This window comes from Mixophyes fleayi, chromosome 1 (genome assembly GCF_038048845.1).
Source record: "Mixophyes fleayi isolate aMixFle1 chromosome 1, aMixFle1.hap1, whole genome shotgun sequence".
Classification (NCBI taxonomy): Eukaryota; Metazoa; Chordata; class Amphibia; order Anura; family Limnodynastidae; genus Mixophyes; species Mixophyes fleayi.
The window spans coordinates 411,486,654-411,630,832 of record NC_134402.1 but is presented as its reverse complement, the minus strand read 5'-3'; the positions used below and the strand labels follow the sequence as shown (position 1 = coordinate 411,630,832).

General features: G+C 40.8%; 1 protein-coding gene and 1 long non-coding RNA gene across 8 annotated transcripts; one reads left to right on the top strand and one right to left on the bottom strand.

Moving 5' to 3' along the window:
* Nucleotides 1-65,338: 65,338 nt before the first annotated feature.
* LOC142099254 (uncharacterized) lies at nucleotides 65,339-93,030 on the bottom strand. Of its 4 annotated transcripts, XR_012678499.1 has the most exons (4): nucleotides 92,711-93,030; nucleotides 91,864-91,967; nucleotides 85,206-85,411; nucleotides 77,945-78,087 (listed from the first exon to the last, which is right to left on the bottom strand). It is a non-coding gene; the product is annotated as an uncharacterized LOC142099254 (long non-coding RNA). The 4 variants fall into 4 exon arrangements; XR_012678497.1 differs by lacking the exon at nucleotides 77,945-78,087 and adding an exon at nucleotides 65,339-65,719 and having other exon boundaries at nucleotides 91,864-93,030; XR_012678498.1 differs by having other exon boundaries at nucleotides 77,939-78,017; nucleotides 91,864-93,030.
* Nucleotides 93,031-93,042: 12 nt separating this feature from the next.
* PIK3R1 (phosphoinositide-3-kinase regulatory subunit 1) lies at nucleotides 93,043-138,095 on the top strand. Of its 4 annotated transcripts, none has more exons than XM_075182486.1 (15): nucleotides 93,043-93,579; nucleotides 120,294-120,386; nucleotides 121,367-121,441; nucleotides 122,542-122,673; nucleotides 123,395-123,596; nucleotides 123,753-123,832; nucleotides 130,615-130,717; nucleotides 131,342-131,440; nucleotides 131,535-131,715; nucleotides 131,834-131,959; nucleotides 132,139-132,281; nucleotides 132,817-132,993; nucleotides 133,095-133,166; nucleotides 133,715-133,882; nucleotides 134,002-138,095. In XM_075182486.1, exons 1-15 carry the CDS (start codon nucleotides 93,246-93,248, stop codon nucleotides 134,189-134,191), a joined length of 2,175 nt encoding a protein of 724 aa, XP_075038587.1. In that variant the 5' UTR covers nucleotides 93,043-93,245; the 3' UTR covers nucleotides 134,192-138,095. The 4 variants fall into 4 exon arrangements, with proteins under 4 accessions (XP_075038587.1, XP_075038595.1, XP_075038608.1 ...); XM_075182494.1 differs by lacking the exon at nucleotides 93,043-93,579 and adding an exon at nucleotides 116,914-117,186; XM_075182507.1 differs by lacking the exons at nucleotides 93,043-93,579; nucleotides 120,294-120,386; nucleotides 121,367-121,441; ... (1 more) ...; nucleotides 123,395-123,596; nucleotides 123,753-123,832 and adding an exon at nucleotides 128,010-128,307.
* Nucleotides 138,096-144,179: the final 6,084 nt, after the last annotated feature.

Below are 144,179 nucleotides of genomic sequence, written 5' to 3'. Positions count from 1 at the left end.
TTCAAACGTGCACTGAAAACTCACCTCTTCCTTAAAGCCTACCAACCATCCGCATAACCCCTTTCATCTCCTCCACTCGCTCTCTCCCTTGCCTCATCTAGCTCCCTCTTGTGCCTGTTCTGTTTTCCCTCCCTTAGGATGTAAGCTCACTTGAGCAGGGCCCTCTTCCCTCCTGTCTCCTCACCTGTTCTTCTGCTCCGTGTTTATTGCTTTAACCTGCCTGGAGTTCCTGAAGTACTGGTATTTCTGTTTATTGTTTTGTACTGTTTCACCCTGTATAGTGTACTGTTTGTATGGTGTACGGCGCTGCGGAAATCTTGTGGTGCCTAACAAATAAAGGATAATAATAATAATAATAATAATAATAATAATAATAATAATACAGTATATTGTAAAGGTAGTTAAAAAATCAGCATAATGTCATGCACATATATGTACAGGTAAGCAGATGGCATAGCACCTCAATAAAGGGGCAATTGCATGGAAGTAAATTTTCCTCCTTCTGATTGGAGGAACTGGGAGGACCAGTGCTTACCTTGCTGAAGATGGTCTTCACAAGAACAGGTGTGGTGCACAAGACCTATCAAAAGAATAACACTGTATATGCCCTAAAATCAAACATGTTCTGCAATTCTAATATTTGTTAAAAAAATCAGTAAAATAAAAAATGACGTGCAAAAGGGAAGAATTTAGAAATAAAACCAATGGGTGTGTAATTGTTGATCCTGCTGTAATATTTCTATCAAGAAAATTCTTATAACAGGTGTATGTTAAGACTTGTTTTAATTTTGTTCACATTATTATAGCCATTGTGTTTTTATAAGCCTTTTTTTTATAGTATTATATATTGGATCATGACACCTTAATACGTGTTCATATACTGTTTACAATTCTTATTGCTTACTGCTACCGATAGTATAAATGTGTGTTGTTATCAAGACTGCTGATCAGGTCTCAAGCACCCTAGAGGAAAGAAACTATATTATTTTTCTCTCCTAAGTGTCTCTGCTGCACTGTTAATGTGTGTGTAACATAAATAGCACTTAATTATTGAGAGTTTTTACAATCATCACCATCATCATCATCATCATCATCATTATCATCACCCCGATGTATCTTTTATAGTTTCCATTTATGTTACAAGTGCACAGCTGTGTAATTCAGTAGATAAACAGTGAGTGTGTAGATTTCTAAATAAATCTACATTTGGATAGTGGTTAGGTGAATTTGAAATCTTAATCACCTATTTGTTATATATTGCTATTTATCGTATTTATAAGCTTGTGCGTTGTATCTCGTTATTCATTTCTTCTAACGTTAAAATATTATGTCTGATAAGTATTATTTATCACTGGTAGTCTTCTTACGGAGCTTATACCCCATTCATACTGCACCAAAAACCCGGGTTTTTGCAGCGGCACGCTGAAAAACCCGGGTCTTGGTGCAGTATGAATAGTCCAACCACAAAATCCCGGGTCTAAAATCCCGGGACTTAGACCCGGGATTTTGCGAGGGGTAATTCCCGTGTTGGACCCCGCTCGCCTGCAGTATGAATGGTGCAACCCGTGTAATTCCCGGGTCTCACCATTCATACTGTAAAAAAAATAAATTGCAAAGTAAAAAAAAATTATTTTAATTAATAAAAAATAGATAACAAATGTTTACTTAACTTATTTTCAGCCAGCGGTGTCTCCGGTGCGTTGCTGGCTGTCAGGGGGACCTCTGGGTACTAAAATGACGTCATTTCTAGTCCATTAGAAATTACGTCATTTTAGTACCCAGAGGTCCCCCTGACAGCCGGCAACGCACCGGAGACACCGCTGGCTGAAAATAAGTTAAGTAAACATTTGTTATGTATTTTTTTTTAATTAAAACATTTTTTGACACTTTTTTTTTTCTAAAACCCGGGTCGGGCAGGTGCAGTATGAACCCGCCCGACCCGGGAATCTTCTTATCTATACTGCCCTGTGCCCCGGCAATATCCCGGGTTAACAACCCGGGATATTGCCGGGCGGCAGTATAAAAGTGGTATTAGTTACAAATACTTTGAATGTAACTTGATGAAAGATTTTATGTTGTTAAGATTTAATTAGTTAATAAATCACAGGTGCAGTCAATGTGTCAATTCATGATTTGTGCATGGCTATTGTTGCTTGGTAAGCATTCATCTCATTGTTTGTAGTCCACAATATTTTTAGCATATCCCAAATATTAGGAAAATAACCCATTTATTAGGATGTATTTAGAAGTTTAAACACTGATTGCACAATGTATATTGATCTTATGACATTCTTGAGTTCTGAGCAGTATATCCATTGAGTGATTGAGTGGCTTCTATAGTATCAGCATTCATACTTTGTTATCTAAGCCCTCCTGCCTGCTAGCGGCAGATTCTAAGTCCCGATCTAATCATGTATAGCATTGTGAGGACACCGGGATTGGAAAAAACCTCACTAGATACCCGGTCCTCTAGGTTCATAGGTCACACAGGTAAGAAGACAGGAAGAGATAATAATCCCTTTTATTAAACAAAGTGCACTTAGTAAAATACAACAGTGCTCCCCAAGGAGAAACTTGTTCCCCCACCAAATATAACAAGTGTCAAAAACTCACCAGTGCAAGTAAAAACTCCCCAACAAAGTCCCCAGCAGGTTGCGTCCCAGCAAAGAGTCCTAGTAGACCCAAACTCCTGGTAAGAAAATCCACAGCTGACAATCTAAGTGGGCAAGGGGTTCTGATCCGTAAGGTGGGTCTGTGTATCTTGCTGATCCCAGCCGCTTGGCCAACTCTCCACCAGCTTGGTGGGACTCTGGGTATTAGTATCCCTACCGATGAAGGCTCACCAATTCACCAGAACCTGTGAGTGTTTCCCGATGGAGTGGTGACAGAATCAGTTCTAGAGGTACACTTTCCAATCTGTCTCAAGAAGCTCCTGCTTCAATCATTCCTTTCTGGCCCTGAGAGCAGTTACTCTAAATCAGTCCAAGTCCTTGCTCTGTCAAGATTCTCCAACAACACCACCCCCTCCCCAGACATCTCCTTTTTGTCCCTTCTCACAAGACAACCCCCGCTCATTGTCCTCTTGTGATTGGTGGTGTGAAGAGTTTGGGTGGTAACAGGGGTGGAAGTAGAGCATGGCATCAGTGGTTTCCCACCTGTGGTGATGGTGCCAATCAGACTGTGTTGAAGAGTTGTTGGAACAATAGTTAGCAAACAGGGAGAGTCCACCTCCTGATTTTAGATAAGGTCCTGACCCTCCTCTTTTAACCCTTTCCTCTCTTTTTTTAATATCACAGGGTCCACAGCTGTTTCACAATTCCTGTGAGCTGATTGACCCCTCCCTCTCCAGACACCACAGCAATAACAGATCTGGCCACCGGGCAGTATTTAATAACAGAGTGGACCACGGTTGTTCCATTGGCCCACTGATGACAAACCAGGTTTGCACGATATTCCCAATATAAAGCCTGGGTTTGTCACATACCTCACCCTTATTAAATCAAGGGGACAGTTGGAGTCTGGTGGTCGGCCTCCAGATGTTCTGCTTGGCCGGGTGGTTTCCTTGATGAAGGGTTCTCCTTCTCTTTTTTGGACAGTCCGTCCGCATTTGAGTGGTCCTTCCCCTTTTTGTGCAAGATAGTAAAGTTATAACCTTGTAATGCTAAACTCCACCGTAATAACCTCTCATTTTCCCCAGTGGATTTGCTCCTGTTTCCTCCCACATTCCAAAAACATACTGGTAGGTTAATTGGCTGCTATCAAATTGACCCTAGTCTCTCTCTGTCTGTCTGTGTGTGTACGTTAGGTAATTTAGACTGTAAGCTCCAGTGGGGCAGAGACTGATGTGAGTAAGTTCTTTGTACAGCGCTGAGGAATTAGTAGCGCTATATAAATAGCTGATGATGATGATGATGATGGTTTTGGATTAAGTTTGTGTTTTGGTTCTGGTTTTGGCAAAACCACCCTTGCGTGTTATGGTTTTGGTTTTTGATTCTGTATTTTTTAGAAAAAATAGCTAAAATATGCTAAAATCACATAATTTTTGCTCTTTTTTTGTTCTTTCATTATTATTAACCTCAATAACACTAATTTCCAGTCATTTCCAGTCAATTTTGAACACCTCACAGGTCACAATATTATTTTCATCCACTTTCGGACAAAGACTGCAGTGACCTGGCTGGATGTTAAGTGAAAGAGCAACGACACAAACACACGGCAGTTCATAGTACATCTAGGAAACATTGCCACACAGCAGTGGCAGAAAAAAAAGAAAAGTGGTGCAAGATGGATTTGTCCTTGGACCCTCCCACTTACCTTTATGTAAGATATTAAAAAGGACATGTATAGTTTAACAAAGCTGAAGTGCTTGGTTTGTTAGGGCCCACCCAAAACAAGATAACATAGGGATTAAGGCACGAAGCAAATAGTGCTGTTAAAAACTCTACTGTGGCAAGTCATGCACCAGTGGAAGCAGTTCTTGCCAATGATAAGAAGAAAGCCATTATCATGCCTGGGCATAGGACCAAAAAATCCACCTCTTATGTGTGGAATTATTTTTACCCAAATCCTGACAACAGTTGTCTAGCCATTTGTAGCATTGTAAAGCCACAGTCAGTAGAGGTAGGGACCTTAACCATCTAGGAACCTTATCCATGGAAAGCTCTTAGGAAAATTAGAAACTTATGCTAAAAAAATAACAACAAGCAGTACAGCATCAGCTACCTCCCTTCTCTCAGCTAGATCCCAGCACCTGCAATCTACACCCCCAACATCTTCATCATCATCAATATCCTCACAAGTGATCAGAGTTAGTCCTGCACCCAAGTTACGAGATGACTCCTCAACTATCCAGGATTTTTCAGAAGAATCCTTGAACGTTAGTCCCGCTGCTGCTGCTGCTGCTCCTCCTGCTGCTGGAGGTGGATCTTCAACCCAGAAGCAGACCAAGAAGAAGACTACTAGTAGTTTACAATAATTGACTGTTAAACAATCCTTTGCAAGAGGAAGCAAGTATGAAAGCTGTCACCTAGTCGCACAGTAGATCACAGTCGCCATGGCGACTATATTAGTATTAGATCTAAATCCACCATTAATGCATCAGGAACAAGACAATTAATTGAGGTCCTGTGTCCCCTTTACCAAATTCCATCTCAACACCATTTTACTAGATAAGCAATTTCTCACCTGTATCAGGAGGTTACAAAAAAGAAAATAATTGGGATACAAAATGCCATTCTACCCACTGTACACTTAACCATAGATATGGGGAAAAGCGGAACTGGAAAAACTAAACATTATATGACTGTGGCAGCCCACTGGGTTGGTAAATCGCCTTCAGCAGTAAGAACAGCAGCAGCATCTAACAAACAATGCCAGATCTTTCAGAGGCAAGCTACTCTGTGTATCATCTGCTTCACCAAGAGGCATACCACTGGCAACCTATTTGAAAAACTAAGAGATGTCATTGCAACATGGCTTATACTGCTTGAACTCTCCTGAGGATGTGATTTCTGATAACGCTACCAATATTGTTAGAGCATTACAAAGGGGGCGGGGGGGGGAATTCCATCACATTCCCTTTCTGGTCTGGCCTACTAGGTACAGGTATTTTAGAGCCACTTTATCACTGCTGTGACAGCTGTTTATTCAAAGGTCCATCCTGCCATTACTTTAGGGCCAACCCTTCAGTAATATCAACTCGTCAGTTTTTCTCCGAAATTACTGCTTAGATCGTCCTGATTTATGAAAGTGAGGGCACATTGGGACTGTCACGAATACATGTACTATTATGGTCTGTTTGAATGTTATTGCAGGAGTTGCTGAGCACAGCTTACAAGTGTTATGTAGTGTTTGATAGAGAAAACCAGCAGAAGCGTTGACAACACAATTGAGGGTTAAAATAGATCTTTTAATTTTTTTAATGAACTAAATTTGTAATGAGAATTACAATTTCGGCTCCAGGATAAATATGTAACATTAAAAGTATCAACTACAAATATCCCATTACTGCTTTTATGGCATTCTAATATGGGAACTGCACACACGTACATATTCGTGTGACATGTGATCTCTGCAAACCAACATCCAGTTCCCAAAGATACACACAGAGTACACACAGAGTACGCTTCCAGAGTGTTGTGCAATAGCAATTAAGGGAAACCAACTCATTAGCTTTATTCCATAGGTGAGGGGTGGTGGATGCATAGGAAAGTACATTACGTGCTCTATCTGCTTCTGAAAGTCATAGTAGTGATTTACTCTTCTTTTCTTTATGAAGTATTTTGTAGTGTGGAGAGGGATGAGGGTTAATTAATTAATTATATGTGTTTCATTTGCTCCCAGTCTTCTTGCATTGGATGACCACAAACTTCTTTCATATGTGGTTGACAACACACTAACTGTGTGTAAGACTATATAAACCAACTTGTACTACAACATAATATCTGTTTCCTAAACATGAGATGACTCTTAGTGTCCCTTTAGTGTGATAATAGGGTGTATCACACAAGATTTTGAGACAACCCAACTTCAGATATTAGCAATAGGGAGTCATTGCTACCTATAGTTTTCACCCATATACAACTATGCTGAGTAACCCTAACAGTTATACAATAATTAGTAGGTCTCGTGGGAAGCTCACATATTGGTAACCTGGTTTAAGGGCAAGAGGTATAATCCCATTTTGGACAATCCCTAAGCACCATTACCATGACAGAAAATAGGGATAATACACTGAATAGACCATTATTATCCTTCATGTTGGCATACAGCCAAGGCATCAATCCCACCTGAGATGCAACAAACGACATTTATTTTCCTTAATAGTATATCCCTTTCCCATAGGATAAGACTTGTCCAACAGACAACCACAGAATCCCACAGTGGGCACAGCTTCCATATACTTCTGTGACAGGCCTACTAGCCCACTGAGCCATGTATGCTGGTAGCAGTCACCTCCTGTCTATGCTGCCTATAAAACACTGAGCATAAAGTTGCAATGTAGATATTAGAATTTTATTGCCCCTGTTGCGTTCATGAGAACTGTTGTCAACCTGTGCTAACATAGGCTAATACAGCGCCACAACCTGTGCTAACATAGGCTAATACAGCGCCACAACCTGTGCTAACATAGGCTAATACAGCGCCACAACCTGTGCTAACATAGGCTAATACAGCGCCACAACCTGTGCTAACATAGGCTAATACAGCGCCACAACCTGTGGTAACATAGGCTAATACAGCGCCACAACCTGTGGTAACATAGGCTAATACAGCGCCACAACCTGTGCTAACATAGGCTAATACAGCGCCACAACCTGTGCTAACATAGGCTAATACAGCGCCACAACCTGTGCTAACATAGGCTAATACAGCGCCACAACCTGTGCTAACATAGGCTAATACAGCGCCACAACCTGTGCTAACATAGGCTAATACAGCGCCACAACCTGTCATGTACAATACTCTGGTTGGTTGCCAGAGTTCATTGCCAGAAATACAGACACTCTATCAGCCTATAAACTGTTTACAGCTTATTTTACAGGTCTAATTCCACTGAATCAGTAGCAGACCTAGAGTAGCCATGTTTGGATTAAGCCTCAGTATAGGGTAATAGGTAATAGATATTGGGGTATGATGCCTTATTGTGAGTGATACTGTATATCTGACACATGCACTGCGAGAAAAATAATTTTATAAAAAGTTATGTCTATTAATTTAAATGTACTATTGAGTTAATTTCGATTTTCTGTTAATACAAGAATTGACAGGAGAGCTGTGGTTTTTGCTAATGAAACAATGGTGATCTTTAACTTCCAACACATCTAACATGTTATGGTGTTTGTATATTGTCATGACAAGATGTGTGGGAAAGGACTTCTGTGATGACTTCTTTTTCCTATACTGTTAACTTTCTTTTTAAGTTAATGTGATGTATCATCATCATCATCATCACCATTTATTTATATAGCGCCACTAATTCCGCAGCGCTGTACAGAGAACTCATTCACATCAGTCCCTGTCCCATTGGAGCTTACAGTCTATATTCCTTAATATAGCCACACACACAGACAGGGAGACAGACAGACATGGAGAGACTAGGGTCAATTTTTTGGATAGCAGCCAATTAACCTACCAGTATATTTTTGGAGTGTATTTTGGAGATGTATTAATAATGACGTTAGTAAAATGCCTTCTTGTACATAATTGCTGATTGTTCCTCAAAAGGTTTTGTTTCGGCCAAATTATATTATATGTGCACAAACCTGACCTATGTGTTGAATCACCCATCTCTGTTTACAAGACGTGCTTTCATATTCAAGTTTAAGATGAGGTTCACAAACCATAGCCGGTTCCATAGCTTTAGGAAAACAGAAAACCTTCAACTGATGTCCCAGTTCTTCTTGTTCCTGTGAGGTCACTCTCTCGTTTCTACAGATCACAGAAGGAACGTCACAGTATGTAAACACAAGATGTATTAATGTGTCCTCTGGAACCTTGTAAGTAATTGCACACATACAGTCACTCATTGATGTGTGGGGTATATTATGGCCATCCTGTGCCCAAACAAGGATCCTCTGAAAACTTTTACTATACTCTGTTGGTGACTCAGATTCAATCCTATTCTGCTATTGTTATTATTATTATTATTATTATTATTATTATTATTATCATTATTTATATATAACATGCTAATTGTTTCCAGCTACGCTTTGACAGAGACACATTGATAGATAGTACAGAACATATTATAGGCCTAATAACAGTCTGAAACTATTAATCTTTACAACTTCAGCATTTGCCTTTTTAATGGATATTTGAACCGCAGAGCACAACTCAGTGATATTGGCAAAATATTAAGATTAAAAAGCAGTCTTGGTTAAAAATCCATTCCTAAGCAAAGCTCAAGTACAATATAGGCTGCCCAGGAACTAAGAACTAGCGAGTTCGAGCCAAATTCCAAAGTCCAGTTGCCGATCTGCAGGGTGGTTTAATACAGCCGAACGGAAATGTTGATATGCTTATCAAAGATCAGTAATTCCAGTAAGATTTACCAGTGCTTATTCAGCAAAAATAAATCATTTATGCTTATATAACTACGAATTTGCTTCCTGATGCATTACTAGATTATACTATTAAAATACATGTGGAATATTTTGATATTCTTGATCGACTGTTATTTATGTAAGCAATTATGCAACGATGTACATTAAAGGGCCACAAAGTACAGACAGAAGACTAAATGCAGAGGACAAAGTTGAAAGTTCAACAATAAAAGTTAAATGGAGAGAAACACACACTTGAGAAAGTAATCCATGCTGGCTGTGTAACAACAAACGAATGTGAAAGAAATAATGTTTCTACACAGAGTAAACACTGGGATTGTATATTGACTGTGCTTTTTTACTTGTGCTACCTGACCGTGATTCTCAGCTGAACAGACAGCTATGTATCAGATACTTTGCTACAGGACTCTGTCTCCCAAAGTGTTACATAGTGTCCTATTCCAGAAAACCCCCCAGCCCAGTGTGCTTTGTCTCCTGATCAGCAGCCCAGTGATGGGCCTGGCATTCTGTTAAAAAAAAAAAAAAGGACATTAGCTATGCAAACTGTCTTTCCTATGTTGTGTGGAAAGGATAGATTGAATATTTGGGCCATCCTTGTCTTGTCCTCCAAATGAGGGTTTCAGATTTCATTTCATCCTCCAATAAACCATTCTGTGCTGCCAGTTTTGGAGACTCAGATTTATTTATCTATTAATCAATAAATAATCATCTATTAATAAAGCATCAGAACACACACAGTTATAAAACAACCCTGGGTATTCACAGACAACAAAGAGGGAAAAGGGTCCTGCTCGCAAACTTACAATCTTCAGGATTTCCAACATGATAGTGTGCAGGGTAAATCTCTGTGTGATTCAGGAGGGGGTGTCGCACTCCAGAGGTACCAGCGCTGCATGTATGTGAATTAACGTTGTCTTTTCTGGACTAATAATAATTCATAATTCTGGCTCTGATGGTTCCTTTAATCAGCTTCTCCTCTGCAAAGTTTCATTCTGTGTACCTTGATCTATCAGTTGAGTAGAAAACAGCACTATTATTTTTTATCACAATGAATGTTATCCTGTGTACCCAAAAGATTACTAACGTTTTTATTAGATTAATGAAACAAGGAAAGGGGAAACAATCTACAGTTTATTTCATTTATTTCATTGTATATCTATATATCTATATATCTTAGAAGTTTTAGTGCTATAATACTTACAGCTCAAAAAGAACAGCGGTAGGTAAGTATGATAATTTTTTTAGTTTGAGGTCAGCATGTATTGTACCTATGTATTGATTTCAGTCTATTTCTTTCACATTTCTGCAGTAACACTGCACACTTCCTTCTTCATCATCATCATCATCATTTATTTATACAGCGCCACTAATTCTGCAGCATTAGTCCCTGCCCCATTGGAGCTTACAGTCTAAATTCCCTAACACAGACACACACACACACACACACACAGACAGACAGTCTAGGGTCAATTTTATAGCAGCCACTTAAACTACCAGTATGTTTTTGGTGTGTGGGAGGAAACCGGAGCACCCGGAGGAAACCCACGCAAACACGGGGATAGCATACAAACTCCACATAGATAAGGCCATAGTCGGGAATCAAACTCATGACCCCAGTGCTGTGAGGCAGAAGTGCTAACCATTAAGCCACCATGCTGGCTTTGTTGCTGAAAAAAGCCAATCATTTTTCAAGTTAGTAAAGCCCGTGAGCTGTAACCATTCACAGCTGTATAAATATTCCTGAAAATATGTTTTATTTAAGAGTTTAAAGAAAGGCTTCATGGCCATGTGATCACCCTCAGTAAGCAGTCACATGAATATAGATAGTTACTTTGGTCGCGCATGAAATTTAGTGATTAGTGATGGATCTTTAGATGTAAGTAGAGAAATCAATACCAAACAGTGTGTGAAGAAGTTGTGAAAGGCTCTATTTATTAGGTGTATATTGTGTATTCTGTATGTGTCACACTATTCGTGTGTTTATTTATTTTCGATTATATATATAAGGTCGCTGATTTCTCTGTTTGTTCCTCATCCAAGAACAGTGCTAATACAAACATATAAACAAGAGAACCCGGGAGGTCACTGACAGTGTACTGTTCAGAATATTAGAGATAAGTGGAATACTGCGTACATATAATAAATGTAGATCAATCTTTTCTGATAAACACTGGTGAGATCCCTGGACAAGCAAATGTAGATTCTCAAACTGTATCACCAAGAATGATTCCTTAGTCATAGCAACAACAAAGTAGAATCACTGAGGGTTACTCCACTTAGAGACAATTTCGATATAGTATTTGTAACAAAACCCACATACCACCAAGAGAAAAATAATTCCCTAAGGTGTACTTTTAAAAACATCTAAAAATGATCATCATGAATCATGGTATGCTGCTGGAAGCTATAGGGGAGCAGGGATTATGGCAGCAAAAAAAAGGATCAGACAGGACCTCAGAAAGAATACACTTTCGCACATAATACAGCCAGGAAATGTGTGGCGTTCACCAAGTAAGAACCAGGACACTCAGTGATTGTCAGCAGTGATGACTTGTACGAACTGCATCTCTGTATTAACCGCTATACGCGATGGGGGACCCATAAATAGTCTGTAGTGAGACCTTATTGTTCGGAATATTGAAGATTATTTTAGAAACTTGAAGAATCGTGGAGATATAACACCTTGGAATGGTGGCTGAGATTGGGAAGTCATAAATAGCTACAAGGGAAGAATTGTCAGGATCCAGGCTATGTCCCTTTATGGTGCCTGGGTCAGGACTTCTCCACCCAATAACTGTATTATTAATGTTACATGCAATCAGGTAAAAAATGCTCTGCATACCGCAGTACACTCCTGTGTCGTGCTCCTTTCTTCTACATTAAGAGGCCACATACCCCACCAATCTGCATGGTTTTTTCCTCAGTAAGAGAAGGACTAGTAGTGTTGCAAGAAAGAAGTGGTGTTCTCTTCTCTTTCCTCCCATTATTCCACAAGGTGTGTGTCAATGGTAATACACAGAAAGTTGAACTCCTCTAGATATTCATGACTTGGTCATTGAGACCAACCCGAAATTGATGAAATCTGGCCGTGTGTGTCATCCAGCCATCTCCAAAATTCTGTTGTGTAGTCCAGTGGTTCCCAAACTGTGCGCCTAAGCTCCCTGGGGTGCCTCAGCGATCTCACACGGGTGCCTCGGCCAGGGCCAGTGGTAAGCAAGGCCAGGGACTACTTTGTAATTATTTTGGCTTAGGGGTGCCTTCAAAAAATTATGGAAACCCTAAGGGTGCCTTGAACTGAAAACGTTTGGGATCCATTAGTGTAGTCTATGACAAAACTGGAGCCTTGTTAAAATCTGAATCTGGATGTAAAAGCTGCTTCAAAGGCCTGAAGAAAGCGAGTTGAGGATTGGATCCCGTCATGCCAGATAGAAAGTTGTCCAAGCCAGGGCTTCTCCTTTCAGGAGCGTGAGAATCATCCCCACTTTTAGTGGATCCGTATAGTAAGTGTGTGGTTTCATTATAGCCTATTGTATTCTGATGTTTATAAACTGGAGACATTATCCACCCTAATTGCCAAATTTGATGGGCATAGCCAATGAGATTCCAGAAAAATGCAAACTAGGGGTCTCCATAATGGAGCCGGGCAAGGTCCAGCAAGGACTGGGCCGGTGTTTATAACCTGCAGTTTGCCCAATTTTACTGCATAATGGTCATCTCTGCTTTTATCTACAGGATGTTTTGTAAAAGAGATGGTTACAGAATATTAGCTCCTGTTGAACCCATAGACAGCCAGATTATTTTATTTCTTTACAGGAGGGAACTTACCGCACAGCAAAAAAAATCATATAAGTGTCAAACCTGTCACCCCAGAAAGACTCATTTATAATGTTGAAAAGTGCAAAACCACAGTACAAGCTCTTTTGTAATGTCATGCACCTACTTTGCCCAAGTGCACCCAGAAGATGACTCCATTCCCGTTACCCTAGGTTTGTCTCTGTTGTCTGCTGTAGTTCCCTCTGGTGTTAGTATCTCAGCAAGGATGGGTTGCAGAGTTTTCAGGGTGGTCTTACTGATCTTGTCCATGAGCGTGCAGCATGGTATAGGTAGCAATCCCCATACAACTTGTTCTTCTTTGAAGTACCAGATGAGAAGATTGTGAATTAGGTGCCTTATCTGCAATGCCTCTGAGCGATGGGGTAGATTACGGAGCCACATGACAACCAGTGGCCCCCTGGCACATTTGTGTAGAATGCATCCTGATATGCTAATGAGCATGACAGGAGATCCAGCCTTTAAATATCTTCCTCCCAGCATGATCTGAGTCTAAATAACAGAATCAACACCTCTCATGCCACACCTCAGAGTAGGGTGAGCTACTTACATACCAACATTGCACAAGATGTAAACATTAATGTTTGTGTGGTGAGCCTGGCCTTTCATGTAGAGATGTTGTCCTTCCCCTGCAGTCACCAGCGCAGAGGGCTAGTGTGACTGGAAGCAACAGCAGGAATTAGAGAGAGGCACTTTGGATGGACCAATGTGTGATGCCATGTACACACTGGCATTCATGGGTTGTTACATCTGTATTGTCCACTGGTGAGCAGAATCTGGACGTGCAACCTGGTCTTGTACTGGTAATTGTGATACGTGTAACATGGACAATACTATTGAAAGGGAATTAGTAGTGCTATATCAATAGCTTCTGCTGCTGATGATGATGATGAAGGGTTAACTCTATCTATCATCATCATCATCATTTATTTATATAGCGCCAACATATTCCGTAGTGCTTTACAATTGGGGACAAACACAGTAAACTAATAAACAAACTGGGTAAAACAGACAAAGAGGTGAGAAGGCTATGCACTTTTTAATACATATTTGTAACTCAATTCAATTATTCATAATATAATAAATTTGCCTTCAGCACTTGATCTAGTTAAAATCTCACTTTCAGGGCTCCGCCTCTTCATTCATACTAATAGTCTTCATTGTGACCGTAACTGTGGACTGAATCCCCGCAGGCAGGAACAGCTGACCTTTATTCACAGATTGTAAAGACTGTGCTCTCTCCTATCTTTGATGCTAATATGCCACTGGTATTAAGATTGCAGTTTGACATATCCCACTTTTTTTTCATTTGGCATTGTAGTGTGATGTGCATTATTGCGGTGCTGCGGAAACCTTGTGGTGCCCTACAAATAAACGATAATAATAATATTGTTTTATAACATTGTGTTGGATGTTACAGAACATCTTCCTTTTCATGCATCTACCACCATTTCCTCACTGTGTCAGCTTCTGTTACTTCCCCATAATTTACTGTCAGCTTACGCAGATCTCTTTCTGTAAACACTAAACCCCAGAATACTCTACTCTTCACATACAGCAGTTCATTTTCCCTGAAGATGCTCAACGGGACTCTGGTACCCCCAGAATTTAAGCACTGAGTTTTAATTATTTAACACTCAGAGTTATAGACTATAGACAAACTGAGAGAGAGAGAGAGACAAGCTGAGGCAATGCAGGGTCATAGGAAAGTAATACAGTAGAGTGTGAGAAGAGTCATGAACCAGGACTTATATCAGAGTACAAATTCTGTAAGCAACAGGCAAGGTCATAAAGTAAAGGTCAGGGCCAACAGAGATTGGTCGAGGTAATAAATTCAGACAACCCAGGATACAGTAACTTCAATCAATAATAGGCAATGGGAATATCTAAGTGTGCCTATTAACTTCTCTTGGAAAACTATTAAGATCCTTTGGATTTTAGTATCATCTCTATGCAGATGATACACAAATGTATCTATCCTCTCCTGATCTCTCACCATCTGTCTCGCATTACTGACTGTCTTTCTGCCTTTTCGTCTTCAATGTCCTCTCGCCAACTCAAACTCAATCTTTCAAAAACAAAGTTAATAATATTCCCATCCACCAACAGAAGTTACCTACCTGATATTTCTATTTCTGTTGATAACATGGTCATAAATCCCACCCTGCAAGCTTGCTGCCTAGGTGTGAGCTTTTACTCAGAACTATCCTTTGTTCCCCACATCAAATCTATATTTAAATCATGCTGCATACATCTAAAAAACATTTCCAAAATACTCACCTATCTCACACAAGACACTGCAAAAACTTTTATTCATGTACTCATCATCTTCCGCATTGACTACTGCAATTCTCTCCTCACTGGTCTTCCCCTAATCATACTCAAGCTCCTACAATCTATTTTGCTTGCAGTGACTAGGTTAATTTTCCTTGCAAATCATTCTTCCTCTGTAGAGTCACTCTGTCAGTCTCTACATTAGTTGCCTGTTTTTTTTACCGAATCCAATATAAGATACTTCTGCTAACATACAAGGCCATCAACAACACTGCACCTATATACATCTCCTCACATGTCTCAAAATATCTCCAAACTCAACACTTCCGCTCTGCACAAAATTTGCCTCTCTCATCCACTAATGCTTCCATTCCCGGTTACCGGACTTTTTTCAGGCTGCACCCAAAGGACAAAAAATAAGTTCTATTTATTAACAGCAACCATATCAGTTCATGATTTCCATGTCCCTCCTGATTCAACGGGGCACTCTGTTGTTTAAGTATAAAAGTATAAAGGCTTTTGTACAATATAACATTACAAACATTATTGCCAAAAACACAAGACAACTCCATGATGCAACAGCTAGATGTGTTGTTCAATCAAAAATACACTTCTCATTTTACAGATAATGACTGACATGAAGTGTCTGTATAGTAACTAGACTTAATAAGGAGTGAAGAGGTGGTATTTTTTCAAATAGAAAATATTTTTTTCACTTATGTTACCTTCATATTTATATTGGAGGTTTGCACAGTTAACCAGCTTTAGATGTTATGAGACTACTTGATCACAGTGTAAAGATAGATTTCCCACACCTCATTTTTCTACCGGGTATAGTACGACTTATCGGTGCTGTAAACACCGACACTGTTCACTCCTATATAATTATTCTGATAATGAACAGAGTGACATAGAAAAAATAACTACTTACCAGTAAAAAGATACAGAGGAAATCCGATGAGAGGACATCGCGTCACTTCCAAATGACGTCACAGACTATGATAATATTAATTTTATTCCTAACCCTAACCTTCACTCCTAACCCTAACCCCTAACGTAAAGGTAATAGTTACCTGGGTCCATGCATTGCCGCTTTAAAAGCCGAAATTTCCAAGTCGCGCACGCAACTGACGTCATTTGGAAGTGTCGCAATGTCCTGACATCGGATTCCCTCTGTGTCTCTTTACTGGTAAGTAGTTATTTATTCTATCTCGCTCTGTTCATTATGGGAATAGTTATGTAGGAGTAAACATTGTTGTGTTTACAGCACCGATAACTCGATTACCACCGTTTCTACCATAGTGTTCAGAGTTTCCTGTTTAATAAGAGACACCCCAAGCCCCACCCTCATGGGATGTTTTTTTTTTATTTATCTTAAAATAGATTCAAAATAACATAATTACATTTCTAAGAGAAGTCCTGTCTATGCTGTAGAACAAGCTAAGCAGAGGATGTTTCCTACAGAGACAGAGGACATACTTAATTCTAACTTTCGAGAGGAAATGTGGGATTATTGATTAATACAAAAGCCAATGCCCATTCAGCTTCTCCTGCAGTCATTATGAAGAGTACAGTGATTGGCTCCGTGTAATAATTAGAGCAGCTGCCAAGACTGACTGGATCATCTCTATACTGAGAAATTCAATTATCTTTGCAATTTCTATATTTCACTGTTTATGTTCACTGACTGTTCCACTAATGTTTTCATTATACAAACGTTGTATCTGTCTAAACTGTATATGAGAACATTGTGATTTTGTCATAATCAAAATAGGTCTCGATGCTCCACAAACATTTCTGTTATTTTCTTCAAATATCTGTAAGTTATGTCTGTAATGAACATTTTATTATGGTGTATTAAAGAAAGACACAATTACCATCTATTGTTATATACTAGAGTGCAACTGCCAATTCAAGACAGATGCTCACACCATTTACAACCTCTTGTGCAGATTGCACAGTAAATAGAGACTGGATGTTATAATTATAATAGATTAGTTAACTATTTAAATAGACATGAGACTGGTGTCTATATAATTTTTGGGTAATTCTGTCTCCGTTCTATAAGCACCAGTATACAGCTGCCAGGGCCTGCTGTGACCAATAGGGCACTAGCACAAAAATACTATTTTTCAACACAATTATTACTCCGCACCCACTGCATAAGGGTGTAGGAAGAGCCCTAGGGTTCACACTTGGGCAGTTTATTCCTAGGAAGAGCTGGATAGGGAATACATCCCTATGCGGAACAGGCTAGGCCTGGTGAACAATATGACAGTGAGACCTCACGCTGCGGATTTCCCTGCTATAGAACTATTTTTTTAAAAAAATGCTACATCTGACAATCTAGATGGCAGCTCAATAATAAAAGTGTACATGTCAATTATACATCTAGTGTTGTTACCCTTGCTGATGGTGATGAGGCTGATGATGTAAATATCCATCCTTATTGACTGAATTTGCACCTGACAACAAGTCTGCTATGTATACCAAGTTGTTCGTGATTGTCATGTTTGTAATAATTCCACTGGGAAATTCCAAATCACATTTTTCACCACCAACTATTACTGAGGGAAGTATAAGACAGAGGAGAAAAGCACAGCAGAGCACATCTGTAGCAGTGTTCTATCTGCTCTTCAGAATGAGCTAGAGCCTTGTGTAGCAGAGAGACTCCTCCTCCACTGACTCTTTGTTCCATTTCAATTTTTGTGCATACCCTAATGTGTTGCTGTATATTTGGTCCCTAAGAGGTCTAGCTGCTGCTTCTGTAAGTAAACTCCAGATTCTGCTCTGCTAATCACAGTTCACTAGATAATGAGACTGGTTGAAACCGTATTCCCCAAAGGCAAACGGTAGACCTGAAAGGAAGCATTATACACCTCAGTGTGTTATTCCTGTTGAACATCACTTTTTATGTTGCTGAGGATGTAGTTGTATTTATGTTCACCCGGAATTGCTGAAGTGAAGCTCTGTTTGAATTATGTTGCTTATTTGAAGCTGTTTTTACATTTTGTCTTCTGGCTGCTGACAATTAGGAAATAAACTTACAGGGCAACAGCAGGTGAAGAAGCAGCACTGCAGATTGGGGCATCAGCAGAAAGTAAAAGTGTTCTAGCTGTCTACCTTGCTACTGCTCCCTGTTAGCAGGATACACCGCTAGCAGGGAGTATCTAGCTCCTATTTAACCTCCTCCTCATCCTTATACATTTGCATAAAAAGAACTAATGCATAAAAACGTAAATGAGCTTTAATATCCTATTTGAAACAAAAAAAAATACTAGAAGGAAACTAACAAATAATATGCTAAAAGTAAAACTTCCCTAAATACAAACTATTATCTATCTAAAACAAAAAAACAAAAAACTAAACAACTTTCAATCACCCTCCTAGCTTTAATTTCTGTGTCTTGCTGCCTACTTCTACTACAGAAATTGAGAGTTAGGATATAGCTATATCTGAGTGAATTTTTCAGGAATTCACACCTTTTTAGTTGTCACATTTAATATTAAAATATGTCTACATGACATCCAGACAGTCGTCGATGGGATGCTCCCTCTGGTTTTCACATCACTGTTTATAACACCACTTTATCATTTCCCTATAAGTGCACATAGCAAGGTGCAGTGTCTGCAATTCAACCCTAAGCATAAAAGTATCTATTAATAGGTGTTCCACAATTATGGACATTGTATTCGGGTGCCAGTTAGCTGTGGAGACATGGAGAAAAAAGCAAGGAGGGTGCCCAAATAGTGTAAAAACATTGACAGGAGAAAAAATTCTCATTGGGTGATAAATTACCCTCTCACCTATTAACGACAGGAGACATATATGTAGGGTTACCAAACTGAATTTTTAAAATACCACGTCTTCCACGTAAAGATCAATCATGTTTTCTGGTCTGCAAAAATGATGATATCAAACACTCTGCATACACAAAACAATGAGCAGTGTTAGAAACAAATAAATTACTTTGAAATAGAAAAATTACACTTACAACATGAATGAAGAACAAAAATCAACGCATTTCTTGGTTTAATTACTACAGTAGATTACAAATTTACTCAGGCAACAGTTACATAATATAAGGGGAAAATATGTATCAATATTTTGCATAAAGCCCATGCAAAATGTGATCAAAATAGGAAGGAAGTAACGGATCCTGATTACATTCAGTGTCGGACTGACATGAAGGGCCCACCGGGGGATGTCATGGTAGGGGCCTACCAGAGGGGGTGTGGCCAGCCACCTGCGTGTGTGACTAGGGGGGGGGCATGGTCAGTCCACCGATTGCTAGTGCCATATTGTAGCATATAAGAATGCAGTGTATGCAAATAGTGCACAGTCTGGCCACACTGATGTGCCTTGTTTTTTGTAGTGGTGCAGAAATGAGATTTAATTTTGTGCAGTGAGATTAATGAGCTAAAGGGGTGGATTTTTTAGGGGCATTCATTAACAAACAGAGGGGTGCACAGCCATTTACACTCCAAAAAAAAAACTTAATTTCTGCTCTAGCTCAGAGATGGCTTTCTGTGAGCTCGTTACATAGGTTTAACAAAACACATTTTGTGCATCTATTTGGCACTTCGGCTGAGAAAAGACTAAACTGAGCAGTACTATAGGTGACAAATAAAACAAGTGAAGGACATTTATTTTGTTGAAAGGAATGGTACTGAAGTGTTAGGAAATTGAACTATAATGTGATGTTTTATACTTGTGCACATCTAGATTTTTTCACCTCTCCGCAAACATATGAACTCTTCTAGGTTGCAAATATGCCTCCTAAGAGTGTAGGATACGTGTGTACCATGGAGTGTACTGGGAAGACCATCCAGGTGCACTGGTGTGAGACCATGGAGCTTTGCTGAGTGTATCAGAGGGGCCTCGTAAATGACCTCCAATATTCCCAATGAAGTAGTTCATACTAATACTCAATGCTGCATTATACATGCCTTTTTAACACTGGAAGTATAGAACAAATAAAAGCTGTTAATAAACATCCCATGGCATGAAGCCTCATGAACGAGTTTGAGAAGCACTTTGCAGATGTCTGTTGATAAATGTACTAGTATTTAACATCACATTAACAGTCTTATCATACCATATATAAGTGACTCACTGGAAAGTCTCTACAAGTAGCATAGTCCATAGATAGCGGTTGGGCTGTTCCATATTTCATGTCTATAATCTGTAATTGCAGAATCCAAAAATAATGGAAGGCTGCAATTCACATGGAATATGATGGAGTTATCAACCACAGAGTTGGCTGAAGGATTTGTGCTTATTTAATAACATGGTGCAGAGAAACTGCCAATATAGAAATATACAGTTGTCAGACTGTCCTGCTCTCTCCTATCTGTCCTTGTTGCTTTCCCTACCTCTGGCTGCTGGTGTCTGTTGCTAAGTTGCCACTTCTCTAGATCCTGGAATGTTGTGGGCCCAATTTGGTAAAAAAAAAAATGGGTATATGAAATCTACAAAACTCCAACCAGCTCTGGCATTAAATCTGTAGCACCCACATTTAATAATTAGGCCTCCCTCCAGGCTTAACATTAAAATAATAGTATTCGTATTTAAAAAATAAACCTATTTCCCTACCACTAAACAGGCCCAGCAATAAATAGCATAAATTCCATAACCATTCCCAGCATTAAATGATTCATATTTAATACATAGCCCTCCTCCCCAAACTCAGCACCACATTCCATTAATAGCCCCAAACCACCCCAGCATTAAATTAAAGATCCTGCCACCTCATCTTAAATTAATAGGCCCCACTGTTAAATTAAATAGCCCCATCGTCCCATAAATAAAATAGCACCCATTAGCCACCAACTACCCCACACCCACATTATATTACCATAAGCCCCCCTGCCCTCACACACACATATTACAGTGACTTTAGCCCCCCTGCCCTCTCACACACATATTAGAGTGACATAGGACCCCCGCCCTCACACACACATTAGGTTGACTTTAGCCCCATCCTGCCATCACACACACACATTAGATTGACTTTAGCCACAAAGTTACCTTGTTGCTGCCAAGCTTCTAGCACTGCATACACTGCCATGCGCGTCCCATGTGACATCTGGGATGGGAAGACTCCGTACAAAGGGGGAGGGAGCGAAGGTTGCCGACGCCCAGTTTTAAAAAAAATCATTTGAACAGACGGACTCATTAAAGTACCAGTTGGTGGGGGCCCTGGTGATCGCGTTGCAGCCCCGCCCCCTAGCGAAAGGGAGAGGGACCATTTGACAGTGGGGCCCACCAAGGATCCACCCATGACCCCGCTGGGCCAGTCCGACCCTGATTACATTATTGGTATATAAAGCACTATTGTGGACTTACCATTAGGCCTCACAGACATGAGCATCTGTTTAGGAAGTAGTCACCTTGCTTTCCTGAAAGAACACAACTCAAATAAGATGCCTGGAAAATTCTGCTAACTAAGGATCTTTTCAACCATATGCTGTGCCGGCAATGCTGTCCCCATTGACTGCAATGAAATAAGTTGTATAAAGGTGACTGTGAGGAAGTGATGTAATGTGACTCGAATATTTCCTGAAAAGGACAAGTATACTTTGTGTATTGGTTATATGTATTGTTTGCATTACTGTAATAAGTTATTAGTTCTATATTTTCTTTCCACATGTTTGCTGTATTTATTGATTACATACCACTGAAAGTGCCTGTATATAAGAAATTGAGGGAGAAGTTTTATGCTGCCCACACACACTGTGGGCAGCATAAAACTGTCTGATATCAGGCATATGGCTTGATATTGCAAATGCATGTGGACAGAAAATAACTAAGAGGCCCAAAATAATCGGGCATGTTGGTAAATAAATGCAGTCAGAATATGAATGTAGTTCACTGCTGTGTGTCTCTGAGTGTGATCATCTTCCGACTATACTAACCTGCACCAATCCAGGGCTGGCACGGTGGCACAGTATTTAGTATTGCTTCCTCACAGAGCTGAGGCCATGAGTTCAATTCTGACCAGGGCACTATCTGTGTGGGGATTATATGCTCTCTCCCCCCCCCCCCTCCGTGTTGTGAGTTTCCCCCTGGATGCACCGGTTTCTTCCCACACTCTAAAGACATACTGGCTGGTTAATTGGCTTATGATAAAATGTACATTATTGTGTGTGTGTGTGCTAGGGAATTTAAATAGTAAGTAAAATTTATTGTATAGAAATGACTGGATTAAAACCATTTTGTATTGATTTGTATTGTATTATAAATCATACCACACTCATGTCATTTAGCAACAATGGTGAAACTCAAGTTTTCAACTTTATCTGTTCTGAATCATTTAATCACCCAGACTTGATGACTTTATAATATTTGTCACTCATAAATAATGTTTTAATTCTTAATTTGAAAACTTGGATTGGATGAAATTGATGTTTGTGTGTCTATCTTCGCTGCTGTCTGGGAACCACTACCCAACGTATACCAGTGGAAATGGTAGATGATCAGAGATTTCCAATTCATTGTCCCTTGTATTCATCCTACAGAAATAGTTGGCTACAAGTTACTTTTTAATCTGTCAGATATAGGAAACTATTCAGGTCAAAATGTACAATTAGGCAATTTTGTGATCCTCCCACTGTGCAATTAATGTAATGATCTTACAATAAAAGCGTGACTTAATAACTATGTTAATATAAAAAAAATGATTGGCTTTTCAGTGCCAGATTTGAGACAGTAATCAAATTAACTTAATGTGAATGCACATAATAAAAAGGAATTACAGACTCAGTAGAAATACATTTGAAGGACAGTATTTACGGTTAATAGTGCTAGCAGGACTGGCGAAAGTAAGCTCAGGCCCTGGTCCTGCCACTTCTTGCCCCTTTCCAGAAAGCTTGTGCAACCTTGCGGGGCCCCCCAGCTTGAATAAAACCAGACTCTATGAGGCATGTGAACCAATCTATGGATCTATGCAGTCACATTGCCCAACCTATAATATTGCTCAGCAATACAACCATAATCCACTGCTGGCCCACTAATGTAGGCCCAGGGAATTTATACCCATCCCACCACCCTCTCAACATCCCAGCTTGTCTGACCATTGTTGGATTTTGATTCTGTATGTTTGGAGTCATCCATTCACCAGTCTCCAGATTGTCTGACCATCCTTGGATTTTGATTCTGTACCTTATTGACTCATCCCTGCATCAGTTCCCGGCTCGTCTGACCATTCTCCATTCGTTGCTGCCTCAGCCATACCTTCATGTTGCACCTAGAGGCAGGTCAGAGGGCTGCGACCTGTGAGTTCCTGGCAGCAACGTCCATACTACCATTTATCGCACATATCACCGGTTTAGTTCCATTCTGATCCTTATGTACATTGGTTTCCCTTGGTTACTGCTATCTGATGTACAGCCTTCCGTTCCACTATCCTCAGAACCCATCTTGCCAAGTATTCTCCACATGTGCAACTCAGGAAACCTTTAAAACCTCTGCTCCGCAGTGATTGGATGATCACCAGCCAGTTCCCTTTATAAGGGTTCTCCTCCTTTCCCTGAGTGTCAGATCATCAGGTCTCCCTACCTGATAGGAAGCATCACCTCTGACTCCTGTTCGTGCTTATTCTTACCTTTGTTACTGACTTCATGGATTAAACCGTTCATTCAACTGCTGCAGCTTCACTCGTCATCGGTCCTGTTCCAGAGTTATAACACCTGTGTGGATCTCAGTGCTTCTGCTCTCTGCAGTTCATCGCCTCACAGCATTACCTGTTCAGCTCATCCACAGTCAAGACCTGTGGCCTCACTGCAGAGCATTGCTCATCATTGGTCCTGTCCCAGAGTTATAACTCCTGTGTGGATCTCAGCACTTCTGCTCTCTGCAGCTCAGCAATTCACAGCTATACCTGTTCAGCCTAATCTGCTGCTAAAACCTGTGACTATTGTGCTTCGCTCAGCATCCGTCCTGTTCCTGAATCACTACAAAGCGTATATCTCAGTCCTTCTGAGTCCTGCAGTCGCTTCACAGTACTATTGTTAGGAACCCCTCCAGCCGGCACAACACAACCTGGAGTCTACTCTGCCAATCAGGTGCTCACTGGAGCCCCTAAAGGTGGGGACAGGCTGGGATGCAGACTGACAGAGGGTCGTGAAGTGTGTACCGGCTGGGGAGAACCCAGGCAAGCGGAGTAAGGTCCAAGCAGAGGTCAAGGGCCGGCAACAGGTAGCAGATCCGATAAACAAGCCAAGGTCAGGGGTCACGAGCAGACAGGAACGTCGGTATTCAAGCCAGAGGTCAAGGTCACGAGAAACAGGCAGGGTCAAAATCCAGGCAAAGGGTCATACACAGGTAGTCAGTAGAATTTCCAACAGACAGGAACAAGGCAGAGAACAGGTCATCAGACTGGCAAACAGAAGCTATAACCGGCAATGAGGCAACAGACCTCATTGCCTAAAATACACAGATGGCCCAATCAGAGCTTGCCTGCACTCCTGTAGACTAATCAGCAATATGGCTCCAGACCAATCAGGGCTAGACCCTGACAGGCACACACCATTGCAGGCTAATGCCTGTAACTTCAGCCCCTGATTAATTAGCCCACAGACTTGCCTAATTTCGCATCCGCCCAGCAGTTCTCCTTTGCTGGGACGCGGCGCTACTCTCTAGGCGTCCCGACCGTTGCCTAGGCAATGGCCGGGACGAGCTCCCGGAAGTGATAGCGACGGCCGGGATGGAGGTAGGGGAGTCGCGGCGGCTGGGCACTGCCGCTGCTCGTAACAGTACCCCCCCTTGAGGAGGGGTCGAGGGACCCCGACATCCAGGTTTTCTTGGGAATCTCCTGAAGAACTCCTTCAACTGTTTAGGGGCATGAAGTTGTCTCCGTGGAACCCAAGACCGCTCTTCTAACCCGCGGTCCCTCCACTGCATCAGGAAGTGCACCTGCCCTTACACTTTTTTAGAATCCAGGATTCTTTGTACCACGTATCTTCGTGGTTTGCTTGAATTTCCCCAGGCATACTTGAAGATTGGCTAGGGTACAGTACCGGCTTTATCAGTGAACAATGAAAAGTGTTGGGGATTCTTAACGAGACCGGAATTTTTAACCTGAAAGCGACGGAATTAACCTTCTTGATAATGGAGAACGGCCCGATGAACTTAGGGCCCAACTTCTTGCAAGGCTGTCTGAGCCTGATATGTTTTGTAGACAGCCACACTTTCTGGCCCACCTTGAGGGAGCAGATGGTACGGTGGCGGTCCGAATTTTTTTTTGCAGCAAATGAAGCTTGTCTCAAAGATGACTGTACCTTATTCCAGATAAGTCTGAGGTCCCTGGCAGTGGAGCGGATCTCCTGGATACCAGCAGACTTGAGTGAGTATAAGGAGTTGGATCTGGGGTGAAAGCCATAATTGCAGAAAAACGGAGAGGTTTTGGTGGATGAGTGGCATGAATTATTACAAGCAAATTCTGCCCAAGGTAACAAGGAGGACCAGTTATCATGGAATTCTGACGTGTAGCATCTTAAAAATTGCTCTAAGGACTGGTTAACCCTTTCAGTTTGCCCATTTGACTGAGGGTGGTATGCGGATGACAAACTGATTTTAATTTCGAGCAGGGTACAGAAGGATTTCCAGAATAAGCAATGAATTGCGAACCACGATCTGAAACAATATCAGAAGGAAGTCCATGGAGATGGAAAATATGCTGTATGAAGAAAATGGCTAGATCTCGAGCGGTGGGAAGCCGGGTTAGTGGAATGAAATGTGCCATTTTGCTGAAGCGGTCTACCATGACCCAAATGGTATTGTGTCCCGCAGAAGGTGGTAAATCAACGATAAAGTCCATGGACAAATGTGTCCAAGGTTTTGCAGGAGCTGCCAACGGAACCAACTGACCTACCGGGCGAGTCCTGGGAACTTTGTTCCTGGCACAAACTTCACAAGACAAGACGTGACTCCTGACGTCAGCAGACAAAGATGGCCACCATACAGTACGGGAAAGGATTTCCAATGTCTTAAAAACTCCCGGATGTCCAGCAGTGTGACTATTGTGTGCTTCAGCAAGAACTGCCTTCCTCAGATGAACTGGGACAAACAAGCACCCTACTGGATTATTATCGGGAGCTAATCTCTGAAACCTTTGTAAGGTACAGCTCAGGTCTTGGGTTAACTCAGCATGAATCATAGACAAGGGAACAATAGGTTCAGGACTAGTAACCGGAGCATGGTGTGCCAGGAAGCTTCTGGACAGGGCGTCTGCCCGGACATTCTTAGAACCTGGACGATAGGTGATTACAAAGTTAAAACAGGTGAAGAACAGCGACCAACGAGCCTGTCGGGGGTTCAGTCGTTTGGCGGACTGTATATACTGCAGATTCTTATGATCCGTTATAACAGAGATCTGGTGTGTAGCGCCTTCCAACCAATGTCGCCATTCCTCAAAGGCCCATTTGATTGCCAACAGCTCTCGGTTTCCCACATCATAGTTGGCTTCTGCTGAAGAAAACTGGCGAGAGAAACAGGCACATGGATGTAAGCGGTGAGTCTGGGAATCTTTTTGAGACAAGATGGCACCCGCACTGACGTCAGAGGCATCAACCTCAAGAATAAACGGTACCTTAGGATCCGGGTGTCTGAGAACCTGAGCAGACACGAAGGCTTTCTTCAGGGTTTCAAAAGCAGTTATTGCCTGAGATGTCCAATTAGCTGGGTCACTTCCCTTGCGAGTCAAGATGACAATAGGAGCCACAATATCCGCAAAGCTGCCAATAAATCTCCTGTAATAATTGGCGAATCCCAGGAATCTCTGGACCGCCTTGAGGTTATTCGGTTGTACCCAGTCCAGGATTGCTTGGACCTTGGTTGGGTCCATGGAGAATCCTTCCGAGGAGATTATATAACCAAGAAAGGATACCTTCTGAACCTCAAACTCGCATTTTTCGAGTTTAGCATAGAGATGGTGTTTTCGCAACTTTTGTAAGACTTGTCTGACATGACCCTGATGTACTGACAACGACTCTGAATATATGAGGATGTCGTCTAAGTAAACAACAACGAAATGTCCCAGAAACTCACGTAGCACCTCATTAATTAGGTCCTGAAATACCGCAGGGGCGTTACTAAGACCAAACGGCATGACCAAATATTCATAGTGGCCAGAGCGTATTGAATGCCATCTTCCACTCATCACCTGCTCTTATACGTATGAGGTTATATGCACCCCGAAGATCAATTTTGGTGAAGACTGTTGCACCTCTTAGTTGATCGAACAATACGGAGATGAGAGGAAGTGGATAGGTGTTTTTGACTGTGATGAGGTTCAATCCTCTGTATTCAATACAGGGTCTTAGTCCTCCGTCTTTTTTAGACACAAAAAAACATCCAGCTCCTACTGGAGATTTGGATGGCCTGATGGAGCCTTTTTCCAAATTCTCCTCAATATAATCCTGCATGGACTTGGTCTCGGGACCCGAGAGAGAATACAAACGTCCCTTGGGTAACTTGGAGCCAGGTATAAGCTCGATGGCACAGTCGAAGTCACAGTGAGGTGGCAAAGTATCCACAGCTCTCTTGGAAAACACGTCCCAGAAGTTGTGGTATTGTGAGGGAAGTTGCTCCAGAATAGCCTGGATGATTCGCAGAGGCAGGGTCAAGCAAGACTGTGAACAATACGAGCTCCACTGAACGATTTCTCCTTTCTCCCAATCCACAACAGGGTTGTGACGAGAAAGCCAGGGATGGCCCAGGACCAACGGAATCGATGAGCATTCAATATAAGGAGAAACGTTATGGACTCTGAATGAAGCGCTCCAATGTTCAAGTGTAAAAGCGGAGTCTCCCATTCAATCTTACCTCCAGGCAATGGATTCCCATCTAAGCCACAGACTGTAATAGCGGATTTGAGTCTTACAGATGGAATCCCAGCGGAGCGGGCGAACCCGATATCCAGGAAATTGCCTGCAGCTCCACTATCAATGAAGGCCGATAGGGCCACGGAACTGGCACCAAAAGTGACTTGTGCGGGAATCAGGACAGCATTCTTTTGGGAAACAACTTGCAGGCCTAAGTGGATCTTTCCCAGAGATGCTCCTTTCTCAGGTTTGTAAGGGCAAGAGCAGAAGAAGTGGCCTTTCTTACCACAATAAAGGCATAGGCCTTTTGACCGTCTCCTGTCTCTTTCGTCAGGAGAGAGGTGAAGCGGCCCTGAGGGCGTAGGCTTCTCAACATCCGTAAAAGCGGGAACAAATGCAGATGAGCAAGAAGATGCCTCCTTCTCTGTCCTCCTCTCCTTGATTCTTCTGTTAATTTTAATAGCAAGCTGCATAAGGCTCTCCAATGAGGCGGGGGAAGGATACTGCACAAGTGAATCCTTAACCTCCTCTGATAGTCCTAGGCGAAACTAGCTGCGTAACGCTGGATCGTTCCACTCACTGTCAGGTGACCATCTGCGGAATTCAGCGCAGTATTCTTCTGCTGAACGTTGAGCTTGCTTTAAGACCCGTAGATGAGCCTCAGCAGAGGCAACTCGATCTGGATCATCGTAAAGGAGGCCTAGTGCATTAAAGAAAGCTTCCAACGATTGCATGATAGGACTCGACTGCGGTAGGGTGAAGGCCCAGGACTGGGGGTCACCCTGCAGGAGGGAGATGACAATTCCAACTCTCTGCTGTTCTGAACCAGAAGACTGAGGCTTCAGCCGAAAGTAGAGTTTGCAGCTTTCTTAAAATTCCAGTACAGGGCTCTATTTCCGGAGAACCGGTCCGGCAAATTTAACTTGGGTTCATCAACTGAACCAGAACTGGGCAGTGTAGTCCGGGGGACCCCGTCTGGGGAGGACAAACACTGGGACAGTTCCCGGATCATCTGGTAGAGGGTCTCAACATGACCCGCCAGGGCTTGAAGAGGAGACGATTTGGTTCCGCTTTCTTCCATACCAACTTCGTCTCCGAAATGTGAAGGCCGGTTATAATGTTAGGAACCCCTCCAGCCGGCACAACACAACCCGGAGTCTACTCTGCCAATCAGGTGTTCACTGGAGCCCCTGATGGTGGGGACAGACTGGGCTGCAGACTGACAGAGGGTCGTGAAGTGTGTACCGGCTGGGGAGAACCCAGGCAAGCGGAGTAAGGTCCAAGCAGAGGTCAAGGGCCGGCAGCAGGTAGCAGATCCGATAAACAAGCCAAGGTCAGGGGTCACGAGCAGACAGGAAGGTCGGTATTCAAGCCAGAGGTCAAGGTCACGAGAAACACAGGCAGGGTCAAAATCCAGGCAAAGGGTCATACACGGGTAGTCAGTAGAATTTCCAACAGACAGGAACAAGGCAGAGAACAGGTCATCAGACTGGCAAACAGAAGCTATAACCGGCAATGAGGCAGCAGACCTCATTGCCTAAAATACACAGATGGCCCAATCAGAGCTTGCCTGCACTCCTGTAGACTAATCAGCAATATGGCTCCAGACCAATCAGGGCTAGACCCTGACAGGCACACACCGTTGCAGGCTAATGTCTGTAACTTCAGCCCCTGATTAATTAGCCCACAGACTTGCCTAATTTCGCATGCGCCCAGCAGTTCTCCTTTGCTGGGCCTAGGCAACGGCCGGGACGAGCCCCCGGAAGTGACGTTCCGGTAATCATAGCGACGGCAGGGACGGAGGTAGGGGAGTCGCGGCGGCTGGGCACTGCCGCGACTCGTAACAACTATCTGCTCAGCCTATTCCGCTATCAAGTCTCATGGCTATACTGCTGATCATCACACAGCATCCATCCAGTTCCTCAATTTCAATACACCTGAGGCTGCATTCCATTCTGCCTTACAGCTACTTGGTGGTTCTCCAAAATATCTGCTTTGTGCCCCCTAGAGGACCGCGACCTGCAGTGGAGAGCAGTTAAGACCATATTCCTTTGCGGGAATCCCTGGTGAATATCTCTCTTCCATTAGACTCCGCACCTCTCTGGGGGTAAACTGTCACTCAAGCAGAGATCAAGACCATTCCCACTATCCGGCTTTTGTGACACCATGCATGTTAATACGCAGATAAATACATTTCTCTTTACAGAATCACTGGTCCAGATAGTTTTTTTATATACATTTGTAACCAATACCAATATCTACTTACATAGCTGACCTACACAGACCCATGGCACTTGTAAAAGTCCTTGTGACTATCAAATTACCTAGACTACATATCTCCATCTGGCTTACATATGATCATCTCCCTGTCATCTCCTCGACCACAAATTCAATGCCTAAACTTTTCCAAAATACTTTCAAAATTGCATGCATACCCATTCTTACTGCAGAAACCCAGGTCTGGTTACCTCCCAGGTAAAATAAGGTCTACTTTTTTCTTATAGAGGAGGCGAATTGTATCTTTCGCCTAGCAGTAAGCATTTTTTTGCTTATTAACATCTTGGTCACTTTTTTCTGACAGATATTTGATCTCCCAAATTCATTTACTCAACGGTAAATCTGTGAATGGATACAATACATAGTGACTGATACATAGTCACTGGATACAAAGTGACTGATACAATAAGGAATATAGAACATCAACAGGTATTTTCAAAGCAAATATCAAAATATCATTCTGTGATGATGTGCCTATTTTTAAACAAATAAGGGTGTGGCTTACATCATCACACATCCTCTGAGGTGGTGAACATCAAGATTCCGCATCAGCATGCACTTTATTTGTGATGCTTTTTGTAGCACCAAGCTCCCTTTATATTGGCAATTGAGAATTCAACACTAGCTCTAGATGACAACTGTCAGAAAACAATTACTGTGAGGATTCACAAGACTAGCTCCAGATGACAGCTGTCAGAAAACAATTACTGTGAGGATTCACAACACTATCTCCAGATGACAGCTCTCAGAAAACAGTTAACAATGATGGCTACAAACATTTCTCAATTCCTTTATCATCACTCTGCTAAAAACAGCAATCTAGCTAGTCATCTCACTTGGATTACTGCACAGCTTTCTTTATTCTGCAATCAATCTTCATTGAAAAGGTCAAGTCAATCAGAAAAAATTATCTCACCTGTCTGTATCCTTTATTAAGTCCCACAGTTCTACTAAACCTCTGCAGAAGCAAAGTTTTGTTTTGGATATCTCCGTTTCTGCTTTGAAGACCTGTTTTTTTTTAGCTACAAATCCAATTCTACCTTCTCCAATCCTTTGACCTCGTCTTCGTCCTGCACTATTCTACCTTCTTCAATCCTTTAACTTTGGCTTTGTCCATCACTAGTCTTCTTTCTACAATACTTTCACTTCAGCTTGTACCTCACGACTAGTCGTCTCAGGACTAAGCAGTTTGGTCGGACGTGGTGGATCACTGATAGCTACCCCAGCTTAGTGGTGCTTTCCTGGGAGCTGCCAGCACCGTGACATGTAATTGCATTGTTATTTGCAAACATATTAATGTACAATTCTGATGTCCCTTAACTCTTATGACTTATTTAAGACATACTGTAAGTGAAGCTCGGCTGAACAGTATTCTTGGATAAAAAAGTAAAATCATAATTAGGGAGGTGGCCCGAAAGTGTCAGTATTAATATGGAGTTTATTAAATAAAATAGTGCAACAATAGTGCAACAAACTTAAACATGCTGCAACAACCAGTCAGATTATAGCATTATAGATTATAGCATTTTCAAGCATAATTTAAAAAAATAATAATCTTAAACTGTGTTATTAAATAAGTAGCTATATTTCATCTAACGTTTGAAAATGCATTAATCTTTTTTCAAAAAAATGACAAACTATCTTCTCCTGCTTCTATTTCAGTCCCTTCGGTAAAATTGGTTGGTTACAGTACACAAAACTGTAACTGCCAGAATTAGTGGTTGTTGTTTAGTTGCCAAACTAGACTTGTTCAGTGCTCAGGTAAAAGGGTCAGAGCCAATTTGCAATTAATGCAAAACAGAAACCATTGCACACAGAAAAACATACATATTCACAAACATAATACAAACTGTCATGTATGTTTACTCAAACAAACTAAAGTTTACCTTTAATTAAAGTTTCCCTTTCAGGGGAATGGCCTGCACTGAAATCCAACCACAACACATTACATTTAAAGGATTCTAATTTCTAACCCTATATTTTTATTTTCCCTTTGTATATGTCTAATGTAAAAACTAAAAGATGACTGTAGAAAATATTTGTGACATGGGACTTTGATGGTGCAAGTAAAGTCTACTTGCAGAACTCACCATTTACTACATTTCAATTGTTTGCTTCCTCTTCCCAAGAATCCCTTCTTGGGAAGGGATTCTGGGGAATAATTCTATGGATCCTACAGCTCTGGTGAGATCCATATGGAACGCATCAGAGCTGACCTGTCACAATAGCTTTGGGGCATGGTCTAATGGCAAAGTGTATGTGTAACAATGGGGCAGGTAAAGTGCTGTTAGACACTCCCCAACTTTGCTCATATGATGCTTGGCCCGTGATTGCCAATCTCCAGATTGCCAATCTGCTCAGTTGGTCAGTGCCCCTGGACATAGTCTTCTTTACTTACACTTTAGTACACTTCAACGAACACCCTAATCTTCTCAGAAAACAAACTTAACCAAAACACCCCTCCCCACTCCTCTCACAGTCACTAAGATGCCAATCTTGCTGGTTGTATTATATTGTATACTCAATTTGTTCAATGGATATCTTCCTTGTGGTTTTCAGGGTACTCACCACCCATTATGGTCATTCAAAGTTGAATCTCAAGAGCATTTGAAAATGAACTCCACCCATAGTCTAAACTTTTGGGTGAAGCACAATATGTTATAATAGCACACATAGTTCTGCTTACCTGGACCTCTGTTTGTAACCATTGGCTAGATACACTCATAGGCAGATTGCATCTAACAGGTGCCTCTTTATATGCTCAGCCCCCATCACTGTGTAATCTCTGTGAAGTCGATTCTTTGAAATCACTAGTGCAAACAGCTAGTCAGACCAGAGGCAGAACTAGTGAGCTGTAGGCCCTGGTGCAGGGAAGCAGGGAGGAGGTAATTGGGGCCCACAGCTCACTAGTTCCGACCCTCTGCATCTGCCGTTGCAGCGGGCTATACTATCTCCACGGGCCCCGGTGCACCGCACCTTCTGCAACAATGGTAGTTCCACCACTAAGTCACACTAATGAACCATTGAGGTCAGGCAAATTGTACAGCGCAAAGTGAAAAAAATTGCCCCACAGAACATTTCATGTTGTGCAAATGCACCTGTGTATATTCTGTGTGCATTCAACGCACGTTCTGGTTTGTGGAACTGACACCAAATCATTTGCCTATTTTTGCTGTTTTGCAGATCCATATGGAAATGTATATAGTGAAATGAGTAAAAACATCACAACAAAAGTCTTACTTACTATCACTTTAGGATCTCCCCTTTATTCATTTGAAGCCTCATTTTAGTTTTAAATTATTTTATTACCTATGTCATTATCATATGGTTTGATCATTTTATTACATTTCCTATATAAAGAGAACCTGGATGGCAGAAAGGGACATTGGCAGCAGCGCCGACGAGTGGTCAGCTTGACTTTTTTTTTTTCTTAAATGCATTTTTAGCCGGTTTTTGTGTATTATGCCGGCGGCCAGAGGGGGGTGGCAGGCGGAGGGGAGCGCCGCTCTGCCTCGCCTAGCCCGCTCACCGTCGGCTCTGGCCGGGCCCTCTGGGTACCGCTGGGCCCTAGGCAGTTGGCTAGGTTGCCTAGCGGTAAATCCGGCCCTGTTTGGCAGGTATGGATTTACAGGTAGGGTGTTATTGCTTTGTGATAGCTGCAAGGGGAATAACTTATATTTATTTGAAGCACTAGTTTGCTTCAGCTGCTTACCTTCTTGGCATACACATGGGATGTTGCTTTTTAAAAAATGTCCAGTAGAAATCTAGGACCATCTAGGAAAACCTATATTTGCTATTGAGCTGGTGAACCTGAGCATAGCATATAGACTACCCGTCCCCTGTATAATATATACAGGAAGCGGGTCCGGCCATTGCCGCCTTAAAAGTGTCAATCTCACTCTGGCCATTGTAAGTGACAAGTTTCCCACTCGCCGCCTTTTCTCCACTCGCAATTTATAGTTACCGTCTATGACAAGTGTCGGACATGCTGTCTATGTGAATTATAGTCTATATTTCCTTAATGTCGCCCTTATAGTAATCAGCCTTTTTAAGTTGCTCTAACCATTGCCGGTATTACTGTGTCCGGAAAAGTGACTACCACCAAATTTCAAAACTAAATATATCTGCAGTACTGTAAAGATAAAATTATGTATACCAATCTTTAGAATGTATCATCATCATCATCACCATTTATTTATATAGCGCCACTAATTCTGCAGCGCTGTACAGAGAACTCACATCAGTCCCTGCCTCATTGTAGCTTACAGTCTAAATTTCCTAACACACACACACAGACAGATATATAGAGAGACTAGGGTCAATTTGATAGCAGCCAATTAACCTACCAGTATGTTTTTGGATTGTGAAAGGAAACCGGAGCACCCGGAGGAAACCCATGCAAACATGGGAGAACATGCAAACTCCACACAGATAAGGCCATGGTCGGGAATTGAAATCATGACCCCAGTGCTGTGAGGCTGAAGTGCTAACCACTTAGCCACCATGCTGCCCATGTCTTGTATTTGTTTAATTGTGCTTTGCATTGTCTCCTCATTACGATTGTTTCCATATGCTACAATCTTTCATCTGATTATACTTGTATTTGAAACTTCCTAAATAAAAAAAAAAAAAGAGGAGAAGAGAGGACTAACTCCCACGGCTATGAGGGAGTGGAACATTAAACATTCTCATCGTTTACTGCAAATTGAAGCTGAGCATTTATATTCAAGGTTGTACTTAAGTGTTTGTAGATAATACTGCACTCTATTTTATTCAGAGTCTGTGAGTGTTTTTGCTACAGAGATGGTATTTTAAAAAAATCATTTAACAGAGTGAGGCTTGTGCTTGCTATTAGTTATCAAGTAATAAATGAAACTGAACACTCAGCAAAATGTGGGAATGCTCCTTTGGAAAATATGCACAGGAAACTTTTTGGGTGGGTTAAGGAATTTTTCAGACATTCAGATGTGTAATATACACCGATCAGCCAAAACATTAAATCCACCTGCCTAATATTGTAAGATCCCCCTCATACTACCAAAACAGCTCTGACCCATCTAGGCATGGACTTCGCAAGACCTCTGAAGGTGTCCTGTGTTATCTGGCATCAAGACTTTAGAAGCAGATGCTTTCAGTTCCCTAAGTGGTGAGGTGGGGGCCTCTGTGACTCAGACAGATGCTCGATCGGATTGAGATCTGGGGAATTTGGAGGCCAAGTCAACACCTTGAACTCTTTGTCATGTTCCTCAAACCATTCCAGAACAGTTTTTGCAATATGGCAGGGTGCATTATCCTGCTGAAAGAGGCCACTGTCAATACCATTGTCATGAAGGAGTGTACGTGGTCAGCAACGTTTAGGTAGGTGGTACGTGTGAAAGTAACATCCACATGAATGCCAGAACCCTTGGTTTCCCAGCAAAACATTGCCCAGAGCAAAACACAGAGCAATACACTGCCTTCGTCGGCTTGCCTTCTTCCCATCGAGCCTCCTGGTTCCATCTCTTTCCCAGGTAAACAATACACACACACACGGTCATCCACATGATGCTAAAGAAAATGTGATTCATCAGACCAGGCCACCTTTCTCCAGTTCTGGTGCTCACATGCCCGTTGTAGGTGCTTTCAACAGTGGACAAGGGTCAGCATGGACACTGTGACCGGTCTGGGGCTATGCAGCCCCATACGCAACAAGCTGCAATGCATTGTGTGTTCTGACACCTTTCTATCATACCCATAACTTTTTCATCTATTTGTGCTACATTATGTCTTCTGTGGGATTGGACCAGACGAGAAAGCCTTCACTCCCCACATGCATCAATGAGCCCTGGGCACCCTTGATCCTGTCGTCAGTTCACCAGTTGTTCATCCTTGGACCACTTTTAGCAGGCACCAAAATTGTCTTTACTGATATAGACAAATACATAATCATAATCACTGTGCATGTGTATGCTGGTTGATATATTTAAGGTGGAGTTTCCATGATCGCTCTCATTTTTTAACCTGCACAAAAAACATGACAGAAGCTACTCTTTTGCTATAGGCAATACCACCTTTTCCTTTGTACTGTGGACTTTTCATAAAAGTTTCCCTATAGTTTCACAAATCTAACAACCTGGAATTCTAAAGACAGTGAAAGAAAGAAATACTTAAAAGATGAATTTAATGTATTATATATCGAGAAGCTAAAAAAAAGTAGCCAAAAGCCCATAAAGTCTAAGGGCAAATACCTTATTGTACAAACATTGTTAGATCTTATACTTCTGTTTTGAAATTGTTATGTGTGGTTTGGTATTAAAGAAAAAAAAGAGGAAGAAGAAACAGAAGCAGCAGCCTTGGAATTTGTATCCTGTGAAAGTTCTAAGTATATTGTGAAACTATATGGGTGATGTACTATGATACTATGATTTCAGTACAGTGGTAGCTAATGGCACCTATGTTGTATATAATGTAATTGTTTGAAAACACTATTGCAGTTACTATCATAGTGTATGTCTGAAAAATATAATATTAGTTAATAATAGCTATTTAATAAATAGGATATGAGTATGGGTCTATATGGCTAAAAAAAAACAATGAAAATTATGAAATGTTTATGTTTCTTATCATTCTAATTTCTCAGAAATTAATGTGACTATTTCTCATGTTTCCCATTTGTCTGAAAAAAGTTTTGAATTATATTCTTAATAAAGATGGACTAGATAAGTTAATAAATTAGTAGATTAAAGAGTGATATACGTACACCACATAAATCCCTATATAGATGGACAGATATATATGAAATAAAATGTATTATTAATATATACTTGTTTGTGTGTACATAGATTGTGCGCACTCTCTAAATATGTGTCCGATGGTATGTACAGAGATTGTGCGCACTCGCTAAATATGTGTCCGATGGTATGTACAGAGATTGTGTGCACTCACTAAATATGTGTCCGATGGTATGTACAGAGATTGTGCGCACTTGCTAAATATGTGTCCGATGGTATGTACAGAGATTGTTAGCACTCGCTAAATATGTGTCCGATGGTATGTAGAGATTGTGCGCACTCGCTAAATATGTGTCCGATGGTATGTACAGAGATTGTGCGCACTCGCTAAATATGTGTCCGATGGTATGTAGAGATTGTGCGCACTCTCAAAATATGTGTCCGATGGTATGTACAGAGATTGTGCGCACTCGCTAAATATGTATCCGATGGTATGTACAGAGATTGTGTGCACTCACTAAATATGTGTTCGATGGTATGTACAGAGATTGTGCGCACTTGCTAAATATGTGTCGATGGTATGTACAGAGATTGTGCGCACTCTCTAAATATGTGTCCGATGGTATGTACAGAGATTGTGCGCACTCGCGAAATATGTGTCTGATGGTATGTACAGAGATTGTGCGCACTCTCTAAATATGTGCCTGATGGTATGTACAGAGATTGTGCGCACTCGCTAAATATGTATCCGATGGTATGTACAGAGATTGTGCGCACTTGCTAAATATGTGTCGATGGTATGTACAGAGATTGTGCGCACTCTCTAAATATGTGTCCGATGGTATGTACAGAGATTGTGCGCACTCGCTAAATATGTGTCCGATGGTATGTACAGAGATTGTGCGCACTCATTAAATATGTATCCGGTGGTATGTACAAAGATTGTGTGCACTCACTAAATTTGTGTCCGGTGGTATGTACAGAGATTGTGTGCACTCACTAAATATGTATCCGATGGTATGTACAGAGATTGTGTGCACTCACTAAATATGTGTCCGGTGGTATGTACAGAGATTGTGTGCACTCACTAAATATGTGTCCGGTGGTATGTACAGAGATTGTGTGCACTCACTAAATATGTATCCGGTGGTATGTACAGAGATTGTGCGCACTCGCTAAATATGTATCCGATGGCATGTACAGAGATTGTTAGCACTTGCTAAATATGTGTCAATGGTATGTACAGAGATTGTGCGCACTCGCTAAATATGTGTCCGATGGTATGTACAGAGATTGTGCGCACTCGCTAAATATGTGTCCGATGGTATGTAGAGATTGTGCGCACTCTCAAAATATGTGTCCGATGGTATGTACAGAGATTGTGCGCACTCGCTAAATATGTATCCGATGGTATGTACAGAGATTGTGTGCACTCACTAAATATGTGTCCGATGGTATGTACAGAGATTGTGCGCACTTGCTAAATATGTGTCGATGGTATGTACAGAGATTGTGCGCACTCTCTAAATATGTGTCCGATGGTATGTACAGAGATTGTGCGCACTCGCGAAATATGTGTCTGATGGTATGTACAGAGATTGTGCGCACTCTCTAAATATGTGCCTGATGGTATGTACAGAGATTGTGCGCACTCGCTAAATATGTATCCGATGGTATGTACAGAGATTGTGCGCACTTGCTAAATATGTGTCGATGGTATGTACAGAGATTGTGCGCACTCTCTAAATATGTGTCCGATGGTATGTACAGAGATTGTGCGCACTCGCTAAATATGTGTCCGATGGTATGTACAGAGATTGTGCGCACTCATTAAATATGTATCCGGTGGTATGTACAAAGATTGTGTGCACTCACTAAATATGTGTCCGGTGGTATGTACAGAGATTGTGTGCACTCACTAAATATGTATCCGATGGTATGTACAGAGATTGTGTGCACTCACTAAATATGTGTCCGGTGGTATGTACAGAGATTGTGTGCACTCACTAAATATGTGTCCGGTGGTATGTACAGAGATTGTGTGCACTCACTAAATATGTATCCGGTGGTATGTACAAAGATTGTGTGCACTCACTAAATATGTATCCGATGGTATGTACAGAGATTGTGCGCACTTGCTAAATATGTGTCAATGGTATGTACAGAGATTGTGCGCACTCTCTAAATATGTGTCGATGGTATGTACAGAGATTGTGCGCACTCGCTAAATATGTGTCCAATGGCATGTACAGAGATTGTGCGCACTCGCTAAATATGTGTCCAATGGCATGTACAGAGATTGTGCGCACTCGCTAAATATGTGTCCGATGGTATGTACAGAGATTGTGCGCACTCGCTAAATATGTGTCCGATGGTATGTAGAGATTGTGCGCACTCGCTAAATATGTGTCCGATGGTATGTACAGAGATTGTGTGCACTCACTAAATATGTGTCCGATGGTATGTACAGAGATTGTGCGCACTTGCTAAATATGTGTCGATGGTATGTACAGAGATTGTGCGCACTCTCTAAATATGTGTCCGATGGTATGTACAGAGATTGTGCGCACTCGCTAAATATGTGTCCAATGGTATGTACAGAGATTGTGCGGACTCGCTAAATATGTGTCCGATGGTTTGTAGAGATTGTACGCACTCTCTAAATATGTGTCCGATGGTATGTAGAGATTGTGCGCACTCGCTAAATATGTGTCCGATGGTATGTACAGAGATTGTGCGCACTCGCTAAATATGTGTCCGATGGTATGTAGAGATTGTGCGCACTCTCTAAATATGTGTCCGAAGGTATGTACAGAGATTGTGCGCACTCGCTAAATATGTGTCGATGGTATGTACAGAGATTGTGCGCACTCGCTAAATATGTATCCGATGGTATGTACAGAGATTGTGTGCACTCACTAAATATGTGTCCGATGGTATGTACAGAGATTGTGCGCACTTGCTAAATATGTGTCGATGGTATGTACAGAGATTGTGCGCACTCTCTAAATATGTGTCCGATGGTATGTACAGAGATTGTGCGCACTCGCTAAATATGTGTCCAATGGTATGTACAGAGATTGTGCGCACTCGCTAAATATGTGTCCGATGGTTTGTAGAGATTGTACGCACTCTCTAAATATGTGTCCGATGGTATGTACAGAGATTGTGTGCACTCACTAAATATGTGTCCGATGGTATGTACAGAGATTGTGCGCACTTGCTAAATATGTGTCGATGGTATGTACAGAGATTGTGCGCACTCTCTAAATATGTGTCCGATGGTATGTACAGAGATTGTGCGCACTCGCTAAATATGTGTCCAATGGTATGTACAGAGATTGTGCGGACTCGCTAAATATGTGTCCGATGGTTTGTAGAGATTGTACGCACTCTCTAAATATGTGTTCGATGGTATGTACAGAGATTGTGCACACTCGCTAAATATGTGTCCGATGGTATGTAGATGGTATGGATGTTTGGCCGCATCCGGCCCTTCCTCTCACAAGATGCCACCAAAACCATCATACACGCTCACATCATCTCCCGCCTCGACTACTGCAACCTTCTCCTTTCTGGCCTCCCCCTCTCCCACCTCGCCCCCCTTCGGTCTGTTCTCAATGCGGCCGCCCGACTCATCTTTCTCTCACGCCGCTCCTCCTCCGCCTCCCCTCTCTGCCTTGCCTTACACTGGCTCCCCTTTACCTACAGGATCCTTTTCAAGCTCCTCACCACCACTTACAAAGCCCTCTCCCAGTCTACTGCCCCCTATATTTCCAACCTCCTCACCATTCACACCCCTGCCCGCTCCCTGCGGTCGGCCAATGACCGTCGCCTCTCCTCCACTCTGATCACGTCTTCCCACTCCAGAATCCAAGACTTCTCCCGAGCTGCTCCCCTCCACTGGAACGACCTTCCTCGCTCCATCCGTCTCTCACCCAGTCTGTGCTCCTTCAAACGGGCACTCAAAACTCACCTGTTCCTCAAAGCCTACCAACAATCCACTTAACCCTTACCTTGTTGCACCTTCGCAAACATCCTTCTCTCTTTCTCCCCTCTCTCCACCAGCCCAGCATTTCTCTCCCTTACTTTAATGGCTCCCTCCTGTGCCTGTTTGTCCACCCTCCCTTAGGATGTGAGCTCGTATGAGCAGGGCCCCTCTCCCCTCCTGTCTCCATACCTGTTCTTCTACTCCATCTTCGCTCATATGTCTGCCCGGAGTTCTGAAGTATTGGTACTTTGTGTTTATTGCTCTGTACTATGTCACCCTGTATGGTCTCCTGTTTGTATTATGTACGGCGCTGCGGAAACCTTGTGGCGCCTAACAAATAAATGATAATAATAATAATAATATGTAGAGATTGTACGCACTCATTAAATATGTATCCGGTGGTATGTACAGAGATTGTGCGCACTTCCTAAATATGTGTCCTATGGTATGTACAGAGATTGTGCGCACTCTCTAAATATGTGTCCTATGGTATGTACAGAGATTGTGCGCACTCGCTAAATATGTGTCCGATGGTATGTACAGAGATTGTGCGCACTCTCTAAATATGTGTCCGATGGTATGTACAGAGATTGTGTGCACTCACTAAATATGTGTCCGATGGTATGTAGAGATTGAACGCACTCATTAAATATGTATCCGGTGGTATGTACAGAGATTGTGCGCACTCGCTAAATATGTATCCGATGGTATGTACAGAGATTGTGTGCACTCACTAAATATGTGTCCGATGGTATGTACAGAGATTGTGCGCACTCTCTAAATATGTGTCGATGGTATGTACAGAGATTGTGCGCACTCTCTAAATATGTGTCCTATGGTATGTACAGAGATTGTGCGCACTCACTAAATATGTGTCCGATGGTATGTACAGAGATTGTGCGCACTCTTTAAATATGTGTCGATGGTATGTACAGAGATTGTGCGCACTCTCTAAATATGTGTCCGATGGTATGTACAGAGATTGTGCGCACTCGCTAAATATGTGTCCGATGGTATGTACAGAGATTGTGCGCACTCTCTAAATATGTGTCCGATGGTATGTACAGAGATTGTGTGCACTCACTAAATATGTGTCCGATGGTATGTAGAGATTGTACGCACTCATTAAATATGTATCCGGTGGTATGTACAGAGATTGTGCGCACTCGCTAAATATGTATCCGATGGTATGTACAGAGATTGTGTGCACTTACTAAATATGTGTCCGATGGTATGTACAGAGATTGTGCGCACTCGCTAAATATGTGTCCGATGGTATGTACAGAGATTGTGCGCACTCTCTAAATATGTGTCCGATGGTATGTACAGAGATTGTGTGCACTCACTAAATATGTGTCCGATGGTATGTAGAGATTGTACGCACTCATTAAATATGTATCCGGTGGTATGTACAGAGATTGTGCGCACTCGCTAAATATGTATCCGATGGTATGTACAGAGATTGTGTGCACTCACTAAATATGTGTCGATGGTATGTACAGAGATTGTGCGCACTTGCTAAATATGTGTCCGATGGTATGTAAATAGATTGTGCGCACTCGCTAAATATGTATCCGATGGTATGTACAGAGATTGTGTGCACTCACTAAATATGTGTCGATGGTATGTACAGAGATTGTGCGCACTCGCTAAATATGTGTCCGATGGTATGTAAATAGATTGTGTGCACTCACTAAATATGTCTCCGATGGTATGTAGAGATTGTGCGCACCAACAATTGTGGATTAACATATAACTAATAAGACATATAATGGCTTTTTAATATCTTTACATATTAATACACCTATAACAATAACATAAACATCATAAATATAGCCAGAATTTGAATATGTACAAACATTTGAGGCTACAATAGACCCTGACTCACCAGATACTATATTCCGGCCCCACCTAAGGGTCTGTTCAGATTTTATTAGTGCACTGCACATCTTCCTGCATTTCATTATCTTACCTATCATCATCATCACCATGGATTTAGTTTGATTCATGAATGGATGAAGACTCTTGCTGAGCATGGAAACTCCAAGCACTGTTGCAATGCATGATGGGGAAGGTAGTTGTTTGAGTGAGAACACCCGATAGTGGCCAAGTTGGAAATCAGCTTGAAATAAACACTTCTCAGCATGGGGTCAAAAAAATTAACAAATGAAATAAATCTACCATATGTGACCTACACCCCCCTAGAACAGCTATTGGTTCTAATTCATTTTACGGGCCCTCTTGAAAAATTTCTGCCCACTTATCACTTTAAGCATTTAGCGGGGAGCTTGCTCAAGATTATCAAATTCCTGGAATGGCAGGTTGCCCCACCCTTCTCTTGAGAGTACTTGTATGCCATACTTTTAAGTCATCATCATCATTATCATCATCATTTATTTATATAGCGCCAACATATTCCGTAGAGCTTTACAATTGGGGACAAACATAGTAAACTAATAAACTGGGTAAAACGGACAAAGAGGTGAGAAGGCCCTGCTCACAAGCTTACAATCTAATGTTTTAAATATTTCGCCATAGACCTATTTAATATGATGATGTCAGTACATATATATATATATATATATATATATATATATATATATATATATATATATTGTAACAAAAGGAGGCATTTACAGTCCAAACTAGCATTGGTCGGTGATGTCACATATGAGCCCACCCCGCCTGTCAGTGAGGATACGAACTGGTCCGCAATACCAATTTTGTTTCCTTTGCAGGACTTTGCTCGAGACCAACTTAATGATGCCACTTTGGAACATGCCTTTAAAAGTGTGACTGAGGTAAATGGGGTAGCGAAAGCCGCCCAGCCTGCAGAAGGTATACCATATTTTATTGTTAAAAATAATTTCCTGTATATAATTGCTAATGTACAGGGGGAAAAAGTAGAACAATTAATGGTTCCTCAGGTCCATGTAACCCTAGTGTTAAAAGCAGCACACACATGTCTGTGGGGGACACCTAGGGGAGGATAAAACACGGGAACGAGTTCTGCTTAGGTTTTACTGGCCCGGTGTACACATGGCAGTGAAAAAGTATTGCCGGTCCTGTCCCATTTGTCAGAGAACCTGTCCCAAACCCATGTACAGGGCACCTCTCATTCCAATACCAATAGTACAAGTTCCCTTTGAACGGATAGCTATGGACCTTGTGGGGCCCCTGGAAAAATCTGCACGTGGGCACCAATATATACTAGTGGTGCTTGACTATGCAAGCAGGGAAGTAGAGTAAAACATTGGCACAGTTATGTACCTAGGTGGAGATTAAACCAGGTAAAAACATATGTGTAGTTTAAAATTGGTTTACTTACATGATTTAAAAGCTGCTTCCTCTCAGCAAACAGACAGGGTGGGTCTGATAGTCTAAACAGAGCCAGCAATGGGCGTTTCCTTTTAAAGAGAAAGTGGGTGTGTCACCTGTCCATCAAGCTAGGCCTGTGGGAGGAGTTTCAGGTATAAAACCCTGCTTGTTTCATTGTTCAGAGAGATAAACGCTGGGCTAGCTGGCTGATCTGGACAGAGAGCTGGACTATGTATAGTAAGCGTTGAGGGTCTCCATAATTGCTGTGCAAGTATACGGTGTCAAAACATTATTACACCATCCTGACAATAAAGAACCATAAAAAGGAAGAAGTTGTACGCGTGTGCTTCTGCAGTAGCGGGCTCTTGCCACAGTGTATATATATGTATATATATATATATATATATATATATATATATATATATGTATGTCAATTAATGAAGATGTTTTTAGATTCTAGTGGACTGGAGTGCCTTCTTTTTGCACAAATCTAGTCTAGTAGTAAATGTAATGTTGCAATTTCACACAAAACAATTTGATATCTACCAAAAACATTTTTTTATATTACATTTTTTCCCCTTAGACGCCTCTTTTACGTCTAGTTCCTCTGTCACTGAAAGCTGGTGATAATTTTAAATTCAGCTCTTCTAACACATCCCCTCTGTGGTCTGTGTGTACAATCTATAGGAAAAGTGAAGTTTAAGGCTTAATTCAAAAGACTTCAATGTAAATAAGTCCTTAGAGGGACTTTTTGATGCAATCACACAGCAATGTTGATTTGGGGATCAGAAGGTTGTTTGAATATAAAAAGAAAATAAATGTTAAGTTTTGTGTGACCTCTGTGTAGGTATGGTAAGCAGATAGAATAGCCCAGGGAGGCAGGGGCAAACGCAGGATTTTTAAGGGGGGGTTTCCAAATAGTTGAATTCAGAACAAAGAATCGTCAGCGGTGTTGCTGTAGAAAGGGGCAGTGTTTAGCATGTTTATATATGCTTTTGTGCCCGTTCGTTCGCGGAGGGGTTTCTGGAGAACCAGAACCCCCCTTGCGTGCGCCCCATGGAAGTTAAGAAGGTCGTTCGGGATTTTGATAAGCTTGCCTGAAAAGAGATGCTTTCAGGGAAAGCTTGAAGGATTTGCAGCTAGTGAAAAAGTTTTGCTGTATGAGAAGGGAAGTCCACAGAGTGGGTGCACACAAAAAAGGTTCTATTACTTCACCCTAACCTGGCATTAGGTACCCCCTAACTAACCATTTCCTTACAGGCACCTGTAACAACCTAACCTGTTTTAACATTTGTATCAAGTTCTAACATGCAACCAGAGATGTTTATGTACAATAGCAATAAGGGAGGAATCATGCGGTCAGTTTGAACCCTCTGATTTGTGTATGATTTGGCAGCGGTACGGGGAGGTACTGCTACTCTGCTCCAGTTTACAAGCTTTGCTGGTTTTGTGGGACAACCAGTAAGAAGTGTTAAAATACGTTAGTCTTCTATAGGCAACTGTAACTTGAAAAGTGTAGGAGTGAGGTGCTGGGTTTCTATTAGGAAAAATGTTAGTTATATTAGTTACCGGTATATACATTTTGGAAAGTTGGAGTTAGGCATTAAAGGTGCTCACTCATTTTTAATTCCTAAATACAATTGAATAAAAAGAACATTTGCAAACATTGGTATTTGTTATTTGGATTCCTGTGGCTGGAAAATATTTAAACCTAATTAGCCTTTCTGCAGCACTAAGGGTTAACTGTTTTTTTCAGTAACATCATATCAACATTGCTAAAAAAGAACAGTACTTTTGGCCGCCAGCCAAGGTCTACGATGAGGGAGGTGGGTGGGGGGATGGAAATGCCCAATATGATATCTGTTCTAACTCATTTTCTTGTTGGTTGAAATCTCCAGTACATAGTAAATCTTGCCACATGCTCTGTGATATGATATCTCTTCTCTGCAATGCCCAATAACTATGCTATCAAATGAGGGGGGAAGGGGGGGGGGTCATCATTCGACGTGGTGGGAAATTTGGCCACAATTTGACCACTATCAGACTGTGAGCGCAGTCATCTGCAATCTCACTAACCGGCTGCAGTGATGCAGGACGTAATTCAGTCACTCAGCCTGGGAGCCAAAATTACAGATCTTATCTGATTTGGTGACCCATGAGCATGGCTGAATGGAACTTTTGGGTCAAACAGGAGGATCGGCTCACGTGTTGTCACTATTAGGTAGTTCAAAAATAATTTTAATATTTAAGATTACTTAATTCAACCAGTGCTGGATTATAATAGGGGTGGTTGGTTTCAGCCCAGCCCTGGACACCCATTGTCACCTGTTTCTTTGGTATTTTTTCTGAGATGTTGAGCGAGGGGGTAGGAAGGAGTGAGGACTATGGGGACAGGTCGTTATTCCTCCACCAGTCACTCCAGCAGCTTTTACCCTACTACAGGTCCATGATCTGGCCAATCTGTGCATCAGTGTTAGTCACCTAAGCTCTGTCACAGTTCCTTTCCACATGAAACAGAGATCTCCTCCCCCAGACACCAAGCAAGTAGCATAGATTGGGTGGGGCAAACATGTCATGGGGAGAGGAGAATGGTGGGGGAGCAACAAATACCCTCTCCAGTCTCACTTATTACCCCCACCTTCCCTACCACTGTCACATGTGATATGGTTGTTGGAGGGAGAGTGGAGATCACATAAGAAAATGAGAGGGAATATGGGCATGTGTAGCATGTGGAGAGAGGGTTGATTGCACAAAGTGACAAGGGGAGTTGGAGGGGACATATGTGACCCAAGACTAGGGGCTAGATTTACTAAGCTGCGGGTTTGAAAAAGTGGGGATGTTGCCTATAGCAACCAATCAGATTCTAGCTGTCATTTTGTAGAAAGTACTAAATTAATGAAAGCTAGAATCTGATTGGTTGCTATAGGCAACATCCCCACTTTTTCAAACCCGCAATTTAGTAAATCTAGCCCTCGGAGTGTGGGGGGGCGGGGACCCAGATTATCCTAATCAACAGTGTATCCATCAATTTGTTAAAATACCACCATCTGAATACTGTTTCTACTAAATTTTTACTAACTAACTAACATGCATATACACATACATCTACAAGTCCAGTTTTTGCATATATTCCAGCCATACATTAAAAATAACATCAGGATTTACGAGCAGGCTTGCACACAAAATTCTCATGCAGAAATTGACAAAAATAGCAGCAGTCTTGAGCAATATTTCTGCTAACACAACTCACAAACTTTTAGTGAAGTGAAAAGTGGAATGTTTCCCATAACTGATTGGACTGCTTTTTGCTTTGCGATTTGCTTGTTCTGGGCTGGCAGAGCTCAACGTGTGAAGAAAGAACAAGCTGTGTTAGTTTGTACCACTGCATTTCTTAGAATCTGAAGTTTCACAAAAATGAGGTTCACATCCAAGGGTTCTCATCTTCCAAGCAAAGAAAACACTTGATTGTCAAGTGTCTCTATTTCCAATTTGACCTTTTATTCTCTTTAAATCCAGGGCATGTTAGAATGTGCATTGGGCTGTCTGCAAACTGAGTAGACTTAAAACCCTGATCAAAGTTAGCAAACATTCTAAATTAAACGTGATTCATGAGCCTTTGTTAAGATAATAAAAATTCACCAGCATGAAGTTCATTACCATGCCAATGAACTGTAATTGTGTATCAAGCCTGATTTACCACGTCCTGTCCTCACTGCCAGATTTCAAACAAAAACATTAGCGCTTGTACTTTCGTAGGCTAAGCCAATACTTTAGGAAATGTATTTTATTTGTTACAATGGATAACTCAAAAAAGCATTGAATGTGACCTTAAATCAGAAACAGTAATTAAGGACGATAAACAGAACTTTTATGTTTTGAGATTCTTATTTTATGTGGAGAAACGCAGATTAAGACGTTTACTCGTGTAAACTTGTTTTGACAGATATACGAGCTAGTTAGAGACAACTACCAGATCTGGTTTTCATCTCAAATCACCTTTATGTGAGGATGTTCAGCTCAGCTCTGAGAATGTACAATGTGGCTTAAGTCGGAGGCCCAAAGCAACAGGAGGATCTAGGTCCATGGAGAGTCACAGTGAAGGTGGGGAACTGTCTGACCTAAGATATATCTAGCCCAAGGGCACAGATACGGTGATAATATTTATAATGCTGAACTTGGCTTTGATGACAGGGAGTGCAGTGCACAACAGCCACAATCATGTGGTATACTGAAACTGAAGGAAGGACAATGCAATTCAGCTCAATGGTAATTTAAGATGCTCTGTTGATATAGATATATATATATATATATATATATATATATATATATATATATATGTATCTAAGTTAGATTAAATTGCCTGTGTAGATATCAGGACCTGGGGCTTGATTCATTAAGGATCTTAACTTAAGAAACTTCTTATTTAAATCTCATGGACAAAACCATGATACAATACAAGGGGTGCAAATTAGTATTCTGTTTTGCACATAAGTTAAATACTGACTGTTTTTTCATGTAGCACACAAATATCAACTTTAAATTTCAGTGTACAAATAAGCTATCAAGTATTTGTGTGCTACATGAAAAAACAGTCAGTATTTAACTTGTGTGCAAAACAGAATACTAATTTGCACCCCTTGCATTGTAACATGGTTTTGTCCAGGAGACTTAAATAAGAAGTTTCTTAAGTTAAGATCCTTAATGAATCAAGCCCCTGATTATTCAATAGGCTGACTAGGCTGCAGCCTATGACACAAGACTTTTGCGGGGGCGCAAGATTTTTGGGGGTGCATGGAGAGGTATAAACTGAAATAGTTGTTCTCCAAAGTAAAAAGAAAACATGAAAGAAATTTGTATTACGGTTTTAATCTTGACGTAGACCCATGGTAAAGGCCGAAGACAATCAATCATCCCTGGGCAGATGCGTGAGGATAAGCGAATAGGAGAGCTAGTAATAGCACCCTTATCCTCAGTAGCGCTCTCTCACTCCCCCATTCCATTATACAGTTCTGATGTTAATTAAAATGAAATAAATGACAAAAAATGCCATGAGTCAGTTAAAAAGCTAAGTTGATCTAAATTTCGAAGGCATGCAAATGCGGGGCTGAAGGAAGCCATATTTTAAATTAAGGATGAGTTAGTTTTTACCTTTAGCCTGTTGTGGAAGGTGAGAAGGGGGAGCTACGAGGAAATTAGCTTAGGGCAGCCTGGTCCTTTAATTTAGGCCCTGGATAGATGTTACTCTAGTTCACAACACCAGAATGGAAAAATCCCATTTGAATACTAGTCATTTATATTAATGCTTTATCCAGTGGGTATTCAGAAAATCACATAGGTCAGTGCAGAGACAAGGCACTTTTGCTCTTATGGAGGCCCATCAGTGGCAAATAGGTTTTTATGATCAGCTTGTAGAGCACTGTAGAGGCAGCCTCCTTGAACAACAAAATTGGTTATGTAGACTATTAATATACACCTAGGTTAGTGGTTCCCAAACTGTGTGCACAGGCTCCCTGGGGTGTCACGGCGATCTAACAGGGGTGCCGCAGTGGTAAGCAAGGCAGGGAACTACTTGGTAATTATTTTGGTGTAGGGGTGCTTTGAAAAATTTATTGAGACCCTAGAGGTGCCTCGAACTGAGAAAGTTTGGGATTCACTGACCTAGGTGACAGAATAGCATCTATTGAGAAGAATTGCAGCGTACTGTAGTAGATGTGGAGTGGAACATTTGCTGCGGGAGACGCGCAGGTCACGGTCCTCAAAGAGAGTCACCAGCAAAGCAACAGATGGAAAAGGATGGTCAGGCGATCCAGGTCGAACTGTACAAGCAGGAACAAATACAGGCAAGGTCAGGCAGGCCGAGTCAAACACGGGAGTCAGTATCATGCCAATAGGGATAAGCAGAGGTGAAGTCACAGGGGAGCCAAGGTCAAACACAGGAATCGGTATCACACAATAAGGATAAGCAGAGGTGAAGTCACAGGGGAGCCTGAGGTCAAACACAGGAATCGGTATCACACAATAGGGATAAGCAGAGGTGAAGTCACAGGGGAGCCAAGGTCAAACACAGGAATCGGTATCACACAATAGGGATAAGCAGAGGTGAAGTCACAGGGGAGCCTGAGGTCAAACACAGGAATCGGTATCACACAATAGGGATAAGCAGAGGTGAAGTCACAGGGGAGCCTGAGGTCAAACACAGGAATCGGTATCACACAATAGGGATAAACACAAGCGAGGTCGCAGGGGAGCCTGAGGTCAAATACAGGAATCGGTATCACACAATAGGGATAAACAGAAGCGAGGTCGCAGGGGAGCCTGAGGTCAAACACAGGAATCGGTATCACACAATAGGGATAAACAGAAGCGAGGTCGCAGGGAAGCCGAGGTCAAACACAGGAATCAGTATGCAGGAGAACAACAGAAAGCACTGAAGTAGTCGGATGCAATACTCTAATGGTGCCAGAGCAAAGTATAAATAGAGAAGAGGGGCCACATGATTACTGGCAGCAGTGACGCAAGCAGCCGCGTGTCCTGAGCATGCGCATTCTGCCTGGCAACGGAACACACATGCTCAGGGCACAATTTCGGGTGGCCGGGACGTGTGTCTAGTTGCCAAGCAACCAAACGTGGCCACGTCATAGGAGGCAGGCACAGGGACGGTGCCTGACAGATATCATTTACATATTCCTGTTGTAGAGAAAGTTGTGCAATGTTTTGTATTTATAAAAAGATAGGAGAATTAAGCCAGGACTATAATTTTGTGAAAGTCTGATTGACCAATCCAACAGTCAAAATGTCACAGAGGGAGTGAATTTGGAAAGAGAAAAATGTTTAAAAAGCAAATAAATAATATTGCACATTGTCATCTTCTGGGGATTAGTCTGCTGATGAGAAATTAACCCATTTTTCTAGCTTTTGCTAAACCACAGATTAAGCCAGAAATTAATTTAATTCTGATGTTCCTGTGTTTATCTGTTTTATTTAATAGCAAATCTGTTTTGTAATTTATATTTCGGTTTGTCCATTTTATTAAGTTTAGTTAAGTATTAGTATAAGTTAAGTATTAGGGATTATGTGCACTCCATCTCCACTCAGGTCTCATTGCTGTCCAAGCCTGTGCAACGACAATGGGCTAAATTTATTAAGCTGCGGGTTTGAAAAAGTGGAGATGTTGCCTATAGCAACCAATCAGATTCTAGCTGTCAGTTATTTAGTACATTCTACAAAATGACAGCTAGAATCTGATTGGTTGCTATAGGCAACCCGCGGCTTGATAAATTTACCCCAATGACTGAGAACTTGGGAGTTTCCACAGAAGAATTGTAAGCAGTTGCATCTTCAATCCCCTAACAAATAACATGTAAATCATAGCCCTCATCTCCATCAGCAAGGACAACAACGCTAGTTATACACTTGATATGTACGCGTTTGTTGTCTGAACTGCCATCTGGATTTTCAGTTAAGGCATTTTGTCCCAAAGGAGTGGTCTTTCTATATGTTGGATCAGAGCTAGCATTTCAAACTTTGTAGCCTCACAACCTTGACTAACCTTTTGTGCGTACACTACACTCTTGGGCATTGACATGCTATCCAAATTTCCAAACCAAGGATTTTAAGCTGCCAATGGTGGCTGACCTTCCACATGATGTATGAATGAATGACTTACTTTTCTTAGATTAGAAGTTTCCTACCTGCTTGTATGTATGTGTTATAGATGACGGAGAACTGTCAACCATGGCACTGTTTGGATTGAATTATAGTTTTCCTAACTTTATAATACAGTACACTTTCCCTCACAGTATAATGATTTTTTGAATGGCAGTTTAATTTACTTGTGCGACAGTTTCCATTACTTCATCAACATTTGTCATAACTTTGCAACACTTTCTAAAAATTGGTTGTATAATGTAATTTAATTTTGTTACATTATGTCACCAATATCTATGTCACGAAAGCCAGAGAGTGGGAATGGTCTTGATCTCTGCTTGAGTGACAGTTTACCCCCCAGAGAGGTGCGGAGTCTAACGGAAGAGAGGTATTCACCAGGGATTCCTGCAGGGGGCGCCGAGCAGATAATTTGGAGAACCACCAAGTAGCTGTAAGGTGGAATGGAATGTAGCCTCAGGTGTATGGCAATTCAGGAGCTGGACGGATGCTGTGTGATGATCAGCAGTATAGCCACAAGTCTTGGTAGAGGAATAGGCTGAGCAGGTAGTACTGTGAAGCGATGAGCTGCAGGACTCAGAACTGAGGTATACGCTTGTGTAGTAATTCAGGAACAGGACGGATGCTGAACGATGCAGTATAGTCTCAGATCTTAGCAGCGGATTAAGCTGAACAGGTATAGCTATGAAGTGCTGAGCTGCAGAGAGCAGAAGCACTGAGATCCACACAGGTGTTATAACTCTGGAACAGGACCGATAATGAGCAATGCTCTGCAGTGAGGCCACAGGTTTTGACTATGGAATAAGCTGAACAGGTAATGCTGTGAAGCGATGAGCTGCAGAGAGCAGAAGCACTGAGATCCACACAGGTGTTATAACTCTGGAACAGGACCGATAATGAGCAATGCTCTGCAGTGAGGCCACAGGTTTTGACTATGGAATAAGCTGAACAGGTAATGCTGTGAAGCGATGAGCTGCAGAGAGCAGAAGCACTGAGATCCACACAGGTGTTATAGCTCTGGAACAGGACCGATGACCAGTGAAGCTGCAGCAGTTGAATGAACGGTCTAATCCACAAAGTCAGGAACAAAGGTAAGAATAAGCATGAACAGGAGTCAGAGGTGATGCTTCCTATCAGGTAGGGAGACCTGATGATCTGACACTCATGGAAAGGAGGAGGATCCTTATAAAGAGAACTGGCTGGTGATCATCCAATCACTGCGGAGCAGAGGTTTTAAAGGTTCCTGGGGTTGTGTATGTGCAGAATACTTGGCAAAATGGCGTCCGAGGATAGAAGAACGCCAGGCTGTTCAGCAGATAGCAGTAACCAAGGGAAACCAATGTACATAAGGATCAGAATGGAACTCACCAGTGAGATACGTGATAATCTAGACACTATTTTGGATTTTAAATAATTTGGATGAGAATGCAACAGTTGTATATATCTTGACATTTATTTTATTGTACAATATAGTGATGTGGGTTTGTCTGAGCAATTTTTTTTCTTTTCCATCATTCTTCTGAAGATCACAGCGCAGTACAACAGTTACATGATCCTCATCCTGTACCTACTGCGAATAGTAACTGTCACTTAACTGTAATTTCAGGTGTAATTATTATTATTGTTTATTTATAAGGTGCCACAAAGGACCGGCAGTGCCGTACAACACTGTAAAACAGCACATGGCAAAATCAGGACATTACAATAAAGGCAACAAATATAGCTAACAAAATAAACAAGACATACTGTATCTATTTGAAAATCTCCACTTCTAATATTAATCATAATGATAGTGATACTGTATTGTCTAATATATATATATATATATATATATATATATATATACATACATATACACTGGTCCACCCTCCTGAGGTATGAGTGGGGCCACACACACAGTGAAGCCCCAAACAGGCGCAAGCGTTGACTCAGTGCATGCTCAGAGGAGCAGATCAGGGGCCTTGGGAAGGGTGTACCGGGATTGTTGGATGCCCCTCACCTCTTGGCCCAATTGCGGCCATACCCCCTGCAGTGGTGGTAGCTTGTAGATCTGTTACACCAACCCATGGGTGTATATGGAAAAGCACATTTTTATACACACAAACATCATTATTATTATCATTTCTTTATAAGGCACCACAAAGAGTCTGCGGTGCTATACAGAGAGCATACAGTGAAACAGTAAAACATGTCAGAGTAATACAGAACAATGAAGTACAATACAATATAGACAAACAGTACAATACACAGCTTACAATTTAGATGGGATAATATAACTATAAAAATGTACAAATGTAACACATGAAATTAAGACAGTACTAAATGTCCTTTTGCTCTCATGTCTTATTTAAGTCATAAATGAGAGTAAAATGAAATTATTTAGAGGGGCTAGGGTGATAAAAGACAGAACTTCAACATTGCATCATACTTGTATCCTAAAAAGGTCACAGGCACAGAAATCTGGGAGCGGCTAATTGGTTGTGTAGAATACAGAATGTACAATGTTTTGTGTGTATTTTCTTTAAGGCTGGGTACATACTTTACAACACTTCTCTTGATGCGATATCCTTAACGATTTTACCAATGATTAAAAAGAACAGTCCCAATCAGCATGCCAGTTCATGTGTACACACTAAACACATTTTACACGATTAACCTTCAGATCTGTGCTCTTCATCTGTCATAACCATCGTCTGAAAAGATCGTGACTCTGCACACTCCATAGAGCTCTATGGACACTGCCGGTCATGAGTACATACACATTGCAGAATTGGAACGACAGCTTTCCATCGCTGAACAAGATTTTTAGTTTGGTTTAAAAATCAAATGAAATGATACAATGTGCTTTGGAAAGATAATCATTCATCATTGGAACGTACACACTAATGCGATATCGGGCCGAACTGTCGTTTATCATTTGATTGGCACGATAAACAGCTGAAAACACTGTAGTGTTGTTGTAGGGATCTGATGTTTTCCGCTATAATAATGATACAATGCCTTTGATCTTATTAATATCTAATCTCATTAATTAATGGGCTATAATGCAATTTGTGACTTTTTCGCTGTTTTAGTCACATCAAATAACACGCACCAATGACATCTTAGATGTACGTTAGAGGCATTGTTTTACACAACCTTTTTAACCATTCGCTTTGTACCACACCAACCGTATACAAGGAATCCCAGATTTACTGCTTACGCATCTCAACAAGAAATCCGTAACAGCGACATACACGATTCCTTTGTTTGACCAGGCTTTATACCGCTTAATTATTACATTGACCTGCACGTCAGACAGCCCACCATTATGTGTTAATCGTTAAATAAATATCAATCTATCATTCCCTTCGCTATACTGCATTATCAATATAATCAAACGATTCATTCATCCTTCCTCTCAGCTAGCTATATAGACACAAGGTACAAAAATCTTTTACTTTACAAAGATAACTTTGAGATCAAGTGTACAGTACATAAAATGTTTACATGCAATACAGATAATACATTACAGTTTCAACAGACATGATGTTAATATAGGTTTTACTCAGCCACTTCAGAAGTGATTTTCCAATTTAAATCCCATGTGTTACTCTATTCTGTTGCTATATTAGGGATTAGTGTGTGTGTGTGTGTGTGTGTGTGTGTGTGTGTGTGTGTGTTTGTATGCAGAAATAATGTATACGAGTGTATTATCAGTCCTTGCTCTTTGTGTACGCATGTTTATATTGAGAGAGACAGATAGAGAAACAGAAAAAGAGACATGACATGTGTGCATGTGTGTTCAGACCTGAGAGAAAGTACAGGCCTGCAAACAATAGCATGCCTGAAAAAGACAGAATCATTGTAGTGTAAAGAAAGTTTACTTAAGAAGGTAAATAGGTGGTAAGGTTAGGAAATAGTTAATAGAAATAGATGGAAACATTACATAAACATGCAAGCAGAGTATATTATATTGCAAAGTAGTTAAAACAATATGTATATAAGATGCAGGCAGATACAGACAGATAACAGACTTAGTAGATGCTAAGCTTAAGAAAGTTAATATAAATGCAAGCAGAGTATAAAAGAACATGAATATAACTTGCAGGCAGATACAGACAGATAATAGATGACAAGGGTAAAAAAGTTCATTTAAATGTAAGCAGAGTATATTATATTGCAGGGTAGTGAAAACAATGTATATAAAATGCAGGCAGATACAGACAGATAACATCATCATCATCATCATCATCATCAGTTATTTATATAGCGCCAACATATTCCGTAGCGCTTTACAATTGGGGACAAATGTAATAAATTAATAAACAAACTGGGTAAAACAGACAAAGAGGTGAGAAGGCCCTGCTCGCAAGCTTACAATCTATGGGACAATGGGAGATTGACACATGAGGTTAAGTATACATTTTGCATCTTGGCCCAGCCAGACTGCAAAGGTAGGGTGACTCATAAGCTAAATGATCCTGTCACACAATAATGTTGGTCCGGGGGTAGTTGTCTTGTGTGAAATTGTGTAACAGGCTAAAGGTAGTGAGGTTAAGATGGTGGTTGAGGAATATTATACGCTTGTCTGAATAGGTAGGTTTTCAGAGAACGCTTGAAAGTTTGTAGAACAGAGGAGAGTCTTATTGTGCGAGGGAGAGAGTTCCATAGAGTGGGTGCAGCCCGAAAAAAGTCCTGTAACCGGGAATGGGAGGATGTAATGAGGGTGGATGAGAGACGCAGATCTTTTGCAGAACGGAGTTGCCGAGTTGGGAGATATTTTGAGACAAGAGAGGAGATGTATGTTGGTGCAGCTTTGTTGATGGCCTTGTAGGTTAGTAAAAGTATTTTATATTGGATTCGGTAGAAGACAGGCAGCCAGTGTAGAGACATACAGAGTGATTCAACAGAGGAATAGCTATTTGCAAGGAAAATCAGTCTTGCCGAAGCATGCAAAATAGATTTTAGGGGTTTGAGTCTGTTTTTGGGAAGACCAGTAAGGAGGGAATTGCAATAGTCAATGCGGGAGATGATTAGTGCATGAATTAAGGTTTTAGCAGTGTCTTGTGTGAGATATGTGCGGATTCTGGAAATGTTCTTTAGATGTATGTAACATGATTTAGATATAGAGTCAATGTGGGGAACAAAGGATAGGCGTGAATCAAGGATTACACCTAGGCAGCGAGCTTGTGGGGTGGGATTTATGGTCATGTTATCAACAGAGATAGAAATGTCAGGTATGCTCTTGTTGGCGGGTGGGAATATTATTAACTCTGTTTTAGAAAGATTAAGTTTGAGTTGACGAGAGGACATCCAAGATGAAATGGCAGAAAGACAGTCAGTTACACGGGACAACACAGATGTCGAGATATCAGGAGAGGATAGATAGATTTGGGTATCATCCGCATAGAGATGATACTGAAAGCCAAAGGAACTTATTAGATTTCCAAGAGAAGCGGTATAGATAGAGAACAGCAGAGGACCTAGCACCGAGCCTTGTGGTACTCCAACTGATAGGGGAAGCGGAGCAGATGTGGCTCCAGAGAAATTAACAGTGAAAGAGCGATTAGAGAGGTAAGATGAGAACCAGGATAGAACTGTGTCTTGAAGACCTAGGGATTGCAGCGTTTGTATGAGAAGAGAGTGGTCAACTGTGTCAAATGCAGCCGAGAGATCAAGGAGAATTAGGAGAGAGTAATGGCGTTCAGTCTTAGCAGTGATCAGATCATTAACAACCTTGGTCAGCGCAGTCTCTGTGGAGTGTTGAGAACGAAAGCCTGACTGAAGAGGATCCAACAGGTTGTTTGCGGAAAGAAAGCGTGTGAGGCGAGTGTAGGCAAGTCTCTCTAGAAGCTTGGAGGGGCAAGGGAGCTGAGAGATGGGACGGTAATTTGAGAGAGAGTTTGGGTCGGAGTTTTGTTTTTTTAGAATAGGAGTAATCACTGCATGCTTGTATAGTGATGGAAAGATGCCAGTAGAGAGTGAGAGATTACAGATTTGAGTTAGAGGTGAAATGAGCACAGAAGACAGGGATCTACCAATTTGCGAGGGAATAGGATCAAGAGGACAGGAGGTAGAGTAGGAAGATAAGAAGAGCGTAGAAATTTCCTCTTCATTTGTGGGGTCAAATGAAGAGAGGGTGTCAGAGGGTAGTGGGAAGGAAATGAGCTGATGGCTTGTTGAGGAAGAGGATACCATTTCTAGTCTGATCTTATCAATCTTGTCCTTGAAGTAGGTAGCAAGATCCTGAGCACTGATAGTAGATGGAGGGTTCGGGGTGGGAGGATTGAGAAGATGATTAAATGTATTGAAAAGGCGTTTGGGGTTAGAAGCCTGAGCATAGATAAGAGATTGAAAGTATGTTTGTTTTGCAGTGTCCAGAGCATTTCGATAGGAGTGGTAGACAGAAGTATATGTGAAGAAGTCATTAGAGCTTCGAGATTTACGCCAGTGACGTTCTGCTTTACGGGACAGTTTTTGAAGATTTCGTGTTGCTTTGGTGTGCCACGGTTGACATCGAAGTCGACGTGTAGTATGAAGTGTCGCTGGAGCCACTTGATCAAGGGCCGTTGCTAAGGTTAGGTGAAAATGAGGTACTGCCATCTCAGGGGATGAGAATGTAGAGATAGGGGAGAGAAGGTGTTGGAGAGAGGTGGAAAATTGTTGAAGATTAATAGAATTCAGATTTCTACGAGTATGAGGAGGCTTGGTTGAGTTAGACAGTAGAGAGGTTAGAGCAGTGGGGGTGAGAGTGTAGCTGATAAGGTGATGATCCGAGAGGGGGAAGGGTGTATTAATAAAGTTAGAAACTGAGCATAGTCTAGAGAAAACAAGATCAAGGCAGTGGCCATCCTTATGAGTAGATGATTCAATCCACTGGGAGAGGTCAAGTGAGGATGTTAGAGAGAGTAGTTTGGAAGCAGCTGTGGAAGGTGGGTTATCAATGGGGATGTTGAAGTCACCCATGATGATGGTGGGGATGTCTGAAGATAAGAAGTGAGGGAGCCATGCAGAGAAATCCTCAATAAATTGTTGGTGTGCTCCAGGGGGACGATAGATCACCGCAACACGTAGGGAGAATGGATTAAAAATGCGAATAGCATGTACTTCAAAAGATGTGAACGTGAGTGATGGGACATTTGGTAGAACTGTGTATGTGCACTGTGGGGAGAGAAGTAGTCCAACCCCACCTCCTTCTCTGCCTTCAGGTCTGGAGGTGTGGGTGAGATGGAGGCCACCATGTGAAAGTGCTGCAGGTGAGGCAGTGTCTGATTGCATGAGCCATGTTTCTGTTATTGCCAGAAGGTTGAGGTTTTTTGAGAGGAAGAGATCATGAACGGAGGTAAGTTTGTTACAAACAGATCGTGCATTCCAAAGGGCACATTTAAAGGACTTTGGAAGAGAGGGTAGACAGGTGATGTGTTTGAGGTTTGCTATAGAACGGTAGTGTTCTGATGTATGTGTGTGTGAGGAGTGTGGGGGACCTGGATTAGGTGATATATCACCAGCTAATAGAAGCAGAGTGAGCGAAAGATAGGCAAGGGGATTGTAAGATGTGTGGCCTTTTATTTTCTGGCGACAGGTGGAGGCTGTACTTGTTAGAGATAATAAATAGGACAACAGTTCATGGGTGTTAAATAGAGGTGAGTGGAGTAATGCAGGTGCAATATGAACAAATTTGTGTGTTGGTGGAGGGGTGAAAGATGACACAGTCCTAAAGATCATGCCATGAAATGAGACTACGAAAAGCAATTTGTGAAACATTGTGAAAAAAGGGGGTAAAAGCAAAAAGCAAGGGTATTTTAAGAATTACCTCTTAGCAGTCTTCCATATAAATAGACAAGTAGTGCAGAAATTGGCTGTGGCAGATGCTGCTTATTGCTGGGAGTTAAATCAAGTCAAATGTAGTCCAATGTTTGTCCAACTGTGTTGCCTAACTGTGCATTTTCGTCCACTTTGTGAGAAAATCCCACTTAGTGCAGAAATCACACACGTCTAACCCCACATACGTCTCCCCATAGAATGAAGCTAAGATGTAGTCAGTCTAATTTAGGAATACACTACAGATGTGCTAATTGGTCAGCTAATCAAAGGAAAAGAAAACATTTGTGGGAAAGGATAGAGGAGGCCAGATACCTATCATAAATTAGGCAGCAATAAAAGACTGTGCCAACCTAAGTTTAAACAGATAACAGTTTCCTATAACATACTTAAACACAGATTGCAGGGATGAAATTCACAGAATAATGATCAGAGTAGTAGTAGCAGCATGGATGAACATACTTAAACACAGATTGCAGGGATGAAATTCACAGAATAATGATCAGAGTAGTAGTAGCAGCATGGATGAACATACTTAAACACAGATTGCAGGGATGAAATTCACAGAATAATGATCAGAGTAGTAGTAGCAGCATGGATGAACATACTTAAACACAGATTGCAGGGATGAAATTCACAGAATAATGATCAGAGTAGTAGTAGCAGCATGGATGAACATACTTAAACACAGATTGCAGGGATGAAATTCACAGAATAATGATCAGAGTAGTAGTAGCAGCATGGATGAACATACTTAAACACAGATTGCAGGGATGAAATTCACAGAATAATGATCAGAGTAGTAGTAGCAGCATGGATGAACATACTTAAACACAGATTGCAGGGATGAAATTCACAGAATAATGATCAGAGTAGTAGTAGCAGCATGGATGAACATACCTGAAGATGAAAAGAGAAGAGAAAGATGAGGATTAGTTGCTGTGTTGCCTAACTGTGCATTTTCGTCCACTTTGTGAGAAAATCCCACTTAGTGCAGAAATCACACACGTCTAACCCCAGACTAATACCGCTTTCATACTGCCACCCAGGCAATATCCCGGGTATATGAACCTTGGATATTGCCGGGGGACAGATGGGGGGCAGAGGCTTCCCCAGAGTCAAATTACCGGGTACACTGCATTCATACTGAACACGGGTCTGCCCAGCATCTCCATGGGAACATCACAAAGCTCTGATTTGCTCCTCTTCTGATGTTTTGTTTACTTTTACATTGTCTCTGGTGAGACCTGGGTTTGAAAACCCGGGTCTCACCATTCACAGTGCAGGCTTCCCGGGGCAAAACCCAGGAATTACCCCACCAAAAGACCCGGAACTAATTCCCGGGTCTGATGACCCGGGAATTAGATCCGGGAACAGTCATACTGGACCTCGACTCTGGTTGTCTGGGCTTGCCCCGGGAAAACCCCAGCTTTTTGGTGCAGTAAGAATGGGGCATTAGTAGATGCTAAGGTTAAGAAATTTAATATAAATACAAGCAGCAAGGTGGCTAAGTGGTTAGCACTTCTGCCTCACAGCGCTGGGGTCATGAGTTCAATTACCGTCCATGGCCTTATCTGTGTGGAGTTTGTATGTTCTCCCCGTGTTTGTGTGGGTTTCCTCACCCACTCCAAAAACGTACTAGTAGGTTAATTGGCTGCTATCAAAATTGACCCTAGTCTCTGTCTGTGTGTGAAAATTAGACTGTAAACTCCAATGGGGCAGGGACTGATGTGAGTGAGTTCTCTGTACAGCGCTGCGGAATCAGTGGCGCTATATAAATAAATGGTGATGATGCAGAGTATGAAAGAGCATGAATATAAATGCAGTCAGATACAGACAGATAATAGATGATAAGGTTAAAAAAGTTCATATAAATGCAAGCAGAGTATATTATATTGCAGGGTAGTTAAAACTACTATATATATATTGCAGGCAGAATATATGTATACAGACAGAAATTGCAGGAATATAGAGAAGTTGGTGCAGGTAAAAAGATACCATGTATTGTACTGTGTGTCCAGTGAATGTCCTAAAGGTTCCATGTGTATGAACAGAGAGAGAGAGACTTTAGTCTGGTGAGAGCTTATATAGTCCTGGACCTAGAATGCATTAGTCCAGGTGGGGGGCAATGACCTTCACCACGCCCCCCACAACTGGACACTGCCACGAACGATGAGTCACTGCTCTGTGCTGAGCTGTACTTCCTGCCAAGCACATGGTTGTTTGGTATTAGCTTCCTGCCAAATCACGTTATTCTGTGTTTCTTTGATATTCGCTGGCTTCTAGCCAGTTCATATCTTAATCCGCCCATCCATCCACCGAGTGCAGCCCGCAGTGGAACACTAGTGGCTATTATGCGTGGCTCAAGCTCCGCCCTCTGCGACAGGCAATATTACAGCTCATTCACAAATGTGTACCCAAACTGAGAAATTTACAGACAAGAGAGCTTTACAATACTCCTAGTTTCTCCAATGAAAAGATAAAAAAAAAAAAAAAATTGTATCTAGATAATTAAAGCAATCGGGCCATCTTACCATATAAAGTTAAAAAACTGTTTAAAAATTTAAGTTTAATTTTAGGATCCACTTATAAGTGAAATTCTTGCAAATATATGTTTCATCTTATTTAATTAGACTTGTTAAGATAATGAATTATAACGTAGTCATCATGATTAAAAATCCTAGCTCTCTGATTAGCTAAGACTGAAGAATACTAAGACCATTTCCAACTTTTTTTTTTTTTTGCCAGTATTCTAATTATGAGGTTTCAAAACCAGCAAACACTAAGCAAAACCTCAATTACATTATTTTCATATGCCTTACATAAAGAGTCTAAATAGTAGATTACTTTATTTCTAAGGCCCTGAGAAATGCTAAAGAACCCCCTAAAACAACAGGTACCTTTTATTACATTTCTGTGAGGTGAGTAAAAGAAGGTTACAGTACTTTGGTTTATTTACCATCGGCGCAACTGGATATCTGTAAGTCAATGAGAGGGCACCTGGCCACCTGGCATGAGAGTTCTTGTTTGATTGTTCTGAGTTATCCAAGTAATCTACCACTTTACATGACAAATTGTTCTCTTGGGTCACTGACGGAGTCTATATGAATTATTTACTAAAAAAGAAAGTGCAACGGTGCAGGGGAATTTATCTGATTTGGTTCTTTTGGGTTAAGAGGGAATTTCTTTCTCTTTGTGAGCTTACAGTGAAACCTGCCTCGCTGGTGTTGAATTTTACATTCTTCTGGATGTATGCAATTACAATTTATTTGACTAAATATTTACATAAACATACAAATAAAGCTCACTTACAGGTTAAAGCCCACTTACACGTTAAGGAGTACATGACTACATTATTTATAACTATATTATTATAGAATCGTTTAACTTTGTGTGCCATTACTGAATTTTCTGGTACACTTTGAGAACAAATCAATATTCATGCTTAACCATACTTGCCAACTTTGTCAAGGAGTGCTCTGGGAGACAAGGGGGGAAGTGGGCGTGTGGGGCAGTGGGGCAGGACCCAGTGGATCGCATCATTTGGCCATGCCCCCTAAGCATCTGTCACATTTTCTGACCTATAACAGCAGGGGGCGTGGCCACGTCACACAAATTCTTGCCCTAAGCCCCGCCCCCCACCAATTTACTATTGAGGTGGTTAGGAACCGGAGGCTGCCCTGCTCTCCCAGGACTCCCAGAAATTCGGGAGTCTCCTGCACATTCTAGGAGAGTAGACAACTATGTGCTTAACATGGCATGTTGCACACACTCATAATCTACATCTTCTGTTGTGCAAAAGACACTAAGGGATATATTTACTACACTGCGGGTTTGAGAAAGTGGAGATGTTGCTTATAGCAACCAATCAGATTCTAGATGTCTTTTTCAAGTCAGCACAAGATCCCGTAGGATACTTGCACGACGTGTTGCTATGCCTATTTCAGGATATTACTACATTTAAAACATTGCTGATTTTTGCTAACACCTCTAAGAGAGGTAAAAATCAACATTATTTTAGGTACCAAACATCCCTCGGACTCTCATCACTCAATACTCCAGTGGGTCTCTTCCTGAAATAGAATTCTCCCTAAGGGTCATTTATGAAAGCATATATTCAAAACTAAAATTGTCATTTGTGCCCAACTTTGGGGTAGTTCAATTTCCAGCGTTGTGGCCTACGTGGCTGGCAATTTTTCCCCGCACCTCTAATGACTGCGAAGAAAAATGAGCGGAGATTTCTGTCAAATCTCCGCTGCAAAGTGTCTTGTGGATCCTATTCTTGGGAAAACCTTTACATTATTGACACACACTTTATATGACTGTGCATTTCTAAGCATTCAAGCAATGCAATATACACAAACGTCCCTATTGTCCCCTATGCCTTATGATTTTTTAAGACATAAATGAGGATAACAAGCATTAAAATTTAAAAGGTTAAATTATTGGGGGGCCTGGTAGTAGGGGGTGCTAGTAAGTTGGCCTTTCATACCTGCGAAACTGCAAAAGTAGGTCCACCCATGGATCAGCAAGAGGCCAGTGGTGGAACTACCATCGGTGCGGCAGATGCCGTGCATGGGGGCCCATAGAGATAATGGGGCCGGTTGCATGGAAGATGAAGATGGTCAGGGACCCCGGTTCCCTTCTCCCACGTCCCTGCAACGGGGCCCACAGCTTGCTAGTTAAGCCTCTTAAAAACCAATAGCAAGCCCACATTTTTTCTTATTAGCAAATGACTATTATTTAGTTCTTTTTGCATGCTGACCGAGACAGCGGTACAAGAAGTACGATTCATTCTACAATGCTTATTTAAAATGATGTTCCCTAGTCAGACTATGACAAGCTCTTATACAGGAATGTGAAGTGCTTGTGAGGGCAAGGCTGCACAGTTCTAGCAGAGAATTCAGACAACTAGGCATTTCTAAAGATTGTGTGACAAGATCACATTATTTTTTAGTTTGTCTAAACACGCATTGTTCATGTAGATTCAGGTATTCTCAAGGATAGCGTCTATGTGGCTTAACATAATTTAATAAGCTTTGCCACAAAGAAACTGTTATGACAGTTTGTGTTAGCTTAACTATTACACTACTGATCTGTTTTCAGCTGATTTAAGATTTGCTTAAACAAAAATAATATTCTTAAGTCTATATACAGACGAAGTTGGCAAAGATGAGAGGAGAGTGTTTGAAAAGCTATTTATAGTTTTTTGGAATACAGTATATGTAAAAAATAGGCTCTTCCTACCTTACCGATATGTGTATGTATAACTATATAGATTAGATTTAATAATCATTCTAGGAACTGTCATGTAAGGAGCTGTCTATGACATACAGCCTGCGCCCTGCAGGGGCCCTGAGGAACACAACAAAAGGGTCTGATTTGGAGTTGGGTGAAAATTGAGTTATGTATAGGTCCTACCTTACATGCTATCACTAGGGTCACTGACATTCAAAGTTCCATCAACAATCATTATGCCTCATGATAAGGGAGACAGAAGGTGGTTAATATACAATACTGTGAAAAAGTTTTAGGCAGGTGTGGAAAAAATGCTGCAAAGTAAGAATGCTTTCAAAAATAGAAGTGTTAATAGTTCATTTTTATCAATTAACAAAATACAAAGTGATTGAACAGAAGAGATATCTAAATCAAATCAATATTTGGCGTGACCACCCTTTGCCTTCAAAACAGCATTAATGCATCAATTCTTCTAGGTACACTTGCAAACAATTTTTGAAGGAATTTGGCAGGTTGTTCCAAAGATCTGGAGAACCACAGATCTTCCGTGGATGTAGGCTTGCTCAAAACCTTCTGTCTCTTCATGTAATCCCAGACAGACTCGATGATGTTGAGATCAGGGCTCTGTGGGGGCCATATCATCACTTCCAGGACTCCTTGTTCTTCTTTACGCTGAAGATAGTTCTAAATGACATTGACTGTATGTTTGGGGTCCTTGTCCTGCTGCAAAATAAATTTGGAATCAATCAGACGCCTCCCTGATGGTATTATGTGATGGATAAGTACCTGCCAGTATATCTCAGCATTGAGAACACCATTAATCCTGATCAAATCCCCAACTCCATTTACTGTAATGCAGATCCAAACTTGTAAGGAAGCTCCACCATGCTTCACTGTTGCCTCCAGACACTCATTAATGTAGAGTTCTCCAGCCCTTCGGCAAACAAACTCCCTTCTATTACAGCCAAATATTTCAAATTTTGACTCATCAGTCCAGAGCACCTGCTGCCATTTTTCTGCACCCCAGTTCCTATATTTCTGTGCATAGTTGAGTCACTTGGCCTTGTTTCCAAGTTGAAGGTTGGCTTTTTGCCCGCAATACTTCCATAAAGACCACTCCTGGCCAGACTTCTCCAAAGAGTAGATGGGTGTACCTGGGTCCCACTGTTTTTTTCCCAGTTCTAAACCAAAGGGCTGGAGAGCGGTACAATAATATGTGTCTACAGTGATCTTATTTTGGTGAACCAGGATTAATATTAGCATGGGTTATTTATTTTTACTGGCTAGTGGCTAACACACATACTGATCACTATGAGAATTAATCTGTACTGTTTCATTTAGTACTTTTCTTTCAGAAACAAAGGGGTGTCTGTGGTCAGATGCATTTGCTTGTTACCATCAAATCAGACTGGGGTTTCAGCACACTAAAAAGTGATGCTAATTCAGGACAATATAGCATTAGATCAGATTCATACAATTGATCTTGATTTGGTGTACCAGAAGACAAGGCTGTAATGAGGGCATGTGGGTGGTGCGAACGTCGAGGGTTCATGCCCATTGGGACACAACTGCCGCCCACAATTTTCCCCAGGTATATATAAATGCAATGCTGCCAAAGTGCAGCACCGCATTTCTGCATCTGCCCAGTGCCCAGCAGGGCTGTGACATCACAACACTGTCAGTGCAGAGGAGCTGATCGGAACCAGGAAGCAAAGAAGAAACAGAGAAGGTAATTAGAATACTTCAGAGAAAATGGGGGGAGAAGTGGATACAGATAACTGTGGGGGATTCGGGGCTAATGAGGACAGGGAAAGGGAAGTGGCTGTTGAGATCAGTGGGGAGAGCTGGCTGATGAGAACAAGGGGGAAGTAGTGGCTGGAGAGAACAGGGATTGGAGGATGGGAGTGGCTAGAGAGAACAGTGGGAGAAGTGGCTGGAGAACATGGGGGTGGCTGAGGAGAGGTGGCTGGAGAGAACAGGGGGAAGGAGAAGTGATGGAAAGAACAGGGGTGAGGGGGCTAGAGAGATCATTGGGGGGAGATGGGAAAGAGCAGGGCGAGGAAGGGAGGAAAGAAGAAGTGGGGGGAGAGAAGTGTCAGGAGAGAACAGTGGGGGGAGAGAAGTGGCAGGAGAGAACAGTGGAGGGAGAGAAGTGGCAGGAGAGAACAGTGGGGGGAGAGAAGTGGCAGGAGAGAACAGTGGAGGGAGAGAAGTGGCAGGAGAGAACAGTGGGGGGAGAGAAGTGGCAGGAGAGAACAGTGGAGGGAGAGAAGTGGCAGGAGCAGGCCCGGCGCTCCCATTAAGCAAGGTAAGGCACTTGCCTAGGGCGCCGGGCTCTGGAGGGCCCCTGGAGGGCGCCACAGAATTTTAAAATACTTTAAAATTGTGCGGCGACTGCTGACCATACCTGTCACGGCCGCCGCACAGCATTCAGATGGACAGGGAGGGGGGGAAGAGGCTATTTTGTCACCACCGCCGCCTCTCTGCTCCGTCTCCTCCCCTCCACTTACTAGTGTCAGTGAGTGGAGGGGAGGAGACGGAGCAGAGAGGCGGCGGTGGTGAGACAAGGTAAGGAGAGGAGGGAGGAGATTTTTGCGGGGGGGGGGGTGCCGCTTTTTTAAAAATGCCTAGGGCGCCGTGGACCCTAGCACCGGCCCTGGGCAGGAGAGAACAGTGGGGGGAGAGAAGTGGCAGGAGAGAGCAGTAGGGGGAGAGAAGTGGCAGGAGAGAACAGTGGGAGGGAGAGAAGTGGCAGGAGAGAACAGTGGGGGAAAGATGTAGCTGGAGAGAATAGTGGGGGGAGAGAAGTGGCAGGAGATAACAGTGGGGGGAGAGAAGTGACAGGAGAGAACAGTGGGGGAGAAATGTAGCTGGAGAGAACATGGGGGAAGGAGATGTGGGGGAGAGAAGTGGCAGGAGAGAACAGTGGGGAGAGAGAAGTGGCAGGAGAGAACAGTGGGGAGAGAGAAGTGGCAGGAGAGAACAGTGGGGGGAGAGAAGTAGCTGGAGACAACAGTGGGGGGAGAGAAGTAGCTGGAGACAACAGTGGGGGGGAGAAGTAGCTGGAGACAACAGTGTGGGAGAGAAGTGATGGAGAGAACAGGGGGAGAGGGACTGGAGAGAACAAGAAGGGGGGATTTAGGGAGCTGGGGGTTGGGGAGGAAGGAATTTTTCTGTGGTACATAAATATATGGTACATAAATACTATAAAACATAATAAGTAATTAAATATAATTATAAAAAATAAATCAGTATTCAAAATGTGGTGATGTTATTATTAGCAATTATAGTATATATTAAATGCAGGGTGCATTTGTAAGCTATTCATTTGATTTTGGGGCCGGTGGGGAAAATATACAGAATGTTATTAATTTAATGTCAGGGTGTGGGGATAGGTCTACATAATAAATAGGAATACTATTACTTTAATGTTGGGGCTTGTTTGGAGGAATGAGGCTTATTTATTAAATGTAAACACTATTAATTTCATGTCAGGCTGATTAGGGGGAAAGAGGGAAGGAAGCCTTATTATTAAACATGGGCGCTATTAATTTAATGTCAGGGCTGTATAGTGGGAAATAGGCATATGTATTAAATGTGAATGCTATTAATTCAATTCTAGGGCTGATTGGGTGGAAGGTGGTGTAGATTGTTCACTCAATGCTCAGCTTTTCAAGAGGTGAATAATAACCATTTCTTTTCCAAACAGGACTCCGACATTATAGAATCCAACCAAGCAGCAAGTGATCTTAAGACACCAGCAGCAGCACCAGGTAGTGAAAGTTACAGGAACCGGTAGGAGAGAGCAGCAGAGTTGGTGAATGGTCTTGAGCTGGGTGACGGCTAGGCACGCCACCACTCTAGGATGGCATCGCCTTCCCCACAGCATCTACTCCCACCAAGATGCACAAGAGGGGGGTGCCAGTATTCTCTCTTGCCCAGGGCACTAAAATATTTACAGCTCTGGCAGAAGAATTTATTTTTGCTCACTGCTTAGTGGCTAAGTCACTAATTGATCATTTTGAGAATTGTTCTGCAACATATCATAATTATCTGTTTTGTAATTATTAATTGTGCAATATTGGACAGGTATTTTTCACAATCTTAGCACCCTCCTCTGATATAACTCTTTGTTTGCCCTAGTAATAATAGCATATAAATTTGGCAAACACAGAGTGCGGTCAAAATACAGACCCAAAATATTGCTGCTAAGAGATGTAAGCAATCAAAAGGATGCGCTAGTACTGTACTAGTACTTTAAGTAGTCCAAGCAGAAATTTATTTGGCCATGTCACCTTCATCCCCTTACCAATACCTCCTTCTCATACAATTCTGAACTTACCCTGTGTTTCACCACCATCTATTCACTATAGCTTATTCTTTGCACAACCATTAATACTAGCTACCATCTTATCCCACTCTCAGGCATTGCAGAGTTTTGGGGCTCCTTATATATAAATGATAATGATGATGATTTAAATGAGGAGGAGTATAGTCATGATGAATTAGTCCCACAAGTTCAATGGAACAAACTGATCTGCACATCTGTAGCATTAAGATATAGACAAGCAACTCTACTTCTCCATTAGCAGATGCAACACCTAAAAATCATAAGCCCTGATTAGTGTCCCTGTTGACATTGAGTCAGAAGGACCAACAACAGCAGCCTTTAGCCAAAAAGCAAGAAATATTTTACCGGTGTCACTAGTGTAGATAAACCTCAATTGTCTATGATAACAAAATAAAGTTAATAGCATTGGGGCCACAAATGTGCAATTGCCCAAATCTGAAGAGCCAATGGAAGCTTCATATTTTGAAGATAATAATTACGATATTGAAGAAGCGAGCAACAAGGTGAAAGAGTTTATTTACATTTAAAGTAAAAAATACAGATGTCGAAAGTGAGGGTGAGAATCAATTGGTTTACAATTTTCTCCCAATCATTAATTCCAAACTTTTTCAGTGTGTTTTTGTTTTCTTCTTCTTTGTTGTTGTGGAACTATATGTTTTGCAAACATAGTACGATCTGGCTACAATGGGCATGCTGGCTTTTGCAGAACCATAAATGCCACCATGTCCAAGCAATAAACGGCTGCCAGGCTTTGCTGGGACTAGTGGTTTAACAATAGTACTCTGTTTTGCCCTTTACAATATTTGCCCTGGCACCCATCTTACCAGGGGTTCCAGGCATAGTTGTCCCTAGGGGGAGGTCTGCACATTTTTCAAGGGATTTCAGCCCTGTGCAGACCGGGCTGGTTTTACATTATGACAGGGGGACCACATGCTGCAGGTCTCCCTGTTATAGACTCTCTTGCCAACCCAGCCTGGCATGGCCTGGTGCTGGTCACAGCTTTTGCAGTGAGAACCTATTCTTGTTGGTCCCCTGCTTCAGTGCCACCAGCCCAGGCTATAGCACTATTGCTGGTTACTTGTTTTTTTAGGAGGGATGGCATAAAAGAGTTAGTACATCTTTTTTAAACACAGTAAAGAAACAGCAGTCGTCATCATCATCATCAAGTTCCTATAATCTATATTCTGTTATGATGTGATCACATCTGCACACTGTATTTTCAGTTTCATATATCTTAAGATAGGCCACAATTTTGTACCTGTAGGAGTTTGCATACATTCCTGGCACCAGACTTTAAAATATTCTAAACCAGGACAAAAATACAGGATTTCTTTTTACAGAGGACTGTGATAGTCAGTAACTTGTACCGAACATTAACAAATTGTGTAGAGTCAGTTGTAGAAGTAGTGGAAGGCCATAAAAGACAAAAGTTACACGAAGACCCACAAGTAGCATCAACAGCATCATCATCATTGCAGTGATCCTGTAGAACAGAGATATACAGCAAGTGGAGCAGAGTACACACACACAGATGACAACTTGCAAGCAGGATTGGCACAACATACAGTGGTGCAGACTCTAAGACCCCCACTGGACTTCACTGGGGATCCCCACAAGAGGATATGAACTTTGCTCAGTGAGGAAACAGGTTGAGGCCCATTCCATTCCTTCTGAGAAAACAGAATACTTAGATGGTATGAAGACTCTGCCGAAAACACAGCAGATGTAAATAGGGGTATGGTGTGCTGCTATCGGGGAGACTAAATACCAGGAGTTGAGGAAACAGCTGCTATACTTCCTAGTATAGTCCTTGAGCAGAAGTATCGATGTTGGACACAATTGATACTCAAGCACTGAGGATTGCACTGAGCAGGTTCTTATAGTGGCTGGTTGATTGCTGATTCCCTGCATGTATCATCAGTTAAGGATTCTAATTGAGAAGCCCAGCAATCAGTGGACAGCAGAGTGTTGTAGTTAGGCCAGTGATGTCTAAGACTGCTGGTACACACAACTGGTTATTCATATTTAGCCACTGGCAAGTGGCTAACATATTAGAGGTGAGTTTGTCTGTCCTTGTTTCACAATATTTAATAATTATTACTGTTTTGCAATAGCTAATTGAGAAATATTGGACAGACATTTTTTTCCCATTCACCCCCCCCTCTTGTGATATATTAATTATAATATTAATTAAACATGCTGAAACATAAAAATTGCGGTAAAAATGCAGACCTAAAACATGGCTGTTAGGAAAATTCCTCAACAAAAATGTAAGCAATCCTAGAGAATAGTCTTAGCAAAAGTACATATAGCTTTGATGAGTTAAATGAGAAGGATAATATAAATGCTAGATTGAGCCACACAAGTCCCCAAAGAACAGTTTGACTTGCTAACACATAATTGTCATTAAAAGATTGAAAAACAACCGACTCCTCTGTTACCAGCACCTAAAGGATATATCAGAAGTATCAAAAGAGTGTGGTATAAATCCAGACCCAAAATATGGCTGCTAAAAGAAGTCATTGACTAAAATGTAAGCAATGAAATCAGATGCAGCTTCTATATTAGCATTTTGGGCAGTTGTAGCAGAAATCTATCTAGCTATGGCACAAGTCGTTGAAGTGTTAAAAGATTAAAGAGCAACCCAACTCCATTAGTAGCAGCAACAGCACTATTAGAAGGTAATAATGCCATCATGTAGAGTGCCTGTTGACTCAAACAAAGAAGCACAAACAACAGCAGCATTTGGTCAAAAAGAGAGAAATGCATTTACTGGTGGCTTTAATGCAGACATAATACATCCAATACTATCCAACTCTAAAGTGCTGACTACAGCATACGGTGCTTCTGGAGTGCAAAGCGGTTTGTTGATGTCATGAAAAATCCCTCAATTTAGTTGATGCCAAACAGTCAGGAAAATTTTACATACAACTTGCTCTTCCACGAGATGAAAATGGAGGGCAGTAAAAGATAAGATATAACTTCCCTTTTAATTGTGTGGATTTATGAGAAACAAAAAGGCGTCATCGACTATATCATGGCTTATTCCAGGCTGCTGGATGGGGCCTACTGTCATTCTAGGCAATGATAAATCTTACAGGTTGCTTGCGCCCTTCAGGGAGATGCAGATCTCTGTCTTTTGTGCAAGGCATGAAAAATGTGCTATAGTCAACAAGGTCATGAAAAAATAAACAGTGATCCTCAGAATAATCTGCAAAAGTCAAATAAAACACTGTATCTGTAGTTTGACTCTGATTGTCATCAAAGCTATGGCTAAAAAAATATTTTTTTTCTACTTGCTTGTAAACAAATTGTTAGTAACCCCAACAGCCAGAAAAACCCGGAGTCTACTCAGAAGTCTGGTTTTCGCTGGAGCCCCTAGTGGTGGGGACAGACTTGGTCGCAGACAGCTGAGGGTCGTGAGTTGCGCACTGACTGGGGAGAGCCCAGCGATAGCGTACAGGAGTGATTAGCAGGGTGAAATTCAGGCAAGAGTCGAGGGCCGGCAGCAGACAGAATATCCAGTACACAAAACCGAGGTCAGAGGTCACAGGCAAATCAGCAGCGTAGGAGTCCAGGCAAAAAGGTCTAGGGGCACAGGCAATCAAACGAAGTCAGGTATCAGGCAAAGGTCGGCAACAAATAATCAAATCCACAGGAGCAAGAAATATAGCAGGCTAGTAGCAGCAAAGTAGGAACTATAACCGGCAGGGAGGGCTTGCCCCTTCCTGCCTTAAATATGTGATGTGGCCCAATAGAATAATACCTCGTATCAGAGGGAAGGACAGCCCAGCTGGCCACTAAGTATTAGTATTGCGCGCGCGCCCGGCTATACTGGACGCTGGGACGCGGCGCTGCAGCACAGAGCGTCCTGACCGTTGCCTTGGCAACGGCCGGGACTCAGCGGAAGTGATGTCCTGGTCGTCATGGCGATGCCCGGGATGTCAGGGTACAGCAAGAAGCGAGTCGCGGCGGTGCCTGAAGCCGCCGCGGCTCGTGACACAAATAATGCTGGATTCTGAATTTGGTTACCTGCTGAAGAGTCAACGTTAGGTAAACCGGCCTTTCATCCACCTCTACAACATCAGAGACAGTACTTGGCATTCAGTATCTCTAACGTCTATGGATCTTTACTGACCGATATGTCACTAGGGACAAAAGCAAAAGTGCTAGAGACATCATTACACCTAACTGGTAAAGCCTCACAGTGCTGGGGCTGTTACTGTTCATTTGATGCTGACCAGGGCATAATCTGTGTGGAGATTGAATGTTCTCCCTGTGTTTGCATGGGTTTCCTGTGGGCATTCAAGTATCTTCTCACAGTCCCAAAACATACTGGTAGATTAATTGTCTTCTGTGTGTGTTTATGTGGTAGGGAATCAAAACTGTAAGCTACAATGTTGATGTTCAATATTCTAAGGAAAGTGCTGCATAATATGGGGGTGCTATAAAATTAAGCAACAAATAAAAATAAATAATAATAATAATGTGCTGTTTCTCTGGCTTAAGGGGCGACGGACTTTCCGTCTTCAATAAGGATTTTGCCAACCTGGAGGCACAGAGAGCTGAGACGCCAACCAAGACAAGATCCCAATGAACACTTTAAAAAGGGGACGCAATCTTTATTATAGACATTGGAGGAGGTGATATTAGGAAAGGAGACACATATTACACTGTAAATTCTCCAATAAACAATCTTTATACTTTTCCACAAGATATTTCCTATGTGATTATGTGAATAACTTTAAAAAGAGTTAATCATGTTGGGCCTGATTCATTAAGGATCTTAAATGAAGAGGTATCTTATTTCAGTCTCCTGGACAAAACCATGTTACAATGCAAGGGGTGCAAATTAGTATTCTGTTTTGCACATAAGTTAAATACTGACTGTTTTTTTCATGTAGCACACAAATACTTGATAGCTTATTAGTACACTGAAATTTAAAGTTGATATTTGTGTGCTACATGAAAAAAACAGTCAGTATTTGACTTATGTGCAAAACAGAAATCTAGTTTGCACACCTTGCATTGTAACATGGTTTTGTCCAGGAGACTGAAATAAGATACCTCTTCAATTTAGATCCTTAATGAATCAGGCCTGTTAATCTTACACTAAGGGGTAAATGTATTATGCTCCGATTTCAGCAACTCACTGATATTTGGCAAGTTTGACAACTAAATATAAAACGGCAATGTCTTTAAGGGCAAGTTTCATCCTTACATACATTGCCATTTTAAATTTAGCTGTTAAACTCGCCGAATATCAGCGAGTTATCGAAATCAGAGCATAATACATTAATACATTTACCCCCCAAGCTTCTTCACAATATTTTACCACCAGTCAATTATACTCTAATAAACATATAATAAAATATTGTACCTTAGGTTTTGTTTAGTTTCCCCTGAAATCTATTTATTATAGGTTATCACTAAATATACTTGCCAATTAGGGTTCTTTGTAAAGTAAGTTACTGTTTTGTGCTTTAGTAACTAGATTACATTTCTTTAAACTGTAATGTCTTTTCAGGTAAATGTTCACCCGGCCAGGGCTTGTTGTAATGTTTATAACTAGGTTTGAGCTCTATGTGTATTTTGCACACTGGTACCACTTCAATCTGTATCGGTGGCATGCATTGGCCAGCTTGGGTTTTGATCTGTGTAGTATTGTCTTTAGACTTCCCTTTCGCGTGGAGGATGAACCGAGCATAGAAGACGTCCTCTTAAATGTGCTGACATTCTCTAGCACCCCTGACTGAAACTTATATTGTCACTTCTGTTTTATTACTAATCTAATACCAAGCTCTGACTAACACTGATCAATTCGCTAAATCACTTAACTCTTCATACATGCTGTCTGTTAGGATGGTATTTATTTTTACTGACTGCTAATAATCTTATTGTCTCCCTCTAAATATGCTGTCTAACGAATTTGCTTTCATAAAACTAGCTGGCTTTCAGACAGGGCTTTGGCAACTTACTGATTATTTGACAGAAATTATTAACTGCTTGACTACTGGACCCAATATTAGCTAGGTAACTTAGGGCCTGATTCATTAAGGATCTTAACTTGAGAAACTTCTTATTTCAGTCTCCTGGACAAAACCATGTCACAATGCAAGGGGTGCAAATTAGCATTCTGTTTTGCACATAAGTTTAATACTGACTGATTTTTCATGTAGCACACAAATATCAACTTTAAATTTCAGTGTACAAATAATCTATCAAGTATTTGTGTGCTACATGAAAAAACAGTCAGTATTTAACTTATGTGCAAAACAGAATACTAATTTGCACCCCTTGCATTTGTCCTTAGTTATTATTATTGTACTGACCAACAAATTTACATATCACTAGTGTGTGGCTGACTGGCAGCCATTAAACAGTTGGCCTTCTGACAGGGATTCAGCAACTAAATATCTAACTGTTTCTTCTCTCTCTCTCTAACAGTCTTTGAACTATTTTATTCCTTTTTTCCCCCATCAGGAAAGTTTATTTCCTTACTATTTTATTAATTCCTCAGCTCATATTCTATTTTCTATCTTATCTACCTATTTCCCCTCATACTATTCTACCCATATTCTCTCTGTCTTTCCCTCAAATCTGTACTATATTTCTTTCATCTCTGGATATCTTTCTTTATTTTTATCAGTGTCTGCCTCTCCAGTTTTTCTCTTTTCCAGCTTCTATATAAGCCTCTCGGGTCACAGCTACAGGGAACAGATCAATCTTGCAGCATTACATGGCAGCACCTCTTCTCAATCCACAGACAACATATGACAATATAAACAGCAGCCCTGGCCACGCCCCTGCTTCTCACTGTCAGACTTTAAAGAAACATCCTTTAATTAAGTCCATTACAAAATTGCCCATTGATCACACACACACACACACGTTGTGACTGCACTCACCAACTAAATGCTTTTTATGCCAGAACGATTCCAATCTGAAACATTTCATATCGTCTCCACCATCTACGGTGTTCAGTGGTGCACCAGGCATTTGGCGATTTGGGGCCAATATGGCTTAAATTCATGCATGTGTCACCTTAAGGATGGGCTGGATGAGATTCTTGTAGAAGAAGGTGTCTATAGCTATAATTATCAAATAATACAACTGGAGCATGCAGAAAGCATGAGGTTTCAGTATGAGGTTTGCTTCTCTTTTCTTCTGGCTCAACATAGAAGCAGCACAGTGGCTAAGTGGTTAGCACTTCTGCCTCACAGCGCTGGGGTCATTAGTTCAATTCCCGACCATGTGCTTACCTGTGTGGAGTTTTTATGTTCTCACCGTGTTTGCGTGGGTTTCCTCCGGGGTCCTCCGGTTTCCTCCCACACTCCAAAAACATACTAGTAGGTTAATTAGCTGCTATCAAACTTGACCCTAGTCTGTGTGTCTGTGTGTGTGTGTGTATGTTAGGGAATTTAGAATGTAAACTCCAATGGGGCAGGGACTGATGTGAGTGAGTTCTCTGTACAGTGCTGCGGAATCAGTGGCGCTATATAAATAAATGGTGATGATGATGATGATGAAGATTAGCAAGATTCTGTTTCATCCTCACTAACTACAGTATTCAGATAAAACAATGTTTTAGCAATGATTAAATAATTTACCTATTAATATACATATATTTCTACTACTATGAATGTTGTTGATGAAGTATTTGATGGACTTACAAGTAGGTCCATTTATCTATGGTTAACTAAATTACACAGTTTTGCTTTAAGGTCCTACTTTAAGGTACCATCTTCTGGCAAATGGATACATACACTGGGTATCAAAACAGGTAGGCTAGGGGATCAAACAAAGCAAATTATCTCCAATATGTGAGGACTATACTACAAAATAGATCATGAACAGAAACAAAATATTATAGTCAGCGTTGTCTATCTGAAGATGTGTGTTTGTTTTATGTGATATTAGTAGACATGTTAGCTCTTTAAGTGTATTTAATCCAACAAGGTAAACTGCTACATGAATGCTCCAAACCTTGCTTAGCTTGGCACCCATGTAATCTGGCACACACTCTACAAACCTCGGCCCAGAAGGCAACTACAAATGAGCCAGATAAAGTTGGAATGTTCTAAAAAAAAAAATAATGAAATACTTAAATAGCACAGAGAGACTGGGTCCTACCAGTGGATCCAAAACTGAAACCATTCGGCATTCATAAAGTAGATACTTTTCAGCCTAAAATGATCATACACCAGAAGAGCAAAGATTAATGATTCCATATACTTAAGACATTAGCAATAATCTATGGTTCATTGTTTGTTATTTTATACTGCCAGAAACCCCTGGTCTACTGCCAAAGTGCTTTATTTAATTATGAGGTGACACAGATATCATCTTTTGCTGGCAGACATATGACGCTAAAGTGCAATTATTATATAATATATATAAAGGTGTAAGTGCCGTTTTTTCTGTACACCCGAACAAAACGTTCAAAAAAAAGGATTATTTCTACTATGGTTAAAACTACAATCTCTTGCACCACCAGACCTACATCAAGCCTCGTAGCCTGTAAAAGATCATATACAATCTCAACCTGCTTGGCCCTAATGCTGACATATCAAAGGCGTAAAACTCCTTACCTGGCCCTTTAGCAAAATTGGGGGACGGTCTATCCACTTCCGGGGTTCCTGCGAAGACCCGTAATTCCATCACAGGGATCTATGAAGATATGATCTTATTGGAAGTATATAGGTAACATAGATTTATAAGACAGCCATCTGCCAGTGACCTAAATTTAAAATACAAGTTGATTAACTCATGAAATTATATATGCAGACTTACAGGCACTAGGATCTACAAATATGGTAATGAGCAAAACTCCATAGCAGCTACTGCACATGCTGCAGAAAGCAGACTATAGATTGTGAATAACTGATATATCCCAATAGATAAACTGAGGTTTTAGTCTTATGATTACTTCGCCTGACTACAGCCGTTGACAAATATGTGTCTGTGTGAGACGCTCATTTGGTAATTATATCATGAGCTTATGCAAGGAGTATATTTAAGTAGCGTTTGAACTGTACAGCTGCATTTGTAGCATCTGCAGCTGTATTTGTGGGACTTGTATTAGTGATTCATATTTGTACTGTTTGCAGTTTTTTTCCCGTCTTAAAGTATCTTTAATTCTGAATGTGAGAGTGTAACTTGTTGTGTAGTGCGATGTATATATTCATATACATTAATAGCACTGTCAAGATACTATTCTCTTTTATATATTTAACACTTCATTACATTACATTTACTACTATCATTGTCAAGCCACATCTCAATGCTATTGTGGAGCTGTCACGAACCACGGCAGAGATTAGGATCCCCGGATCTGTCTATCTTAACACTACTCTACCAAAAAGCGCAGAGTCTAATGAGGCAAGTTGGCTTTGCCAGGGACCCCCGCAAGGAGGTATGGACTTTGTGGCCTATGCCCTGCAGGTTGTGGCACTGTGATAGAGTGCTAGACGAGAACCATTAGGAGAATACAGGAACAGGGGATAGTCTGCAGAGAGATTCCACTGAGCAGCGAACCAAGGAATCACTGGAACAGCGAACAAAGCTTAGAAAGCGATAGTCTGCAGAGAGGTTACCACTAGGAAGCAAGGTGAGCACGAGGAGGTGATAATCTGCGGACGAGTTCCACTGAACAGCGAACCGAGGAATCACTGAAACAGCAAGCTCAGCACAGGAGGTGATGGTCTGTGGAGAGGTTATCGCTAGGCAGCAGGCTGAAGACAAGGAGGTGATAATCTCTGGATGTGGTTCTATTGAGCAGCGAACCAAGGAATCACAGGAACAGCGAACAGAGCTTAGAAGATGATAGTCTGCAGAGAGGTTACCACTTGGCAGCAGACTGAACACGAAGAGGTGATAATCTGCGGAAGAGTTCCACTGAACAGCCAACCGAGGAATCACTGGAATAGTGAGATGAGCACAGGAGGTGATAGTCTGTGGAGAGGTTACCACTAGTCAGCAGGCTGAACACGAGGAGGTGATAATCTGCGGATGAGTTCCACTGAACAGCAAACTGTGGCAAACAAAGGTGCTGCAGCAACAGTAACAGAATGTAGGGAGCCAGATCAGAATATGAGGCAAAATACTGACACAAAGGACAGGCACCTGACTGCAGGGTCATGTGCCTTAAATATCCTGCAGGAATGAGGGAAGCCAATTAGCAGGAGGAAGAGAGAAGATAAAAGGAAGCGCAGACCCAAATCCAAGATGACGGCCACCATCAGGACATCGCAGCGCTCAGAACTGAAGGAGAGACCTGCGTGGAGCAGGTAAGTGCACCAGGAGCCGACCGCGGGCCCAGCGTGTAACAGAAGCCTAATATATATATTTGTAAGCTTGATATACGCCTGATGCATAAATACTGCTGTTTCTGAGTTGGATGTACCCTGAGATACGTGTCACTCAACATACACGTGTGAGTTAACTTTCTTTGAGGCAGATTTTACACATATATGTTTGTAGTTCAAACACACAAATGGAGTCTAGAAAAAAGGCATTTTTTAATAGTGAGCCAGGTCACAGTTATGGCCGCTGTTTCACCTTTCATTATTGAGTCATTACACGATCATATCCATCCTGACATATGGAGAAACGAAGTAAGTAATCATAGGAAACTTACTAGGATTTGACTCTATACTTCCACAGGTCACGTAAGTATAGATTTGTGCAATGACTCTAAAGTGAAGTGGGCACAGTCTGCCTTCATTCTTCAGTACAGGTGATAATGATACACATATAGCAAGGAAAATACAATATTGTACTTTTGAATCACGCCACTGTTTAACAGGGTATGGTAACACTTGTGACTGTGCACACGATTAAGTGAATAGCATCATTGCTAGCTATTTTAGGTCATTATCGGATTAAACGGACTGTCATTCCCGTAATATAGAAACATATAACACAAGGATCTCTCAAAAATTGCTGCAGACTCACAGCACAGCCAGGTAAATGTGGATTTTATTACCATAAAGTATCTGGCTTTGAATAGCATGGTTAACTCTAGATAAAACTTATAAATATATAATGGTATGTACTGACAAGTGGTTTTTGGCTAAACTTAAACTAAACTAACGAAATTAAATTCCAAAAGCTTCAGACGCTGACAAAACTTATGCCAGTTTATGAAGACATGATAACATATAATTTAGACATGATCGTTTTGTCTCACAGCAATCTCACTGCAAATGCTGTGCTTTGGAAATGAAATTGTTGGAAAATGTGAAATGTTGCTTAGAGAAATACAATGAAATAACAGAATAACGCTGCACTTGATGGTAAACATGACAGAATGACTGCTACTGAAATAACAACTGCAGAATTGAAAACTGGAGGCAGAAGGTAGATCATGATGAAAACACAACATACTATTGATAATTTGTCTAACTTTTTATAGGCATTTTCCCAGCTTCAGCATCCATGGGCTGATTACCATGTAAAGTAGATTTGAGAGTATAGTAGGGAGGGCAATAGTGCAACTGAGGTTCCCAAAAGGAAATTTTAGCACTCAATCTGTGGCATAGGTGCCCATTCCTGACCTTGGTCAGAAGGACAGAAGATCCCGTGTTTAACCCTTTGCACCCGGAGCACATGGGTGGTGATAATATTGGTACGGATGCCTATGGAAAAGAGAGTGAATGGGGTTCCACTCCCACACCAAATGCATGTGACAATAATAAAATAGGTTTATTCCCCTCCTACCACATTCCACAAGATTGTGAAAAGGACAAATTTCTGATGGAACTCTTGAAGGAGTTTCCTCAGTATGACACCACAATAGATTATTCACTTCTTATGATTAAAGGAAACTGTAACAAATTAAGTGTGCTCCTAGAATGATGCATGGAAATGTCCAAATTGTGGTTACAGATACGTAATACACATGTGTATACCACAATACACATTGTGGCCAGAGATACGAGGCACCGGGGCACTAAACTCCAATAAAAGACTTTCTAGTACTGTGAAGTTAGAAACAAGATATAAGGAATTAACTCCTGATTTTCCAAACCCACTTTCAACTGTAAACCTTTGACTATGTCTAAGGCTGGGTACACACTACAGAAAATTTCACCCGATTCCATGTCAGTAACGATTTGACCAACTAGTGAAAAAAAGTCCCGATCAGCATGCAAATTCATGTGTACACACTGTATACGATCTGTGCTCTTCATCTGTCATAACTGTCATGACTCTGGCACACAGAATGAATGAAGCAGACAGCTTGATGATCTGTAACACACAGAAGATGATGTGTCTGCGGCAATTTAGGTCCAATTAGGGCAAAATTGGCCATCACCTCTCTGCACTGCATAATGTGCCAGTATTCTGTGACAGCTTTAAGTAGAGGATGACTCCACATTGTGAGTGCCTCCCTGGTCTCATGGTGCACTCTCCAGGACAGCAGGATCTAGGGGCCTGATTCATTAAGGATCTTAAATGAAGAGGTATCTTATTTCAGTCTCCCGGACAAAACCATGTTACAACGCAAGGGGTGCAAACTAGTTTTCTGTTTTGCACATAAGTTAAAAACTGACTGTTTTTTCATGGCAGGGACTGCAAACCAAGATGGAAGAGTTTAAGCGCGGTGTGGAGAGGCAGCTAGAGACCATGCTAAGACTAGCGGGATCACTCTTCCATTCTGTTACCGACCTGCAGTGCGAGAACCGGTGGCTTCGGAAGTAGATGGAGACGCTCAGCTGCCAGAATCCGTGCTGTGGCCCACTCATGTGTATGTACTAAGTGCCATCATTACTATTTGCATTGCTTTATCCCATATGTTTACAAAGGATGGCACCATCTAATGTCTGCTCATTGACTCCAAGTTGTCACCTCTGTGTTTTGTAAATTCAACCATAGCCATTATTATTTCACCGCTGGCTGCTCCACACTGTAACAGTTTTATTATGAAGTCTCAGACTCCGCTTCACCGAGGTCAGGTCCCCATAGTTCTCCATTCTAGCCTAATCTATTTCCCGCCTGAATTCTCTATAAATTAAAAATGTGAAATTAATTTTCCAGCCGTCAATATTAGCTCCCCTGACATCCATTAAAGAACTTTCAGTACCAGAAAACCTAATGACAAGAATTTATATCATTAGTGAGCAGGGAGTTGGAGGCATAAACATAGGAGCCAGCTGTATAGACAGTAACAAGCGCTGAGGGGGGAGGTGCTGTCTGAAGGGGGAGGAAGAATATCACTGATTCAGTTTTCTATTTACCTATTTGTCACCCATAATTACACTTAAATATATACACTATATCCAAATAGTGCGAAGACCCAGAGCTTGTTAGTGATGCTGAGGGATGGCAGCGTCAGCAACTGTCTCTCTGTTAGTAAGCGGATGCAAACATTGATTATAAACGGCAGTCTGCCTAAACGGATAGAATAAGGATACATGGGAGGTGGTGATCCCCACACACACAAGGAGATGACAGCAGACCGAAGGACTCCAGCTCCTCCAGTAACAGGGGAGTGTGCTGCTTCATAGCTAAAGTGCTGTTCCAATTCTGCAGAGTGCATACACACTGCAACATTGGAACAACATTGTTCCATCATTGAACGAGAATTTTTTAGTGGTTTGAAAAACTTGATCAACGATTTCATGTATTTTGGAACGATAATCGCTCATCGTTCCAGGGTACACACTATTGTGATATCAGGCCAGTCAGTTGTTTATCATCTGATTAGCCCAATAATCGGCTGAAAATATGGTAGTGTGTACCCAGCCTTGGGTATGAAACCATTCCATTGTGATGGTTGCAGGCTAGGTGGCGCATGTTTGCTATATGTTTATGCCCTGGAATTTGAGATCTGCCCCAACAAGATTGAAAAAGTGTGTCACCACATTGTAGCATCTCAGTAGAGAGAAGGCAGGAAACCTGAGACAGTGGTCCAACTGAAAACAAACAGGAGAACCAAGATACTGGACTCTGCCATACAGAACCGCAGCAAAGTGAGCTCAGGAGACAGCTCAGTGGAGGAGCTGTGGTGTTCTGCAAGAGGCTGGGAAGTTGAAACAGAGAGGAAGATTGAAGATGGAATCCCAGGAGAACTGGATTCTGTCAGCAAAGTCCTACGTTTCTGAAAGAAAGACCACTGTGACAAGCTAAGGAGGAAAGATCAGCAATATTGAATTAGTGTGTTCAGCCACTAAAATGAAATATATATGCTTCCCCCTCCATCATCACACTGTGCTTCCTTCATCACTGTGGAAAAAGCACGGTGACCAACTTAAGGACCCCAACGGACATTTCCAAACACCCCCTTTCTCCTGTGTATAACTGCAAAATATACGTGCATTGTGCAATAGCGTAACAACTTTGTGCAGGGCTGATACGTAGGGACACAGTATTATGCGTGTTTTGTTAAATGGCAAATCTATTAATATTAATAGAAATCTGTATAAATCAATGTTCATTTTAGCATAAATTGTTTATAATCACTGGGACTTAATGAGGTTTTCAGATTGGGTAGGGTGAGAGGTAATTTGATTATATTTTTAGTGAGCCCTATTGTCTGAGGACAGATATGTTAAACATAGGAACAGTCAAGCACAGACATGATGGCACCATATAGTTCACTATCAGAAAGATTGCTACAACAGTGGTTCAAAGCTAGGACGCAAACTTTCGGAGTGTTAGGGATTCCCTGTATGAATACTATGGAGAGTTGTGGTAGTGAAAACAGAATGTCTTTATTATTGAATAAGGGTCACACAGGTATAACATTGTGCAGTCAATGGATAAAGAGCGAGCAAATATAGAGTTCAATGGGATAAATAACACAGATGAAGCAGGACACCGAGATCACCAGGATTTCCAGGTTTAACAGATGAAGCAGGATACAAGGATTTCAAGTCAAAGTGTGAAGTGTAGATTCAGGTTAGCAGGATGACCAAGGCACAGGTTAGCCAGAAGGAACTGGATGATCCCGGAAGAATCGGTAAAAAGGAGGGACAGGCAAGCCAGGGGTCATAAACGTGGAGATCCACATTATACCAGGGAGAAAGCAGGAGCAAGGTCAAACAAAGCCAGTATCTGGGTCATAAGATGAGGAGCAAAACTGATGAACAAAGCAGGGGTTAAATACCAGGGGAAAGTCAGGACCCAAACAAGAGTTTCACAGAGATACCATCAGCAGCAAAGACAAGCAAACTGGCAACAATCTGTAGGAAAAGGCAATCTAATAAAGACCAGACACAGATGACCATGATCCAGCTCAGATGATGTGAGCTTAACCCCTTGCAGGCAAGGAGAAACTGTCCGGGTACAACAACAGCACCTCTAGTAGTACAGAGGCATTGCCGGATTAATGTAGAATGAAGACAGAGTTCGAACACAGAGAGGATGCAACTTTGGAGAAAAACTGAGAAGGGATTCAGGTTCCGTCAGCTCACCATGTCCAAAATCAGTGATACACGGAGCTATTCCAAAATACCTGAGAACACTAAAATACTCAGATCCTGCCTGCTGCCTGAGATGTTCTATTGTATGTTGCCATCTTCATGTGCTAACTGCCACTACCCATAACCTCTCTTGCGGTCCCTCTTTCTGGACATTCTATGCGACTATTGTCAGAACTTCTAGCACAAGACATTGGTGGTAAAACTTTATCTGTATATTTGAAATGTTGCATACACTTTGTGAATTTGCAATAAAATGCAACCTTTTGTATCCAGATCGTGTTGTGCCCAAGTGATTATGGAACCCACTAGAAGGTACCAGCCCTGGTATATTCACAATCAATCACATTGTTCCTCTTCATTGCACTGTCCCCAATTCATCATACTAATCTCCTCTATTCTTTGCTTACCTCCCTATGAGCTTATTGCTTACCTTCTTTATAAGCGTGGAAGCGCAAGGCACCTGTGGATGCAGGAGGGGAAGCGATGCACTGTCTGATGGCCGGTTGCTGTGAGCTGCCCGTGTGCCGTCCCCTGCCCTAGATGCTGAATATCTGCTGCGTCTGAGACCAAAAGGGTGTCACGTGGGGCTGCACTTATCGATTGTGCCTTGAGCTGGCACTATTCCAACAGCTCCACCTATGAAGAAAGAGAGTGTGGTGCAACCACTGCTACAATTTTGGAAATTTTAAACAAAAATGTCCACAATAAAATATGGAACCTCCTCAATTGGGGAATAATAATGGTTTCTTAAAAATACACATTAGATGCAAAGAAACATGGTGAACATGTAAATCGATCATCTTCCTGTTATGCAGGAGCCAAATTTTCAAAACAATAAGTTGGCAGTTCTTACAGTAGAGGTTCCAACAGGGTATCTGATGCAAATGTACTGAAGGTCAGAAATCCCCTGGTTAGCATTGCTGCCTCGGAGCACTGGGGTCATGACTTTGTTTCCGACCAGGACTCTATCTTTGCGGCATTTGTATTTTCTACCATGTTTGCAAAGATTTCCTCCGGGAGCTCCAGCCTCCTCACACAGTCCTAAAGCCAGTGGTCGAAGTGGAAAATGTAATGAGAATGTAAGTGAATGGAACTTGATAGTTTTACAAAGAAGACAGTAGAAGAAGTGGCGGCATGGCATATAGACCCCTACTTCGACCACTGATATAAGCCTATAGGCATTCTTGTGTTACGGCTCCCACTGGAAATATAGATGAACTTTTAAAACAAGACGTGAGAGAGGTCTTCACCTATAGCAAGCCGCCTTTCCCATAGAGAGTGATTTTCTCACAGGTACTCAGCCGACCCAAGGACTTAAATTCAGCGTAGTAAAAGTTTATCTCAGGATACAGGTAGCGATGAGGTATAGACTGGGAGTATAGTATACCAGGTGGTATATGGAAGGCAAACTGGTAAAGATGCAAATGGTCGAGGGCAGGCAGCAAGCAGGGGTAATCATAGACCAGCTAGAAGGTCAGTGTGGACAGTGAGAAAGGGAGGTCCAAAAACAAAGCTAAGGGTCTAGTCGAGTAGCAGACAAAAAGTATCTAGTAAAAAACAGGTTACAGCAAAACAGCAGGCTTCACGAATAGTGCAGGGCATAGACGCTATAACTGGCAGGGAGGCTAAGCCCTCACTACCATTAATACTAAAGGAGGACAATCAGAATGCTCCATTGGGAGCGAGCCACCGCCACAGTGGTTTGTCACATGACTGCAATTGCAGAGCATTCCAGCTGCCTGGTAATAAGCAGGATGGAAGAGACAGTCTGCCGAGACAACTGTATCCTAGAAGCTGCTAGGCAACAGCCGGACAATAGGACAGTAGCACAACCCTCATGAGATGGAGGTAGCCAGCTAGGCAACAGTCGGGGCACTGTCAGTGTGAGCCGTCGCCAGTATGCCGCACCTCATAACACCTAGGATACTATTGCCCTCTCCTACATTTAAAAGAGATGGCAGTAGGAGGGGCTCAAAGGGAACAGTGTTCTGTAGGTTTTCGGTACTATTAGTAAGCTTTAGAGTCTTTGAGAAATAAATGTGGGACCCTGCACAAGGTGCAGGTGATGGTGTGAAAACTCATCTGGATGTAAGTCCCGTCCTTCAGAGTTTACAACACGCCCACATAGATGCTACAAATTCTTTAGCGCTTAAGGAAAAGTTTAGGAGTTTGGTAGATTTTGTAAAGGAACAGAATAAAGTCCAGCTGGCTCTAGCATGTAACCAGATTCAAAGTAACCTATCTGAAAATCTAATAGTGTTATCTATCATGATGGTCACTATTAATTCAACCATAGACCGCAGATAAGACCTTCATTAATGCTGAATCTTAGTAATTAGTGGCTCAGTCAGTGGCACAGTTACCAGAATCTTACATGCACTGAATCTTCTTTAGTACCAATTTTGAGTAGAGAAATGCAGGAGTGCTGGATTTCGTCCTATGATGCTTCTACATAAAGTATTGCTACGAAAAGTATTTCTTAGGTTACAATGACAAAACAAAAACACACATTTTTTTGGACAAGTATTAGCTTTATTATAGACATTATTTCAATATGAAAGTATCCTTGCTAAACTATCCTGACCTGATAACCGACCAGGCGGCAGGGTGGGAATGATCCTATCCCTCAATTGTACCGAGTCATCTCACCTGAGTCCTCTCTTACATTTTACTCCTTTAAAGTCCACTCTATCCTTCTCTTTTACCCCATCCATCTCCATGTCTCAGTCATTAGGTGGTAATCGTATTACCGATTTATGACCATTCAGACAAGTGTCATACCTGCAAATAAAAACATTGTCCAATCTCTGGACCCCGCAGGCTAAGTGTTGAAACACAGCCTGCGAGGTCCAGACATTTCCGCTTTAAACTACCATTCATGTAAGTCGCGCAAAAGTCACACTGAAGTGGCGGAGAGCTGTCCAGTCGGAATCACTGCCTGTCAGCCTGCGGTGCCATTGGACATCTGCCTCTTCCTCTTTCAGGTAAGTCTGCTTTATTTAGTTCGTCTTTTTCTGCCATCAGGTTTTTTTGCAGGCATGACACTTGTCGGAATGGTCGTAATCGGTAAGCCGTACCAACCCCAGTTATCTATCGCCCCCTGATCCCACCTCTAAATTACTTGATAATTTTGCTGTCTGGCTTCCCCACTACGTCTCCTTAGACCCCTCCTCCATCATCCTAGGTGACTTTAACATCCTCATCAACAACCTCATCAAACTTCTTGCCTTTTCTTCCTCCTTTAGCCTCTCACATTGGACCTCTTCCCCACCCACTGTCTCGGTCACTCCCTTGACCTTGTCTTCTCTCATAAATGTGCTCTTTCTGACTTCTCCAACTATCCCATCCCACTCTCTGACCATCTCCTCTCCTTCACTCTTTCCTCATCTCCTGACCCCTCCCCACAATCAAATCTACCCTTACTAGATGTAATCTTGATGCTCTTGATCCTATTTTCGCCTCTTCAATTTCAACTCTCTTCTCCCCTTTTTACACCATGGCGTGCCCCAACCAGGCGGCCTCCTTCTACAACCACACCCTCATCATCGCTCTTGATGTTACTGCCTATGCCTCTTCTATCTACCTTCGCTGCTTTAAACTCTAACCTTGGCACTCCAAATTTACCCAGTTCCTTCAAAAACGTGTACGTACTGCCAAACTCCATGACAGAAATCTCGTTCCTTGGCAGACTTCTCCCTTGCTAAACAATCCTTCTTCAAGTCTCTTATCTCTTCAGTCCTACAATCCCTGCTGCCTTTTTGCCACTTTCAGCACACTCCTTTGCCCCCCTCTCATCCTCACTTCTTGCCACTGACTTTGCCTCCTTTATCACTTCCAAAACTGAGTCCATCAGACACAAAATCACCTTCTCCCATCATCCCACCCGTCCAACTTTACCCTCCTCTCTCTCCAGCCACCACCTCTTGTGTGCCTACCACCCCACTAAAGGTGACGAAGTCCATTCTCTTATATTATCCTCTCCTCCCACAACCTGCCCACTGGATCCCATTCCATCTCACCTTTCTCTTATCCTTTAAGCATGCTCTAGTCTCATCCATTTTTTTAAAAAAAAACAATTCTTGACCCCATTTCACTCTCTAACTACCACCCTTTTCTCTTCTTCCATTTGCTTCCAAAACACTTGAGTGGCTTATCTACAACAGTCTCAGCAGTTACCTCTCTGACAACCACCTCCTTGATCCTCTCCAATCTGGCTTCTGATCCCTCCACTCCATAGAAACTACCTTGACCAAAGTCACGAACGATCTTCTCTCTGCCAAATCCAGGGGCAACTTCTCCCTGCTTATCCTCCTGGACATATCTGCAGCCTTTGACACCGTAGATCACCCTCTCATACTCCACACCCTTGACCACTGGTCTTTCTAACACTATCCTTTCATGGTTCACCTACTACCTCGCCAACCGCTCCTCCTGTTTCTACCACTGGTTCCTCCTGCCCCCATCCATCCTTCCTGTAGGAGTCCCACAGGGTTCTGTCCTTAGCCCTTTACTCTTTTCGCTAAACACCTCCTCCCTGAGAGGACTCATCAGTTCTTCCAGCCTCCAGTAACACATCTATGCCAATGACACTCAACTCTACCTCTCATCTCCTGATCTCTCCCATTCCCTCCTCTCTTGGATGTTCAGTTGCTTCTCTGCCATCTCCTCCTGGATGTTCTCATGCTTTCTCAAACATAACATGGCCATGATTGAACTCATTGTCTTCCCTCCATCATGATTCTCCTCCCCTTCCTTCCTCACAATCACTGTTGACAGCACTAATATCACCTCTGTCCCCCAACTCCGCTTTCTAGGTGTCATTCTCTCCTCTCCTCCCAAATTCAATGTCTTGCCCAATCCTGACGCTTCCAGCTTCGAAACATAGTCCGTATTAGACCCTTCCTTTTCCAGGATGCCACCAAAACTCTTATCACACACTGATCATTTCTCTACTACTACTGCAACCTTCATCTTACTGGCCTTCCCCGCTCCCATCTCTCTCCTCTTCGATCTATACTTAAAGTTGCAGCTAGACTTATATTCCTCTCTCACCGCTCCACATCTGCCTCCCCTCTCTGATAAGCCTTACACTGGTTCCTCTTCCCCTACGGAATACTCTTCAAACTCCTCACCCTGACTTACAAGACCCTCTCCAACTCCACTGCTCCCTACATCTCCAAACTCGTATCCATATATACTCCTTCTTACCCTCTCCAGTCGGCCAATGACCATCGCCTTTCATCTCCTCTGGTAACCACATCTCACTCCCTTATCCAAGAATGCTCCCGTCCTGTCCCCCACCACTGGAATGATCTCCCTTGTTTTACCAGTCTATCACCTAACCTGTATAGCTTTAGACGGTCATTGAAAACCCACCTATTTAGAAAAGCCTACCAGTCCTCCACTTAACCATTTCACCTTGTAGTATATCTCACCTCTTTCATCCTCCATCTCTCCCACTCTTACTTCTTGTCTTCAGATCCCCTTACATTGGCTCCCCTCATGTGTCAATCATTTGTCTGCCCCTTTTCTTTAGACCAGTGTTGGTCTAAACACTCCAGGTGTTGTGAAACTACAAGTCCCAGCATGCTTTGCCAATATATAGCAAAGCATGCTGGGACTTGCTGGAAGGGTATGCTGGGACTTGTAGTTTCACAACACCTGGAGTGTCACTGGTTAGCCAACACTGCTTTAGATTGTAAGCTCTAGTGAGAAGGGCCCTCTTCTCTCCTGTTCTCCTTACCTGTAACTTTTTTTTTTTAGGTTATTAATAGCTATCTTGTGAGTTATAGTGTTATTTGTTTACTGTATTGTACTGTTATACCATGTACTGCCTTGTTGTTTGCCCGCTGTACTACTCTGTGGACCTCATGTGGAGCCCTTTAAATAAAGATTAATAATAATCCTTTAATATCAACCACATTTTGGTGCACATAACTTATGGTCCACTGTCAATCAGATTTTGGTGCATTGGTTGTTATTTTATGATTTTATTTATCTAAAAGGAATTCTTGATTGACTTGTTATGATTCAAAATAGAGCTACACATTTTTATTTAATATTATATGTTTCTTTTATCAACTTCTAATGTTTTGTGTTTATGATTATGTATGTCGAGTATAAAAATATTTTCAAAAATAATGTATATCAATGTATCTATAATATCTAAATGCAAGGGTGTTTTTAGATTTACATTTCTCTTCCCAGCGGTGGCTGTATCTTCCTTCAGTTTGCAAAAAACAAGTACTCATATTCTTGTGGCACTAATTTGAACCTGGAGGAACAGGCTGGAAATTGTAAGTTTGTGTAATTCAAATTGTTATATCACTTGAGACATTGGGGTCCATTTATCAATTAACAGGGTTTGGGCGTTACCCATGCGGGATTTGATAAAATTACTCAGACCGCAGTCCCCATAAAAGTCGATGGGAACTGTGATCTGGGCAATTTTATTATATTATTGCAGTAATTTGCCTAATGCAGGCGAGAGCATTCATCATCATCATCATCACCAGTTATTTATATAGCGCCCCTAATTCTGCAGCGCTGTACAGAGAACTCATTCACATCGATCCCTGCTCCATTGAAGCTTCAAGTCTAAATTCCCTAACACACACACACACAGAGACTAAGGCCAATTTGATAGCAGCCAATTAACCTACTAGTATGTTTTTGGAGTGTGGGAGGAAACCGGAGCACCCGGAGGATACCCACGCAAACACTGGGAGAACATATAAACTCCACACAGATAGTCGGGAATTGAACTCATGACCCCAGTGCTGTGAGGCAGAAGTGCTAACCACTAAACCACCGTGCTGCCCATTAGGCTTTTAGTAAATGAACATTTTGTTTAAAAATGACAAAACCATGGAAAAAAACAGTTTTTGCATGGTTTAGAGTTTCATAAATAGGCCTCATGGTGCTGTATTCTGCAATTATTGTTACACTTTATCACCCACACCCGTGAGAAAACTTAGACTCTGCCTTGAAGGGAGAGGAGACTGACTTCTATAAACATAGCCCATACAAAGGAAAACACTATATACTGATTTATTCTTTTAGCTAAAGACACCAACAGGTTTCCATACCTTGTGGTACAATCTTCAACGCTAATGACGTCAGAAAACAGTATGCTGCTGTCATTAGGTACATCTGGTTACTCTGCCATGCTGGGCCACTAATATCATAATCACTAGGAGAACAAAACAAAGAGAACAAAAAGGGAAAAAAATACAGCTCTATAGCAATGCACTACTTAGATTGCAAAGCTGTGACAGGAAGCTCAGGGGACCAAAAACTTACTACTGTTAAATGAGCAAAGGTATCAATGTTAATTAACATTCAGGAGAAAAGTCTATCTCAGGATCATGAAATGACATGCTCAGCCAGATGCCTTAAGGCTGGGTACCTGCTGGCATTTGAACAACGCACAATGTAATGCTGGGGACTTCGGATGCTAAACAAGAACATATTTGACATGTGGAGGTTATTAAGCATTTGTACTTTTTCTGGGGAGGTTGGTGCATTGAAAGCAAAAAATGGAGCATGCAACATCTTGAAAAATGATCCCTGACACGATTGGGTATGGTGATGTTGGTTCCACCCCGACCCCCCTTTAACATGAGTTGCACAAGTGTACAAGGAGTAAATGCATGCATTTCTCTACCAGGGGGTGTGAGGCCTTGCAGCATTTAAGCACTCCGCTTCCACTTTGCAAGCATTGTGCATGTTTCAAAAGGTAGCAGAGATGCATCCACATCAAGACATCCTACAACTAATAGAGAGCAGCTTTTAAAGCTGTGAAACGCAACATAAACAGGGATTTATGGAGGCTGGTATTGTATTTAAAAGTCTCCCTCACTGCACCCCGTGTCATTGATAGCCAACTAATCTATTCCTTAAAATCTACATAATTACCAATACTAGTATAATAACCTGTTCACTGCGCAAATATTAGGCTAACTAGAGAACGTGGGAAACGCAGGATTACAAGCCAGCAGACAGCATTCATAGGCAGGGGCCAGCAGCGAAGTCTTCCCTGAGAAATTCACACGCACATGGCAACAAGCCTATTGCCCATTTGAAAGATGGCCTTTTAAGTCCCGCCCATGTCGTGACGTCCACCGACTCGCAGCCAATGGGAAGGTAGTTCTGGACTGTTGAGCGACAGCTGTGTAAAGGGACAGTATGTGTCGGTTTTGGGGCATGCGCAGTACGCGCAGTTACAACATCTGCACGCCCCTCCCCTCCAGCTGCCTGTGTCTCATTTTTCCTTGTGCTGCGAGTCTGTGCGAGCGGCGTCGAGGAAGGAAGTAAGAGCGACGGAGAAGGGGGAATAGGAAGAAATGACAGCTAGCTCCGGTGCCTCCGACTCCAGGCAGTCCCCGGGCACCCTGGCCGTGTGAGTGCCGAGACCGTCTACCATTGCACGGACCGTTCGCTGCTTGTCGCTAGAGTCTGCATCGGCAGCATGACCGCGGAGGGATACCAGTACCGGGCCCTGTTCCCTTACAAGAAGGATAGGGAAGAGGACATCGACCTGCGAGTGGGCGACATCCTGACGGTCAATCGGGGGACCCTGGTGGCCCTGGGCTGCGGGGAAGGGAATGAGATCAGACCCGAGCAGATCGGGTGGCTGAACGGCTTCAACGAGAACACGGGCGAGAGGGGCGACTTCCCCGGCACCTACGTGGAGTATATAGGGCGGAAGAAGATAAGCCCCCCGACTCCTAAGCCGCGCCCCCCGAGACCCCTGCCTGTGGCCCCCGGGGCCGCTCGTGGAGAGGCTGGGGCGGACTCACAGGGTGAGTTACTGCAAGTTAGTCAGTGTGCAAAGGGCTTAATGTCAGAGTAACCCCAACCTGTGTTATTGTAGTATGTCTGCAGCAATTCTCCGTCAGTGACCCTTCAGCTGCTGCTGTGGAACTAAACGTCCATGCATGCTGAAACTTGTAGTTCCACATCAGGTGGAGACTCGCAGATTACGTTAAACCCTGACTAGCATGTTCTGTATACGCCAGTGGATCCCAAACTTTATCAGTTCGAGGCACCCCTAGGGTCTCAATAATTTTTTCAAGGCACCCCTAAGCCAAAATAATTACCAAGTAGTCCCCCGCCTTACTTGCCACCGGCCCTGGCCGCAGCACCCTTGTGAGATCGCTGTGGCACACAGTTTGGGAACCACTGGTATACGCTATTCGCCCTCCATGTGCCCAGAAATGCATGTATCATCATCATCATCATCATTTATTTATATAGCGCCAACATATTCCGTAGCGCTTTACAATTGGGGACAAACGTAATAAACTAATAAACAAACTGGGTAAAACAGACAAAGAGGTGTATGCATATAGACCGCTTCAAACCTCACCTTGTGTTGGATTGCTATGTGGTTTGCATTGCCCCTGTGTTTGCCAATAAAGGCTGCAGTTATTTACATTTTATAGACATTTAGAAACAATGTTTACAAACATAGTATAATGCACATTACTTCTGTATCAATTGTTCAGTGACTATCTCTAGTGCAGCTCTTATTACAGGAGCAGTGAACTTGACTTTGTTGCTAATTGCTTTGACACATGACCTGTTGGTGAAGCCATTTGTAGCTCCACCAATATATGCATGTTTTTTCCTTCTGTTTGTACATCGGTAGCCACTTGTGACCTGAAAGGGTTAATATTGACTTGTGACACCCAATTCTGCAGAATGCATATTCCGTGTTTTTCCCCCAGACCCTTAGTCTTTAACATAATTTTTTGTTTTAATTAGAGTTGAGTGTAATCTCATGTCTAAGCCATATTTACATAGACATTGTTCTTGGACATTCTTGAGCCTAAGTGAACTGTGAAGCTCTGGAATGTGCAGGTTTTGCACAAAGAAGCCTAGTTCCTGTAGTTGGCTATTGATTGTCTTTCTCTTTCCTGTACTGCATGTAGATTTGCAAGCTTCGTGTAGAAGACAATGGGAGACACATTTTGCATGAAAAGTTTTTTGGTTTTTTTTTAGAATTGATTGGTAAAAATGTGCTGAAAATAATAATCCAGTGCCTTGTTGCATTTTGTCAGAACATACAGAAACTGGAATTGCATTAGGTAGCTGGAAATAATAAGTCCACTTGCATTCAAGACACCTGAAATCATTAAATTGTACAGCTGTCAATATATATTTCTTTTTTTTTAGTTGCTAAAAATAATCTGTTTACCTTAATGTAAATACTTCTTTGTTAGTGCCCCATGCATGCAGACACACTATATTGAGATGGGACAGCTTGATTTAGCCAGAGTAAAACTCTTCTGTGTCTGCATTGTCAGACGAAAGGGGCTCATTTGAGGAACAGAGTCTTATGCAATGGTCAGTACTTTACTAAGATTAGCGTTAAAAGAATATGGCATGTTTGCAAATTAACTTGGCTTTCAGGTAGGCATTGAAGAAGCAGTGATGTTTGTTATAAATATCTAGAAATAATTATTCTAATCTCAAGTGCTCTGGCCTAAAGTTTTTAGTTTTTATTTCTATCTATAGTTTTATTACAATGTAGTCACTACTGTATAATTTTGTGCTGAATTTCTTAAGCATAAAGTTTAATCATTTAACTATTTATAATACATGAATATTTTCTTAGTTTTAGTATGTATATGTTTCTTCAAATATTTACTTTACAGTACATTTCTTTATAGTCACTGCTGCATGCAATAATTTATTATCAAATGAATGATTTTTATCTTTATGTTTGATATAGGCTTTTTTTTGCATGGTTATTTATATAAATCGGTGGTTTTTAATTTGGTCAGAAAAAAAAATTACAGTGAAGTTGCTTTTTGACGTAAAAGTGCCATCTACTGGCCTGGAACAGCATGAATATGATCTTGGAGATTTTGTACAAGTTCATTTATCTGGTGCAATGTTTTACCCTTTTCAAAAGTGTATTCTGTGATTTGAACAACAATAAAAGAAAAATAGATATATATTAAGGCTTAAGGTTCACACCTATCTGCTATTTAATGCTCATTCAGACACTAATACCTGAAAAGTACATTAACAATAGGATGAATTGTTTCATATGGGCTCGTTATCCAAAATCCCCTCCCCCCCATTATATTCTAAAATTTTAATGACCTGTTTAAAATTTTGCAATGCTTCCTGGTCCATTTCTCATATATTAACCATAAAACTGGTTGTATTGGTAAAAGTGGAGTGCATGGAAAAATGCATGTAAGTCGTATTTTTGACCATTTTCCAAGCATATGTCCATGATCGAGCACTATAAGAAAAAAATATGTACATGTTCTCATTTTTGGCATGCTGGTTTAACATAGCCAATCTTTTGGAGTGTACTCTACATGTAGCTGTTTCACAATACTGCAATACTTTAGAATAAACTGTCATTTAAAGACTCCCAAGGGGGTATATTTACTAAACTGCATGTTTGAAAAAGTCGAGATGTTGCCTAAATCAACCAATCAGATTTTAGCTATGATTTTGTAGAATGTACTAAATAAATGAAACCTTGAATCTGATTGGTTGCCATAGGCAACATCTTCACTTTTTCAAGACCGCAGTTTGGTAAATACACCCCCAAAAGTCATACTAGGTTTTGTGGTGTGAAATGTTTTTTGGGTTTTTTTTTGGGGGGGGGGGGGGGGAGGGGGGTGTTTGCCACCATATTTATAATCTGTTAACGGTTGTCATGTCAAAGACGTGAAGCACAGATGCAACGTTTCATTTTCATGTACAAAAACAATTGTTAATTTGGTAAAAGGCTTAAAAGTGGAGTTTGAAGTGCTGCATGTAAAAATTCTTCTTTAACTTGGGTTAAAGAAGAACACCGCCCAAAATATGGGGGGTATTTTGGGTGGCGTTCTTCTTTAACCCAAGTTAGAGGGTTGGTTGTTTTTGCACTGAGAAACTCGCCTTGGCCAGTGCCTGCAACCAGTTGATGCCCCCTTGCTCACAGCATGGAGTTCTAATGTCCAGTCCAGCAAATACTGGTTATTGATGCAGTTTGTTCATTTTAGTTGCCAACAAATATCTGCAGGACTCTGTATTGATGTACAAGGCTCTAATTGTTGGGGCATCAATGGACTACTTGATTTTGCTTGTCAAGAGGTTGAGGGTGTATTGTACACATATAAATGTCTTTGTAAGATCCATGGCATACCACAGGCCTTCGGCAGCTGAGCTTGCTGAGTCTCTCCCTACTACTGGTGGAACAATGATCCATATTCAATCAAATGTAATACTCGGGGCTGATGCCCTATGAAGCTAGCTTTTTTGTCTTGAACTCATTGCCATGGTCCCAAAATAGTGCAGTTGCCCTGCCAGGAGCTTCATTGTATGCTTCAGAATTTAGCATTTATCTGTCCAGAACATCCAATTTGGCAAGTCAGATTTTTTTTTTTTGCATTAGGCCACACTTTATTTCACATGCATCTAAAATTAATCTTGGCTACACTTGTGACTTCCAGTAATGGCGCAATGTCCGCTTTCCTCCTTAAACACTTCTTACTTCCTCTGCTAAACCGTTAATGAGGAGAAGAGCTAATCGAACAGGTGTTTAACTGCTTACTCTATTTGTAAGCCATATGGACGTGAAATATTTTAATCAACAGATACTTGTTTGTGTATATTACTTTTGTAGGTGATTAGCTAGTATTCAATATTTATCTATTTAAATCTCCCTTCACAAACTAGTAAAATATGCATACCTCTCCTGCATTTTGCTTTACTTGATGGTGTTCTAACACTCCAGTAATCTCCATACAGACTATGAAATCATACTTGGCAAACAGATATCTTACTGCAGAGATGTTTGGTTAGGCTAACAATTAGGTGTTCTGAAGATCATGTGAGATGTTATGTCAATAATGGCTGAAGAGCCACTGATTGCATAATACAACTTTCGACTCTACATCCATTGAACTACAATTTCCAGCTAGCTGCATCAGATTTGGTTATTTTTATTTATTATTTTTGCTTTATAAAGTTAAAAATGTTCCTTGACGTCTTTTACATGCTTGAGTTTCTTTGCCAAATTGCATTAAAATTCCACCATTAAAAATGATCATGCAAGGCTAGTGTCAAAATACCCCGCATGAAAATGAGGAACTGATGATATAAGATATAAATAGAAATAACTGTGAATGACAGCCCAACTGACAATGTATTCACAACTTCATCAGTTATTGGAGGTACCATTAATGGCACATTTGAAGACCAGTATTGGCTGAGTTCCCTGAAACGATATCTAAACAATAGTTTTCTTTCTTTTGTCATTGTGGTCCACCTGCGCTTGGGTTGTCTGAATCTCAAAAATCCTTAACAATAAATTTGTTGACAACATAGACATGTATTATTATTTTTTTTTTTCTAAAAATAAATACATTTTAAAAATCCTTGTTTTAGGACTCCATTCGAGAGATTCTATAGTTTTAGGAACATTATATGAAGCATCAAAACAGTTCACATTTGCTCCAATAAAAAAACCAACTCTGTATAGTTTGTATGCTCTCCCTGGGTTTGCGTGGGTTTCTTCCAGGTGCTCAGGTTTCCTCCCGCACTCCATGTTAGGGAATTTAGACTGTAAGCTCCAATGGGGCAGGGACCGATGTGAATGAGTTCTCTGTACAGCGCTACGAAATTAGTGGCGCTATATAAATAAATGATGATGACGATTCCGGATGATATCCAATGCATCTTACAGGACCTCTGAGAAAACCCATTTATCTGTTGCTCTATAGGTTTTGCTATGCAGAATTCAGAGTATGTGGTTAGGGCCTAGCTCACCCAGGGGTTTTGTTTTTTCCAAAGTGCATTTGTTTGAGAATGAACTTGAATAACGTTTCAAGCATAGTGGATTGTTATGAATTTACAATGTTTTAGTGCTCAGGAAGGCTGGTTTTTCACTTTTTTAGTATTTGTTCAGTTTCTTGGTTTGATTGTTATAAGAAGGGTTCTGTTTTAAGTTCCTTAATTCTTTTCTTCTTTAGAGTAGTAACGTGTCTAACTTAGAGATTATTGCACTGTACATGCAAGGTGAGTTTTCTGGGATTAATGATTCCTATGTACATTCACCCTTTGTCCATCATTCAATGGAGCCTCTTAGTTTGCACTAGCATAGGGTGCGAGGGTAAAAGAGAATGTCATATGTGGTGACTGGCATGTTTACATTTTAGCTATTTCATTTAAAACTTATATATAAGCAGATCTGTCATCATGAGTTAAAATAATCACCGTAAATAGCACATACAAAATTCAAACCGACTGGTCCGATATTAAGTTTTGTTCCTGCACGGAGTCTTGCACTACTCCTAAGTCTGGCACTGCAGTTATTTAAAACCAGTCTAGTTAGAAGCCAATAGGATGCATAGGTAGAAGCCAATGTAATTCAAAATGGTGGATGTCTTTGCCTAACCGCTACCCATCTTATTGGGTAAGTATGCTACTATGTTCTATAAACTACTTCAAATTACACCAAGCATTAATTCCTCACTTTCAATTTCTGAGGTTTCAATGGCAATAGGGATTAGTAATTTTTAGTCTTGCCACCTCTCTAATTATGTCCTTGTTTCCCGTATTACCTGGCCAAACTTTTTAAATCCAATCTAACCATGTAGTTAGGCTAGGCTGAGTTGTCATTTGAGATCTGATTTTTGAATTAGGCATTTAGTATGGTTTCATGACATATATGTGGCTTTCTGAAGCACAGAAGAATTCTGTTTCCCTGTCACATGTGCACGTAATGTGCTCCAGCTCAAAAAAAATAATTGCTAGTTTTATAGTCAAAGCTATGTGTCATTACCAGACCTTCAGTGTGCAGGGGTTTTCCCCAGTGATAAAGGCTTTAGTTATATTTTTAGTTCTGAATACCTTTTTTTTTTTTTTTAATCGTGTGAGGTTTAAAACTAGTATGACAACTCCTGTTTTTCTTTTCTTTGAACCAGTCTCCTTTACAGTAACTCATTAGGATTTTTTTTTTTTTTTTTTTTTTTTTTTTACTAGTTAACATGAAAACCCCTTCCTGTGGCAGCATCATTATTTATTTATATAGCGCCACTAATTCCGCAACGCTATACAAAGAATATTTTTCACTCACATCAGTCCCTGCCCCAATGGAGCTTACAGTCTAAATTCCCCAACATACACAGACAGACAGAGTAGGGTCAATTTGATAGGAGCCAGTTAACCTACTTGTATGTTTTCAGAGTGTGGGAGGAAACCTGCGCACAAACGGGGAGAACATACAAACTCCACACAGATTAGACCATGGTCAGGAATTGAACTCATGACCCCAGTGCTGTGAGGCAGAAGTGCTAACCACTAAGCCACCTTACTGCTCAGTTCATCAACTTGATTACTTTCCCAATGCTGTAGTACTTGACAAGAATGATGTCTTGTCACACATAGGCTAGGGACTTTGTGGCAAGCCTAGTAGTTCATGTAAGTTTGTCATAATGTTGCTTACTGTACTTTTGGTTAGAACTCCTACACATGGGTGTTTGAAATATAGCTATAAAAAGCATAGACAAAACCTTTTTTTAACTTTCCTTGCTTTTAAACATGGAATTCAAAGCGTGTAGCGTGTGATTAATTAGCGCTCGTGTAAGACCTCTATTATATATCCTATTAAGTGACAGTGCACGCAAATACAGGCCATGTTTAAATTGCTGCAAAGTGACTGCTTGTCAAATTGTTTGTGTCTACAGATCAATTTCTCTATTTATTTATTTTTTTTATACCCTCTGTGTTTAAAACATAATGACCAGACTTGTTGAACGCGTAATATTAATAGCCACGTGTACGAGTACTTGGTGTGCAAAGGACCTTTATTGAATGCTATGGCATTGTATTGCAATTCCTTCCACAGCTCTGGGGTTAAGCTACAGGCTGCACTGTAATCTGATTCCAGAGCAAGCCTGTCTGAGCTGGTACTGTCCTGATTGAGACAGTCAGGAAATGGATAGTTGACTTTGCTGGGAGAGTAATGCAAGATGACTTAAACACGGCAACTTCTTTGTTTTAGCAAAAACAGTTGGCAATTTAAGTTCTGTTTCTGGCTGGAGTATTATTATACTAAATATTACCCTATGTTTCCCAGACACACCGCTCGATATGTCCAGAGATGGAATGGGTCATGAATGTTTTGTTCCAGTCAGAAGTCAAGACCTATCTCTTCATATGCAATGATTTGACATAAACGGTGTTCACTAGTTGCCCAATCAGCCAATTATGTTTATGCACATGGGCAATATGTGTATATATATCTGACATAAAGATGACTAGAACTATCTGAGCATTCAGCAACACCTTGTTTTAAGCTGGGTACACACTACAGAAATTTCGACCAACTTTTTATGCCGATAGATTTTACATGCCGATCGCTCGGTCCATGGACTTGCATACACACTAGCCTTGTTTAGGACGATAAAGGGAAGAGCGGACGTCCCTTTAGCGACTTTTTACAGCCATGTTGTCGTAAGCAATGACTGCAATTTCGTACTGACTGTTATGGATCAGTCGGAAGTTTATACACACTACACAGCGGAAACGAGATTGGAACGAAAATATTAAACTGTACGGCCAACCAAATGAGGCGATAATCGTCCATCTGGGCAGACTTTCGACCATCGTGTCCCTGTACACACTGACCCGACTTTTGAACGAGCGGTCGTATGTCGGCTGATCCAGACGATTATTGGACGAAAACTGTGTAGTGTGTACCCAGCTTTACAGTAGATTGTGACCTCAAGTGCTACAGAGTGGCTCTGGAACAGTTTGTATCATTTTCGTCTGTTGAAAACAAAATAAATCAATCACTTCCCAGAGTTTAAATGTATGATTGTATTATTTATACCCCTGTTGCTTATTTTTCATGTGCAAGTTAGGGTTTATGTTCCGTTTTTTTCGTTAACCGTGTAATTTAGTGCAGTTGGTTACAATAGAAAACGGCCATAAAACAAAAAAAAAACAAAAAACATTGAGATCTTTGCTGCCTTGTGCCAGAGCTCCAATGCATGACTAACCATGCAAACCTGTGTCCCTAGTCAGTCATGACAAGTTCTTTTTTTTTTTTTTTTTTTTTTTATTTAAGTGATTGTTTAATCTAGATGCTGAATTATTCTTGGTGACTGGCCTGGAAAATAGATCTCCATTGGTTCTTTAGCATTTCGAACAGCAATGTTCCAAGCTCAACCCTGATCCTACAGTTTGTTAGAATATGACTTTTATATTGACCTCTACCTCAAACCAAAACAGATGTCAGTGGTGCAGGTGGTCAAGGAATCAATCACATATGGTTATCTGGTGTTAGCAGGAACCTTTAGAGTAAATCTATGAAACCTGTTTAGAGAGAAAGATCTGAGTCATTTGTTTCTGTGGATGGCTGCAGATGTTCCTCACGTCTAATTTACAGTATAGCCGTGCTATAATAAGAGGGCCTCCAAGTAGAAAGGCACTTGCTGAAAGCGTTGACACGTTTAACATTTCTGCAGTTACTTATCGCCAGGCTGTATCTTACCCCTCTCACTACTGCTGTATATGTTCTGACTCCAACATTGCATACACCACATTGAATGTTTAGTGTGTCTTTGAAGATTCACTAACTACAAAATGCAGCCTCGTCTTCATTGGAAAGGCACCTTGCAACTTTTACAAATGTAGGTCCTCTAAGCTGGAAATGGCATGAATATATTGAAGGGGGAAAGTGTGCAAGCGTGATTTGTTTTCGTGCAAAATGTGTAGTTCACTGGGGAAGAGAAGTGCTGCAAATATAATTTATTTATTCCTTGTAGTGCACCTTAGCAGGTAAAATGACAATCTGGATCATTGGCAGATTAACAACAGGTAGCGGACTTACTAAACTCCAGAAAACTACTCTTACTTGAGTTCACATCCATAAGCCCTTCTAATTCTGATCATAGTCAAATGGCGAGAATAACTTTCAGTTCCCTTTGATCAATTTTCTTACAGGTGTATGGTGAGAATTTTTTTTTTTTTTTCAACCTTAGGCTACAGTGCTTATCTCAACGCTGTGATTTACTCTGGGCAGGTTTAGGGCACTAGAATGGTGGTCCATGGGCATGGTATACCAAGGTATACCAAGGTGTCGGTGGTCAGAGCAGATAGTTATGATAGTTATGTGGCCATGTACAGAGCCTTCTCCGAGCGCAGTATGGCTTACCAGGAAATACGCGCCATTGTCCAAATTGTAGGTACGGCAGCAACTTGTATTGATTTATAAAGGGTCCAAATATACAATTTTGCCTATTAGGATATAAGAGAGTTGACTATTGGAGAATTCAAGGGTGTGAGTGGTTTATCTTAAATTCATGCGTTTCTTCTAAGTTTTACATGAATATCCAATTACTCCTCATCATTTGTATAGCGCCACTAATCCCGCAGTGACGTCCAGAGAATATTGGTCACTGGCTCCACCACACATCTTTGTATAGTCCTCTGTGGAATCAGTGGTGGGCCCCCTTTCTTGTTGCACCATTCTGTGTATTTAAAGGTTAATACCACTCTAAATGTAACACTGTCTGTGGGGTTTAGGGAGATAAACTAATTTGCAACATATAATTTGCCTTTCTGTGACTCTGGGGGAGTACCCAAATGTATCTAATTATATGAATGAGAAGCCACTGAGGGGAAGGTGATGAGCTTTGTCAACCCTTAAGAATGACTGCAGAGGCAGGATATCACAAAACCATTGGATGCACAGTGATATTTTGCATTTCTCTTGACTTCCGTGCCACCCAATATGAAAACTAACTTCAGTGGTCGCTCTCTCCTATCCGTTTTTGTTGCACTTTTCACTTGTGCGTTTTCATGCATTTATTAACAAGAATAGAACAAGTAAGAATTGGTTACACTGGTCTCATTGTGTTCTAAAATATTAATGCTTTAAATCTATAGAGCACAGCACAGTGCACTTCTGATGTGGTAACGCGCGCTATCCATACGATAAACTGTATTCATAAAAGTGCAGCACACAGAGAATACGGTAAATGCATCATTAAAGCGCTCTGTTTCATGCATGTGGGTTTTTATTTGGGGGTCACCATTTTTCCAGCACGTGTGTGAGTCCCCAAGGAAACGGACATGGAAATGCTAGTCTGGCGGTATTGCTCTAGCGTGCAAGAATGCAGAACCTATTGCTTGAGGGTCAGATGTAATTTGGTTTTCAAAATGATTATATAGATATTTTTTTTTTTTTTTTTTTTTACAAGATGCCTTTAATCAGTCTGATTTCTCAACCCTTACAGTTCCCCAGGTTATTGTACAGTGGAAATTATAAAAAGCATTGGTTACTTTGTGTTTTGCAAATTCAATTTTGATTGAAAATGGCCTAATGAAGCACGTTGACAGTAGTCCATCCTATCACACAGTTACTGAGCACATTTCCCCTTCCCCCATAGTAGACTTGTACATTTTAACTGCTGGTACATTCCAAAACCAGATGTCTGTAGGAAAAAAAAAAAAAAAAGTTCTTCTGTTCTTCTCTATGGATAGAGCTGATTTACAGCTCCCAGTTGTAAGGTCAGTAAAAGCCAATGCACATTGTCAATGCTTTTGCCAGATATGTTGGTGTTGCAGGCCACGTTGTAAAAAAAAATAAAAAATTCTACTTGCAGATCTTGCCCTGGTCGTCTTATTTTTTTATGTTTGTTTTGTTTTTTAGGTGTTGCTGTCTTTTTATTTAATGGTCCTAGTAGAACAGAGCTATGATCTACTGGGCCCACTGGCCTCTGTTCTTCAGTCACTAATATCCCCTCATGGTAAAGCTGTCTAACTAGCACAGTAACCAAAAGTGATTGTGAAGCTAATTGCATCAGGAGGCCTGTGCCTGCCATCTGTTTCATGTTTTGTATTTACAATCCAGAGAGGTTTGATCCTGCCCTCTTCTCCTTTACACTCTACCCTGTGTCAGTACATAAAAATGTCCTCTTCAGCAGTGATGGAACAAATCTTTATAGATCTTAAAAAGAACGTAGCTCCATGATAAAAGCAGGACTTGTAATCAGAATTGGCAAAAATAGGATTAAGGCAAAAGTAACTGTTTCTAAGACACTTAGGGGCGTATTCAGTTGTCCGCGGTTTCCGCCGCGGAAAAACTATTACCGGCATTACAGTAATAGTAAGCCTGATTTCAGCTCGCGGCTCCCTGAGCCGCGAGCTGAAATCCAGCGAGAAAAGTACCGTAATACTGGTATTTACACGCACTATTACCGTAATGAGGGTAATAGTGCGCGGGCGCATTACTTTTGGCTGTAACGCTAACAATTGAATATGCCTCTTAGGTCTGATACACACTACAGGTTTTTCACACGATAAATGACCGTTCGGCCTGATATCCCATTAGTGTGTACAGTCTAACAATGAAGGATTATCGTTCCAAAGAACATAGTATCGTTTATTTTATAAATGGACTGAAAATCTTTGTAGAACTGGAATGACATTGTTCCAACCATTACCGTGTGTGTACACTCATGACCAGCAGTGTAGGCAGATCACTTTAGAGTTTACAGTGCCATGATCTTTTCAGCAGATGATTGACAGGTGAAGAGCACAGATCTGTGGGTCAATCTTTTAAAACGCGTACAGTGTGTACACATGAATCGGCATGCTGATTGGGACAGTCGTTGGTAAAAAAAAATCATTGCATCGGGAGAAATATTTCTATAGTGTGTACCTGGACTTTCTCTGGCCTCTAGAAGAGAGTAGGAGAGCAAACAGGTTGGATGAAGTAACATATTTTATCATATCTGTTCATTTTATTGAAGTAGCAATGAGTAGATTTTGCAATTTGGGAGCTGTTCTGGGTCAAAGTAACTACTTATCTAAAAATATAAAATAAGTATTAATCTTGTTGACAAAGATATAAAAGAAAAAAAAAAAAGCAGACAAACTGGCTACAAACCTAACATAATTGGATCTATCAATTGGAACTAACTCTGAGTATTTGAGCTCTATGAGACTTCCATTTGCTTATTCCGTGCATGCCATTAAGGGGAGGGATTGGTTATCAGTGCACTGATATTTGTATTGTTACATATGTATTTTTACTTGTTTTTATTCAATTAAATGGTTTATTATCAAACGTGGATTCTGTACTGAGTTTGGTTCTAAGCCCCAGCACTGTTTTGTTTTTGTTCTGTTACAAATTAGATTGTAGTAAGTCGCTAACAGATAATGTGCTAAAGATGCACATTCAGAAGACTCTGCATGTTCTATCTCAGAAACTAGGAAATGTGGGTTTGCTAAATGGAGATATAATATTTAATTTTGGTCAATGTTTAAACAGATTATCAGTCTGTTTAGCCTTCTATTTATAGACTTTGATCCTTCTGAATTTACTTCTCGGCTTTGAAATTGGAGGGCTGAAGATCAGGGAGCCCACTGAGGGGAACGGATATTGGTTAAATAATTTGGAGCTTTCATGAAAGGTTAATAAACGCCTTATAGTTTGGTTAAATGGTTACACTATTACATCCTTGGTAGTGAAGAGCGTAGCGTTGGTGACTGCAGGCCTTTGGCATAAGCAGACTGTGTGTGGAGGGAGGGTTGAGGCAGTAGAATAAACACTCTTTGGACTGCTGACAGAATTCTTGCCAGGTATATTCACTTTTCTTTACTGCCACATATCAATCTGTGATATATCCTCCACTTCTAAGTACAACGTTCATATAGTGCTCTTTCTTCATGCCAGTGCTGTACCCACTAAGCATTCTGAGCCTGACAAGAATGAGGGCCAAGATGCAGTCCCACCTACACAAGGTCTGCTTCGCCCTTATGGGACTCATCAGTGTAAGTTAGGGTTTTTCTGTTCAACCTGTAAATCACTACGTCACTGGTTAAGTAATAAAGGTTTCAGTCTTCTTCCAACCAACTCTTTGGTGATATGATTTAGGACAGTATTACATATGTGTAAAGCATCTTGGTGTGTACCACAATATCATCATCATCATCATTTATTTATATAGCGCCACTAATTCCGCAGCGCTGTACAGAGAACTCATTCACATCAGTCCCTGCCCCATTGGAGCTCACAGTCTAAATTCCCTACTATAGACACACACTCACACACAGACAGACAGACAGACATGGAGAAACTAGGGTCAATTTTTGATTGCTGCCAATTAACCTACAAGTATGTTTTTGGAGTGTGGGAGGAAACCGGAGCACCCGGAGGAAACCCATGCAAACACAGGGAGAACATACAAACTCCACACAGATAAGGCCATGGTCGGGAATCGAACTCATGACCCCAGTGCTGTGAGGCAGACGTGCTAACCACTAGGCCACTGTGCTGCCCACAATAGTATTTCCTAAAACAATGTCCATAGTACTGTCTATATTTTCTACCCAATAGGGAGCAAAACTCTACACATACATACATACATACATACATACATACCTACCTTGTTAGTTTTCTATAGTGGTTGTTCTTGTGACACTGACCACTGTTACATTACTTTTTTAAATGCGTTGTTTAATGTGGTTGTGTATGATTGACCTTCTGTTGGTTATGTTCTACATTCTAAAACTTTTGTCTGTTGACCTTTTCAAGCTTCTGTATTACATATTTGATCCTTACTGAGTTATACTTATTTATTTTCAATCAATGCAAATATGTTGTATATGGTAGCTAACATTATTTAGTTGCTATTACATTGTTATTGATCAAGTTATAGTATTTTGGTATTTAAACTACTGCTCTTCTATGGTAAGACATTCATTGTGTATTATAGTTTTATTTTAAATATTTGCAATTGTCTTGCAGTACTTATGCTTAGAATTTATTTTGGGAAAAAAATATATATATCTGTCTTTTGGGGACTGTGAACAGCTTTGTCAGCTCAGCCCTTTTAACCTTTTGAAGCTTATGCTATTTTCAGTTATGGAAAATGGATAATAATAGAGGGAGCTCACCCACTACCAGTTGATACAGATCATTTCTGAAAGGATGTTCAAGCATCAGTGTTGTGACTGCTTGCTGACAACGCTTTACCGCTGAAATGGGCCAAAACGGTCTTAATATGTAAATAAACGTTGATTTAATCATCGAATATTAACACGATCTAGTCCTGACTGACTTAAAAATTGTGGGGGCAGTTCCTGTGTATCCCGTTAGGCATTTTAGCATTTTACTGTTATGAAAATGGCATTTAGGTTGAAATCGAAATGTTCAAGTGTTTTGTGTGTAAAAGTTGCATTTTGGACTTGACGTTTAGTTTAAGTTGCAAAAAAAAAAAAAAAAAAAGTGCTCTGAAAACCTAAATTCAAGGGCACGTGCTATTTCATTTACAAGGGTAATTACCTTGGCTAGATGCTCATGACTCATCACTGCTGATATCCTTGGCTGCGATGTCTCTGATCTGGTCATGGCAATAAGGATTGTTATGGATTCGCTGGCCGGTGACTTCAACATTCTGAACTGCTTTACAGCTTCATCTAATACAGAGACAAAGTTTGACACTTGTTCCTTTTTATACACAGATCTTCTCATATTAAGAGATGTGCTCTAAAAACAAACATGCCTGGATAGATATCTATCTCAAAGAATATGTAATCATGCACATCAGAAGCTGTCTTACTGGTGCTTACGACACACAGGCGTCCATTTTGTCAGAGGACTATTAACCTGTGTGTTTTTGGACTGTGGGTCGAAACCAGAGCATCCTGAGGAAGCCCATGTAAACATTGGGAGAACATTCAAACCCCTCACCAATAGGGCCCTGTCCAGAATCGTGACCTGCGTAGTGCGGCAGCAATGCTAACCACTGTGCCAGTGTGTTGCCCTATGACATGGAACTTTGCTCACACAGAACATCCACCCGCAGGCAGATCCATTTCATTCCACTTGGGTCTCATCATTGCAGAAACGTTTGTTCTGGTCAGGCAGAGTGACTGACTGCTGCTATTTAAAATTTGAATGCTGCCATGCAGATTACATTAGCCTTCAGAAGAGGAAGCATTGTCTAGATGTACTAGTGAGGATGGTCCTATGGCTCTCCATAGTTGACCAAAACTTGCTTGTTTTATCCAAAGTCGCCTGAAACCAATCAGTCAGCGTGTGAATGTGTCCTGAAAAACTTGTGTAAGTCTCTCAAAATCTAGTGGGTGGAGCATTAGTTTCACAATGGTGCCATGTAAAATGGCATTAGCTTCTCCTTTTCACATACGCTTGAAAGTGTGGTTGAGCCCTTCTTTGTACAACCTGCAAAATGCTGACGTCACAAACCTCCTACTACATTGTGGCCAGCCACACGAGGAAGCTAAGAGAGCATAGTGCTGAACTGTATAAATGCTAGATTTCTTTTAATGACAAATACTATATATATATATATATATATATATATCTATATCACACCTTTTATAGGAAGGAAAATATGGTTTGCAGCCTTGGGTATTACCAGAGAAATGAGAGCGGCAAAATCTTGTCTTCAGGCTGTGTGTGAAGTCTTAAAGCTTCACTACTGCCTCAGGCCCTACATCAGGCCTGTCCAACCTCCGGCCCTCCAGATGTTGTGAAACTACAAGTCCCAGCATGCCCTTCCAGCTATCAACAGGTTGTCTACTGGCAAAGCATGCTGGGGCTTGTGGTTTCACAACACCTGGAGGGCCGCAGGTTGGACAGGCCTGCCCTACAGCATACTACCGGGGCTGTGAGACATAGCGGGGGGCTATAGAAATGGGAGAAGCTGTGGTGGACGTTCACGTGTTGTAAAGAAGAAAATTGTGCAGCAGAGCTGGTCATTGAAATCCCCTTTCTCTAGCTGTAGGTAACGGCTATTTATCCTAGTCAATAATTTGCAGGACAGTTTTTTTTTTTTTTTTTTTTTTTTTTGCAAGTATTTTTTATTTTATTCTTTTTCCATTCGTATCTATATAAAAGTGACATTGCAGTCTCAGGTGATTGACAACCATATACTAAGGATTCTGTCTCCTGAATATGATTGTGTTACCAAAATTTATTTATTTTCCTAGGCCAATTTGTTCCAGTTTTGTTTTTCGTATACACCACTAAATGTTCCTGAATTAAGATTTTCATCTGGATGTTTTTAGTGTGAATGTCAATTCTTAATCTTTTGCTTCTGTAAATTACCCACATTTGTTTAAAATCTTTTAGCAAGACCGATATTCTCACGGTACACTTTATAATTTACTGGAACTGGACCTACTTGCCCCCATTTTTATTTTCCATGGTAAATTGTAAACATTCAGTCGACATCAAAGTCTCTTTAGATGCCGCTGTATGAACATTCTTAGTTGTTAACCTGGGGGAGGGGAGATTTTGGTCGCATATTCTCACATTTGCGCATGCGGTAACTGGTAAATGTGTACACAGAATACTTCAGACTTTTGCCATTGTATTCTTAGAGCAGCAGTGTTTTCTTTAGTACATTATGTTTCACTGTGAAGAAGATATAATGTGCTGCACTGTGTAAAAACAAACAAAACCAATTTGGCCCAATTGGTAATATTATCCATAGTTTTCACACTGTGTATAACATTGCATTAGCTCCTATATGAAATATTGCTTCTCATTAAAGTGAATTGTAGTATATTACTTACTATTCCATTTGAAGCAGAGGTAGAAAAACAAATTATCCAAATCTTGAATGAAAGAGTGACACAGTAATGACACCTTTTACTCCAGTTGTATATGACTAAGGAGACCGGAGGTCATGTGTTAGACCCCCATAATGTGACATCACAGCTGGGCTGCCCATGTAACCTGCAGTTTGCTTGCTCCATAAAATCCACCACACACTTCTTTTTAGTTATAAGAAACCATTCTCCATTAGCCTGAGTCATGTGATTCTGCTTATTAAAAGCAACTATATATAAAGTACGTAATATTTGATTCCCCAGGTGTCCGTGTACCCATTGCCTGCACATAGTTGTGGCAGCCATTTTGTGGCCTGAATGAGTATTCATGAGAAGGCAGCCTATCCAGTCACTAGGAACTAGTGACATCACTAAGGCATTGAGACCCGTTGTCACTAGTTTGTGATGATTTGATAGTGTAAATAATGGGTCAGGCTACAGAATGGCTGCCTCTCCTGTGTGCAGGAGACGGGCACAGTTGAATAACTGAATGTGTAGTGTGACCCTTCAGATTGTCGTGCATAAAAATGTATTCCCTGTGGTGCTAATATCGATTCATGATTGCGCTGCACTATAGGCCCAGACAGGAAACTGTAGTGAAACATGCGCCTGCACCAGCAGACTCTCTAAATAGAGCTTTCACCCTGAAGAGCAAGATCTCTAAATGATTCCATGTGAACTTGTCTTTAGTAGTTGTCATATATTTAAACAAAAAAGAAAAACATCTTGTCCTGCATTGCTGCTGAATTTGATTGGTACCCTTTGTGTCAGCAAGGTTAACATAGATTGCAATATAAGAACACGGGAGGGTGTATACCTCTTATCCAATTTAACAACTGCCATATAAAATGTTAAACCCTTTCTATGAAGGTTAATCTGTAGGCTTAACAAATCCGTCAGCAGGGAGGCAAGAGGACAGTCTGGTATTCCAACATAAAGTGCATTTCAAAATATTCTTTACTCCCTATGTTTACCCTTTGCGTATCAGTGTTACATTCTCTATGCATTGTACATGATCTCCTCCCCCCCCCCCAGTGTATGTAGGGATTGTGCAACAGTTTAGCTGAGTTTAAGAGGCTCTCATTTGTCAGGTTCGTGCAAGCAAGTACATGTGTGTTTCATTATTTGATCGCCTGAGGAGACTGCTGTTTAAGTTGGCAAAAAGCGAGTTTTTGTTTTTTTTTTTTTATCTTCCCTTCCAAAAAAAAAAAAAAAAAAAGTGTGTTGGCAAGACTATAGGATGCCAGAGAGAATTTGTTAAATGTCAGATAAAATGGACAGAGAGGCAATATTCTGCCTGTTACTGTGTGGTAGTTGGGGGCGGACTGTAAATTCACAGGGAAAGGGAGTCAAATGTGGTTTCAATTTGTTGTTCTGGGCTGGAGATGACAGTGTTTCAGTAGTAAAATATGTACAGAGTTTATTTCCAGATTCAATGATGGTGGAAAATGAAGCGGTCACCATTTGTGTTCTTGGCAGACTGTTAACGGCCAGTAGGATCTCACCTCCTTTTGGTGTGAGTAAGCTTGAAATCCAATACTTTGCATACTTTAGAGTGACATTTAGACGCACCCCACTGTTTTATTACACTGCAGGGTAATTATCTCTCCCCCTCCCTTGTGGGTACAGTTTACATAACTTTATTTTTCTTGAACCATGTTTAGTGTTCCATGTGGCAGCAGGCACATGATTATATGGTCTGTTGTGTAACGCTTATCTCCAGCGGGCAGGCAAATATGTAAAGTGACAGTTTGCTCTGACAATGGTTTTTGACTAAATAAAAGACATTTGAAAAGCATCAACTTGCTCTCCCCGAGGCCTTTCTGCAGTCTTACAGCAAGACACAAATCTAGCAGTGTACGATATAGAGTTTCGCTGGCAGTAATGTGTAATATCTATCTTTGCCGGAGTAGCCTACAGCGTATTCTATTGCAGCGTGTTCAGGTATAGCCCGAAGGTTCATGATTTCTGTGAATTTATTTCTTTTCTCTTTTTTTCTTTTTCTTTTTTTGGCTTACGTTCAAAATTAGCGAACATAATATCGGTGGCTTTCATTTCTGCAGTTTAGCTTGTTCTATTTCTCTGAGACCATAATGGAACTTTAGTCTAAATTGCACTTTATGTGTACATGGCTGGTTTTGTACATGGCTGGTACATGCTGACACACACCACAAGTGTAGACAGCCAGGCAGTGTGTACTGTGGAATATGTGTCGTCTTATATATGTACTTGGTCTCCCCAAGTCTAAAAATGACCCTGTTTGCTGAATGGTTTTAACCTTTGTGCCAAATGGATTTTTTAGGACAGGTTGCTGGTAGAATATTAAATTATACAATACTTGTAATAAGGCTGTTTACAGCTTTATTATTTGGTTTACTTTAATGTGTTGCCTAGATTATCTGTGGTGCTCCTGTGCAAGGTGATAACATTTCATGGGGTACCATGATTTTCCTGAAATAAAAAAAACCCAAAAACATAAAACCCCTATAGAAATGGGGCCAAAAATGAAATTTAATTTCCTGTTATACACTATCATACGCCCAGACACACACATAACTTTATATTACATGGCATGTATCTAGTAGACTAATAAGAATTCACATTTTTAGTGTTTCAAAGGAATTTATTCAAAATTTAATTGGGTTCCTTCATCAACTAGTTTAAGCTGAGAGAGGTAATTATTCAGGGAGGAGGGACTGTCCCGTTCAACTAGTTCTCAGCAGTCCTTTACCGCCCAGTTGAGATCTGATAAAAGGTGAGCCAATCAGAAAGACAATCAACGAAACGAAGGCACGTGTCTGGATGGTTGCTTGGCCTCTCGGTGTCGCGTTATATTGGTTGACACGGTGGTGACTTTGACTTGTACCACTAGTGGGGATATGTACTTGTTATCTGTAGTAGTTGGGGCAGGAATAAACATGTGCCCTAATGCTTTCTCCACAAGAATACAACGTTACTGTGTATTGCCTACAGGCAGTGACATGCTGGTACATGTTAGCATGTCAGGCACCCGTGTTTCCCCGCACATCACAGTGTGTACTCCAGTATGTTATCCTGCCCCTCTACACACAGCTGAAAAATAGTCCGTCATGTATAGAGGGACAGGCTGAAGACATGTAACTCAAACACTGGGGTGCTGGGAGTGCCAAAACAGACAGCAAAGTACTCCAATTTCATTATTGCTTTTATTAACCATTATTTTGGGTCGGGTGTATTAGGAGTACATTAGGTCTTGGCTAAGGACAGCTGACACTCCTGCATTCATCAATTAATGAGGCGGCTTGTTCTTGTCTTCAGCTCACTGTGTATAACCATTCCACGTAGTCCGTACGACTCCTTAGAAGAGGTTCCGAAATCCTAAGGTGCTCCCCCTGCCCCCCTCCCAGCCACCTATCTGTTGACATACAGCTCTCTTTTTATATTTGAGATCAGACAACGATAGAAACTGGTGTGGTGATCACCTGTTGTGACTGTTTCTGGGCACTTTCTGTGTAGTGTAACATATAAAATTGATGCACAGTATAATATAAGTTGGCTAGAAAGCCTGACTTGACCTGTCTGTGTTTGTCAGCTGGCTAGTTATAGGGCTCTGCTTCTGCCCTGCACTCAGGTCACCTTCTCCAATCCCTCCTGTCCATGACTGCGGTACTGTGTTACAGTGTTGGCATTTCAGAAAGCACATCTCCTGTCATCGCCTATATAAGTATAAGACTGGTATCCACGCCACCAAATTAGTAACAGGTAAAGGATCATTCCAAGATATTTTAACTCTGTCTAGACCAACTCATGTGAGGGACATATGAAACGAAGATATGTTCTGTAAACCCACTCTTAGTATACCCATCACCGGCATGCATCAGGCTTGGATGTTTTGTGGAATGTAGCCTATGAGTTAACAAGGAACTAGTGAGTTTTTTTTTTGCCTCATTCCTAGTGAATTGGTGATCTCAAAATCAAGCTTTCAAAATGGCTGCCTGCACTGTGTCTAGGTGACTAATGTGATGTCATTCCAACATTCAAAAATTCAATTCAGTAGATTTTAATAGAAGACCATTTGTAATAGGGAATATGCGAAGAAGAAATCAGTATTCATGACCAAAATGGCTGCATCCACATGTGGAGGCAAGATATAGATACTTAAAAGGAAAGTGTTATATTTAATTAGAAATGTGTCTATATTTGTTATGTATTGCCTTATTGTGGTATCCACTATGTGAATGACGTTCACATTCAACATCTTGAAGATGGGCATTACTGGAAATTGTAGATTAGAAGTCATCTTGGCAACACATATAATGAAAACTATGATCTCTATTTCCCCTAAACATACAATATGAGTTTATCCAAAGGTAGGGTACGAATGTTTACAAGTTGGCCTACTGATGTTTTAACCTGATTTGTTACATTTGCGATGCTGCTGAGCTCATCTGGTTCTCCGTTTGGTTGGGGTGTCTTTCAGAGGGATTACAGACAATAAATCCGTTGTGCATAGAAAAACAAAGACATGCTCCCTGCATCCTGTTTTGTACCTCAATCTCATAGATTGTAAGCTTGCGAGCAGGGCACTCTTATCTCTACGTATGTATTACCCAGTATTGTTTTATTACGCTTTGTTCCCAATTGTAAAGCGCTACGGAATCTGCTGGCGCTATATAAATGTTGATGATGAAGGATGTTTTCCCTCCGGATAAATAAAACGTTTAGAAAGTATTAGTCTTCAAAGTAGCGCTATTTTTTGTATTTTTTTAATTTTAACTCTTCGCTGCAGTCTAGTGTGCTACATGTGCTTAAAAAGAAAGAGCTTACAATATAGAGAGATGTCAGCAGACTTTGTCTTGGCATGATGTTATTTATTTATTTTATTAAATGGCACTTGATCTAAAGTGCTGTGAGCTCCTTAATCCAGGAGAGCCATGTAGGGGGCAGCAGAACTCAATCCAGCTTTAATTCCTCGGGGCTTACTTCCAGAAAGTGTCTCTGCTTTGATTGGAGCCAACAAAAGCCATCTGTTCTCTTATTTATAGCTCCTATTTCTAAGAAGTATTACTCTATAGCAAATGAAAAGTAGATGACTGGTCATAATTCATAATTTCACTGAGGCTTGACCTGTCAGGACATGATGTACAACACCTCACAGACCATTCACCTGCACTTGCTCTTTAATGCAGGGTACTAATTAGGAAAACAGTAGTTGCCGGACTTCTTGCCATAAAAGCTCAAATGAGAGAATTTATTAGCTGTTCAGAAAAGGAAAAAGGTGCAGATCATCATCACCATTTATTTACATAGCGCCACTAATTCCGCAGCGCTGTACAGAGAACGCTCACATCAGTCCCTGCCCCATTGGAGCTTACAGTCTAAATTCCCTAACATACACTCACATAGAGAGAGAGACTAGGGTCAATTTGTTAGCAGTCAATTAACCTGCTGGTATGTTTTTGGAGTGTGGGAGGAAACTGGAGCACCGGGAGGAAACCCACACAAACATAGGGAGAACATACAAACTCCTCACAGATAAGGCCATGGTCGGGAATTGAACTCATGACCCCAGTGCTGTGAGGCAGAAGTGCTAACCACTACGCCACCGTGCTGCCATATATTGTGCAAGTTTAGTATACGGCTGTGTTGTCGGAGGTTTTCGGGACCTGAAGTCAGTGTCTCATATATGGGCCTTCTTGCACTGCAGTTCCTCACATTCACCCATCTCTAGGTGACTTTCAGCATTTCTTGCTGTGTTGAGAGCGGTGCACTCTTAAGCTAACCTCATACAACGTAACATTAAACGCTGCTTCTGTATCAAATGTTCCCACACCTCTTAGATGGTAATGCACAATGTAGATGTGTTTGAGGCAGATGGAAAAAGTTTTATTTTTAAATCCATAATAAGATGCAAATGAACCCAAGAGGACCAATTTCTATTTGTTTTCTCCTTCAGGGTTATTCCGTGACTTTTGTATTTTTATTATTTCTACCTGTCCCCAGGTACCTTTCATGCATATTTATATGAATCCTTCAACAAAGTTGAAGTCCACTAATAATGATTTGGTAGTCGCAGGTCCTATGATCTCTTCATTCCTGTGTTCTTAAAATCAATAGGTTTGTGGCTGAACATTTTTCCGCAGTGCACAGTAATGTACACACAGACCTATGCGGGTTTATTCTTTGAAATCTTTTCATGGTTTGGTGATCAGTGATTTGGCTCAGGTATGTGTGTCTGGAACAAATATAGAAGCTTTAAGTTTCCACTGGCCTGTGCCAGGTATTAGTTTTATAATATCTTTCTGCTGAGAACCTCTTCAAAAGGTGCAGCTGTGAGCCGGTTTCATCTTGCAGTGTGTTGGCAGGGCTCTCGATGTAAGGTATGCTGTCGGCTCCAGGGTCTCTGTTCAGGCCAGTCTCTGTTACTGGGAGACAAGAGCCAGGGGATTGGAGGGCATCTTGAGGTATGAAGGCAACTGATTTGCTGCCGCTGTATGCAAGTAAAAATAGACTTAGTGGAAAATGCTGCGTGGATGACATGTCATCAGTAGCCTTTTTGTACTACCTGCTGGAGAACTTACAACTTGCACTCGTCCATCCACCGTGTGAGGAGCTTCTGCTGGTGCTCGGGCACTGGATGTATTCCCCTTGCTGATATATACGGATCTGAGATTGGAAAATGATTGCACTTAGCGAAAAGCTGATCGAAGACTGTAGCAAAGGAATAAACAAAGTTGCCAAGTTTCTAAAGGGGGGGTTTATTGCCCCCAAGTTTCAGTCGGTCTTTCAGAGCAACTCCAAACAAGCAAAAATTTTGGTGGCAGGTATGAAACACATATACTGCTAGTTTTACTTCCCAGCTTGTGCTCCCACACAGGCTGTCCTGTACTGCATGCAGTATTCCCCCGAATTCTGACTCTTATTGGTCTGCTTGTGGAATCTGCAGGATGGCTTTAAAAAACTTGTAACAAGTAGACAGTGTGTTCCGTTTCCTGTTCCTGCTCTGTGCACATATTATTCATGCTGTGGACTTCTGCATTTTTAATGTCCTTTCCTCTCCCCCCCCCCCTCCTCCCTTTTAGCTTTGAAACTTCATTCAGCCTTTGACTAGCCAACATGTATGATTTTTTCTTTTTTCCTCCCACCCCACAATTCAGCGATTATCATTTCCTGTCTGCTTTCCTAAAATGAAAAGGCTCTATTCACAATCCCATTCCAGAGTCCAACATTAGCATTTACAGCTAAGAAAGGGAGGCAGAGGGGTTGTTTTAACAACTTGCATTCCGTCTTAGTAAGCTTTTCAAATGAGCTGTTTCATGCAATCGCCCATGCTGTACGTGGAGGGAAACATTATCAACGAGTGGTTCTTTTGACTTGTTCTACAGATATTGCATACTTATTATGTCTATTGCACTTTATATCCACTTCTCTGATACTAGGTATGTTTGTGGGAATAACTCTCACATGCTTTGTGACTTTTTTTTTTTTTTTTTTGTTTCTTTAAAAATCCTTTACAGGAATTGTAAATTTTATTTTTTTTCTGTGTTTTCGTTTTTATTTGAGTATCCATAGTAACTGTATTCTACTTAATCCGCAGTTCCATCTACATATTTTACTGTCCAGTCTTCTGTACATTATGGTGCCGCTATACTGGGTTCAGCAGGCCTATTTCTGTTGAATCCTAAATAATGGTTTTTTTTCTGTGAGTCAACTAATGTCGAAAAAACAATGTTAGTACATGAAACTCTTCCATGCCAGAACCTGTATCGTATGCAGTGGTTGAATGAGCTGCTGCTATTGTCCAAATAGCACTTCAGAAGTCGAGGTATAGAAAGTGCGAACAGACAATATAGCTCTTTACTCTTGGTAAACTTCAAAGCTGAATACTTCTCATTTTGCCATCTCCTGGAAATTCATTAAATGATCAGTCAATCACATGGGAGTGTATAATATCTCAGCATGCCGGCCTCCTCTCCAGGAATTCATCTAGCAGAGTTCTCTGTGCACTTTGCCCTTCACTTTAGTGCTGATTATGCAAGTCCTGCAAGAACAGAAAGATTAAGGGCTCGTTCACACGAACCAGCTGGGAAAACTGGTAAAGGCGCATGAGAACGAACTGGCTCTTGAACATGGCTTCAAAATTTTAGAAAGCAACGATGATATCCAGCCCATAATAAACCATACATCCTATTTTTAATGTGCAATTCCGGCGTTCTCTGCTGTATAGCGCATTAACCACGTATAGTTGTGAACAACCCCCTAAACTCCCCAATACGATCCAAGGTAGCTGCTTGCCTGTTAATTGCACAGGATTAAACGGGATTATTGTTTAATTCCTGTAAGAAGAGGATTAATTGTTGTCTTGTCCGTTTAATGAATGCTTTTTTTTTTTTTGTTTGATTTGGATGCCTTAAATTATTAATTGGGTTACAGCACAAAGGAAGCACGTTGTTGAAATTTCCTTTCAAGCAACTGGAGATTTGGAAAGTTTGGGGCAGGTTTGATTACATATAGACTTGTACAATTTGAGCTTGTAAGAACTTTTAGACTGTTTGCTCTTTTGTGTCGTAGTGTAGTAGTAGTAGTATCCTTTCTAGTCTGAATAAATTCATTTGTTACAAAATGTATGTTTTGCAATTGGTGTTCCTTTATTTTGTCTTCTGAACTAGAGCAAGTTAAACTGTGGTACTCCAGCTGTTGTGCAACTACAAGTCCCAGGATGCCCTAAGAAGCATAATAGGCTGTCTATGTACTCTGCATGTCTGATATATTTCAAACCCAGCACTGCTGAGAGTTTAGCAATACTTGAAGAGTATTACTGTGCATTGGCTACTCTACTTTTGTTGTATGTTTGGTTGTTATGTACCTCTCACATTATATCCAGTTAGTGAGCTCTTCCCAACGTTGGGTTATTTTCTCTATAGCAGTCAGCAATGGCAATTACCTGTTTAGAAATGGCAGTCCTCTTACCCTTTTGGAGGGCATGGGAGCTATAAGTAAGCAGATGTCTTTGCTTGCTGCTGAGCAGTAATCTGTTCATATAAACATCCTTTTCATTAGCTTTAACTGGTCCCTATTTGTATGTAAAGAAAATGGTAAATTACTCTCCTGTGTGATCTGCTTTTAAAGTAAATATTTGAAGACTGCGACTATCTGGATAACTTTACTGTCATTTTTTAAAGATCTTTGTGAAAAGGTTTCTATACCACCAGAACCTGAATCGAATCAGCAGGAGTCGGTCACAATCTGGGTTTCCTTTTAAAATAATAGAAGAAGAAATGTTTTATTTTGATCCATTCCTTTTTTTTTTTTTTATTGAAATAATAAAAGGATTAACAAGAATACTTTTGTGGCCTTGAATGGTTCACGTTTCGGTATTTTCCAGAGTGTTCTACTCCTTTATCCCACAGCTGAATAAACCTGGATTCAGGCAGACCTAGCATCTATAAATTACTGTCTGGGTGTACCTTTTAGGGTTCAGAGTCTCTGCTCCTTTTAAAGTTTGAGCTGGGTTTTGAAAACTGGCACTGCTTGGTATCGTCCATCTCATGCTAAGTAAGCTGGCTCTAGTTGTCTTGTAGATTCCCCGAAAATTCAAGTGTTGACGTGTTTAACATCCCATGCAGAATGTTGCTTTGTCTCTGGCTCCCCCTACCTGTAGATGGTTGTATATGCTGCTCTTTTTCAGATGATATTGTCTACATTTCCAGTTAAATAAAGCTGAAACCTTTTGCATGTGACCACACAAATGATGGCACAGCCTCTTCCTTTGTAGACAGAAGTGATGAATGCAACATTTGCACAGACTTGTCAAATATAAAGTGTGTGTTCAGAGTTTAAACTTTAACTTCAACACTGTTTGCTGTCTAACTAGTTTAGTGCTTTAAGTTGGGAACTAATGACATTTTTCTCTCCTTTTGCTCTCTTGTAGCTTTCACACTTCCTGATCTGACGGAGCAGTTCTCACCGCCAGAGACCGCCCCGCCAGTCCTTATCAAGCTGGTGGACACTATTGAACGAAAAGGTATAAACTCAGAATTAAAGGTTATTGTGTCTTTACTACATCCAGTTAGTGATTTCTCTCCAGCTAGCATACACTGGATAAGAAACAAGAAAGCTTGTTTGCCACTATCTCATTGTAATAAGCCGTTCCCTTGAAGATAACGGAGAATGGGGTCATTTTTTAATGAAGTAGCCATTGTCCAATCCGCTTCTCTGACAACAGTAAAGCGCCCTGGTCATTATTCTAGTATCTCAGTAACTGCTCCTGTCACAGCCACGGTACCTCTGCAGTTTCTGTTGTTGAAGGCAGTGAGATTTACATTTAAGAGAGCGCCTGTCCCCCTTTAGGAGCCTACAAAGTATCGCCAAATTTTGTACACCCGATTCAGGCTTGTTTCTCCTTCACGATGTTTGTCATACAAGAGATGTTCACCCACCAAAATTCTTACAAATGAAACCTGAGCTATCTATTATGAGGCATATGTTACGGTCTAAACCTATGTCAGAAAGAAGCTTTTGATAAAACTCTGAAGTAGAATGTGACAGATTTATGTACCGATTAGTAATAAATATTAGTTATGTCTATGATCAGACAATGTGGAATAAGTAGTTTAGTCGGCATTGATACTGTTGGCGATGGTGTTCTTCGGGGGGAATTCAGTTGGCCGCATTACTGCCGAAAGTACCGCGGCCTGTGCTCTTACTGTTAATACAGTCATTTTAACCCAGATTTCTCTTCGATGATCCCTGGGCCAATTGAATTCCCCCCTTTGAGTCTTATTCCAAGTTATTGTGTTTGCTGCACACTTTCATTTCCATTAAAAAAAAAAAATCAATTAATGGGGCCATTTGCTTCACACAGCTGGCCTATTAAGGGTGCACTTCTAGTGATTACATTGCTGTCCAAGTTTTAAGCAGTTTCCTTTTTATTGATAACCTAGTGAAGCCATTATATTTCTGTCCTAATTTCCATTCTATTGCTCAGCATATTTTCTTTTTCAGGCTTGGAATCCCCAACATTGTACAGATCCCAGGGTTCCAGCAGTGTATCTGAGCTCCGGCAAATCATTGAATGTGGTATGTATTATTCTTTTATAGGGCTACTAAATGGACTACAAATTAGATGCACACAGTGTCAACAGTAGATAAATAACACGCAATTCAAAAATACCTATTGCCTACATAGGGTAGAAGCTGACTTATCAATTCACAAAAACACTAGTAATATAACTGAGGTTTCAACCTCTCTGGTTCCAATAATAATAAAAAGTCAATACACTAGGTTCAACTTACATGATATATTATGAACATTCTTTTGAAGTCTTATATACTGTATGTGAATATGCAAAAAATTTGTGTAATTTGGCTTTGTAGTTGACATTGCTGCCAGTAGATGGCACCATCGACCATGAACTAATATTCAATTAAGCATCAAATGTTTGCTGTAACGAACCTTCCACACGCCTTTCTCAAAGTGACATATTTTAACATTTCTTTATTCCGAAACTTGAAAGATTAGTATGAGCTCTTTATGAACAAAAAGCTTCGATATTTACAGCTTTCAGAAAATGTTACACAAAACTGATTTGTCATAATTAGCAATTTGTATACCTCTTCTCTTACAGTTATGGTGTCAAAAGCAGTTTGTGTTTCTTAAAGCAAAAACCTACCTTGGTGCTTTTTGTTTGACCCCCTGACCCCAAGTTTTACTTAAAATGTAATTATAAGGCAAGAAATGTAAATCTTTTATGTTTCTTATATGTTTTCGTAGTTCCACTAACGAGTTTGTAGGCTTCAGATCTCCACTTGTTTGTGTCTTGGGTTAGCCATGGCTGAACACCCAGCCTTCCCCACCCAGATATCCCTCATTATGTCTGTTTATACATAATATTTACAGGCAAAACATAGACTTTGTAAAAATCAGGTTTTATAACCTTGTTGGTTGGTGTTTTGCAGGAAGTTTTAAGTTGTATAATCTGTTACTTTTTGAAAACGAATGCTTAGATCTATGAGAAAATAACAATGTAAGTTAGTGGCTGTGCCTTAGTATTGTTACATTTATTGAGAATGTTTTGACACTGAATAATCAACCCGCCAGCAAATCATAGCATTTTCTCTGGCTATATGAGGTGTTTGGATACGAGTTTGTCTAAACAGGGCTTATTTTTGTTTTATAGATCCTGCTGCAGCTGACTTTGAGCATCTCGATTTACCAACATTGAGCGATGCCTTTCAGAGATACCTTGTGGATCTCCCAAACCCTGTCATTCCAGCGGTCATATACAATGAAATGCTCTCTGCTGTACGAGGTAAGGACTGTGTGTGTATATGTGTGTGTGTTTAAAATTTATATATATATATATATATAATTATATAATCTCTTCCTAAAACCATTCTAGATAAAAAAAAAATATATTTTATATTCTCTGCAATATGGATTTTGTAAGCACTTAAGCCTTTTAATTTTACTTTTAGTAGAATGAAACGTGTAATGTTTAACAATATGAAGGACTCTTTATCTGTGTGCAGAGAAGAGGTAATTGTTAACCTGTTTATCAGTGCTGGCAAGTGCAGTTTATTTGGGGAGGACATGGTGTTCCTAGGTTCAGCAGCCTCTGCAGCCTCCAGCACCTGCTGCTCAGTCAGTATAGGTGCTTATCTTTTCACAAAGTCCACCCAGAAGGAGTGTAAGGACGTCTTGGTGTTAACCCACAAACCCAGCGTTCTGTCACATGCTGCAGAAACAGGATATTGATCTGATAACCTTCACCCAAGCCCTGGAGGTGTTACTCCATAGCCAATGACCTGCAAGCATATTACTAATCACACCTGCTAAACCGTGTGGTCTACACCACATGTAGTTACAGCTTCGTGTCAACAGTGTCTGCTCCTTCAGCATTTGGCTGTTCCACTACGTTTCACCAGATTGCGCAATCTCTCACTTTATGAATGCACATTGGAGTGTGTTTTGTCTATTTTTTTTTTTTTTTTTGTTTTAAAGCTTTTTAAATTATTTTTAATTGTCTGCAGAATCCTTAAACTCTGACGACTATGCACAACTGCTAAGGAAGATCATCCAATCTGCGAATGTGCCTCACCAGTACTGGCTCACACTTCAGTACCTGCTGAAACATTTCTTTCAGCTTTGTCAGAGCTCCAGCAAAAACCTCCTGAGTGCAAAGTCGCTGGCAGAAGTGTTTAGCCCCCTCCTCTTCAGAAACCAGCTATCAAGGTAGGTGGAGAGTCCTAGTAAAGATTCAATGCAATGACTATAGTAATGCCATTACACCCTCCTATTTACTTGCCCCCCCCCCCCCCCTTCTTCTTGCAAAACCTTAGTTTTAGTCCCTTTACTCGCTAAACCAACATATTGTGCTTTATTTCACAGCTCAGACAGCCCAGAATATGGCACTCAGATTCTGGAAGTTCTAATTGCCAGTGAATGGAATGCGCAGCAAGCAGCACCAGGTACTACCAGTCTTTCATCTTTTTCGTACAATGTTGCATTGAAAAAAACCCTCAGGCTTTTGATATGTACTTTATATTTTTCAATGGGAACCAGCAGCAGCAAAGAGATAGTATTAGCCACCTGTGTATATATAATAGACTATGGGGGGAGTTAATTTGACCGCGTTCGTGAGAATAACGCGGGCCGAGCACTATTACTGTTTGTACGGTAATTTTAATGAGAATATCTGCTCACAGAGCTGTTAGCAAAAATCAACATTGAAATTACCGTAGTAACGGTATTCGTGCACAGACCGGGTTATTCTCCCGAACACGGTCAACTGAATTCCCTCGTAGAAGTTTAATAAACCCAGTGCCAGACTTTGTGCAGATGTTGCTTTTCATTCACGATGTTACTAGGATACTTTACAGAATAAAACTGTATTAAAAGTACAAGCAAGATCCAGGAAGCAATGTTAAATGTTTGGGTATAGGTGTTAGATATGTTTGCTGTTTTAGTACTTGTCTTGGATTGTCATTTACAGAAATTTTGCAGTTTGAGAAGCTGAGTTTGGCCCAAGCTGATTGTTTTGTTTTTTTCTGTCTTGAGTTATCCATGAATGTGTCGGCATAATGTGATCTATAATCAAACTTAATGTAGCATTTTTAGCCAATTCTTGTTCAGACGATTTTCCTTATTTTTCAGCTTGGTTTGTGGTCCCGACCAGTGCAGTTGAGTTAATATCTGATCACACTATTCCTTTCCTTAGTCTGAGCCAGTGACGTTGAAGTGTGCTCTGGTATTAGTGACTGTGGGAGGACAATGTATTTTGCATGTCTGACAGTAAGACAGGTGTCTCCTCTAGTGTGGGTTGAAGAATTCACCTTTTAATTGCTGCTGCTCTTTAACCTTCAAAATTATAGGGCTCATCAGCCCAGGGGATGTGCTCATCTAAACTCTCACCACTCCTTTTAGACCTAGGCCAAATAAAAACCTTTTATGTAAAGGGAATTGAAAATGTGTATTGTGGTTTATGAATATTCACCATTGACTAAGTGGATTTGGGAAATTGCTAGAAAAGCTTGCTATGCATATTCCACATTTGTAAAGAGCCTTATTCTATGTATACAAACTGCAGAGACATCAGATTGATAAACTATTATTAATGTAAGTGTTTGCTGTATCTTCCAGCTATGGTACTATTATAAATCGAGTTATTCTATAGAGTAGACAGCTGGTGTGGCGCTAGGAGTCCCAGTGTGCCATGACTTGGGAGACAGTCCTTTACCATTCAGCATATCCATAAACCTAGGGCAGTATTGGGGAAGCACATAAGAATGTGATTTCCTCCATAGTAAATGCAGGAGCTGTCGCTGGTCTGGTGTTTGGTCCCCTAGAAGATCTGCTTCTTGTCTAATGCTACCACAACACCCAGTTTTCATCCTGTTCTGTCTGTCATCTGGAATCCTTTACAGGCTGTATCTCTCATTAAACATGTTGATGTGCAGCCTCTCCTCATCGCTAGGTTAATTAGGAAGAAGGGTATTTTAGTAGGATGTCGGCAAATCTTCCCACTCTTTAGAGATCATCTCATGACTTGAATTATTGACTGTAGGAAAGTTTACAGTGGGGTGTGTCTGTTTTTACTGTTTGATAACACAGGGTCTGTTATGGCTTAATACGTCAAAGACTAGCCAGCAGATGCAATTATATATTCTTAGTCCATATCATTTACATGTATAATTGAGCTGTAAACTAAGAACTGTCTGTACATACTTTATTCTGGGTGAGCCAGAGACGAGTTGTACTGCAGGGTGAAATATCTATACGTCTGTCCTTGTGTGCACTGGCTGAACAAGAATGGACTTGGTTTGTGTTCTGTTCTGCAGATAAAGTCTGCACTGATTGTAACTTTTTTTTAACCTGTAAGTTATTCTGCTGATGCTTATCTCTTAATGTTATGTGTGCAAAGAGCCCTATTTGTTTTATTTTAATTTTTTAATTTTTTTGGGGGATGATTGTGGTTTTTGTTTTTTTTTTTTTGTTTGTTTTTTTTTTCTTAATGGATTTCAGAGATCCTTTTATATATAATATTTTGCAAGGTTTTTTGAGTAGGGATACTTAATGATGTGTCTTCAGAATGATGCTTTTCAGATGTTTAGTAGTCGTTCCAAATTGCAATGGGTACTGGCACCTTGCATTTGACATTACACACTACTCTACTCTATTTTAATCCATATTCTTACCACCAGGGGGCCCTCTTTAGCCAGCTTTTTTATTGTAGGCTGCTTTGTTCACAAGAAACTGAATACTGCTCTCTTGGACTCAGAAGTTACAATTGAGATTTTTCTATTTCTTAAATGTCTTTTTATTAATTGTGACACTATTTTTGTGGTGCTCTAAGCTTTAACTATCATGTATATTAAATAAATCTATTCACTCTAATCAGATAATGCAAGTTTTCCATTATTGCGCTTTTGTAAATGTGTGTGTGTGTGTGTGTGTGTGTGTGTGTGTGTGTGTGTTACTATTTCTTATAATGTATATAGTTCTGAGATACTCCACAGTGCTTTACAGCTGTAAGGAGCGCAATGTTCTATTATGTGTCTTGCTGGATACTGTATGTATTGTGAAGTCTCACATGGGCAGTGGGGGATGGGGGGTTCTCTATTGTCATGCAGTGATGTGTATTCCTTATATTTTCTTATAGTCAGTGAAAGTATTTTTTTTTTCTTCTCCTGACTGGTGAAACAGCTTCTTGCTCTCTGACCAGCTTGTCTAACTTGTACAATCCAAGGTTTCGTTTTTGGTTTTCTTTATTACAAACGTGTCACGTTTAAAGGTTCATCTTTTGGTCTTTTATGTGTCATTCTGCAAATTGTATTGTTTGTAGAGTCTGCTAATATGCAGAGTGGTTGGATTAGGGGTTTCCCTAGATCTATTGGCCTATGTGGTTTTACTGCCTAGTTATAGATTGACACAGAAACTGTTGCCCACCTTTGGTTTGTGTTGCTTACTGTAGTGATTGTCGTGTTAAGAAGGTGACCAGCAAAGGTGGAGAAATGGGACTGGTTCGTTTTGTAGAAGCCAAGTGTACAAGGATCAGCCAAGGGACTTTTTACATATCAGATTACACAAGGTTATAAATGTAATACCAAGTAAATTAGTATTGAATTGGTTTTTCACGTATAATTATATGTCCCTGTTTAGGATCCTGTTGTTAAAATTGTCATGTCAATATATAGGCCTAATGTGCACCTGCAGATCCCTGCATTCAGACACACAAATGAAATTTGTTTCAGTCTTAGAGGACACTTTGTTTGCCATGAACAATTGTTGGCACTGTGCTCCCCCAGCATGTCAGTGAAGCCATCTGCTGGCGTACAGTCCGGGCACATTACTAGGCAGTCACCGCACACTTGCTGTGTGTGCAGCTCCGCTTCCATCCAGAACAAAGGATGGAGTAATGTGTTTGCACTATTTAACATCTTAGTGTGTGGACATATGGATAATGAAATGCCTGCAGACACCAGCGAGACGGTCACACAGTACAGATGTGTCTGTCCATGGTCCTACCCATAGATGTGATCTGAGATCTGCAGCGTGGTGCGAACAATGCACATCTATCCTTCCGCAGTAAAACCATTAGTCATGGAGCTGCTGGAACACGGGACCGGTCTCTAGCTGGAGGCTGAGGTTTCCAGGCTTGGCAGTGCAGAGGTTAAACCTGTGTGATGTCTGGTGCTGAGAGCAGCTATGTGGCAGCCCGGGTTGGTGGAGAAGGACATGTGCAGACTCGTCAGTCTCTTTCTTGGAGGTACAAACCTTTCCTGCACGCCAGTTCTTATGCTGCTGCTATTTCTTGCTAGTTAGATGAGCCACTTCCTGAATTTGGCTGCTGTCAGAGCTCAACTCGAGTACCTTCTACTTGAACACTGCTCCCAGCAGCCAGTTACAGAGGCTATTTTAAGTCCCCGCACAATAGTTGTCTCAGTTACTGAGCTAAAACCAGTCCGCTCCCTGCAACAGCCACTTGTTAGCTGATGACAGCTTCCCCCCCCCCTTGATTGACAGCCTCTTCTATACCCTCCCCCCCCTACACAAAATCCCTGGCTCAGCAAATATTTGAACCTGCTTGAGTTAATCATGAAACTGAGATCTTTATCTCAGAGAGACGTGCAAGCCAGAGCCTCTCTCCCCTCCCCTGCTCTGAGTACAGTACTGAAATCGCCTTCACTTTTTAATCATTAACTTGAAATGAACGATTAGATTCCACCGCACTACCTCTCTGGCTTGATTTCTGCACAAAGTAGTGGCTTGGCTGCTGGTTTTGAAATTTTCGCTTATGGGATTTTAAATGCTTCAGCACAGAGATTTGACTTTTCGTTCAACTAATATAGGGGGGATTGAGCCTATAGCACTTTTTTTTATTTCCTCTTTGTGGACATACCAGATTTTTACACTTTAAAACAGAGGGCCATGCACGATATTCTAAGTAAGTAATTTTTTTTTTATTAGGCTGATTTTTAAAGATTATAATTTACTTTTTATTTTTTGCCTTTCTTTTTTTTTTGTGTATATATCTATTGGCCTATGTTGGCCATATCTGGCTAGTTAATGTCAGCAGTTAGCTGCTCTCCGCTTAGGTTACAGAGGAGTTAAACTGTGGTCATGCTATTCGTCCCCTGTGCTGTGAGGAGTAGACTGTGACAGTGGAAATATACCGGTTCCTGCCCTAGCTCATGCTGCTTAACGTAGCCCTTCACAGCAGGCTAGACTGGTTTGGTTTGCATGCTCGTGTAATCGTGACCGTCAGTGTTTCTAGCTCCCCAAACCCTCTTAATAGTGACCTTAGAGTGAGTGCTCTATATCTTCCTAGTACCTGCATTTTTTTTTCTTTGTTTTTCAAATAAGTGTGTTTTAATCCTTTTTTTTTTTTTGTCTAGTTCTTTCTTATTGTTTTGTCAAGGCCTTGTGGAGTAAAGTGAAATATAAAGCAGAATTTTTAAACTATTTTGAACACAGTGGAAAACCAATCCTCATGTTTTATGTATGTTGAATTCATGATGGAAAATGATCTAATTTTATTGAAAATATAAAGTACAATTTATATATAGACGTTGCTTATGAGCAGTGTATATAGCTGCAGCACTGTACCCGGCCCTTTACAATAAGTTCGGGGGGGGAAATGCACAATATTAAGTACATTTCATGTAGAAATAACAGGAAGCAATTGTGAGTTTCCTGCCCCAACAAGCTTGCACTCTTTTATTGTTTCTATTAATTAAATGACGTTTGCAGGCAGGTACAAAGGCAGTAAGAATGTTCTGTTAGATAAGGCAGTGATTGGGTCCATCCATAAAGTGACATAACTTGTAGGGTGGGTTTGCTCCTGGTATCAGTAAGACTGAAGAGCCTACTGACACTGACACTGTTTTAGCATTAAGGCTATTTGGTATGTGTCCTAATTTGCAAACTGGCTTTTTTGTGTCTTGTTAGATCAGTATTTTAGGTGTTTATTATAAATAGTGTTACATTGCTGCAGTCCAGATATAGCTAGCTGTAGCTATGCCAGCACTGTAGGGAAGAAAGGAAAGTGTCAATGGTACGTGCTGCAGCGGATCAGCTCATCAGGCTGCCAGCAGTGGAACGTACCATTTCGCACGGTCATAAAAAGGGAATTACATTGTGCAAGTAATGTTATCAGATGTGAGCAGCCAAATGAAAAGCCTTTTTATTATGTGCTTTTTTTTATGGTTCTGTCAATTGCAAATCATCTTCCTTCAGTGCAAATGTGAATTTTTAAGGTTAGTGTGGAAAAGGGATAAAGAGACAGGAGTAGCCCGTCAATACTGTGTTGGATTGGATAGCTGGAATGATGTAATAGTAATACCGTGCAGCCCCTTTTAAAGGTTTTAAAATTTATTCCAAGACACCATTTCAAAGAAGGTCTTGGTAGCATTACTTATTGCTGGACTATGTGCAACACTATGTGGAGTGTGGATGAAGGGGTCTTGGAATATGACAAGCCTGAAATACAGTATGGGGGAGAGTTGATGTTTTATATAGAGCTAGATGCACCAGGTAACAATTTGTTCTGTTAAATGAGATCATGTTTCTGACATCTAGTAATAAGTCCTGTACTTGAATATGTGTTTTAAAAGCATGTGTTTGGCACCATTTTCTTAACAAGGTTACCATTGTATGGTGATTACTTGCATTTTTTAAGTTTTATGCCTTCTATGTTTTATATTCAAATAGCAATGCACATTGTCCTCTGCACCAGGGCTGCTTTGTTAAGATACTTTTATTGCTTTCAGCATGTCTGTAATTCAGTGATCTCTCTGGGAGTCTATTGTTCAGCAGCTCTGTGTCTTAAGCTTAGGATAAAAACAGTTTACTTGATTTTTGGGGTTAGTGCTTATTGTTTTTCCTTGGTGGTACATTGGCACTAAGGCAGCTGCTGTGTTAATATTGAGCCAGATTAAAATGTCATCTCTTACGGGGAGATTAGTGCCAGACATATCTGGGTCACAGATTGATGCTTTTAGCAGTCTTCATGTGGCGGAGTTATTGATGTATAAGCGCTTGTATTCATTTATTTTGTCTGTAAAGTACACTTAGAGCTGTGTTTTGTCACCTATTTTGCAATTTAATGAAGGCTGACTCTGCCTAGCAACATGGTACGTTGTATAGGTGCTTCGTTTAATTTAGACATTGCAGATGTTCTACTGACAGCTTGTAACATAGTTGGTTTTAGTGTGAACAAGTTTCATCTTTTTTTATTTGTTTTTTATTTCAGCACTGCCACCAAAGCCTCCCAAATCCACTGCTGTGACCAACAACGGTACTAATCACAATATGTCTCTGCAAGATGCTGAATGGTACTGGGGCGATATATCAAGGTAATGCTAATCCCATTGTTTGCAGACTGTCAGGGTGTGCGGTGCTGTATAGCATTTGTGAGGGTGAGGGGGCTACTTTAGCATACTGCTGTACCGAGCAGCTGTGTATTGGGGGGATGTTCATTGATGCATTTTTATCACATTTACACAGGATCTGTGATAACGGCTATGTTTATTGTTTTGCCATGAACCATGTGTTCACATTATTTGGTTCATCTCATAACCAACATGCCAGAGTTCACCACAAATAATGTAATTTTAGAATTTGTATATAGCAACTGTTAATGCACTCAAGATTCCATGTAAAACCGACTTAGTAACGCCTAAGTGTTAAGAGCACTTGACTGTCTCAAGCTCCAAATACTTTGAGATCAAATGATTAGTCAAAAATAGTTGAGAATGAAGCGTATTAGCCGGCAAAAGGCGATATCTCATTGCAATGTGTCAGCCAAAGTCTAGCCTTGTAGTTGTGTTTTTTTTTTTTAAGTCCTACACCATGTGATCTTAATATACTTCATTCAGTACACACTATTGCTATTACAATTTATTTTATATTTCCCCTGAATGTGTGCCTACCAGCTGTCTCTCCAGATTTATAATTCGCTAAATGTTCTTTTTCATCAGGGAGGAAGTGAACGAGAAACTTCGCGATACCACTGATGGTACCTTTTTGGTACGAGATGCATCTACGAAAATGCATGGGGACTACACGCTTACACTAAGGTGAGGGGGTCCCCATTACTGCAGCCTCTAATTCTTGTATGTGTCTCCCAATATATTTGGCTAACCCTAGTTTCTTTTTCTTTCTTTTCTCCAGGAAAGGGGGAAATAACAAACTAATTAAAATCTTTCACCGAGATGGGAAATATGGTTTTTCTGATCCGTTGACTTTCAACTCGGTGGTCGAACTTATCATCCACTACCGAAACGAGTCTCTGGCCCAGTACAACCCAAAACTAGACGTCAAGCTCCTGTACCCAGTATCCAAGTTACAACAGGTAAATACAACTCAGTCACGCAGTTGATGTTCTTGTCTGCGCTATTCGGATTTAGAAAATCTAAACATGTAAGAAATTGGTATCTGTAGTTTAAACTGCTTTTGTGTTTTCCCTTAAGGATCAAGTAGTGAAAGAAGACAGTATTGAAGCTGTTGGGAAGAAGTTGCATGAGTATAACCTCCAGTTCCAAGAAAAGAATCAGGAGTATGATAGACTCTATGAAGACTACACACGGACCTCTCAGGTAAGACCTTATCATGCCGTCGGAAGGGACTATGTAGGTTGCTTTTTGGCACAAAGAAACTCTTTCTGTTTGTCACCTGTCTATAGGAATTTTTTTCGGATGTGAAGTAATGGCTAAGGGTTGTTTAGTAATGTGACTGTCTTTTTTTTTTTTCTTTTTTTCCTTTTTAATCTTTTCAGGAAATTCAAATGAAAAGAACAGCCATTGAAGCATTTAATGAAACCATTAAGATATTTGAAGAACAGTGTCAGACACAAGAGAAGTACAGCAAGGAATACATAGAGAAATTTAGACGCGAGGGGAATGAGAAGGAAATTCAGAGGTATGTATGTTTCCAACACCCAAAGTACACTCTGCCTAATGTAACATTTTCTGACCCATGCATATAAAAGCTATGTAGGTATTTCGAAGGGTGGGTTTTATCTTTGTGAGTTATCTTAGTCTCTTCTACCAGAAACTCTAGGGTCCATTAATTGTCAGTGGGTTAATCATTTTGCTATCGAAGTGCACTTTCCACGAGATGAACTGGGTTTGTATTGTGGGATATTGCGTTCCAAAAGTGGTCAAGTCACTTACGGAGTATAGTGCAGACCAAACTCCTGGACGTTTCTCTGTTCATAGATATCGAGAGCTCAAAGTAAAATCATTTTATTTTTAGCATAAAGTTTTTGGGCGTATGGTCTGTCTTGGTAGACTTTCTGAAATGGTTATATTTCAATGGAAACATATCCATGTACACTATGCGGAGTCTTATTAATATTTCAGTATTGATTATAGGGGCTGTTTGTCAAGCGATTTGTAGTTAAAACTACCACTGTGATATGCTTGATTATTAATAATTATTCTTCTACTCTTAGGATCTTACACAATTATGAAAAGCTGAAGTCCCGAATCAGTGAGATTGTAGACAGTAAGCGCAGACTTGAAGAAGACCTTAAGAAGCAGGCCACGGAATACCGGGAGATCGACAAACGTATGAACAGTATTAAACCAGACCTGATACAGCTAAGAAAGACCAGAGACCAGTACTTGATGTAAGGCTCACTTCACACTACTCGCGCTCGCTTAATGGTTTGCTTGCTGTAGACATGAACACAGTGGTCTTATTTCATTTTATCTCTCATTTGCTCAATAGGTGGTTGACGCAGAAAGGAGTAAGACAGAAGAAGCTAAACGAGTGGCTGGGCGGCAGCGAGAACACAGAAGAGTAAGTCCGTTACTAGGCTAGTTCTAATGTTTACGTCCAGCTCCTGAATATGATCTCTTCTAAATGTCCTTCTTGGCTGCTGAGCATATGCCCTGGATATCTTCCTTAGAGTAAAGCCATAGCTGGGTTATGTTAACAGGAGATCCTTGTATTTTCTCTGACTAAAGAGATCATGGAATAAAATCCCCTTTATAGCCTTAATGGAGTTGAAATATACTAATCTGGCTTTTAAATTTCTCTGAGAAATGATCGGACAGGTGCAATGTTATGACTTCCAAAGGTCACAGCAGGGTGAACAGGACAACAGTAGTCTATAGACATTCTCATTATAGCGGAAGGGCAACGTGTACCTCTTCAGATGCTGGGAATCTAAAGGTCCCAGCTTGCCCATCATTCAACAGCTTAAGTCACAGGTGTCTGTCTGTGTTTAGAGACTATCCATAGGTACAAATAAGAGCCCCACCAGAAAGTAAATAAATACTTGGTTATTTAGAAAGTTTAAGGTGCTATTTAATTAAATGTGTTTTTTTTCTTTTGATCCATTCTAGTCAGTACTCCACGGTGGAAGATGAGGATTTGCCTCATCACGATGAAAGGACATGGAATGTAGGGAATATCAACAGAATTCAAGCAGAGAACCTGTTACGTGGAAAGCGAGATGGAACATTCCTTGTGCGGGAGAGCAGCAAGCAAGGGTGCTACGCCTGCTCTGTGTTGTACGTATTGTATATTTTATAGTACAGATACTATACTAGTGGATGTCCTTTATGTCTTGTACTTCTTTTATATTGCTTTATAATCACACTTTTTTTTTAATATTTATTTTGTGTTGCAGAGCGGATGGGGAGGTCAAGCACTGTGTCATAAACAAAACCCTTACCGGTTATGGATTTGCAGAACCCTACAACTTGTATAACTCTCTGAAAGAACTGGTGCTACATTACCAACACACATCACTTGTCCAGCACAATGACTCTCTCAATGTCACACTAGCATACCCAATATATGCACAGCAGAGGCGATGAGCATCTAACAAACTCTGGAGTCTATTCCTACATCGACACGGTTGATGCCGGTTTTCGGCAAGGAATAAATCCTAAAGCTCCCTCGTCCGCCTACTTCACAAGAATGAGCTGCAGTATCAAAGCTACCTTGAGATGAGATAAGAGCTTTCTTTCGCCATGGAAGCAGGAGATGAGTGTTAAGCTGTGAATGTATGTTTCTAAGCTATCGTGCTTGCTTTGTAAGAGCGAGAGAAGCACAGCAACAGAAAGATATGCTATTATAAGCCTATCTCCGGCCTACAGGTACTTCGAGGCCTTACCATGGTGCTTGTTTACGTTCTATTGAAGCTTTACCAGCTTGAATGTTGGTCACCGCAGATCCAAGAAGCCAAGGTGTCTTTTTGTTAGTACAGTACTGTTGAGTTAATTTTTTTTTTGGGGGGGGGAGGGGCGGACCGTTCCATCAAGGCCTTTTTGAGGACATGGCATATTGCTCAGCGGATCTACCCATACAGCCTTGTGGATTGTTTCATTTTCCCAAAAAATGTCAAAAAAAAACAAAATGTAGCAGAATGGCACTTTTTTATCTTGTCTAAAAAGATATTTGGAAAAAAGGAATCGTATCAGCCACACAAGTGTGTATGCAGCGAAGTGCCAGGAAGTGTTTTATTAAGACTTATCCTCAAACGAATTCTGTTATAAGAACCTATTTAATGTGGACGATGACAGGATGGAAAACTATAAACAGTATATATATAAATATATATATATGTACATAGCAATGGGGGACTAGCTATCAAAATGGAACCTACCAATACCGAACTTCTTATTTTGCTGACTGCTGAATCCTTAATGCTATGCAACATCAATTTTTCTTTAAGCTGATGTTATTTTTTTGTTTGTCATTTTATACGTACCAATAACATACCTTTCTATCCATGAAATGTTACTTTTTTTTTTTTTGTTATAGTTTTTGTGTTTATGAAAAATGTGCAGTATGTCAGTGGGATAGCAGAGAAACATGGGAATCTAAACAAGCTATTTTACCATAAACCTTGTATAGAGTACTTGGCTTTAAGCCCAAGACTAAAGAAGAAAAAAAAAAATTCAAATTTCATTAAACATTTGATTATTGCATCGTTGGGCAGTGCCTAATGATCTGCAAAGCTGCTTTTTTTTTTTTTTTTTTTTTTTTTTTTTTTTTTAAGGAAAAGAAAATCCTTTAAGATATATAAATATATAAACATAATGAATCAGAGTTTGACAGTGTTGTATTATGGTTTTTTTTTTTTTCTAATTATGGTACTTTGTAATGTGCTTAGGGCATTCTCGTCCTCTGTCCTTAGTGCTTCTGACTTGGTAGAGAGCGTGCACAAACTTTCTGCCTTTTTAGTTATTATAAAAGTCATAACCCTGTCATTTCAAGGTGTAGTATGCTAACCCTGCCACAAATGACATTGCAGCCATGGTTTTAAAAGAAACTTTAAAACGTGTTAAGAATTCTGGAAAGATCAAGTATATATTTGTTTTTTTATTTACTACAAAACCAACATTCATTGTTTCAGAATGTAAATGGTTGACATCTAGCCTGGTTTCCCAAGGTGTTAATGGGATGAACTGCAGATGAGTGTGGGATACAATGTGTCATTGACTGTCCAATATGTACCTTTTTATTGTTATTTTAGCACTTTTTACACAGCTCTTACACAAGCCAAACGTTTTACTTATTATATGCTGATAATTGGCTCTGGAAAAAGCAGCGATGCGTTCTGCTTGAGTTTTGTATTCCCATAGTATTTGCAACTGCCTGCCTTGTAATATTTGCAGACATTATCCATTTTGCCTATCTGATTTACCATTCGTTAGTCACTGTACAATTGCTTCACCGCCTAGATCAGGGTGAATCGTGCCCTGTATTCTTTATCCAAGTTTGTTGAATTGTCAGCTGTCTCCGGCCTACAGATATCTGGACATTCTCCGGCTTGTGAGATGAGCTTCTTAATACAATACATGGCATATTCTGAAAACTAAACTTTGTTTTATTTTGGGTCTAAGTTTCCAGAGTTTTTTTTTTTTTTTGTACAAGTCTAGCAAACGTCTTGCTTCTGCAGGCTGTAAATCAATGTAATGTTAATACCATCATGTCAAACTGTCAACATCTAATTTTTATTGCATCAGAAATCTAAGTGCTAAATACTAGAAATCATGCACCCCAATAAATGTTATCCTATCACATTGTTCCACAGCAACAAGCTACTTGGTACTTCATATTAACGTAATTATAGTCGTTTTGAACATTTTAAGGTTTTAAGACAATTATTTTTCATATGCAGATTATTATTTCTTCAAGACTCTGGGAAAAGCATACTTGATTTCCCGATCTAAGCCATTTTTTTTTTTCCCCCCCCTTAACTTGGTTGTAGCTTATTTTAATCTTATACCGTTAATATTGCATTAATAGGTGAATGGAAGAGGAATTATTTTTTAAGAAAAAATAAGTTTATGAAATGCACATGCACTATTCACCCAAGCTAAGGTACACCATGCAAATTTCTGAAGCACAACAATTTTACTCCTAGGTTCAACAATGAATTTCTAAATTAAATGTATAACCTGTTTTGGATAAGAGGAGGTGATTAAAAGGCTAACTTGTGTGTGTGTGTGTGTGTGTGTGTGTGAAGCAGTGCAAACATCCGTATTTCATTAGGGTAGATGTTAAAGGGCCACTAAAATACAAGTTGATACTTTTTCATATTGTATCTTCTTGCATTCACAAATCCTACATAGAAGTCCCCAGAGCATAACATTGTATTTGCATTTGTTGTACAGTGGAAGTCTTATTAGCTGTTTGTTGGCTGCTGCATGGACCTTCAATGGAATTGCTGTTTGAGTGCTGTGTACATAAGAAATCTCACCCCTACGGTTACAGCATTGTCTAACATATATCCAGCACTCATAGGCTCCTGCAACTGCTAGACAGGAATTTGTGGATGCTCAGTCAGGGCTGAAGTACATTCCCTACATAGGTGCTCAGCTAAAAGCTGCTGACATGTTTTAAGCAATTATTGGAGTGCCAAAGCGTTCCGGTCCCGGATGTAAATGGTCATTAAGACCATGTGTGGAGAGAGGTTAAACTTGGTCAGAACTTAAGATATCAGAATTGAATGCAATGTTGACTAACGAGTAGGCCACTTTAATGTCCAAGTGGCTACCTTTTTATGCATGGACCTAGTCCTGGTGGAACTTCATACACATCTGATATCTTCAGTTTTGACAATTTTCTGAAACACGTCTAATATGTGTTTTGTGAATGTTCTTAGCAGCTCTTTCATATAAATATAGCACTTTTATTTTAGGTTTTAATTTGCATCACACAGTTAGCAATTGTTGAAATCTACTTTCTAATTTAGGCAATTGTCTGCAGTCTGTAACATAGGCCTGGTTATACATGATATTCCATTCTGAATAAAGGTCTTTTCATGTGAAGTTCAGGATCTCTGAAAATGGGCAGCTTTGTGCTCATTGCCTGGCAGAGGCGAAATATGCCAAATTTTATACACTTACAGCTTAATGCAATGTCAATGAAATCACATTAGTTGTCACCATATGACTGCATTAGCTGCCCAATGTGCTGCTATGTTTTTTTTTTTTTTGTTTTGTTTTTTTTCCTATTTCAAACAAAAATTATCTTCAATGTTTATACAACATAAAAAAAATGACTTTTGTTAAACACCATTAATACTTTGGTCTTTCGTTGGGGGAGGAAAGGATGGTTAGTAGTAATTTGCCTTTACAAGGCAATTAATAAAGTTGTGCCTCTGAAACTTTGAGCTATAGCTTTGATAAAGCTCTGTGTCTCGTTTTTAAGTTGCTTTAAAACATTGTATTAGACCTTCAAACAGAATAAAGATTGTTTTGAAAACTATCTGCTGTGTTGACTGCATTTTAATAAGAGCTGCTGGGGAAGGAATGGTTTTCAATACTGACCACAGGTTCCCCCATTCTTAGGTTTATTTTGGAATATTATATTGAAACATGAGCTTTCTTTGCCAAGTGGGACTTTGTTGAAAAGTTATGAGATTCCATAGATTTTCTTGATTGTACTTTGTAAGAGCATGTCAGACTAAAATGACCCTGAGGACTATATTGAGTAGGTAGAACTAAGTGAGGGCTACGTTGGTTATATTGAGGGTTGCATACAATCTGTTTGAAGCAATGTGTTAACAAACATTGCTTGATTACATTTTTAATGACTGACTTTGTCATCTTGATTGCTGCACACTTATTACATTTTAGCCTCAATTTTAACTAAAACCATCAGAAGAAATAATTAGGATGACTAGCCCACCAAAATAATACTAGGAGGGTGTAATAATATGAAAAGTAGGGATTATATTTCTCCCCTCTAAATGTCAATCCCTGCATTTGACAGCAATCGGCAGCTTTGTAAATACAATAGGACGTTCATTGCCATAGACATTGGTATGAGAGTGGCTGGCAACAAATCGTATATAACTCTGACAATGAACATTCCTCTGTGGTTTTCAAGCCTGCCTCAATTGCTGCCAAAATCATGGGCTGGAATTTATAGAGTGGAAGTGTGTACAACCCCAAAACACTGCCTATTTCATGATTTGGGCACTGTGCATATAAAACTGTATATCCTCTATAATGCAGATGTACTAGGAATAATACAGCCTATAAATCATCACTTGACCAGTCAGGGGGCCTTCTAATCTATCGCTTTAATACCTGTAAACTGGAGAGCCAGTTGGTGTCATTTCATTTATTCTTATTTGGGCAAAAATTAGGCTGCTTGGCAAAAAGTGGAGTTATGCGTTAAGATTGGGCTCCCAATATGTCCATCATAATAAGGATGTAGGTTATCTCAAAAGCTTTATCAACTCTGCTTTACAAGTATATATTTTATGAGAAACAGTAGACAAATAAACCCAATGTTTCATTCAAGACAAACATTACATCATCTGTTTTATATATCCGTGTTGGGTTCAATCCACCTTCAGAATCACAGGAGACATTAAACTTTCCAGACTTTACCCTTCTCCGCTGTAATGTGGGATTAAGCATGTGACTGTATTATCTGCACACGAGAAGACCAAGATAGATGGTACTGTATTTAATGTGAACCCCCTCACCAGCACAGTATGCAGACAGCCAGTTTATGAGCTATATCAGTATTCATGAGTGCTGTGAATTCACTATGAAGAAGTGATGTCACAAGGGCACCAGGTTCAAATTACAGAGTTGATTGGTTCAGTCCACAATTCGCCTCCCCTGTGTAGGTGACAGGTCCACTTTGAAGTTGAGCTATAACCGAAGAAGACATACTAACATCAATTGCAATACATTCAACATGGAGTGTCTCTTAGTAATTGCTTTACAGAGGAAAAAAAACCCCCAGTATATAGGCAAATATATAGGCATTTCTCAACTCATTTGATCAAGCTGGTGTTTCAGTATTTGGGTGTGGCTTCTTTTTTGTGAATAGGTGATTGTAAAGTAAACTACTTGTGATATGGTGGCACACGTACAATAATGGATACACCATAGGTCGCCACAGGGTATCCGCAGCGTTGTACAGACAGTGGATCATACAGGGTAGAACCACACAGAACAATAAACAAAATTACCAGGACTTCGAAGCTCCCAACATAGCTTACACATTGAAGATGGAGCAGAAGAATAGATGGAGAGACAGGAGGGAAGAGGGCCCTGCTCGTGATAGCTTACATCCTAAAGGGAGGGCAAACAGACAGGAGGCTCAATGAGGAGATAGAGGGGATCAATCGCAAGAGAAGCGAGTGGCGGGGTTGGGGAAGAGAAGAGATTTGAGTCGGGCATGGAGAGCAGGTTAGGTGGATGGCTGGTAAGCTTTGAGGAAGAGCCTAAATAAAGCTGCACACACACAGGGCACCTACTGTGTCTACAATAAGATAATACAATACCAGTAACAAAAACATCTGACAAACCATCCCATCTGATAATTTATGATAACATGAAGGGACATGAATTAGAGCATTATACTATTGCTGTTCCTCTGCTACTGAGTACACTGTTTTCTCTCAACTTACCTGGAAATGCTTTTGTTACCAACAGTCCAGTATTTCCAGGGACTCTTCAGTGTTTAAACTTTAAAGCCCAATGAATTGTTGCTTGGGATTTGAACAATGTCTTTGCAGTTATGCCTATTATTTATAAGGCGCCACAGATTCCGTAGCGCCAGAATACAGAAGCAGGTAACATAGATGAGGTAATACATGTCAATAGCACAGATTCGTGAGAGTAATGCTATGGAGACTCGCACAGAGTGCAGCAAAAGACGTGACAGGACGTACGAGGGACAGTAGGCAGACGTAGAATAGGTAGAGAGGACCAATAGAAGCATGTGGACAGAAACGCATGTTATTTACTTCTAGCAGTGGAAATGGTCATTTCTCCTAGTTTCTGCCCTACTAGGCATTGGATAAACAAACAGCCATTTATAATTAACATTTATATATATTCCATACCTCTTTGCAATTGGGAACAAATGCAGTAATAAAACGAGACTGTATATTATAGACGTAAGACGCCCCTGTTCCAAATTTACAATCTGCAGGACAATAGGAGTTTGATACATATTGCTTAGTGGGCTATATGATTCAGTCACAGCAATGTTGGTCAGAGGGTTGTTTGAGTATAGGAAGAACACATGTAGGTCTTGTCTGAACTGTGTAGAGGGGTGGAAATAGGTTAAGAGGGTGGTTGAGGAATATTCTAATCTTGCCTGAAGAGGGAGGTATTCAAAGAACATTTCAATGTTGTACAAGGTAGGGCGTTACACAAATTGGGTGCAGCTCGAAATATGGGAGCAGGTAATAAGTGTGGATAAGAGTCCCAGATTTTGTGCAGAATAGAGGTCTCATGAGATATTTTGAGACCAGTAAAGAAGTATATATTGTGTCAGATTTGTGAATGGCCTTCTATGTTATTAGAAGTATTTTATATTGGAGTTGGTAAACCAGGCAACCAATGTAGAGACTGACAGAGCGGAGCAGCAGTGGAAGAACGATTTGCAAGGAAAATCAATCTAGCTGCTGCATGCAAAATAATTTGTAAAGCGCTACGGAATTTGCTGGCGCTGTATAAATAAATGTTGATGATGATGAGAGTGGTTCAGAGAAGACCAGTAAGTAGGAAATTGCAGTAGTCAATGCAAGAAACAAGTGCACAAATGAAAGTTGTTGCAGTGTCTTGTGGGAGACGTGTGCGTATTCTGTAAATGTTTCTTAGATGTATGCAACAGAATTTAGATATACACTGGATGTGTGAAACAAAGGATAGTTCTGAGTCAAGAATCACACCTAGGCAGCAAGTATGAAGAATAGGATTTATTGTCATCTCAACAGAAATAGAAATGTCAGGTAGGTTTCTTCTGTTGGCTGGTGGCTATAATGTTAGCTCTGTATTTGAAAGATTGAGTTTGAGGTGGTGAGAGGACATTGGAGATAAAATGGCAGAAAGACATTCATTAACGCAGGCCAACACAGTTGATTAGAGATCCGAAGAGGATAGATACATTTGGGTATCATTTGCTTAGAGATGATAATTAAATTCAAAGGAGCTTATTAGTTTTCCAAGAGAAGAGGACCTAGGACTGAGCCTTGTGGTTTTCCAACTGATAAAGCAACTGGAGTGGAGGAGAATTCAGAGAAACGAACACTGAAAGAGTCATTATACAAACACTACTACCTCATACTACCTTTCTAGTCAGAGTGTTCAGAAGTGTTAAATGCAGTACAGAGGTAAAGTAAAATTAGAAGCGAGATTTATATTAAGCAGTGATCAAAGCTTTAACAACCTTAGTCCGTGCAATCTCAATGGAGTGTTGGGAACGAAAGCCTGAATGAAGAGGGTCCAATAGGTTGTATGTGGAAAGAAAGCAGGTGTCTCTCATGAGGCTTGTAGAGGCCCGGGAGCCGAGAAATGGGATGAGAATTTGAGAGAGAATTTGAATCAGAATTTTGTTTTTTCAGAATAGGAGTAATCATTACATGTTTGAATAATGAAGGAAAGATCCCAATAGATAGAGACCAGTTACAGATTTTACTTAGGGATGAGCACAGGAGACAGGGATCAATTTATTTGTTAGGGTATAAGATTAAGAGGACAGGTGTTAGAGTAGGAAGATAAGAGAGTACATCCTTAATTTGTGGGAAGGAATTGAACTGGTTTTCTAGGAAGAGGATAACATTTCATGTAGGATCTTATCAATCTTGTTCATGAAGTAGGAATAAAGAAATGAAAGTTGCTCAATCAATTTATAGGCTATAGCAGGTGCGTGAAAGGGTGGGGTTATCCTAAAAGGAACAAACACACGAAAAGAGTTCCCCCAGCACACTGCTATAGCCAGCAACAGATCTGCTATTTCTACTGTAGATAAAAATGCAAAAGTCTCAGTTACACACATTTACAAATGTATGTTTAAGCCATCCACCTCTCCACGGTGCTTTTGCTAATAGGGTGGTCCTAACTCTAAACAATGAGAGTCCCATATATTTGGGCCATACATATGTGTTTTTAAATTAGGAGCCAACTTACCAAAGTATAGCAGTGTGCTGGGGGAACTCTTTTCGTGTGTTTGTTCCTTTTCATGAAGTAGGAAGCAGGATCTTGGGCACTGAGGGTTTGGGGTGGGAATGTTGAGAAGAGATTCAAATGTCTTAAGAAGCCTGTGCAGAATTGAGAGATTTGAAGTATGTTTGTTTGTCAGTGTCCATAGATGTTGTTTTTATTTTTTTATTTTTTTTAAATTAAACAAGGTTTATTGGTTTTCTTGTTAATTTTTCTAAGAAACAATTAAAAAGTGTCATACATACCAATGTTATACATACATACATAAAATAATGCAGATGAAATAAATGTGTCTTAGACAATAAAAGTACATGCACATCATGAAAGCAGCATGAAAAACAGACATTACCAAATACATCGTGCAGGCAAAGATCACAATGATAAAAGTAAACATTCAACACACATAAAGGCGTAAACACTTAAAACGAGCAAACTAAGTATCGCAGCTCCTTCTGGGCAAAGGGTGTTATTCTCCACTTATAACAAATCTTTTCACTCGTATCCGTAATATTTCGACTTGTATACATCAACATCAACATTTATTTATCTAGCCCCAGCAAATTCTGTAGGGCTTTACGATTGGATACAGACACAGTAATAAAACAATACTGGGTAATACAGACAGACAGAGAGGTAAGAGGGACATGCTCGCAAGCTTACAATCTATAGAAATGAAACTTTCATGATCAACAGTGTCATTAACTAAGCCGACCCAGTCACAGATATTCGGCTGCTCAGGTGTCATCTTCCTAGCAATAATGACCTTTGCCAACATGAAGAAAGTTGACAGTAGCTGTTTGATAAGCACATTCTAGAACTAATCGGGGGTACACTAACTTTGAGTTTTTAAAATGCAGTCCATGACTTTACCACTAGAACTCAGACATTATGGGCAGTCCCATATTAGAGGTTACCTTGATGTCATCCACACTTGGGACAGGTCATTGTATGCCCCCCACCATATATAGATAGCCGTAAAGGAGTGAGATACGCCCTATGGAGGATAAAACCTGTATCTGCCTAAATTTGACAGATGCAGTGACCTTATATGCCCTTTGAAGTATCTTACTCCAGTCCTTACCACTAACCAGACCTAGATCAGCTTCCCAAGCCGTTCACAATCCCAAGAAACCGCTAGCATCCAGCCCATCTAAAAGAATCGAATAGGAACAGCGAATCAAGAGCATGCCTGACCTGTAAATATCTATAAAAATAACCCTTGGAACACAATAGAACATTCTAATTTGGTCAAAGGAGCACAGAACACATCTATCAAATAATTGAACAAGGTAATGAAAGCCAAGTAGACCCAAGGGATGTTAGATTTATCCCAGTTGACCTGTAGCCCAGAATATGTCCCAAATTTGGTCACTAC

What these genes read in the sequence shown, in the direction of transcription:
- PIK3R1 (XM_075182486.1), top strand. Translation starts at nt 93,246, where the DNA reads ATGACCGCGGAGGGATACCAGTACCGGGCCCTGTTCCCTTACAAGAAG. An exon ending in ACTACACACGGACCTCTCAG is followed by an intron (nt 131,960 to 132,138) that starts GTAAGACCTTAT and finishes TAATCTTTTCAG; the next exon opens with GAAATTCAAATGAAAAGAAC. An exon ending in AATGAGAAGGAAATTCAGAG is followed by an intron (nt 132,282 to 132,816) that starts GTATGTATGTTT and finishes TTCTACTCTTAG; the next exon opens with GATCTTACACAATTATGAAA.